Source organism: Sebastes fasciatus, chromosome 20 (genome assembly GCF_043250625.1).
Source record: "Sebastes fasciatus isolate fSebFas1 chromosome 20, fSebFas1.pri, whole genome shotgun sequence".
In the NCBI taxonomy this organism is placed as follows: Eukaryota; Metazoa; Chordata; class Actinopteri; order Perciformes; family Sebastidae; genus Sebastes; species Sebastes fasciatus.
The window spans coordinates 2,070,936-2,215,114 of NC_133814.1; the positions used below are offsets into that span (position 1 = coordinate 2,070,936).

The 144,179-nt window shown below is 41.7% G+C and overlaps 2 protein-coding genes and 2 long non-coding RNA genes across 5 annotated transcripts; 2 read left to right on the top strand and 2 right to left on the bottom strand.

The window, feature by feature from the left end:
* The first annotated feature begins 1,854 nt into the window (after positions 1-1,854).
* Positions 1,855-24,095, top strand: hs3st3l (heparan sulfate (glucosamine) 3-O-sulfotransferase 3-like). Its single transcript, XM_074620199.1, has 3 exons — positions 1,855-2,689; positions 18,931-19,160; positions 21,862-24,095. Exons 1-3 carry the CDS (start codon positions 2,196-2,198, stop codon positions 22,248-22,250), a joined length of 1,113 nt encoding a protein of 370 aa, XP_074476300.1. The 5' UTR covers positions 1,855-2,195; the 3' UTR covers positions 22,251-24,095.
* Positions 24,096-27,440: 3,345 nt separating this feature from the next.
* Positions 27,441-54,265, bottom strand: gsg1l2b (gsg1-like 2b). The gene is made up of 5 exons (XM_074620200.1): positions 53,776-54,265; positions 51,999-52,046; positions 45,302-45,454; positions 29,130-29,241; positions 27,441-28,587 (listed from the first exon to the last, which is right to left on the bottom strand). The coding sequence occupies exons 1-5, from the start codon at positions 54,074-54,076 to the stop codon at positions 28,287-28,289; spliced, it is 915 nt and encodes a 304-aa protein (XP_074476301.1). The 5' UTR covers positions 54,077-54,265; the 3' UTR covers positions 27,441-28,286.
* Positions 54,266-94,171: 39,906 nt separating this feature from the next.
* LOC141758464 (uncharacterized) lies at positions 94,172-95,555 on the top strand. 2 transcript variants are annotated; one of them, XR_012591880.1, is made up of 5 exons: positions 94,172-94,547; positions 94,649-94,730; positions 94,856-94,930; positions 95,042-95,171; positions 95,281-95,555. It is a non-coding gene; the product is annotated as an uncharacterized LOC141758464 (long non-coding RNA). The 2 variants fall into 2 exon arrangements; XR_012591879.1 differs by having other exon boundaries at positions 94,172-94,730; positions 95,281-95,554.
* A 12,431-nt stretch (positions 95,556-107,986) lies between these two features.
* LOC141758749 (uncharacterized) lies at positions 107,987-108,966 on the bottom strand. The gene is made up of 2 exons (XR_012591936.1): positions 108,406-108,966; positions 107,987-108,272 (listed from the first exon to the last, which is right to left on the bottom strand). It is a non-coding gene; the product is annotated as an uncharacterized LOC141758749 (long non-coding RNA).
* Positions 108,967-144,179: the final 35,213 nt, after the last annotated feature.

A 144,179-nucleotide genomic window follows, 5' to 3' on the forward strand; every position in this document is an offset into this window, starting at 1 on the left:
ACACGGGAAACCTCTGTTGGTCTGGAGGAGCTGCAGCAGTTATTTCTGCACAAACGTCCACTGTACATTCACTAGATATTCTCAGAGCTAAACTAACTCTTCTGCAGTGTGGAGTGTGCGCACATGCATGTGAGAGCGCGTTGTGTGAGTGAAGGCTGGCAGAGGAGCAGAGTACAGCAGAGACTCTGGTCCTGGAGACCAAAGATACAGTCTCCTCCGCGTCCTCCGACCGCGGCCAACACTGTTTAACAGACGGGCTTCACTAGATACAACCAAGAGGTTTTGGTGCTTCCATGTAGTTCATTTTGGAGTCTGAGTTTGAACAGCGTAGCCACACGCGAGCGCGCATGGGACACTGACCCACAATGATTTATACGTGTAAGAAGTTACAAACAGTCCCTTTAAGTAGGACATCATATTTACCAAACGGTTGAGGAGACCATCGTGATGTCATCGTGGTTTTAACGGAAGAAAAAAGAGTCGTCAACTGCATTTTCTTGATTTTCATGGGATTTGAACTCTCTTGGTTTACGAAGGAAATTTGTCCAGTCTGATGGCAACTGGTCAATAAAGTGTTAATGAGACAGGAAACACTGTATTGATAGAGAGGCTGATTAGAGTAGATTAGATTATATCTCCCTTTTTATTTAGCCTAGATGAAAATAAAATTGATTGGCATGCTAATTATATATCCTATCATATGTGGTGATTGGTTGTTTTCTGTCTCTATAGAGAAGAAGACACGACAGTCAAATAACACAGAGTTTTATCGTGTTGTTGAAAATGGACGGCAGAGCTCTTTAGTCTTATTGCAGGACAATGCAGTGGTTTTATGGCACGGGTCACATCTGCTGTGGGATAATGACAGGGGTAAGCCAAATGGAACATGAAGTATGTGCTTATTTGTGTGTGTGAGTGAATGTGTGTGTGTGTGTGTGTGTGTGTGTGTGCGAGTATGTGAGTGTGCTCATGCACGTGCGGTTGAAAGGGGGAACTAATGAGTCTCCTATGAGCTATTATCCGTACCTTAGCTCCGCACTCTGCAATAATAAAAGCCAACATTGCAGAGCTCCCTAACAGGAGGCTGCAACACAACACAACACAACACAACACACACGCCTCTGCTAATTCAAGTGATAAAGCATCCACTCATGACGTTTCAAACCTTCTTCTTGGATCAAAAACAGGAAATCAGCAGATTGTCTCTTTCATAATGTGTGTGTCATTATGAGAATTATATCATTTTAAATGTGTTTTTTGTTGTTAAAGCGGAAGGATAGGGACTCAAGAGGTGATATGATATGATTGTAACATTGTGAGACATTTCTGATGCATGATGTGGGTTCACACAGACTGTCCTCTGGGTCAGGATCAGCCGACTATTGGCAGCTGCACTGCAGTCTAATACCGCCTGACCTAAGCCAATTATGTGATCGGAGTGTGATAAACCCGGCACCGATGACCCACACTTGTTTTCCTAGAGATCCATTTATCATCCATTCATCACTGATCAAAGCATTTCTATACTAAAGTGTCTGTGTTTATTTCATTATATGTTTATTATATTTTTTTATTTTATTTATATGGCACAAAGCTGTAGAAGTTACAACACAATGGACTACAGAATATAAATCAATCAATCATAATAGATGAAAATGATAATGACACATATGAGGTATGGAGGATGAGCACCTTCTGCTCACTGGATCCATCCCATCCCAGAGAGAGAGAGAGAGAGGGAGGTAGGGAGAGAGAGAGAGAGAGAGAGAGAGAGAGAGGGAGGGAGAGAGAGAGAGAGATCCCTGGACGGTGAGTCCCCGTGAGATGAGATGAGTCGTGGTGGAGACTCAGAGTAATCCTGTGGTGGAGAGGAAAGAGAGAAAGATCCACGCACCGGTTCCTGCTCGGATATTTAGAGCTTTATCAAGTTGGATGTCACTCAAAAACTTGTTCTTATTCTCTGAGGCTGACTGGTTGGCTGGTTTGGCTTGGTTTGGGTTGGCTGGTTTGTGTTGGGTTGGATTGGGTTTTGGTTGTGTTGTATTGGGGGATCTCAGGACGCGCACCATGAAGGAGGAGGAGAGCGCAGCGCGCTGAGAGAGACTCTCCAGGAGTGTTACCGGCGGTAGACTATGAAGAGATGTGAGCTGAACTCGTGGTAGAATGGCACCTTATCTCACATGGATGTCTGAGGGATGGCAGCTTTTCACCACCACCTGCACCACCACCACCTCCAGCCCAGCGCAGACCTGCGGCGGCTCTTCCACCGGCTCACCATCGCGTCCTCTCTGAGCATCCTCTGCTTCTCCTTGGTCTATCTGCTCACCGGATGCTGTGAGTCGGAGCTGACAGAAAACTCTGACATCAAGCCACCCGCGCGCGAGTTCCTCGTGTCAGGATCAGGATGGCCTTACGAGAGAAACGGAACCGGCGTCGCCAAGGAAGTTACCGGCACCACCACCGCGGCTGGCGACGACGCGTCCGGCGGTCAGCCCGGGCTGGAGGCGAACAGCTCGGGCAGAGAATGGACGGCCAGCCGGAGGTTACCGCAGGCTCTCATCATCGGGGTTAAGAAGGGAGGCACCAGGGCTCTGCTGGAGTTCCTGCGGCTCCACCCGGACATCCGCGCCTTGGGCTCCGAGCCGCACTTCTTCGACCGGCATTACGCACGGGGACTGGACTGGTACAGGTAGGCACATATTACACACACATTACACACACATTATACACACATTACACACACATTACACAGGGAATCAGTCTCAGCATTCACTGTGTCCACATTATATTACTCTTTGTGTTTTCTTTCATTTTATTAACTTTATATGCATTTAAAGAAAAGTCTTGCTCAACCTAAAAAGAGATGACTGACTCTTGTCATTTAAAGCTGCAGTGGGTAGAAATGGAGCAAATATGATTAAAAAAAGTTATTTTTATAAAACGGTCACTGTATTCTTACATGAGACAGGTAATCTGAAAAAAAATCCTCTGGTGTCCTCCGGTGCTCCTAACGGCATCTGCAAGATTTCACAGACCGGAGGAAAACAAGCAGTAAGAGCTGATCTGGAGCCTTGGCGTCTCTGAGCAGCTGTCAATCACTTGCTAACTCTGATCAAAAGGTCAAACTAGGCAGCGCAGATCAAATATGAATCAATATTCTGTTACTGTAATGTCTATTTCTCTCCTCAAATTGTTTCAGAATCATCTTGTAGTGTACTGTTTAGCTGTAAAATGAGAAAGTTTGTGACCCGGCAGCCATGTTAAGATCTGTTGAGGAAATACCAAGCACCGCCCACCAGCCGGAGCACAGCCAATAGGAGCGCTCTCTCTCTCTGAAATAACCTGTGATTGGTCAAAGTCTCCCGTCACTTTCTAAAGCCCCTGAAAACAGAGCCATGAGGAGGTGCAGAAGTCTCTCAGAAACCTTGAATTACAACACTTTGCCCAATGATGCCAAAAAATGTCTGCCTACTGAAGCTTTTTTTCCCACTTGAGTCCTTCTTTCTGTGTGTTTGTGCAAGTAGGACGTTTTTTTTTTATATCATTACAATCTAAGTCAGAGAGCCCCCCGGAAGCCTCCAGCTTCCTCTTTGTTGTTTGCATACCCAAACATACCCACAGTTGTTCCACGGAGGTTTAGGTGACAGTCAAAGATACTCTGCCATCTGGTTATGCCAATCTGTGCGTGCGCCTGCAGTGCTCTCTGTGTGTGTTTGTGCATGAGTGTGTGTACAGTAGGGAGAGAGAGAGGGAGAGAAAGAGAGAGAGACCTTGCAGAATGAGTTGTCACAGAGCAGCAGAGTAATCATCTCTGGAGCCTGAGCCAGATGTTACTGTTGTCATGTGGCTTTGTTCTCAGCCTGTTCCATGAAAACTTGGAAGTATACTCAGAACACATGTGACACACTCATGAATGAGATTCAAGGAAAGCAGATTCAGACTGCTTGAAGATAATTTGGGAAGATAAAGAAAAAGGAAGCAGATCTCACATATCCGGCTTCATTGGCTTTTTCTAATTGTGCGTATATACTGTAAGTGCTTGAACCTATAGACCCACAAATGGCTCCAAATATGCCAGATTAAACATGCATCCAAATCTGGACTGTGTGGTGTGCCGTTAACCAGTTTACAGTATATTACTGGGACTCGATAATGGCGTTGGCTCAGCTCTGGGAGCCTCTTTGGCATGTCAGCAACAATTTAACCTATGACAGAGATAACGTGACAGGATGAAATCCCACCCTGGCTGGTGTTTTTAATGTGACCATGACAGAAAAACACACCACCATGTCAAAGCTGTGGGACGTAAACCACCACAATCCAAAGAGAATCCACTACAGCCTCTCTCCTGTCTGCCAGCATGTGCAGCATGTCTGCTGTGTGTGTGTGTGTGTGTGTGTGTGTGTGTGTGTGTGTGTCACACACCAGGTGATGTGAATGTGACACCAGATTGTCACGTCTTCGCCCGGGGCCAGATGGGACTCGCTGCACGTTGAGCCACTTGACATCACTGTCAGCTCTGTCAATTGACCTCTGACTCCAGGTCAGTCTACGCTGGGAGTTAATGATGTGTTCACACCACTTCATGACAAACAGCACACTCCCAGAGTACACCGGCTGACAAAGGAAACATGTCTTTGTTTTTTGGTTGCTCAAACAGAAAGAAATACAAAGAAGTTGCAAAATGACTTTCAAATTAAAATGCAGTCAGACAGCTTGTTGGCCGGATTACAAAACCACGGACCTTTTCTGGCAGCAGGGGGTACCGTTAAATTATCTTTACCATAATGAGCCTTTATTATTGTAATTTTACAAGAAATATTTTGCTTTGAACATATATATATATATTGTTAGAATAGAGTATTGTTAGAGAATTTTTTTTATTATTTTTTAAAAATGATAGAGAAAAGCTGAAGTACAGATAATAACTATTGTTATCACAAAAAGTACCGTCAATCTAAGACCATCTACATATAAAACACAAAAAGAAACATGTCATTTTATGTTGCAAAAGCCCAAATTTACATGAATTCTCGGAAGTTTTGCAAAAACGAAATCTGTAATTTTACAAGAAATATTTTATAATTCCATTAAAATAAATTAATTGTTAAGAGAGAGTCATAAACCTCTAAAAAACTGAATAATTGACAGCTTGTGTAGAGGGTTTAGCCAGATTACTAAACCACTTATATGGAGACAAAACTAAAAAGTGAGCACACCTGCAATGTTGATAATAATCCCTCCAAACAGACATCCTGGACAGAGTTGATGGAAGTATTTTGCTGCGTGACAGACCCACACATTAAAGAGATGGAAGGACAATTCTGTAATAAAGAAATTACATTTATATTGAGGGAATTATTAATCCTTGTTGTTACTCTAACCTCTTAAACCCTATAGGGTGCTGGAAGGTGTGGTTCTCCTAGACAAACATACCAAAAATAAATGAAGAATAGCTCCACAACTAGCAGGTCTATATGCATGATCTTGGTCTCTATGGATAGGTAAGACCTCAGAGAATTCATCCCCAGTGTCAGTAACATTGTGACTGTTACTATGCCTGAGTAAACTGTAATGAACCAAAGGAAAAATGTACATTTCATATCCTCGCCTAAAATGTTTTCTGTGGATAACACCGTTATAACAGTGATGCCATGCACAGAGCTGCCTCTGAATTCATTCAGAAACACCTTGACTACAACTGTGCCAAAGCAGATATAAATAACACAAAGCACATAGATTCTACAAAGGTTTTAGTCAGGATAGGACCAGGTGGACTCTCCATTTGGCCACTTGGATACCCAAAGTGTGCCAAATGGGTTTTCTACCTCTTGAAAGTGAATCTGGCTCTAAAATACTCCTGATATCCACTACAGGAGGCTATGTGCACACAGTGGAGCCTTTGGCCATGACATTTACCCTGTGCATCATCACATTCTACCATTGTGCACAGTATAAAATCAATAAAAAACAACTACATTGTATAATTTTGACTACAAATTGAGCAGTTTTATTATAATAATGCAATATGATCAAGTAGATAATATCAAATAAGATCAATAACAATGTAAATAAGATAACAAAAAAGAATCCAAAGTCAAGTATGTTCAATATAATGTTAAAATACAATTTCTCGTGCGTTGATTTTGTAACTAAAATATTGAAATCATTGGACTAAATAGACTTGGAATGTTGTTTTAGTCGAGTTAAGGCCTCGACTTTTAGAAACTATTCAGAAAAAAGACCACCACAGCATTTTATTGGAGTTTTTAAAGGCAGAGTTTTAACACACAGCTCAGCTGAACCTGGTACCGGGTCTGGCGGGTAGAAGAGGCTAAGTTATGTTATCAAGGATATTCATGAGGGGTATAATATCTATGATATAATATAATAGGGAGGTTAATTGCTACAACTTTTGAGTTTTTTAGTTTATTTCTCATTATCATAAAGTAGAATGTTTTTTGCACTATGCTGCTTTGTCAAGGCTAAATATGTGAAAAAATAAAGAAAAAGCAAAAACAAACACAATTTACCATGTTTTCCCCTTTTCTGTAAAGAGTGTTTGACCTACAAGCACAGCTGTGTTACACATTTCTTCACTGATTACCTTCCTACGGTACAAAGCCAGGTAACTGAAAAGTAGGCCTGCCTCCAGGTTGTAGCGGTCCATCAAGAGTCTCCCAAACTGTGAAACTGTTGACAATGGACATTTTGGGTATCAGTGCCTCCGTTTGTCTTCCAAATAAATTTAGCTAACCTCAGGTGTTGCGTACTTCCTGTGTGATCGCCTCGTATTTCTTGCCTGTGGACTTTTTAGTCCAGATTTTTAGCAGTTAACTTAATAAGTACGATGACAATATTACTGATATAAATTCTGGCCAAAATTTAAGTTTGTTCATTTTCTAAATGTTCCAATTGATGCCAATTGGATCCTATTATGTTGATTTTATTTTGAAAGGGTAACAGTGGAAATAGAACCTGTTAGTTAAGACGGGTGCTTTTCTTTTGAAAGGGAGATCCGGGTAAGAATTAAAGACAATAGGTGCACATGTCTGTCGTCGTGTCTTCCCAAAGAAGGAATGTTTGCTTATGTTTCATTTATTATTATAATTGATAATAAATTACGTTTCATAGTTTTTGCTTCGTTAAAAAGAGTTAAAGTGTGTGTGTAAGCTAGCAATGCTAGCATGTTGGCTCTACCTGCCTGGTGTGAATTCTGCGTTACAACTGCATTTTATCTGCGATTAAAGGTTTAAAAGAGGACTAATACGTTCATTTAAAGTTGAATAGGCTTATCTGTAGCACTCGATCAGAACTTGTCAGTTGTCTAAAGATAAAAATGGTAATATTTAGTTTGTTTTCTCCGTAGCTCTTCCAGTGTGTTCACAATGTTCAGTATGTTGTTTTTGGAGCAAATAAAGACAGACCATCACTCGGCCATGGATGCTACACCGAGGTTCTAATAAACCAGAATCATCTTTAGGGTGCACATTAGGGTCACTCAGCAGATGGAGGGTCAGCTGTAGTGTTACTCGTCAACATTACATTTCTGTGTAGATGTTTTTTCTCTCTCCCCTATCAACCCCTTTCATGGACAATCAAAGAGGATGACATATAGTGTAGCCTATCATTCTCGAAATCACTCCTCATCTCTCTTTGTGTAAAATTACATTTAGCTCCACCGGGGCAGTTGAGATTAGAGCCCCTGACAAAGATCCACTAATGGTGTTTGGAGCCGGAGATGGGATCTGGAACAACGCTGCGATGAGCCCTGAGATGGACTGGGAGTTTCCTCCTTACTGTGCTGTGTCTGGGATCGATAGCTCTATCTCCTCGCTCTGACCTTGGGTTGACTCCAGCATTAGAGCGGTTAGCGTTGGTCAGCTCGGCTTCTGTTACAATTAGCAGGAAGCTTTATTCTACATTGGCATAACCCCCCCCCCCCCACCGCATAGGCACACAGGGGTCATGTTACACACTCTCTCTGTAGCTCTGGAGGAATCCATTAAAATTGCTTAGCTGGAAATTCACATCTCACTCGTGATGGTTTGTTGCTGAAAGAGAGTATGACAGGTGGAAAAATAGGGGAGATAAAATAGAGGGTGAAGAGATGAAGCTCGGGTGGAGCTGGAGGTTAAAGAGTGAAGTCAGTGTTACCACAACCTCACACATCTCCTCTGACCTTTGCGTCAACCCGGGGGACCGTCATCAGAGCTGGACTCGTGTGTTGGTGTGTAAAAGGCTGACTTCTTCAGGGTTCGTCCTGCAGACAGCGGGGCAGCTTGTGTTTTGTACTTTACAGCGAGATTCATCGATAAATTATTGACTCTGTGTTACTGGCACAGCTTTAACCTGATAGGTTGCTTTGTCAGTGTTTGATGCTCATTTACAAGAAGTCTCATTTTATAAAAAAAATATTCATAGAGAACATCAAACAAAGCAGTCAAGAGCTTTATGTGTGTATTGATGGTCTTTCAACAAGTTCTCAACAAAGTTTATCATTCCACATGATACAACTGAATGACCATCTTAAGCAGCTTCTCATTAGCATCCAGGCACTCTGCGTGACCGTGAAAGTCTGCGTCTTTCACGGTCTCTACCGTTGTATCTGTGTAACTCAGCCGAGCCAACCAATAGTGACATCACAGGCTAGAGTCCTGCAATATGGCGGCGCTCTTGTCACGAAAGATAAAACAGAGCTTCTTTTTGCTTTTAAATGCTGACATTTGTCATGTTTGTTATATAATTAGAGTGGAAATCCCTTTTCTTGGTTGACTGTTTCATTCCCATCTTTAAGGCTGGCCCACAATAAAAGATTTTTAAAATCTTAACAGATGTGTAAAATGTGAGAGAGCCCACACATAACCACATGTTATGATAAATTGAACAGTTTTGTTCCTGTAGCGTGTGGAGAGCACCTATTAGACCAAAACAGCCACCACACACTAACAGGTTCATTCATCAACAACAAGAGTCCCGATTACAAAATACGTAAATCTTGCAAATCTCTGGCGATCAAATGTGACTTTAGTGTAAACAAACATGGCGGACGACGGGCAGGAAGAATTAGTGATGTTAGTTTTTACTTTGTTCTGAAAATGTACAGATGATGGATGGATGAAGTCATGGAGACACGTTAAATAAACACTTGTGTTGTCGCCACAAATCAACAAGTTGGTCCTCCATCTCTGAGCTCTATCTCACTACTACTTTATGCTTCACGTTTAGCATTAGCTCATGCATTAGCCACGGCCGCCATGACGGCGGTGGTTGTCCTTCCGCTTCAGTTATCTGGTTCCCAACTGGCTATCGTTCTTTCCCACGTGACTGCGTCATCGGCTGTCCTTGGGGGTTCCCAACACACAACAACAGGATATCCCATCGTAATGTTTAATATTTGCGATTTGAGGTCAGCGCGACCAGGATGGACTTCTGAGCTGATCGGGATGTAAAAAACACTCTTAACAGACCTCACACCACAGGAACATCTGGAAGGATAACCTTGAGAAACGTAAAAAAATCGTGGCTTTGCTGACGATTGTCAGGGGGGGAATCAGGCCCAAAATCGACTTGACTCTCGTGTAATGTGTAACTCGCTTAAGTAACTGGGGGGGCTGTGGCTCAGGGGGTAGACTACATCGGGTCGTCCTTTAATCACAAGGTTGGCGTTTTTTTTTCAACAGGGAATTATCTGTAGCCAATCAGATGTCTCCCTCCTTTTCAACCAATCACATGAGCGTGGGTATGATTTACGCTATGCACAGGGTGTCCACCAACACGGAAAGTAATGTTAGTCAGTTAGCTACATGGAACATGCTACACTTGAACCGATCAAACATGGACAGATACGTCTGTAAAGATCCCCAAAAGATCTTTGGTCACAGACTTATTGAAGTTTTCAGTCCAAAATGGCGGCAGCGCTAACGCACGCCATCTAGCGGCTGTTGTCAAAAAAGCACCAGAGTTTCACCTCTTTGCTTCTTTGCCCTGTGCATGACGTAAGATACCCTCGTGGGGACTCGCTCATGTGATTGGCTGAAAAGAAGGGAGACATTTGATCATCTCATTTTAACCCCTTTTTATACCGTTGGTTAGTTTAATGTACAGCAATTGATCATATTCTATAACATCATTTTTAATATGTTTGTACCACTGTCCTGTGAGAACCCCGCTTGTGTAAAAAGCAACTTTTCATGAGTTCAGACAAACAGCCATGTTTTCAGATTTGTGACGATGCGTTTTCCAGCTGATCCAAGAGGCTTTTTAAGGCGTTTCTTTAGGTTAAGAAGGAGGAGGATTTTCTAAACACATGAGGGAAAACTTCATTCTTCATCAACACATCTGGAGATAAAGGATTTTCACTGGACAGGAAGGGGATGAAAAATTGTTATCTGAAAAGTAACTAAAACTGTCGGATAAATTTAGATGAGCAAAAAGCTAAATATTTAAGACTACAATAGTTTTGAAGCATTTAGGCGTATTAGAAAGACATTAAATATCATTAGTTTTATTGACTCGTATTTGTTTGAGGAAGACCTACACCCACTGGAGCTTAGGTGTCCCATTTTACGGCAACTCACCCTATGTTCCATCTTTGAGGCCTCAGTTAGTTTAAATTAATTTGGAGACATCACGCCTCTCAGAGGACACACAATGATAAGAAGTGAGGGCCAAAATGACTCTTCTTTTCAGCGTCAGCTGCTCTGATGGAAAAGATTCATTTGCAATTCATATTGGACTTGTTAAGGGAGGCTTTTAAATTCATACCCATACATTGGTGGCTTTGTCCTGCCATTACACAGCACATGGTGCTACTTGTGTTTTTGTGTTCGTACAATGGATATAATTGCCATGCAAATCTCAGAAGAACGGCTGCCAAAACATTTGATGTTCAGCAGGATTCAGTGGGCGGGAATTAGTAGCAGACACAGAGAGGCCGAATTTCTGATGAATCAGATTTGTTGATCTATTTTTATATCTTTAGTACCTTTTGGCACTACGAAACGTCATGCTGAAGAGTGAGGTGATTAAAGCTATAAGAACAGACTGGCTGAGTTTGGTTTGGTGTGTGTGTGTGTGTGTGTGTGTGTGTGTGTGTGTGTGTAACTGGGGTTCAGGTGTGGTCTGTCCTGTCCCCGTACTGTACTGGAGGAGGTGATCACCATAAGGCCCAGACGGGTGGGGCGATCTGGCCCTCATTAAGACCCTCCCCTGGGGCCTTTTGGGACGGGGGGGTGGGGGGGTCTGGGGCCCCTCAATGATGGATGTCTCCTGGAAGTGGACAGGGCACAGCCACAGTCCCCCATACAGAGGAAATGGATGAGTGGTCCACCAATATCACACACAGTAACACACTCATGCATGCATAGGGACACACAAATACACACCCAATCTCATATCTGACTCATACACAAGCAGTCAGGTGTGTATGATGAACACAGTCAGTACTGTGCTCTTTGATTGGTTATTGTTTCCTTCCTTAGATCAGACATCAAAGATAAACAGACCAGATTTTACATCTTTGATCCAGCACACCCTCAAATCCCCTAATCTCTTCCTGCATTTCCGTGATGAACATTGCAATTGCTTCACATTTGTTAACTCACACACACACACGCACACACCCACGCACGCACGCACGCACGCACGCACGCACGCACGCACGCACGCACGCACGCACGCACGCACGCACGCACGCACACACACACACACACACACACACACACACACACACACACACACACACACACACACGACACAGCATACTACTGATGGGGCTCCAGGGAGTCCTGGCTCACCCAGTCTCCACCTGCCACTCTGGGTCCCAGCTGAGGCCCAGTCAGTGCTGCATTATCATTTTCAGTCCATCCCCTTACATTTGCACCAACACCTTCTCGCTTCATTCCCCCCATCATGCCGCTCTCATCCCCAACACACACAATCCCTACTGTTCCCCGGCTGTACACAATCCACACCCGCCTACACGTAAGCCCCCATAGGATCAATAGCCGGTGGCCTTGGCTGGCCCGAGGTTATTCACCAGGGAGGCGTGCTGAAATATTGGGGGAAATGGACGACAAAAGAGAGGTTCCTCAAAGGCAAACACAGGCTTATTATAAGCTGCTGGTTAATCCCCGTGTTCATCATACTGGATGTTTGATCTCACACTCGATAGTAAATGAGCAGTGTAAGGATGTTATGCTATAACGGGGCATTTCAATTGCTAATTAATTGAGCTATCTGTTCTTGAGGAGGATTTCCTCTGGAACACATGGTGTCGCCAGGCGGTTCTATTCACCTACCAGTGACCAGTTTAATACCCGAACCCTTCCCCGTTCCACTCCCACACTGTGCAGGCAACCCAAGCCAACCAGTAGGAGTCATTAGTGCGCTTACAAGGAGAGGATCTCTCACTGGCTTCCCACCAGTGAACACGGCCAATAAGTTCCGGGAGTCGGCCCCATGGATGTATAAAGACAACTGGATACAGCGTTGAAGGCGGGGGCACCGTTCATTCCTATGAGAGTTGCTCAGTGGAGCATGAAGACAAAATGACTCAACTTTTGAGTCGAAAAGTACCCGGATTTTCCGGCGATCTGCCGCATCCATTGGGCCCATAGAGAAGGCACAGTAGCATCCACTCGGTCAAATGGCTCCGTCACGGGGTCACAGCCGCCACGGTGTCGTCACGGCTTGCTAACTCCTCCTCCCAGCCCTCGCTCCAGCCTTGGTCTGGGTCTCATTCACATGAACGGAGGAAGGGAAATACTGTAACTCTGGATTCAGGCCTTTAAATAGGGGTTATTCAAGGGTTCGTACTGGGGAGTTGATTTACCTAAAAAAAAATGATCCGCTGAGTTACAGACGTCTCTTTCCCAATGTAAGTCTATGGGAAAAGTGTATTTGGGCCCAATGACATCACGTGACGGACACAGAAGTTGTTGTACCGCCGTTTGGCCAATATGGAAATTCATCGTCATCAACGCTCGGCGCTCTTCCGGCCACGTTAACCCTGCTACCCTGAGGTGTTCTCGTCAGAAAAACCACAAAATTATCTTTAGTTTTGAATATTTAAAATGAAATATATATTATACTGTTTGTGACAAGTGAGCATTATGGTTGGGCTGACAAATCAAGTGACTTTGTTGTGAGAAACAGTGATTTGTGTCGCGTCTCCCACCTACAATCAACACTGGTTACTTACATAACTTAATATTACATGGATTTATTCTGACCGTAACCATTATCTTTCCCTGACATCGACAAAATGGTTTCAGTCGCCTAAACTTGACCAAAGCTTAACCATAAACACAGCAGATCCTGACTTGTTTTTGTCATATAGATATTTATGAAAGACACTGACAGCCCATTTCGTTGTTTCAATGTGAGGACTTGTCGGCCACCCGCACATGTCAAACTCAGCTAACATGTAGTGGAAATGACCTTTGAGTTCACGTACAGTGTGTTACAGCAGGTCATGTGATAAAAAGAGAGATTCTTTCTGCCCTTATAAAAAAGTTGTATAATTAAAGTTTATTTTATGACGTAAACTTAAGCATAGTTCAAGTATATTCTCAAATATACTTTATGTAATAAGTACACTATTATCAATGTACTAGTAGTGTACTTGTTAGTGTATTACTTGTAAGAGTAGTACACTTTGAGTACTACTTTATTTATAATTTTTTCAACAAAGTTACACACATTCCAACAAAGATACAACCCTCCACCCTCCCCGGACACCCAAAAAGTAAACCAAATGGAGAAAATAACAACAAATAATTGAACAAAGAGATAAATTATAATTAAAACAGTAATAATAATAATAATAATAATAATTATTATTATTATAATAATAATAATTATAAATAGTAGTAAATAATAATTAGAAAATAAATGTAAATGTAGAAAAGATAGTAAATTAAACGTGTATGAAAACAAAGGGACTTGGTTTGTTGTTACAATTAGAACCACCAATAATCTATTAAAAATGTAAACATATAAACAGTATATTCACATGTGCATACAAAAACATTTACACACCCACATGTCTCAATATACACATTTAAACATAGACAGACACAGCTATGTATACATTGTACTATATGAACTATACTACAAGTGAACTTATAGGTATACTGTTAGTATACTGTAGCCCACTTTTTAGTTTATGAAAGTACACTTTAAAGTACACTCTCAGTAAACTACTAGTTTAATAGTTTTTACTGCAAGTGAGCTTGTAAGTTTTCTGCAAGTTAACTTATAGTACTTAGCCAAATATACTTTTCTGTATACTTTTCAGTATAATCCAAGTACACTTAGACTTTTCTGAATACCTGTCATAGAAGCCAAGTATACTTAAGTATAATTTTATTAAGTATATCTCTAAGTACATAAAAAGTGAACTGAAAGTATGCTCTTTTGTTTTAAGTCTAAAAGAAGCATACTAATAGCACACTTGAATAAACGTCTTTTTTGTAAGGGTGGAGCAAGCGTATGGAATCAGTCCTCAACAAACAAAGTAATCTTTAATACAAGCCATAGTCCAAGTTAGAAGGTAAAAAAACCTTTCTCACTGTTTTGTTGAACTCCAGATTTATTTTCTTTTGAGGGTTCTTGCATTTCTTAATGCATGCATCATGTGCTATTTCTACTAACATTATTTTATATAATATAGCAAAATTACAATTCCTTGGCTCCGCCCACTGATGATTAAGTCAGTTGTGTCTGATTCTGAAAAAAATGCTGCATAACTAAACCTAAAGTCTTCAGGGATGATGAAGTGGAGTTGATGTTACAGAAGTTACAGACGCCCGGGGATCACAGAGTTTTCTATGCCAAAGTAGGATAAGGACATATTTAGTTATTAGAAAAACTAACAGCTATTATCTGCCTGTCAATTAGTGTGTCTGCGCAAAGCTCACAGCAGAAGCATAAATATAATAGACCTTTTCTTCTGATGATGCTCTTAGGGGCAGCAATTAGCTCTTTGTGCTAAGGTAATGGCATGGGGGCTCTTGGCTCTCAGGCTATTTACAGACAGATTGCTAATGGAGGCGCGTTTGTATCCACTCCCATCATTCCTTCATCAGTCACCCGCCCCTTTCACTTCAAACACTCACACACACATTTACAGGCTCTGGTAAAAATCCACCACACCCCACCTCCCACTCCCTTTCTGTCTTCAGAGTGTTTGTCTGTGTGTCATTTGGGATTTTTTATATATATATATATTTTTTTATGTGAGTGTGTGTTAGATGGTGAGAGATGGCTCCATTGTGAGACCAGAAGCATGACAGCAAATGCTCAACTAATGAGTGAATAATGAGTGTATGTTTGTGTTTAGCATTGTGTGTGTGTGTGTATGTGTGCCCATGCGCCTCCTGCATGTGTGTGTGTGTAACAGACTGTGCGGCTCCTCCTGCTCAGGGTATTGGAGTTAAAAGGGAAGTCTTCAGGCTTAAGTGGCGGTAAGCGCTGCTTCACACCGATCAGATCAACTCAAATCACCGTGTGTGTGTGTGTGTGTGTGTCAGATTCATAAAAGTGGGGCCAGTTCGGGGGGGTGGATGTATTGACAAGAGGTCGTGTTGCAGGAGCATCTGAAACCTGAGTCGATAGCAGAGGACAGCCAGAGCATCCTGTCCTCACTGTCTCAGCCACGTGTCCCCTCTGGTCTCTTTTTGTTCGTCTTTCTTTTATTAACGTCTCATTTATAGCTCCTTGGGAACATTTTTTATTGACTCTCTTAGTTTTGTGATAGATCCCTAAAATAGGACACTACATAAAAAAACAAGGGCACCTCTGTGCTCACTGATGGGTTTTCATTATGAAAGAGGGAAAATAAACCGAGAAGACAAATTCCTCATTTAAGACGTGTTTTAAGATGTATGTATGTATGTTAGGGATGTGACGGTGAGGACATTTTCCCATCGGTTAATAAACTTGTGACAACACCGGTGTTACCGATTACACCGGACATTTTACGACGCTCAACATATGTAGCGCGCTTACTTCGATCTTTACCGTTGGATGGATGTGTCCGGTCCAGCTTTCGCTGAGAGGTTGTAGGTTTCCACCCGGAGCCGCTGCGCCGCGCACACCAGCTGTGACCCCGCCATCCTCCGCACGGCGATGGCCTCATTTACGTTATGGTTCCCTTATAGCGTTGGGTTTAAATCCGAAATATTGCCTAATAGATGCTCTTGCTTTTTCACTTTGACTCAAAATCCTCCGCCATCGTCTTGTCTGTCAACTCTCTCTCGTCCCGTGTGTGTAATCTGACTCCTGCTACTCTGAGCTGAGACTCCTTTCTCTGAGCAGACACTTTCACTTTGTGTTTGTAGCGTACGTCATGCGACTATGTGTTGATAACACGGCGCTGATACGCCAAAATGAACTTAATGGGGTATATTTCTATAAAGAAAAGCAAAAGCGGTGGGGGCGGTGGGCAAGAAATGTAATCGGTGTATGCCCGAATACCTTGTAACACCGGTAACACCGACTACCGAGGCAAGCCTAATGTATGTATGTATGTATGTATGTATGTATGTATGTATGTATGTATATATGTCTGTCCTTTGATTTTCTCGACAACCGTTCATCTGATCGACTTCATACTTGGCGGGGGTATTGCTAAGGACCCAAGGAAGTGCAGTGTCAAGTGCGAGCTCTTGAGATCTACGGGACATATTTATTAGTAGGGTATTATGTACACACTGTGTAGTGTACTGAGAGAGGACACCTATTGGCCTACTCCTCTTACACCTTTTAAAAATGGCTTTCTGGCAGAAAGCCATTTGGCTAGCTAACTATTGTTAAATTAATGCGTTTTACAGCTAAACCGTGCACTACAAGATGTTTTTGAGAACATCTGAGGAGAGAAATCAGCATTACAGTAACAGAATATTGATTCATATCTGATCAGCGCTGCCTAGTTTGACTGTTTGGTCGGAGTTTGTGAGTGATTGACAGCTGCTCATAGACGGCAGATAGATGGCAGACCTCAGATCAGCTGTTACTGCTTGTTTTCTTCCGGTCTGTGAAATCTTGCAGATGCCGTTAGGAGCACCGGAGGACACTGGAGGACACAGAGGAGCATGATTTTTTCAGATTATCTGTCTCATGCACTACTGTCAGGATATAGTGACCATGTTTTATGTTTTATAAAAATAACTTTTTTTAATCCTACTGCTGCTTTAAGTAGCAAGTTGGCCGGGTGTAAATAGAGGCTTTTTAAATCAGGTTAATTGTCCACTCTATTGTCTGAAGGCAATACACTATACGCAGAAAAAGAACTACACACAACAAACTATACAATCCAAAAAAGGTGAACACACAATCCCAAATCTCAGTAAATACACATGCAAAGCAAACATCACAATCAAATCAAGAATACAGCAACTAATACATATGCATGCAAAAACATCACAACCAAGAATATTCAATATTCGGCCGTGTAACAATAATGTAACATTGATTAATTAATGCATACTTCATGTCCAACAAATCTTTACAACCTAAGTGATTTTTACTGTATGGAAATGAATGTAAACTGCCTGGAACGGTGAGGATACCTCTAAATAGTTAAAATTGTACAGCATGCATTCTAAAATGCTCAGCAAAAATACAGTTAGCAGTTAAAGAGATAAAGAACACACTGGTATGGGCCTTTAAGATGAGATGCTGATTCAGAGCTGAGGCTGTGTGTGTGTGTTTGGTCAGCCAGTCAGGTGTGTGTGGCAGGTGTGTTCGCAGATGCCCCCGAGTCCCCAGCCGGTCCTTTGGGCCCTCTGGAGTCATTTATCTCTAAATGAGTCCCATCTGCTGGGCTTCTGGTGTGGAGTTAGAGGTGAGCAGAGCAGAGCAGAGCAGAGCGAGACACATTCAAGGGAAGACTCCTGTGTTTATGGAGCACAGCTGTCACCTGCCTGTGTGTCGGGGATCACTGGAGAACTGCTCGATGGATGGACACCGCTCAGTCTGTGTGAGAGTGTGTCAAAGTAACCGACAGTGATGAAGGCACCGTGGAGAGTAAGAGTAACTTCACTTTCAGGCAAATATATGCAAATGTAGGCGATGCATGCTGGACTTCTTGAACTTCTTTCCCTCTAAATCCCCTCATAAGTAGCTGTAACGTTTTAAAGCAGCAGTTTGACATTTTGGGAAATACACATACACACTTGGTGAGAGTTAGATAAGTAAATCAGCACCGCTCATCAGTCCATCAGCCTAAATATGGCCGAGAGCCAGGAAACGGTCAGCATAGCTTAGCAAAAAGACTAACTTATCTAAAGTTGGGGTGGGCAGATCGATACGAAAATATCCATACTACCAATACCTACGTCTCGTTTTGAAGATCAATTCTGGCGTTAGTAGGATCGATACAAAACAGGGATCAGTTTCTCTCTTCTACACCCATTTATATTTCATCAAAGAGTAGAACTGTCTGTGCAAACAATGATCTGTTGTACTGTTTGCTTCTCACTGCTGTTGTGATGTTGTGTTCATTCAAAGAACAAAGGCGTCGTGCACGCGTCGTGTGTGCGCCGTGCACGTGCAGCGGCGTGCACCCAGACTAGTTACTCCGACAGACACATGATGGCTGAAGAAAGAGGAGCATGTTTGGAGCTATTTCACAGCTGTCAGTGACGGTTGAGGGGAGTTTGTGCTTTTTTTGTTATAGTTATTAGTTATTTGCATTAAAGTTTTAAAACATTTTTCAACAAATAAATGTTTGCACTTTTTTTATTGAAAAAAAGTCTTTTGTGGATTACAACTAATAAAGTCCAATAAAAACTTCCATAGTTATACTGTGCTTCATTTTGTTCCAATTTCTCCATATTTTAGTATCTTAACTTGATAAATCCTTGCTTCTGCTTTTCTAGTTGAGTAATTTGTCTTGACAACATATTTTTCCTGTACTTTCAGAAGTATGATGCCCAAAGCCCTGGACGGTCAGATCGTTATGGAGAAGACGCCTCGTTACTTTGTCACTGTGGAAACTCCGGCACGAGTCCACGCTATGTCACAGGATGTGAAGCTGATTGTGGTGGTCCGTGACCCCGTGACCAGAGCCATATCTGACTACACACAGATCATCTCCAAGACCCCCGACATCCCTCCCTTTGAGAGCTTGGCCTTCAAGAACCGCACCACAGGTACCGATCCTGGTGATGTCCTGTGTCAGTACGACATAATCCATAGTACATCAAGACAAACCTGGGGTCTGACATTGGCTCGATCCTGGAGCTTTTTTATTTATCGCTCTGTTTTTTCCCTCTCAGTCTTTGATTTTTCTCTACTGTGCACGAGTTAGTGAAGGCAAAAACAAACAGTAAATCCCAAGTGAAGATTTACTGGCAAGCAGCATGAGACAAATCATCATTATTAGACAACAAGCTTTCGTCACAAACAGGCTCAGGGAATGTGACATGGACGGAGTCCAAGTCTGCAAGGTTATACTTAAAACATCCATCCATTATCTGTAAAGTTCCTGTAACTTTATCATTCTATGTGTTCTGTGGAGGCGTTGAAGCTGCTAAACTAAAAGACATCAGGCTCGTTCGAGATGAGTCAGGTCTGCGCAGAATCAATCACCGGCGATCAAATGCATGCCGGTTAGATTTGTGTCCGACTTGATCCTGACTTGATCTGATGTCATGAACACGTTGGCAACGATAACCTCACAAGATCGAGGCGGCCACAGTTTAAGAGCCAGGCAGTTGCTTTCCACCGACTGCAAAACCAAGGGCATTATGGGAAACGCCTGGATGTTGCCTGATCAAAGAGCTGATTGGCTCTTAGTTTTGACAACAAATGTGTTGTAGAAAGTCACAACTTTCTGTGTAATTGTAATATTTAACGCTAGATAGTAGATTGGTGCCATAGTAGCCATAGTAGGCTATGGTGTACGGTCTAAGACCTGCTCTTTATATAAAGCGTTTCGAGATAACTTCTGTTATGATTTGACGCTATATAACAATAAATTGAATTGAATTGAATTGAATTGAATAGGTTATTAGTTTCATGTTGTACAAAGAAGGTTACATCTGTTAACAAACATATCTTGTGTGGTTGATAATAATAATGATAATAATTATGATAATGAAGGTTACTTATAAGCACTTATCAAAACGAGTGCTCATTATGTGCGTTCATAACAATAATAAAGTATAGAATCCAATGCCAGATACACACACAATTTCCACATAGATTTACAAACAAATATGAATAAATCCCAACATGGTCTGCAAACTACAAGTAGCCTACAGATCAGATCTAACAGGATGTCACTATCTCTTCCTGTAAAGTCTTTGAAGGCTGCTGGAAATGGCTGGAAACTGTCCGACTTGACCGCAGCTTCTTGTCTCCGCCCCCTGCTGCTGCTGCTGCCGCCTGATCTCATCTACTTTCCAGGCGTGGCGCAGTTCATCTCGAACGAGCCTATTGATGCAGTGTGGATGTCAGCTGTAGGAAGAGAGAGACACAGTGAGCACATAGACCAGCTTTTATAGCCTGGAAGAGCCAGGTGAACTAGATCAAGATGATGACCTTCCTGTGTCAGCTAACTGCCAACTGCCTGCTGGCCAGGACAGCGTCACACTTTACAGTAGGTAGAAAGGAGAGAATAGATATTTTACATTTATCAACGACTTTATCAAACAAAGAATCATGCTTAAGACCATTTGAAATGTACAACAATCTAACATATTTATAATCTATCTATATTTAAAGGTCACATATTGTAAACAGTGAGATAGTCATGTCTGTTATATTATAAAGCAGGTTTAAGTGCTTTATAAATACTGTGAAAGTATTGAAACGTTTAATATACGGAGAGAAACGCACAGCCCGTATTCAGAAATTGTGCGTTTGAAACAAGCCGTCAGGATTTCTGTCCATTTGTGATGTCACAAATATACAATATTTAGACCATTACACAAACAGAGCGTTTCAGACAGAGGGTGAATACAGGCATATTCAGGCCGACAGTATGAGGAAAATAAAGTTTTTTTTGTAACATTACAGCATGTAAACATGTTCTAGTAGAAACACAAAATTCAAGTATGAACCTGAAAATGAGCATTATATGTTCTCTTTAAATAGGAAACTTGAAACAAAAAGAAAACCAAACTGGAGCAGGAAAGGAATTCTCCTGCTATTTTATTCTATTATAAATATTCACCTCTGTTTCTGTACTGCAGTCACCTACTCGTAACCAACTCCAGAGACCTCTGGAGAAATTAGAGGAATAGTTTATATTGTTAAGTTTGTGAGCAGTAGTAAAAGGGAAGGTTTGGTTTTATCTTTCACTTCCATCCAAAATGCCACTTTTAGCAGCTTGATAAATAGAGGTCACAGAGAAGGAGCCTTTCAATCACTCTCAGGTAGAGCAAAAGGTGCAGTCTATTGAACGCCTTTAATATACTAAAGATACAGTGTAAGGTGAAATGGAAATGTACACGTTGTTTTTATGAAAAAACAACAGGAAGATTGTTATTGTAGTTTGGCTGCTGTTTGGCTGCTGATTTGTCCTACTTACCAACGTGGTCAGCTGTTGGCGCTGCATCAGTGACCGTGACACACAGCTCATGGAGGACACTTTAAAGGTCCCATACCATACCTCTGACATGGTTCTCATATTCCAGGAGTTCTGACTCTCTCACCCCTCACCCACTGGGGCTGCGGGGTCACAGTTTTTCTAAATTTTGTCTTAAGTGTCAAACCTGGACAAGTCCAATAGGTAAAGGGTGATACGTTAAATGTAGAAGTTGGATGAGGATTTGAGACGATGTTGACTGACCGTAGCAGTAATGATTGTGAATAAAGAGCCTCGGTATATCTCTGTGTTGTCTGTAGGTCAGATTGACTCCCTGTGGAGCCCGCTGTGGATCGGCCTGTACGCCCAGCACCTGGAGCGCTGGCTGTCCTGGTTCCCCAGAACTCAGATCCATCTGGTCAGCGGGGAGAGGCTCATCTCCGACCCGGCCGGAGAACTGGGCAAAGTCCAGGACTTTCTGGGTCTCCAGAGGATCGTCACGGACAAGCACTTCTACTTCAACAAAACGAAAGGCTTCCCCTGCCTGAAGAAGCCAGAGGGCAGCAGTAAACCTCACTGCCTGGGGAAGACCAAAGGGAGGACGCATGCCTCCATTGACCCGGAGGTGATGCAGATACTTCGGGATTTCTACAAGCCGCATAACCAGCGCTTCTATCAGATGGCGGGCCAGGACTTTGGATGGCAGTGACTCTTTGACTGTGTGGAACCAGAGGGCTTTGGTTGGCATTGTGAGCAATTCTTCCATCTGACTGAAACAGATGGAGTACAAAAGATTCAGAGGACAGAGCTAATTATCTGTTTCTGACCAGCAGAAGGACATCTCAGAGAAAACCCAGTGTCAACACATTCACCCCTATCATATCAATCAATCATCTCGTTCAAATGTTTGAAAGACAGCAGCGTCATTTTATCTATCATAGATGTTCAGTAAAAGATGTACTTTTTGTGGTATTGAACAAGGGCGTCCCCTTGCACCTTTCTCATTTGGTAGGCTACTTATTCCCATGCCAGGTGGTTAAATAAAACATTTGTGAGCAAAGTTGGTCATAAGACAGTGGTTGCTATAGGTTACAGCTGTAAAAAGTTGAATGGTGAAATATAGGGATGCACCGATACCACTTTTTTTCAGACCGAGTACAAGTACAATTACTTCCATTTGGGTATTCGCCGATACCGAGTACCGATACGAGTACTTCTCTGTGCCAAAAGACCCTCGTTAACAGCCAGCTGGAGGGTGTGAGCAACACACGGCAGGCTGGATATGAGGCGGTGCGGCTTTAGGTCGGCTTGGAAAGGCTTGGGGCGAAGGTGGCTCGCGGCCGCAGCTTTACAGCGCTCCCCGCCAGGACCTCGCCGCACGGTGGACAAAGGGCCCTCTATCCCCGCCGGGGAGGAACGGGTTCCCCTGCTCCCGGTGCGACTGTCGACCGGGGAGGACTGTCCTCAGTGCGCCCCGACCACGTCGTGCCCCCAGGGCGGGGCTCGGCCCACTTAAAAGGCGCCAGGGGTCTGCGGCGATGTCTGCAACACACTCGACCCGTCTTGAAACACGGATCAAGGAGTCTAACGCACGCACAAGTCAGAGGGTGCAAGCAAAACCCCATGGCGCAATGAAAGTGAGGGCCGGCGTGCGCCGTTTGAGGTGGGATCCTGGCCCAGCGGGGTCAGGCGCTCCACCGGCACGTCTCGCCCGCACCATTGGGGAGGTGGAGCGTGAGGACCCGAAAGATCTTGACGAGAGGTTAACGTCACACCGCCGTAAAGTGGTATCGGTGCCGTTGTATCGGAGCCGTTTTGCGAGTACGAGTACATGAGCATAGTATCGGACCCGATACCTGATACTGGTATCGGTATCGGTGCATCCTTAATGAAATACACAGTGTAGGTTTTAGTGTCTCTGGTTTGCTTTGTAACCCTGATGCTCTAGTTGGTAGGCTGTAGAGGGCCAATGAACCCTGAACAGATGCATTTTTACATTCCTGAATTTCTTTCTTTTTCTACTTGTTTGTTCTTCAGTCTCACCGGTTCAGAATTTAAGGGCAATCAATGCATACATATTGAGTATCGTCCTCCAAGCATCGTTCCTGAAATGTAAAAGCGGGGGGATGAATCTTTTATGTGGCGAGCAGCAGAGGGGTGAGAGAGAGAGAGAGAGAGAGAGAGAGAATCTTTATATGAGCTGAGATTTGACTGAGTGGTTTTGTATTCCTGAATAATGAATGTGGATAAATGGATGCAGGGGAGCTGGTGTGGATCACTCGCTTCCTTGCCTATTGGCACATTTATGTGCTCGGCCTAGGTTAGCATCCGACTGCAAAGTAAAGGGACCACTGGAGGACAACCAAAACAAGATCAGGTCAAATCAATGAGAGGTCGACCTGCTGTATCAACGGCCATTTCTCTGAACATGATGTACGAAGTTGTCAGGCTTTAACGTGTTACTGTGAGAAGGCCTGCTGACAGGGTTGTCTGTTTTCAGTTTGCATGTATTTGCACTAGTTTGAAAGCATAAAAAAATAAAACTATTTTTAAGCAAAGGATTTGAAAATAGATTTTTTTTGTTGATCTGTCTAACATTTCTTCTTTTTCCTCATTGTTTGCCATCAAATGCTGTTGTTATAAGGCTTCATTGATTCTTAATGAGTGCGGTTTGGATTTATGATGAAGGCTGATAACATTAGTGTAATTGCTTTGCAAATGTCCCTGTAACTATGCCAATGAAATTGATTAATTTTAATGGATTACTGAGTTATACTGTTGGTTTTTATGGGTGATTATAATTTTAAAAGGGTAAATTACACATGCCACGAGGCACGAAGAAGATAGGTAACAGGTAAATTACAGTTATTCTTTTTTTTTTTAAAAGAGCACATTCTGGTATTTCCAGTCCTGTCCAGGGCTGAGTTAAAGATAAAGATATAAAGAGCTATTTTAATGAGAATAATTGAAAGCTGCTGGGTTTAAAGAGAGGAGACATTCGGCTGATGTCAGAGTCAGACAACATCACCATCTTATGGACACTAAAGGAAACGTTTGAGAGTGGTGGGAAAAAGTCCAGTTAAAAAAACATCGTAAAAACCTTCTTTATTATGATGCTCCCTCCTCATTTACCTTTTTCATATAAATTTATTCATATTAATATATTGGGTTGCAAATTATCCACAAAAAATGTAACACTGCACAAAAAGTGCCACTGTAAATAAGCCTGACATACACAAAAAGACACAACAATCCATGCGTCAGCATATATCGCAACCCAGGATGATGAAATTTAAACTGAACCAGAATAAATATTTAAAGCGAGGGTGGGTAATGTATGCCAGAAAAATTGTTTGTTATATTTGTCGAGATTCTCTTTAACATCCCGACAGCAATCAATAAATAAAATGCTCAAACTGGACTTTTTGAGGTGGTGCTGCTACTTTCATTGGAGAAGACTTGGCAACACACGGCTGTGATTTTCTGTTGGATCATTTTTAAAGTCTAGTGTACTCTTGCTAGTTTAATGCTACCTACCCAAGCTTTACGTCGTCTACAATACATTTCACTTTGAATTGAACAAATGAATAAAATATCACATACATTTTCAAATGACGAAAAATTTGGTACGTGTTTTTTCCATTAATATAATTTGTGTGGATACATAATAAAAATACCCCATCAGGTAAATATTATGCAGAGAGGCTCACTCCCCTCGCTGCTGAGTTTTGGCAGTTTGAACAGACATGTGTCCTCTAAAGCAGTTATTATTAGGAGAGAAACAGCATCACCCTTAAAATGTGTATTAAAATGTGGTGTGCCCAGAGCATGCTGTCTGATCAGGGGCATGCTGCTGTCAGTAAAGGCACTCAGCATGACCTAAAGGCATCCTCCACTCATGTAACACTCATTCTTTACACTTTCAAACTTTTGTATTCCTTCTGTTACTTCCCTCCTTACACGGCGAGAAATACTCACTGCAACTGCATTGTAGTACAGGGATTAACACCTGATGAGGTGTGTGTTGAGCTACTTTACTTTACTGCTGCTATTTGGTTCACATATTAGGTGGGACGCAGTGTATCATCACTCCAATATACAGTATGTACCATATTAGAATCAATGTGTGGAGCTCCTTTTCACTGGGCTGTACAGCTCAGTGAGCAACAGAGAGTCATGAACACACAGCTTTCGCAACTTTGTACATTTACCTCAATGAAAGAAATCCAAAGGGCTTTAGATTCAGTTCAAGAACAGTGTTTGCTGAGGGAGGTCGTTGATCAGGCAACTATCCTCTCCACAGAGCTTGATCTTTGTACTGACTATTTGAGCCTCATTCACCAACTATTCTGTCCTCTGCTTTGATTCATGCACAATGGCGCCATCTGTTGGACTCCTCTGTAGGTCTGTTGCAAACAGGAAACAAGAAGTAGGTAGTATTCTCCTGTTGGAAGAGGCTGGGACACGGTCTTGAGTTATGAGGTATGACACATGCTCAGTGTAACTGGAGCTGCTAATGGCTCAATTTTGGCAAGTGCAGACCAGATTTGCCTGTTTATGTTTTATACCCCAATGATATGACGCCATGATGACGCGTGACATCTCCTCTTTTCACCCTGCTTGGCACAGGCATCAGAAGCAGTCCTTTTTAATCCTGGCTGTTATGCTGAAAGGTATAATATGCAACAACCTAAAAAACAATGTATAGAATCCCTCTCAATGTCTGTTTCTGTAGAGACCCTGCAGCCCTCTGCCTGTATTTCTTCTGATTTGTATTTACTCGGGACGCTGCTGGCCGTCTGCCGACAGCCTTTGGGCCTCTGTCTCTTTTAACTCAGACTTGTCTGTGCTGGACCATCGGTCCATCCTAGGACACCTGTCTCTCTCTCTCTCCTGACTGTCGGTGCCTCATCCCACATGTTAGTTCTGGATCTTCAACCTCTGGGAGCCTCTCCTCTGGAACCTGCTTGACATCCTCCCGGATCCATTTTCTTCATATATTTTTTACATTCTATGTATGATTTGTATTGTGTTGGTTATTCTGTACACACAACATCTAAAGCACGGCTGTCCGAGGGAGAGGGATCCCTCCTCAGTTGCTCATCATGAAGTTAAAGTTTTGTGGGGAGCTTTTCCTTATCTAAAGTAAGGGTCAAACGACAGAGGGTGTTGCATGCTGTAGATTGTAAAGACCCCTGAGGCAAATTTGTGATATTGGGCTATATAAATAGAATTGACTTGACACTTCTATTAATTATATTTTATTAATCAAATATGACATCTGTGACCACTTTCTTTCAACTGCACCAAAAGAAACAGAACAGGTTACGCCCTGTTCTGTTTCTTTCTGTGTCCACTACAGGACATGAAATATTGGAGGCCTATGTTTCAAAATAAAGTCATTGATCATTACTCTGTAGAACATTTTCCACACCTGATTTCCACCTAAATTTAAAATAAGAAACTGCTAAAATGCCTACAATCCCCCCAAATACTGAGGACACAACCTCTGATTTTCACTAAAGACGAATGATCCTTTTAGGCAAGACAGCCAGAAACTGGGAAATGTGTTTTCAATTTTAAAGCTACATTAATAAAATAAAATATTTTTTTATATTAAAACTGGCTTAAATGTACGACGGAGTATTAGGGCTACATTGAGGGGGAAATAAATCGGAGATTTCGAAAATAAAGTCATAATGTTACCAGAAAAATTTCGTAATTTAATGAGAATAAAGTCATAACTTTACAAGACAAAAAGTTGTAATATTACAAGAATAAAGTCCTAACGTTACGAGAAAAAAATCGTAATATTACGAGAATAAAGACATAACTTCACGAGAAAAAAAGTCGTAATATTACGAGAATAAAGTCATAACTTTACGAGAAAGAAAGTAATTTCCTCCTCCACTAAAGAGTTAGTCTCCCCATCAGGTCCGTGTGGATCTTTCTTTGAAATAAACGCAGTTTCTTGCACAATCTCTTCAAGGTCCTGATACTGATGATAATGTGGTGCTGATGTGCCAAAAGATGAAATTGGGTTATTTGTGAAACCTAAACTAACGTATAACTTCACAAGATGCTCCATGTTCCTCATTTTCACACTATTTCCCCTCTAAAATAACACGTCAAATTACTACTTTATAATATTATGACTTTAGTCTCGTAATTTTATGACTTTTTTTCTCATAAACCTACGACTTTATTCTCGAAATCTCAGATTTCTTTTTTTTCTCCTCAATGTGGCCCTGATACTCCGTCATATACAGTAAATGACCATGTGTAATGTGAAAGGTGTTGCTTTCAGCTCATTGTTTTGGTAACTTTATTGTTTGCTTCAGTCTCACCGCTCTCATTTCCACCCTGTTTCCAGCAAAAATCCCTGATAAACCCACTGAACGCTACCCGCCCGGCACCAAACAGCAGACAGACGAAGTTAGCAACTAGCTGGTGAACAGAGTGAAACATCTAGGCGAGTGTCAGTTATAATTCTCAGGAGTTAGGTTGATATCAGACTAATCAGGAGGTCAGAAACACAACTCCAAATGAATGGTAATGTTGCTCCGTATCTGCTAGATGTTGAAACTGTTTGCTAACACGTTAGCCACGTTAACTTTATAGTACGTCATATGTGTGTGTGTGATTCAGCCATGGTTTCATTTTGCTTACAGTAATTATATAATTGTACCACACTGAACATGACAATGACCGGTTGATGTTTGTATGAAGTGTACACGCTGCTCCTCTAGCAGTACTCCTCTCCCTGTGGGTCGGGCAGGTCGTTGAGGTCCAGGAAGATGGAGGTGTTGGACAGTTTGCGACCGTTGGACGACAGGTCCAGCAGCTCCTCGGCGGTGCTCGGCACGGAGCTGATGTACATGTCCCACACCTGCTCCGGAGAGTCCAGCTCCAGCAGCCTCTGCTTGATCTTCAGGTTCTTCTCAATGTTCCTGCGCTTGTGCTTGAACTCCAGGATGGTTTTGGTGTAGCGGTTGATGGTGGTGACCGAGGACGCCATGCAGGCTGTGAAGGAGCTCCAAGCCAGACTAAAAGGAAAGAGACAGAAAACAGTTTCATTCAAACTAGGACATTATTCATCCAGACGTATCAGCTAATAATGTGAAAAATATATCCTGATAGAAGGTCCCATATTATAAAAAAGTGTGATTTTCATTTTTTTTTAATTATAAAGCAGGCTTAAGTGCTATATAGATACTGTGAAAGTATTGAAGTTGTTGCCTAGCAACGCAATTCTGTTGCAATTTTGTCGCAATTCCGTTGAAATGCGCTAAAACGGAGCGTTTAAGACAGAGGGTAAATACAGGCATATTCAGGCCGACAGTATGAGGAAAATAAAGTTTTTTTTTTAACATTACAGCGTGTAAACATGTTCTAGTAGAAACACAAAATACAAGTATGAACCTGGAAATTAGTATAATATGGGACCTTTAATGTATTAATTGCTAAAGAAGTATTAAATCTCCCTCCAAATGGGCTGGATATATGGACTAGATGATATAATAAAGTGCTCCCTGATAGTCTTTGCTGTATGTATGTGCAGATTGTCAAATGCTGTATGTGAACTCACATGTACGACCAGCTGTAGTCCCATGTTTGAGGTTTCCAGTCCTCTGGGCCCAGACTAACTGTCAGCTGGAAGGCTGTGGTGAACATCATGTGGGCCACCATACCCAACAGACCTGCCAGACAGAGAGGGGGACGAGAGATGAGAATGAAAATCACACATCCTGGCCTGACATCCCACTAAGACCAATCACTGCACTTCTCTTCAGTCACCACTTGGTGGCAGTGTTATATAATGCTAGACTGATTACCCATTGAAACAGCACAGTAAACCTACTACTAAGTAAACCTACTACTAACCTTCTGAGTGCCTTGGAAGACAAGAACAAACTAATCAGCAGCTGGAGCCTTGCCGTCTCTGAGCAGCTGTCAATCACAAGTCAATTAAACTCTGACCAAATGGTCAAACTAGGCAGCGTTGATCAAATATGAATCAATATTATGTTACTGTAATGTCTATTTCTCTCATAAGATGTTTTCAGAAACATCTTGTAGTGTACTGTTTAGCTGTAAAATGAGAAAGTTTGGTGGGCGGTGCTTGGTATTTCCTCAATTGGTCTCAACATGGCTGCCGGGTCACAAACTTTCTCATTTTACAGCTGAACAGTCCACTGTTCTCTCATGCACTGCTGTCAGGATATATTGACCGTTTTATCATCATATAATGCTCCAATTCTACCCGCTGCAGCTTTAAGTCAGCTTTGAAGGTGGTTAAAAGAGGAAAAACAGCAGAGCTTTCCTCCTTCATAGCTCCTGCTTAAGTACTTTGATATACTAAGGCCAACACTTCTACAAGCCATAAACTCAGCTGTAGAGAGGCGGAAGTTTAAACTGCTTTCATTTCTCATTTACCCAAAAAAAGGCAAAGATTTTGAGGTGAATCAACTTCCCAGTAAGAACACTTTAATAGCCCTTATATAAATCATTAGGTCCTAAAAGTTGTAAAAAGTTATTTCCCTTCCTCCGTTCATGTGAATGAGGCCCAGACCGAGGCTGGAGCGATAAAATAACAATATTATACTTATGTAGACGTTAATCATGTTCCACTCATTAATGAATTTGTGCGCATGAGATAAGTATATAGAGAGGCAGCACAATGCACCGCTGCTGTCTCTATAGAGATGTTACGCACCGTCAAGCCACAATTACGCACGGACACAACAGATCCGCTGGTAACATTTAGTGTAGTTTTGAACCACAGAACCCTCCGTGCTTATGTGCACATCAAACGTGTCCTTTTGATTAATTATTCTACACAGTTCCTTCTGTACATCAACAGGCTTTTCAGCTCCACAATTTTAATTATAATAGCCTGAGACAAAACAAGTTGAAAAAGAATGTGCGTAGGCCCAGACAACAATACGTTTCCTCCGAGGGAATCTCTCTACAGGACTCCCAAACTGTCAGTGCATCGTGACGGGGATAGTACTGTGATTAAAGGGGGTGAAAGTAGTTAATGTGATACTATAATATATAATATAATAATGCCTTCTTTCTAATCCCACTCCGTGCTCAAATGCGCCACAGGTGCGCCAAGTTAGTCATCCTGATGAAAATGCCTATGGTACGTGCATAATTGCGCGTGCCCATGCAAGTGCACGTGCATGAACGTGCGGTACACTTAAGAGTCCCGGTTTGGGGGTTTGAAAATATGGTCAACCTAAGATAAACATGTGGTTTAATCTTTTCCATACACTTTCATTCTTGTGTTTTTGGTTTAAGGCTAGATAAAGATACCACCCTCCTAACTCTTTATATAGCCTACAGAGTATCACTGTTATGCTACAGCTCCATACACATTTTTGCATGAGAAGAAATCCTTGACAGGCCTGCCGTCAGCGACAGTAACGATAAGCTGTAACTGGTTCTGTCTGTGCATCCTCCGCTCCCCCAATCAGTGCTACTCACTGTCCTTTTCCCAGTAGCCTTCACTTCTCCTTGTCTCGTCTTCTTCTCTAGCTCTTGATTGGTTTTCTCTTTTCCCATTTATTTATTTTTTCCTTTTGTGTCTGCGTTTTTTTTCTTCTGTTATGTGCCAGACTTTGTCAGTTGAAGCCCAATGATCCTTGCTCTTTTCACACTGGACTTCTCAACGCCTATAAAATAGAGCAGGAATAAAAGCCAGCATGTGATCCGATTACCACATAACTCCCCAAATCCCCGGAATGAAACAAAAGCGCACCAGATTCAACACCAAACACCTAAATTCATCTCATCCCTATCAATCCTCATGTTTATTCCTAAAGATATCCCAGTACAATATTATCATAATGTTATGCAGAGCACAGGCAGCTTTGTGTCAGGACGAGTGGAACAAATCTGAGATCAGTCTTGGCACGTTCTGTGATGTGGAAATTCTGCATGCTCTGCTCACACAAGGTCAGATTATTCTATATGAAGTCAATAAGTGTCAATCCAGGTTGTTTATTTTTAGTGACAAAGCACTTCATAAGGTCATACAGCATCAGTTCCTTCCTTTATTCAGCTCTATCACACAGAGAGAGAGTGGTTTGGTGTCATCGGTAAATGTTGTCATGCTCAGCAATGGCCACTAGAGGCCGGCAAGGTTAACCAAGAATGAATAAATTAATGAATAAGAGCAAGATTTTGAATGGAATTATGATCAAGCCCCCAGGAAGAGCATCAGGCTTTGAAGCCAATTGTCGTAGTGGCCAAACCTTGGAATCATAACATCCAGGTCGGTCATGTGATGCCACTGGTCCCAAAAATACGTTTTGTGTCTAGAAGGTAACCCCTAAATTGTGCAAAACTTGCAAAAACAACTCTCATGAAACTCGCTGCCCAACGACCTATCATAACCTTAACATACATTAACATACATAGGTGAATCCATTTTTCCCCAGCCCTTATGGACAGTTCTCAACCCATCGGTTCTAAGCAGCAAAACCGATGGATTGCCTACTCCAGCGTAAGAAATGAGTCCTTACCCCAAGTGAAAGAGTTTAAGTACCTCGGGGTCTTGTTCGCGAGTGAGGGGACTATGGAACGTGAGATTGGAGACGGAGAATCGGAGCAGCGGGGGGGCGGTATTGAATTCGCTTTACCGCACCGTTGTGACGAAAAGAGAGCTGAGCCTGAAGGCAAAGCCACGATCTACCGGTCAATCTTTGTTCCTACTCTCACCTATGGTCATGAGGGCTGGGTCATGACCCAAAGAACTAGATCGCGGGTACAAGCGGCGAAATGGGTTTCCTCAGGAGGGTGGCTGGCGTCTCCCTTAGAGATAGGGTGAGAAGCTCAGTCATCCGTGAGGGACTAGGAGTAGAGCCGCTACTCCTTTGCGTTGAAAGGAGCCAGCTGAGGTCGTTCAGGCATCTAGTAAGGATGCCCCCCCCCATGGCGCCTCCCTAGGGAAGTGTTCCAGGCACGACCAGCTGGGACCCAGGACTAGGTGGAGAGATTATATCTCCTCACTGGCCTGGGAACGCCTCGGGATCCCCCCAGTCAGAGCTAGTTAATGTGGCCCGGGAAAGGGAAGTTTGGGGTCCCCTGCTGGAGTTGTTGCCCCTGGCAACCCGACCCCGGATAAGAGGTTGAAGATGACGATGATGACCTTATGGACAGTAGGACGGGGGATTTGATAGTTTATGTTGCTTCATTTATCTGAAGTTGACAAGATAAACATAATACGCTGTATTTATTTTTAGTTCAAACAAAATGGTTAAAGTAAGACAAGTAAGGCATGTAAAGGAAGGGGCTTTGGGGGGGGGGGGATGGAAGGGCCGGCTCTGATGCCAAGGGAGCATGGGGCTGAGGGAACATAGTGCCTAATTTGAGATGGGAAAAAATCATAGAACTAAGATAGGAGTAATATTTGACTAGTGCAAAAGAAAAGTGTTTGTTTTTAGTTTTTACAGAAAATGAGTCGAACAGCATGAACATGAACTCTGAATGGCCTTAAAGGTGCTAAATGCTAAATTCAGAGCATTTCTGAAGTCACAAAGTTATATGAAGTCATTAGGAACCAACTGATAAAAGTGAAAATATGAATGATAGAGTCCAGAGTTTCAAATTTGTTTTGTATACAATAATTGGCTATAATTCTCCCCTTTTCGAAGGGTGGACGTCTTCTGGTGTCCCAGCGTGATGCATAGTACTGCTGGCAATTATTCATAATTGTGTAATATTCATTTCAGCATATTTTTTTGGTCAATACTAGCATATTAGATTCCACTCCTAAACTAGCCAAAGGTCTTTATATTCAACACCACCGCCATAGGAGTAGATGTCCAGCTGGACTTAACAAGCAAGAGCCCTGTGGTGAGAAGAGATTTATTCATTAAATTCAGCAATCTGAGAGATTTGGGTTCCTTACTCTGTAACAATGTTGTTTCAGCATCCAAATACCCTGTATTCAATGCAATCTAGTCAAGCTGTCAGAATTCCCCGTCGAATTCAAGTGCCCCGTTTTTTTCCCCCTTTTTAATTAAGACACAGCGTGCCACCGGCCCTCTGCAACATGGAGAGCTTGTAACTGGCTGTTACTTCCAGCCTGAGGAAGAAATAGAGCCTGAGATGGAGCCACGACGATCTATCAGCCCTGTGAAACACAGAAGACATGTATCTAGCTGGTACATGTGTTCCAGCCTGAGTCATAATCCTCTGACTGTTTCTGCATCGCAGTTAATGCATGTTGAAATGTTGGTATGCAGTCTTACTCTTGTAAACCCTCCATTCCAGACACAGCAATAGAGAAGCCCTGCGTAGAACATTTTATTTCCTCCCTAGCACAGAGCCTATAAACCCTGTTGTCTCAGCAGGTATCTCTCTGCCCCGTCAGACACTGCTCTTTACCTCTCCTCTTCTCCTCTTCCCTCTCCTCTTCTCTCTCCTCTTCCCTCTCCTCTTCTCTCTACTCTTCCCTCTCCTCTTCCCTCTCCTCTTCTCTCTCCTCTTCTCTCTCCTCTTCCCTCTCCTCTTCTCTCTCCTCTTCTCTCTCCTCTTCTCTCTCCTCTTCCCTCTCCTCTTCTCTCTCCTCTTCCCTCTCCTCTTCCCTCTCCTCTTCTCTCTCCTCTTCCCTCTCCTCTTCTCTCTCCTCTTCCCTCTCCTCTTCTCTCTCCTCTTCTCTCTCCTCTTCTTCCCTCTCCTCTTCTCTCTCCTCTTCCCTCTCCTCTTCTCTCTCCTCTTCCCTCTCCTCTTCCCTCTCTCTTCTTCTCTCTCCTGATTGTGGAGCTTTTCAACTCCATAATGGCAGATAATCACAGGTTCCTGTTCATTTATAATGGACATCTGTGTTGTGATATTTAAACAAAACTATCCGTCAACAAGGAACTACAAGCCTCTCGTCTACAGACCGGTCTCTAGAGAGCTCCAGCCGGAGGAGAGGTAGCGACCCCCGGCAGCTAGCTAGCTGTCACGGCAGGTTTTGGAGCTTCTAAACTCCGAAAACGTTGGAGCTGGGTTTTAATGGATTATGGCATTAAAAAATATATTTCAAAATCGTAAAAAAAAAAGAAATCACAATACATACTGAATCCATTTTTCCCCCCACCCCTACTATTTATATATGCAATATTTTCTTCATTTTGGGGGGGAATATACCTAATCTCACCACGGCATCACTATCCCCTTTAGTATACGTCACAATGGAGTTAAATTGCCAAAGACTTTGCACTATCCATCTCATCATGCACCACGTAATCAATTATTCTTCATTGGAAATGGAGTCTCTCCTGATTGAAATGAAGCTCAGCGGAAGTTCAGTCAGGAAAACTCTCTTTACTCTCTCATTTATTCTCAAATCTCTCTGTCTCTCCGGCTCTCTTCTCCAGACAGCGAGTCACGTCTAAATAAAACATAACACATGCAGATGGTGCTGAGAGGTTCAGTTAACGTTTGACTGAAAGTTAGAATGGGCAGAACGCCAGGGCAAGGCCATGAAAACAGAACTCACTCAAGCTGGAGTGTGAGAGGCTTCAGCAGCAGGAGAGGGTGTTGGGTTCAACCTCTGTCAGATAAAGATGAAAAGATGAAGACGCCATGACACCGTTTCCGTTGTGATATACTGATAATGAAGATGGTGTCAGCTCCATGATGAACCTATGGGCTGCCCATGCCAAATGTAAAATGCACCTAAACCAAAATATTTCCAGGTTATTTTTCTTGTCCTATATCACGGTGGAATGAGGAGCCGGAGCTGATTATTTCTTTACGGATTTTTTTTTACCAGGTTACTTTGACCTTGTAAGATTTCCAGAAATTGTCTGCCAAGGCTGAAGTGGCTAGTGGGAGCTAGTTAGGATACATTTCACCTGGTTGTCCTGTTCCTGTTTGGATGCCAAAAATATTTAGCCCTCGTTTGAAGGACGAGATGAATTTACCTTCTTGAAATACTTTCTATTAAAGCTGCACTAATCAATATTTGTCACACATGGATAATGGATCAAATGACTGTGTACGATGTGTAATGTGAAAAAGGTCACTTATTGTGACACACCCAAAGAGAGCTAGAATGGCACTCGGAGAGCGCAGACCTCCGCCCCCCCCCCAACCCCCCCACCCCGCTCTCCGTTCAGCTTGCGCCATCATCCACGTGCATTTTTATTTATGATGAGATCAGCTGTACATAGCGGAGCATCATAAAACACTTCATTCAAACTAGACAGAAACAAAATAAAACTCACCTAAACCATCGTCGTTACTCTTTCCAACAATCACCAAGTGTGCTTTGGTCCAACTCAACTGGAATATCACAGTTTAATGTGAGAAAACACAGAATCTACAGTTGTTCCCTCCACCCCCGCTCTCTCTCTGAAGGAAGAAGGGGGGGTCATGCGTCATCAACGCGTCATCAGTTAACTGTGCATGTGTTATACCCAGAGGTCTTAATGTTCTGGCTGATTGTAATGCTTAAAAACATTCCTGAATCCGGATCATGATCCGGATCGCCACTAAAATCGAATGGATTGTTCGTTGTGCCACACCCCACCCCTCCAAAAAATGTCATTCAAATCCATCACGGACTTTTGGAGTAATCCTGCTAACGGACAAACCAACAAACCAACGTCGGTGAAAACATAACCTCTTTCCTAGGCCTTGGTGGAGGTAAATATCTACCAAACCTGCATTAGCTTCAAATCTATGGAAGCGTCTTTCAGTTAATTCAGCCGATTTGACTGTTGTCAGGTTATTAAATAGGCGTTATCGGACGCTATAAGCCCCATAGATATGGGTCAATAGGGGCCAACTACACCTACTAGTAGGTTTTATCATCTATTCACATGCTGCATCACAGAAAAAAAGGTATAAAAGAACATGACAGCGACCTCTAGCAACTGTAGTAATTATGGCAGGAGCAGGAGCGGAAGTCAGGCGCTGTAGTATAGACTATAGTACTATACTACAAGGGGCTGAGGTCGGGGACGATGGATGGGACACAAAACACAGGGATTTCACCCAGGAGACTGAAGTTTGCATCCGGTGTGAAACCACCAACGTGTAGTTGTCTTTGTGTTTGTAGTTATCTTAGTCAGTAGTTTAGTCTGTTGTCGATGTGGACGCCTAGGTCCTCCACCACATCGACATCCCCTCCCAGAGTACACAGGGGTTGTGAAGCCGTCCTCCATCGATCACCATCTCCCTGGTCTTGGCTACGTTCAGAAGCAGGTGGTTTCTCCCAGTCCACTCCACAAAATCATCCACCAGTGCTCTGTACTCCACCTCCCTGCCATCACTTATACAGCCGACCACTGAACTGAAAGTCTGTGGTGTACAAGGTGAAAAGAAAGGGAGTCGTCACAGTCCCCTGCGGAGCTCCAGTACTACCAACCACCATATCAGACAGAACACTGCCCAGTCGGACAAACTGTGGTCTGTCTGTCAGGTAGTCGTAATCGTGAGCTCTCTGCAGCAGGTAGGTGATGGCATCGTCAGCTCCAAAAATGAAAACCGCAGAGGGTCCAGCGATGATTTCACCTGCGGTCAAACGTTGCTCGAACAGGTGTAAATAGTGCATTGTTCGGAACTATTTTCAGCTGCGGATGGATACACATGCAGTGTACTTTATTGCAGCAGGTATTGATTCAGAAATTCTGATTTTGTTCTTACTTGTTTCGTGGTTACTACTACGTGGCTACCTTATCGTTTACTGATGTTATGAAGTAGAAATGTAATTTCCACTCAACCGTACGACAGGAACAGATGAATGTTGAATGACAGTAATGAGGCAACAAGCAAGTAACACAAAGTTTGAGGGATATTTAACCAGCAAGGGTACAGCCTCTTCATTGCTTCACATGCCAACAAGATCAAAGAGGACTTGGCTGACTCTGAACTTAGTCTAAAATCAAAGTATTAGTCAGACTTGGAGAATCCAATCTATGTCTCTCCAAGCTGATCAATATGCAGGTTCAGGCTCAGCAAGGTTTATTTAGTCCATGTCTCTGTTTTTCCAAAAGTGTTGCACACAAGATGATCTAAATTGTGTTTGTTGATCAGGTCATTCCTTATAGATATAGGATGCTTCAAGGAAGATAATACTTGCTGATCTCAAGATAATTCCAGTAATATGACAGTGACTTCACTCTCCTTACTTAAACCCTATAGAAACATAAAGAGAAATTTTGTTATTTGTCAACCTTGGTCCTATTCCCATAGTTATGCCCATTATGACCTTTGGTCACAATAACATTTAAAGGCCTTATAAAACAATAATAAGTATATCAAATTAGCTTTCAAAATCATGGAAAAATAAGCAGTATTCTCTGCTCTGAGACGCCGAAAGCGCTGAAACCACGGCCACAAGCGGGGTGCATTCCCTAAGTAGTAGCGAGTGAAGAGGGAAGAGCCCAGCGCCGAATCCCCATCCGACGGGCGGATTGGGGAAATGTGGTGTACCGAAGACCGCTTGCCCGGTAACGCTCGGGGACCTGAGTCCTTCTGATCGAGGCTCAGCCCGTGGACGGTGTAAGGCCGGTAACGGCCCCCATCACGCTGGGGTGCGGTCTTCTCGGTGTCGGGTTGTTTGGGAATGCAGCCCAAAGCGGGTGGTAAACTCCATCTAAGCCAGATACCGGCACGAGACTGATAGTCGACAAGTACCTTAAAGAGACTATTTGTAACTTTTTAAGCGTATAAATGTAGCGGGTCGCCACACATGCGCGCTCGCATATGCGCGTTCGCGTGTGGCCGATGCCTCTCCTCCTCTGCCTGCCTGCCTTCACTCAGAGAGCACGCGCGTTCTCAGCTCGCTCCACCTCTAGACGTGAACGCGCGCTCACTCCACACTGCAGAAGAGTTAGTTTAGCTCTGAGAATATCTAGTGAATGGTGAGTGGACGTTTGTGCAGAAATAAATGCTGCAGCTCCTCCAGACCAACAGAGGTTTCCCGTGTCTTGTGAAGTGACGGAGCTCCTCAGCTAGTAACGTTATCGTCTCTTTACCGACCGGGTGCCGGTGTCTCCTCTGCTCTCTCCGGCTGCGGGCGGAGAGAGCAGGGAGACACGCTGGAGAGCCCCGCTGCATCAGCCTGCGCTGAGGCAGTAAAAGCCAATACTAAGATCAGATCTAAATCATGTTCATGGAGAGACCTTCGTCTGTTTTGAGCGATGCTCGTTCAGGTATATTTAGAGCGAGCAAGCGCAAGCTCGACGCTGACTTTCGTTGATTTCACGGCCACAGGTGTCGCTGTTAACAAGCATTTCTGAAAGTTACAAATAGTCCCTTTAAGGGAAAGTTGAAAAGAACTTTGAAGAGAGAGTTCAAGAGGGCGTGATGGTAAACGGGTGGGGTCCGAGCAGTCTGCCAGGGGGATTCAACTCGGCGGGTTAGGGACGGCCGCTCGGTGTGGGAGGATCCCCTCGTGGGACCTCTCCCCGGCACAGGCTGGCCCCCCACTGGGCGCATTTCCACCGAGGCGGTGCGCCGCGACCGGCTCTAGGTCGGCTCGGAAAGGTTCGGGGCGAAGGTGGACAAAGTGCTTGCTTTTGTGGTCCTGGTAGTCTCAAAGACATTGGTGGCCCTGGTACTCCATACTCTGACACTTTGTCATTTTCCTGGTCTTCTCTTTTGCCTTTCAAAAGCCAGGTTTGTGAAGACGGGTGGGGTCATGCTAAGGATGGCTCCACTGCGTCATCGAGCCATGGTTTCAGCCCCCCCGGTCTAACTCCATAATCCAGTACTACAACGTTCACAGTCTTTGTTTTCAGTCGTTATTTTCCAACACTTATAATGTGTATAGATACAAATCTCTGAATTTCCTTTACACGGCCTTTAATAACAGTTGAACAGAAAAGCTCTCAAACACGTGTCTCCTGCTAAAAGGCTCCCTGTGGAGTCTAAGACCTCTCTAGCGGTGCTATGGAGCTGTTTTTCTATTAGTGGGTGCACACGACGACGTGACACACAGTCCTGTCAATGGTGTCACAATATATCCACTGATCAGCAGCTGCAATGCACCAGCAAAGACACGGTAGAAGAACACCACGAGGTAGCAAACATGGAGGCAGGATTTAAAAATCTATAATAAATATAAAGACATTGAAAAATAATAAATGCATATAAATACTAAAAATAAGAAAATCGGCTTTGCAAATGTTTTATGAAGAAGGAAATGTTCACCCTCACAAACTCTTTTTGGTTTGTTTAGTTTAGTTATTTAGTTAAATTAATATTGTGTATTTCACCATTATTATCTTGTCAATAAATGTTTATGGAATATACACACTGGCCTGTTAAATGTTGCATAAGAGTGAATAATGTCAACCTCTGCTATGACAAGAACTATAAAATCCTTCAACTTACCATCTTTAGATTTATGGTTATAATTTAATTATTAATTTTCCAAATTGATAGTTTAGTATACTTTATGAGACTACATTAATTAGCTATCATTTTCCCTTCGTCAAGAAAGGTGGTGCCCCCAATGATTTAATGTAAATTAAATCATATAATACATTATAAATAATAATTATTTTGATAATTACTAATGACTTCCGATTGCTATTTTAATGCCTTTGCATAAACATAATTCTGGTGCCCTCTTATTATTAATATACAGTATATGTAGATAATTCTATTTATATACATTTGTATTGATATTAATAATTATCTCTACTAATAACCTCTTTCTACCTGCATTCCCAACTAGTTGTTGTGTCTGTTCAGGCACCAGTTTGAAGGTTTAAGATTGACAAATGCACAGAGATTCTCCACCAGCATGATCCAGGAATTAATATTCTAGAGTGAGAATACAGCTTTACTGATAGCCTCCTACCTGGGTGTTCCAACAAAATAGACACGTTACCAACGTTCAACATCAAAGAACATGTTCAAAGTGTTCAAAGAGCCACGGTGTTCAGCTCGGAGCCGATAGCTCTTTTAGACGTTTCCTGAGCCTGACCTGTGAAGTCAGTAAAATACTGCGAGTCTTTGCTGTTGAGCAGAGCATCTTTCACTGCTGATTTACTGCTCAGAGTGTGGCGGCCAGGATCGTTTTCACAGAGTGGATTAGAGAGAAGGTCATTGTTACAGTACGTCCTCCACCGGGAGAGGGAGGCAGACTGCAAACTGGCTGGAAGTCTCCTCGGGGGCTTAAACGCTGCAACTGGCCTCAATATGTGATAGGTCAAAAGCCAGCATGGGAACAGAACTAAGTCCTCAGTTGCTTTCAGTGAAATTAAATTCATTTTTCCCCCCTAAGAAAGCAGTATACTATATCCTGTTTGTTTTTTTACTTGTGTACTCCTTGTTGTTGTTTGGGATCCAGGGGGGGGCAGAGTCAGGCTGACTGGGCAGCCAAACTGTTGCTGACAGGGTTACTTTACCACTTCAGCATCACCATCACCACAACACATATATTGTGCATTGTCCCTGCTAAATAAATAAATAAAACAATAAATAAAACAATAAATAAATAAATAAACAAACAAATTAATACAAAATAAATATAAATAAATAAATAGATGAATGATTTCCAGGGAAAAGTGGCGTGTGTTACATTGTTTCGGCTTTCTGTGACATTTCAATGTCCAGGAATGGCTTTCTAACGCAGTGGGTACATTTATAATCAAACTGGATTTGCACACACTGCTGTGGTTCAGAGGGAGAGACAGAGAAAAGCAGACGTAACCGCCCTGTAAGGAGGCGGCGGAACAACTGGCACAAATTTCATGGTTGATCCACCCAGAGAAGCGGGGCCGGCACACACACACACACACAGATACCCCCCCACCCCCCGTAACGGGAGCAGATCAGTTATCAACAGGAGCAGCTCTGCTAATGTTAAACAGCACACAGTCATACAGAACAAGAAAAGGACCAGTCAGAGCACACACAGTCAACCAGTCTACAGAAAATGTCTTCACATAAGTGAATATCATCCCCTCGACCGCTGGTCACAAGTACGTATCTGTTGTAGACCTCTTTGGCCTTCATGCAAACCAACACCAGCAGACACTCTGAGGATGAGGGTGAGTTGGATGAAGATGAAGAGGTTAAGAGGACAGGCACTAGACAGAATGATAGAAGAGAGAAAGCTATAGGCGAACCAGGATTAAATCCACATTAGGTCCCTTAAAGGTGACCTCTGGGACTATTTCACCTCACAAGCTAATGAAAGGAGATACTCCTCCTGTGTTTAACCTTGGACTCCATCTGAGGTTACGGACATGACGAGGAAATCTCCGAACCCGATCAGTCGTCCTGATGAGTATAGGGTTTGGCTGACACAAGTATGTTCTGTTTACAACCGTCTGGTGCCTGACGTAAAACAGTTGATATTGTACCCTGCAGCAAACGGAGACTGGCCTCGTAGTAAACCAATGCTTGCATGGTCGGACACAGATGCTAAGGACTCCATTAAAAATTGCGCCCAAATTCGCAGTGACCTTTCACAAATTGTTCACCGTGTGCACGGAGCAAAAGAACCTTTACCTGGTTTCACTCAGCGTTTCATCACAGTGTGGGATGATCATAACGTGATGTTTATGATTCAAGCTCTCATACAAAATGTAAAACACATTGTGACGTCCACATAAAACATGTTTGTCCCAGATTGGCAAAACAAGGACTGGGAAATAATAATAAAGAAACCGTTGGGCTTGCATAGAAACCATGTTTTCCCTACAGAAAGCTCCAAAAGCCATATAGAGAGGCGAAGTCCCTCCACATCCGGTGGACCACCATGGGACCTTATTTCGGAAAAAAATATGTACGGCAGACAACGGTCTTGATCCCGTTTGAATTGCTCCATGAATCACACAGATGATGTTTGTACATTTAAAACATCATTTTGCAAATCTAGAAAGTCTCAGTTTGTCGTAGCAACATTTAGTTTAGCGTTAAACTCCTGGTCTTTATATCAGTCAGGAAGAGAAAGAAGCATCAGACGTGTTGCTGGTGTGAGTTCATCCCAGTAGGAAACACACAGACATGGTAGCTTCAGAGAGAGATGTCTTTCTAATGATGTATTTTCACAGTGTGATGTTTTACAACAAACTGAGACTTTCTGGACTTACAAAATTATGTTTTAAATTGACAAACATCATCTGTGTGATTCATGGAGAAGGTCCCAAGGTGGTCCACCGGAAGGGGCGGGACAACGCCTCTCTATAAAGATGGTGCAAAGTGTAAACACCAACAGAACCAACCAAACACAACCAAACCTCCAAAGGAGGGTAATCAACACCCTAATGATTCAATAACAGACCAAAGAAGGGAAACTGTTGGAGCTGTGGTGAATGTGGACATTGGGCTGATGAATGCAGAGCTCCACAGCAATATATCAGATATCCAGATCCAAATGCTCAGAGGGCTCAGTATGCCCATGGTAGGCTAGCTCTTGACGCCCCGCCTGAGCCTCGTAGTCCAGCCTAGGGATGCCATGAAGGAAAAGGATCAGAGAAACAACATCATTCGGCCTTATAAAAATCCAATAGAAGTTTGAATCTTGCCAGTTGAAGGTAATGGTACTATTGTTGACATTTAGTAGATACAGGAGCTACTCTATCTGCTGTAAGAGCTAATGAGCAAGTTTGTAATCAAACACCTAATTTTGTATGTACTCTGGGAGTGGCAGGCATTCCTGTTGCAGAGCCGGTGTCGGTTCAGATGTAGTGCACTCCTTCCTCATCTCTCAAAGCAGCCCAATTCATGTGATGGGGAGAGATTTATTTTGCAAATTACACGCTATGAATCATTGTTCTCCAGATGGTTTGTTCTCAACCATCCCTGATGACAGAGTAATACAAGCAGTTCATATTGTGCAATCTACTATGGACTGTTTATATTGTTGGATTGTCTTTAATCCTCCTGATGAATACAAACAATCAGCTGATGCATTTCTGAATACACGAGTGGTTACAGTGTGAGCTCATTCTGTTGGTGGCTCCACAAGGGTGTGCTTTATCTGTCAAGTTGTCTGACGCACAGACAGTAAAAGATTTGAAGTTAAGAATTCAGTTCCACACGTCACTCTGGCAGTCCCACCTGGCTGTGAGCCACAACAGGTCGGTGAGATGACAGTTCGTATAGAGGAAGCTGCAGACTAGCTCTCAAAAACAAACAATAACCAACCTTGGTGATGGACTGTACATTTTACATCTCAATGAGCAAATCTCTCTACCTCAACAGCCACCCCCTCCAGTAAAATACCCACCCCCTTCAGAACTTTCTGAAGTACCGGCTGTTTTATGGGATTAACATAAGGATCATGTTGTTTTTCTATCTTTAATCCTCTCAGACTCACAATAGACCAATTTTTGTCTTCTTTAGGGGGGAACAGGGGGTGTTTAGGGGGAGATAGCAGGTCAACAGTAGATCTCACACATAGAAGTGGTGTACTGTCTGTCAAGTTGTTCTAGTCATAAATCAGAAATAAACATTAATGAATTAATGAATAAATTCAAGTATCGATAAGAGTTAGTAGGCTAGTATCGATAAAAAATCCTAACGATACCCATCTCTACTCGTGTTATAAATACAATACGTAACGTTATGATGTCATTTTGTTATCGCCAAACGTTCCAGACCTCCGATCTTGAATAGAAATCAGATGCAGACCTTTGTGTAATAAGTTTGAGGTCTAGGTCTAATGCAGGGGTCAGCAACCTGCGGCTCTGGAGCCACATGCGGCTCTTTAGTCCCTCTCAACTGTTTTTTTGTTTACATTTTCATTTTTATTTATCATTGTTGTAGGTCTACGGTACGACGGAGTCTTTTCTTTTTTTAAGTTATTTTTTGGGGGCATTTTTTAAGCATTTTATTGACAGGACAGTGGATAGAGTCTTGGAAAGGGGGGGGGAGAGAGAGAGATGGCATGCGGAAAGGTCCACAGGCCAGATTCAAACCCGGGTCCACCGCGGCTAGGACTGAGCCTTTGCCATATATGGGCACCCGCTCTACCAACCAAGCTAACCAGGCGCCCAGTACGACGGAGTCTTAGGGCCAGATTGAGGAAAAAAATAAATCTGAGATTTTGAGAATAAAGTCATAATATAATAAAGTAGTCATTTTCCGTGTTATTTTCTTTTTTTCTCGTAAAGTTATGACTATATTCTCGTAATATTACGACTTTTTTCTCGTAAAGTTATGACTTTATTCTCGTAATATAACGACTTTTTTTTTCGTAATATTACGACTTTTTTTCTCCTAATCTCCAATTTGTTTTTTCCCTCAATGTGGCCCTAATACTTCGTAGTACATTTGCACTTTGGCCCTCACTGCATTAGACTTATATACTATATACTTAGACTATAAACTGTGTTACCTTCATCACAATGCTCAAATGTTTTGCGGCTCCAGACAGATTTTTTTTTTTGTTGCCTAAAATGGCTCTTTTGATAGTAAAGGTTGCTGACCCCTGGTCTAGTGTAAACCAATGCTAACGTTAACAAGCTAGCGTAACTAGCCCCCACTGTCTGGGTGGAAGTTGAAAAAGGTTGCATCAGGCTAGAGGGTTGTAACATTGTCCAGTTAGTAGCACACCACAGAACACAAAGAGGAGGTTGGTTCTCAAATGTCAGCCACCCAGAGGACTGAAGCCTCGACACACTGTTCCAACAAATGGACAATACCTGCAATAAAGTTTATCTTTCCTCGCACAAAAAGTGAGGAGATTATCTGCTTATCTGCAACCATCTAAATTCAAAATTTCAATTTGATTAATTTACCTGCACTGTATTTAACGGCAAAGGTGGCACATATCATGACGCAACTTACCTGAGAGCACAGTGAATATCGCAGCGAAGGCGTTGAGCTTGAGGCCGTCGATGACGTTGCCAAAGTGACACACCTCCATGGACATCAGGATGCCGCCGGTGGCCAGCAGGAGGATGTACAGGCACTCCGCGACAATGCACAGCCACAGCACGCCTATATGGAGAGAATTGATTATGGCAAAGGAATAGCAAAGAGGAAGAAAGAAAAAAACCTATTCATATTGTGTGGGGGGTGGGGCTGAACACGGCCGAGTGAATGATGGACGGGAGTGTAGTGATAGGAATGGAGAGCGAGGAGAGATGGGGGATGGGGGAATTGAGAAAGAATATGGGTAAGTAGAGGCGAAGGGAGAGGACAGGGACTGGGAGGATGGGGAGGAGAATGCGACGGGGAAGACAGACCAGTGACCCTGTCGCCCATATCATTAACCTTCACAGTCAGAGAAAGGATATATGATCCACCAAGGGATGGACTACATCCTGAGTGGAGGTCAGTGTGCAAGGTAGGACAAAATATCAATAGATTTAAAAAACGGTGAATGTCAGCTGTGGGAGAACGTACATCATCCCTTTAATGGTAAACTAATGTGATCCCAATATCCCTGACCAATGCTATAAGTGGAAAATTCATCAAGGTACTCTATATCATTGCTTGTGGGAATGTAAGGAGGTTCAACAATTTTGGTCTTCCGTGATACGTTATCTCTCTCAAATGACCTCTTCTCCAATACCTTTAAAAATCCTACGTTATGTAGGACGTTATGTGCCATTGTTCTGTGTTGGAAAAATGTTTGTCTCTTAGCAACTGGTTGAAAAACCTAACATCAAGTTTGGCTCCTCAGAAACTCATATTTATAGTTCGGAAGAAAGCTTCCGAGTTTTATGACATCTGGGAAATGTTTTTGTTAAAAATGGCGACATTGAAGAGGCACTAGAAGTGTGAAGTTAGAGTAAAAATGTACTAATCTATTGTGAGGAATGTGTGCTGTACTTTTTTAATGTTTGTGACCATATTCTCAATTAAATTTAAGATATTTATTTTTAAAATATTTTATTTATTTACTTCATTATATTTTCATTGTAAATGTATATCCATTTAACTTAATGGTTAGCTATTTACTTTCAATTAAGATTGTTTATAGTTATAATCATTTTTATATTATTATTGTTTTATACACTGCCATATGTTCAATTTGGGGGAAGGTTCTGTGTTGTATGTACAATGTGTTAAATGTATAAAATCAATAAATATATGTTAAAAAAAAAAGTAAGCTGTGGTGTAATTGCATGTATCACCCAAGAACAGGTAGTTATTGTGTGGTTAATTAATCACAAGGTGGACTAAAGTAAGAATAAAATTTACATCCTTCAGTTAAAAAGGTCTTTTTTTAACCTGCTCTAAATCGAAATCCACACAAAGATTTCTTTAATTAAATTTATAGTGGTGGAGAGGATTAAAGAAAATGTCATTAAAAAGTGGCATTTGCATTTAAAAGTTTAAACGGGCAGCAATTAAGTGCATTTCGGAAAAGTATTTCCTCTCATTTTTTATTTTTTTTATTTTTTTTATTGAATTAGGACAGTGCACATTAATCAACATATCAGCAATACGCATCGATGTAAATCGATAAATAGCTACATTTCATCCGTAGTCCTTAAGCGGGTACTCACAAAACATAAAACAAATTTTGCAATTACAGACCACCTCACAGGACAGTCCACGAGACCGCACACACAATTTTGCTTTGATATATCTAATATTTGAATCGTATCATCAGCAGAAGAGATGGATCCTCTCAAGTGAATGTAAAATGACGGGGTTCGTGTGATAACAGAGCACCATACTGTTTAAATACACTGGCATCATTACAGTGTCATTTCAGATCTCTTTCTTTCAGGGTCAGAGTCTGGTTTTCTTTGAGGAGAGGAAAACGGCCTGAGTCCAAACCTCTAAATCGCTGCCCACATCGAGGATTTATTTTGGCTATTTACATACGTCTGGTGTTGTTTCCACAGTTTGAAAAAGAACCAAGCCAACCAAAGGTTTGTAGGTGGGATTAAAGGAGAGAGATGGTGTTATTCTATATTTTTCTTCTGTCAACAAATCCCATGAAAAACAAATCATTTGTCTGACTTCCCCCAGCCTGTCTGTGGATCTCAGCTCCAACTGAAGAGGGAAATCTTTAAAAACACTTCACAAATGTATCGTTTCATTTTTTTTAAAAAAAGCTCAGCAATTTCCAAAAACAGCTGGCCACTTTCATTTTTATCAAACGTTACTCAAACGGGAGGAATTCTGCATTAGTTGGGGACGTTTTTCAATGGCTTACTAGTGTTTTCAGTCTTATGGTAATATGGAACTTTTCGTCTGACAACATCACCAGATCAAGATTTCAGTTTGTTTTATAACCCTCATAACTAATTATATTCCTGTCAGCCTCTGCTGTACTTTGTGTAATTTATTGATAAATAATACATTAACACTAAGAAACAAATTCATTTCTCATGTGATGACTGGAAGTATATAAAGATTCAAAACTGTAACCACTGTATTTTGAGGTAAACAAAACATGTTTTTTGCACTAAAACGGAGCATTTCAGACAGAGGGTAAATACAGGCATATTCAGGCAGACAGTATGAGGAAAATAAAGTTTTTTTTTAACATTACAGCATGTAAATATGTTCTAGAAGAAACACAAAATACAAGTATGAACCTGGAAATGATCATGATATGGGACCTTAAAACATTTTTTTTTGCCAATGTGTGACCTGTAACCTTACCTAGGAAAAATGAGACCTTCTGCAACTTTCTGGGTTTTCTCTATCAGCCTGTAGACTGATTTTAATGTGAAGAATGCGGGACATTCTTTCCGTGGAAAATCCAACAAATGTGACATCATGCACGCTCGCAAGTGCCTTTACTCTCTTCAGCTTTGCTTGCATGGCATCAACAGCATGCAACAATAGCTAACGTTCGGTTAGAAATGGAGTCTGCAAATGCAAACAAACGACCAGTCACCACCACAACTCAGACTCCAACACAAACTCCACAGAAGCACAAAAAAAACAAACAAAGATATATCTAGTGAAACCCGTCTTGTAAAACAGGAATGTGACCGACGTCGAGGGGCGAAAACTAGGATCGACATCGGTAGGCTCTCCGATTCATGGAGGGACCTTTCGTTTGGTTTTTCGGTATCCAAACGGACCCCGAGCTGGTAAAATTCCTATTGCACAGGTAAGCTAACATTACTGCCAATCATGTGAAATATACTGTAGAGTGATATTGTGGTTTTAGCTGTCAATCACATTCAGCCTCACTGTTTTGAGCGATGCTCGCTCACGTCTACGTGGTGCGAGCACAAGCGCGAGCAACAGGACGCTAACTGTCGTTGACTTAACGGCCACAGGTGATACTGTTAAAGGTCCCATATCGTGCTCATTTTCAGGTTCATACTTGTATTTTGTGTTTCTACTAGAACATGTTTACATGCTGTAAGGTTAAAAAAAAACGTAATTTTCCTCATACTGTTTACCTGAATATACCTGTATTTACCCTCTGTCTGAAACGCTCTGTTTTACCGCATTTTGACGGAATTGCGACGGAATTGCAACAGGATTGCGTTGCTAGGCAACAGCTTCGGTCCATGTGTACTTCCTGTCAGCTGATGACATTCACATACACTGCAACCAGGAATAAACTGGGACACATTTAGAATGTTTATGTTTAAAACTGTGTAAAGGGTCTAAATATTGTATATTTGTGACATCACAAATGGGCAGAAATCCTGACAGCTTGTTTCAAATGCAGAGTTTCTGAATACGGGCTGTGTGTATTTCCCTGTGGATTGAGCGTTTCGATACTTTCACAGTATTTATATAGGACTTAAGCCTGCTTTATAATAAAAAACGATGAAAATCTCACTTTTTTATAATATGTCCCTTTTAACAAGCAATTTCTGATTCTTACATAGAGTCCCTTTAGGTGTGGATGAGATCTACGCTGCTGCTATGAAGTAGTTGATGTAAATGACTGTTAAATTATTATAGTATTTTGATCAACAATCTTCTCCTGGCAACCTCTACACTAACTCCATGTAGACTAAAAATGACATTAGTTGGATGCATACGTCACCCGCTACTCATTGATTCGGGGCAAAATAACAACGCCTTCCAAAAAGAGGACATTCATGAACATTCATGTCAGACTGAATAATGAAGTGAAACAAAATGACGACTCAGTCTGATTATCAGGCTGAAGCAGGTTTCAGCATGGGAGGAAGAGGGCTGAGGGAGCTGATTAGAGGGCTTTAGAGGGTATGGAAGTGATTGTTGGAACACCACTTTACTTATTACCACAGCTCTGTGGTGCCATTGATTTGACCGAAACACTGTAATAGCCTTGGAATTATGTTATTGACTTTATTATAATTAGATGAAGAAAATGGAGGGGTTTATTTGTGTGAGGCAGGGATACTTTAAGCTACTGCCTCAGTATACGGCATGATACTCATGCTGTCATTACAAATAACCAGCAGGAAGCCTGATGGTGGCTTCAGACTGAATGTGGGATTACAGATGAAAAGAAGTGTGGCTCTTGGCGGCTGACAGATGTTCTAACAACTGTCTGATTGGTACGGGCATTGCCAGTATTTCACAGTGACAAAAGATTTTAAAATTCCTTTTTCTAAAACGTCCACTACAGTTAGAATGGTCCCCACAGCGCTGAGTGATCTGAAAAGAAGCCCTTATTGTTGAGAGAGCTAAAGAGTTCAGGCCTGTGAGCAGCACAGTAACCTCTTTCATTAGATTGTACAAACATCTTTATTAATATCTGAAAAAATATCTAAGGTGGGCCTAATGTGAGACATTTCTTTTGCATTTCAGATTTCTGGAATATATTGTGATATGAAGCCAATACATTAAAGGCCCCATATCTTGCTCATTTTCAGGTTCATACTTGTATTTTGTGTTTCTAATAAAACATGTTTACATGCTATAATGTTCAAAAAACACATTATTTTCCTCATTCTGTCTGCCTGAATATACCTGTATTCACCCTCTGTCTGAAATGCTCCGTTTTAGTGCATTTCAACAGAATTGCAACAGAATTGCGTTGCTAGGCAACAGTTTGGGTCCATGTTAACTTATTGTCAGATGATGTTATTTACATACACTGCAACAGGAAATAAACTGGGACACATTTAGAATGTTTATGTTTAATACCGTGTAAAGGTCTAAATATACTATATTTGTGACATCACAAATGGACAGAAATCCAAACAGCTTGTTTCAAACGCACAATTTCTGAATACGGGCTGTGTGTGTTTCTCCGTATATCGAGCGTTTTGATAGTTTAACAGTATTTATAAAGCACTTAAACCTCCTTTATAATATAAAAGACATGAAAATCATTTTTTTTTTACAATATGGGACCTTTAAATCCAAACCCAGTAGCACTCTGAAATCCCCAGGATGTGTCCTAATCAAATCAAAAAAAAGAAAAGAAAATGCAAATATCACACTCATAAAATAAATGGACATATCAGTACTCTAAGAAAAAATCTGTAGAGAAACAGACAATGTCCTGGCAGAAAATTACTAGTACATTTTTCGTTAAGCTTGCAGCCATTTTCTTCAACCCTGAAACGGAAAGTTCTGTAGATTTACAGTATATCCTCCGTACCGAGCCAAATAGCAGGCTCAACCTTTACATTCTGGAGGGAAAACAGACGCTAACGCTAGCATTTGTACGTTACCTATTGGTCTCTGCGGACCACCTGAGACTCAAACTGGGGCTAACTCTACCTGACGTCCACTGAAGTCTAAAATATAAGCATTGATAAAACCTAAATTACAATACCAAACTTAGTCTCAAAATTAGTCATCAAAATATTCCTGGCGTATCTGGTAACGTTAACGGTCGAAAACAACTGAACTAAACAACGAAACAGCTTTCCAACTAAAACGATACTGAGCTAACGTTAAGTCCTTAACATAAATCATCCTGAAGTGTGAGAAAAGTTTCTCCACATCAAAACTACACTTTGCCGTGTGGGATGGTCTCTGCCTTCTTCCAACTTTGGCGCTAGCGGAGGTTCTTGTTCCCACAATGCAATGCGTATTTAAAAATAAGGGTAAAACTCCCGTGAAAAATCTATACAGAAAATTCCTTCATATTAACACGGTACATTGGCCCCGTACTTTTACGGACTTTTCTTAAAGTGTAGTACTCTAATGCCAAGTTTGGGACACTGAAAAGTCTTTTAAAAGGCCTAAAAATCACCTTAATTAACGTAGGAAACAGTCAAGGCCACATGTGTAATCCCATGCTCAGTAATTTTACCAATTACAGTGTTATTGCTGTTACAAAACCTCAGCTTATGTGTACATCAAACAAACAATAAGACTATTAATAATAAGAAAGAAATAAAGAATAATGAATATAATTGTTTTGAAGCATTTAGGCATATTAGAATGACATTAAATAGCATTATTTTTATTGGCTTTTATTTGTTTGAGGAAGACCTACACCCACTGGAGCTTAGGTTTCCCACTTTATAGGCAGTGTCCCACTTTACAGCAACTCACCCTATGTTCCAAGTCCCTTTTGCACCAGTGAGATGGAACATGCTACTGAGTGATGGACGATAGGATGTATGAATTGTATTCGTGTCAGTGATAATATTTTGCTTACCTCTTTCATTTGAAGGTGCAACATAAAGGAAACTTCTGCATTTTTCACCTGGAAAAAGGTTAATTATTAGACACTGAATTGACACAAGACAGTATATATAATCACTACTGCAACATGCTGATAAGTGAGACAGGTACTCCATTTGTATTCCATCAATTTTCCAGATCGAGCTATAGAGAGCCACAGGTAGCCTATTCCACCTTGTGTGACACAGATAAATCTGTAAAAAAATCAAAAAAATCCCTATTTGATCCAATCTGTGAAGGGATTTGGTTTGTATGTTTGCCACTTCCCCCTCAGCATGTCCAAATTTCCTGCCTAAAATCCAGCCTGTAGCAGTGAGTGTGCTGGCCAAAAAATTTGACTCTCAACAGGACAAACGTTAGTATAGCACAGATACGGAGGACACATTCCTTGACCCACAACTGAGGGACCATGCAGCTGGTTTATCTGGAACAGTTGAACAGCACTCACACACGACAATAAATCATAAACAGTAAATGCTGTAGGTATAACTGGATTTCTCAGTCTTATGATATTGAACTAAATATCTTTGGGTTTTTGGATCAGACAAAACATACAATTTGAACATGTCAACTATAGGGGTGAAGACAATGGAGTAGAAGCGCTACTGGGTCTCTGTGGTAATCACATACAGGTGCTCTTTAGATCCTTCAGATGTATTGGCCTTTTTTCCCCCTTTTTTCTCCTCTCTATTGATGATGTGTCATTTCCTTGTTTTTCCACCATTAGGCTCTACTGATTTAGTGTAACACAATATAGATGTGCAAGCTACTGCTGAATGCTCACAGTGACCCTGATGAAGACTTATGTTGGTCGCAACGCGTTGGTCATTTTAAACAATTATTGCCATGATTTTAAATGGCAATAATTAATAAAAGACATTTTAATTTTGCTCAAACACTACAGTGTGCCTTGGATTATTTTTGGGGGAGATTTGCATTTTGTACTTTTTTTGAGACCCTTTTCCACCCATGCAATGAGCCCTTCACAAGACTGGATGTCAACTAGGGATGTAAGAAAATATCGAAAATATCGAGTATCGCGATATTATATTTTGTTATACTGTATCGATTCTCAAAAACACTGTACTGATTTTTAATGAATAGTTTACATGCAAAGATCAAATCAGTCAATACTTTATTTCATTGGCAGAGACATATGCTCCCTCTCAGTGTGTCCTCTCAAAGTAGTGTTATTATGATGTTGGATGTTACAGCGACAGATGTTCCAATTACATAAAGAAAGCAAACTTTTTAACTTAGATTATGCATATGGTGCTGTGTTCTTTCTACTATGACTACTATGAATTCGATTTTAATTGCCTTACTTACAGTATCACAATATATCGCATTATATTGAATCGTAACCCCTTGATACATGGTATCACCAGCCCTAATGTCAACTTGGATATTGTGCTTTTCTTTTTTTTTTCTCTTTACTATTTTCTGACATTCATTCTCAGTTGAGTAAAACCTTGCAATGAAAGTCCTAACATCCTTTGGATAAACATAATTAACTTGTAATTTCTGAGATGAATCACGGAATCTAGTCTGTGTTAAAGCACTATCATTTTTTTAGTGATGGAAGATGTTACAAGAAGCTGGACTTTGCCTTATTGTTTTGGGTTACTGGATCTGCGTGTCTCTCCAGTGACGCACAGCCTCCCCGCTGCGCCTCCGCTCCGCCGCGCCGCGCCGAGCTGCGCTCCGGTCCCCACATCAGCCCCGGCGCATTTTGTTTTTTAAAAACTTACCGGTCATGTTGATGTTCTGCTCGCAGGAGAACCAGATGCCGGTGTGAAACTTCCTCATCACGTACTTGTCCTCCCCGGTCTCCCAGATGTACTGCACCAGCCGCGTGTCGTTGATGTTGGAGCTGTTGAACCTGATGCAGAAGGACTGCCTGGTGGTGCCCGGCCCGGTACAGAACGGCTTCACCACTTTGCGCGTCCCTTCGCACCAGTAGCTGGTGGTGAGAGCCGACACCGCCAGCAACAGAGCGACGAAGTTCAAGGTGAGAGCGAGCGATGCTCTCCGGCGCCGGTCGACCCCCATACCGGAGACTGAAGACGCCTTAATCCCCCCGCCTGGTATCACACCCGAGTCTGGCGACTTTTCCCTCCTCAAATCTTCATAATCCGGTTATTTCCGTTAATATATCCGTGACTAATTATCGTGGCGCGTCTGGCCCCTACAGTGTGCCTCTCACATCTGCTCCTCCGGTGCAGCTGACTCTCTCATTTTGTAGGCTGCCCCCCCCCCCCCCCCCCCAACCTGATACACACCCCCTCTCTCTCACACACGCACACACACACACGCGCGCTCATGTGGTCCTAGGGCTCCTGACAGGCTGCAGTGAAAACAGGTGTCATCCCACTGGCTCAGGGTTTTTCAGACCGATTTGTCAATAAAAGTGATTTGCACCAGTGGATGTTTGATATATAGCCTTGGTTCAGTTTACCACATATACAAGTGCCATAAAAAGTAGTCAGCCTCCTTTGGAGTTTTTAAAGGGCCACTCCAGTAATTTATGATGCACTTCTATATAGCTGGGGGACTCCAAAGAGATTAATAAAAAAAAAAAGAATGGTCCAGATTTGAAGCAGCTACAGCCAAGAAATCCGGACTTTTAGTCCAGAGTACGGCTGTATCCCAAACCGCCTACTACATACTACTGACGGACGCAGTATGCATACTGCGTCCGTCAGTAGTATGTAGTATAGAACATAAATTGATTTATTTTGTAGTACGCTTGGCCGGATTTCGCGGGTTTCCGGTTTTGAAAAGCAGAAGTAAACAGCACGGACGATAGCAAACCTCCGCTACTTAACATTACAAAGATGACCGAAAGTGACCATTCCAGCGCTATGCGTTGCGGGATACAGTAGTTTTACGAATCAGTACGACATCCGGGTATTTTTGGCATACTGTAGATTTTGCTTTTGTTCGCATACTGCATACTGCATTCTGGCCAATCAGTACGTACTACTAGTATAGTATGAGGTTGTACTACTAGTATAGTATGAGGTTGTACTACTAGTATAGTATGAGGTTATACTACAAGTATAGTATGAGGTTGTACTACAAGTATAGTATGAGGTTGTACTACTAGTATAGGATGAGGTTTTAGTACTGATATAGTATAAGGTTTCGGATACAGCCTACGTCTTGCTCCAGAGACACTGGATCCCACATTTCCCATAATGCACTTTATAACATCTTTTCAATAGACCCGTCTTGTCTATCCTTGCCATTGTAACGCCTGCTATAAATCTGTAGTCCCTTAGCCCAAACTGAAATGACCATAGACATTGCGGCGATACGTCAACGTGGGCGCCATATTGGACAGGGCAAGACTGGTCTGTAACCCTATACTAGTTAACGGTGAAGCTGCCGTTTCTCTGGATAAAAAGCACTATAACGTCTACATTTCAAAACCGATTTCAACCAGTCGTTATTATATTAAAGGGTTTATGATCTACGAGGAGTAGAAAAATAAAGTTTAGTCTCCAGTTACTTAGAATCTGGATAGTTGAGCTCTAGTCGCTGCTAGACGCTCAGGAAACAAGTGTGTACCATCGGCTGACATGAACTGAATTACTGAGCTGATAGAAAATAATTCATTTATCAGAAGGAATTGTTAAAACTCACGTTTGTCAAGTATGGCTTTGGCTTATTTTCCTTGTTTAAAGTTAATACTCGTAGAGAGTCTCTGTATAATATAATATAATATAACATAATATAACATAATATAACATAATATAATATAACATAATATAATATACAATCAAGTGTCTTCCTCCGTTTTAGTGATCATGCTTTCAGTCTATAGGCTACGACTAACACTGCTACTGATATTACTATTATGTACTGACTAATAAGAGCAATCAGAATAACAGGCAAATAGTAGTACATAAATAAATAATGGTAACAATAAATATTAGAATAATAATATTAGTTATGATCTTTATTGAAACAATGGTGATAAAACAGCAATTATAAAAAACTGAATAATCTAATAATTGTTAAAAAAGACATGCCATCAGTTTTATTGTTTGCAATATTAGATACATATTGTTTTTAGTACGTATCATACATTTCATGTTTTAAACACGATATTAAGTTAGATATGAACATCAATAAGCTAACATACATTATCTTATATCGATTATCTAACAATAAGAAACGTTAGCTAGCTCTTATCTGATGTTACAGAAGCAAACGTTGTGTAAAAATGTAACGTTAACTTGAACAGTTGATAATGTGAGAAATGCTTAAAGGAAAATGTGATATGATAGTACTAGTTCTTAATAATGACCTAATAATTGATTGAATCCCACCATATCAAAGGACATATCCATGAACCGGAAGCAGTGACGTTAACATATTTATCCAAACCGGGATTAGAGGTTGCAACAAATATTATTGTATTAAATAAAAGAACTACAAAAGGTTATATATACTGCATCTTTTTTTAACTCTCTCCCCAATGACCTTTTTTTCTTTTTGAATGTGAATCTTAAAACCCAAACAGTGGAGCAAAATATAAAAATGTACTCAATAAATACATGTCTTATTTTTTAGGCCATAACATCTGTGACCTCTAGCAGATTCTCCCCCCATGAAAGGAGAGAAAAATACTGCTGAAAGCAAAAGTTTATCACTCCCCACACAGACAGTTAGCACCTCCATGCAATTGCTACCAGGGGAATAGCTCTGCTGGTGTTGGGTCAGGGTGGGCAGGACTAGACAGCTTTCAATCAGGGACAGAGATACAGAGAAATCTATAAACTGTTGGAGGTGGGGAAATATCCAGCCTGTCCTGAGTGTGATAAGTTTTACCTTTACGCAAATATTCTGCTTATATGAATGTTTGTATATGCTTGTCTGCGGATATTTGGCACATTGTGATGTCCATCAGTAATTTCCTGTGACTACATGCAGTATGTATGAATAAGAGTGAGAGAAATGGTGTGTGTATTTGTTAGGGATGCACCCATTCGACTTTTTCAGTCCTGAAAGCGATACCTGGGCTCTGGGTATCAGCTGATACTGAGTGCCGATCCGATACCAGCGTTTCATTAATAAGCTGTATGCCTCACCGTGCGGAAGTGATGGGATCATTCTGTTATGTGTAAGGCAACATCAGGCTTGACTTTAACATTATTTTCCTAAGAAATAAATACTTAAAATACATTTACTGAATTGTTATTTATTATTAAAGGTACTGTTTGTAAGTCCTAACACGTATAAATCATTGCGGGTCGGTGTCCCATGCGCACTCGCGTGTGGCTACGCTGTTCAGACTCTGACTCCAACACAAACTACACGGAAGCACCAAAACCGCAAAGTTGTATCTAGTGAAGCCCGTCTGTTAAACAGTGTTAACTCTTCCTGCTTCAGCCTCCCGACCTGGTCAGAAGACACAGAGGAGACCGTATCTTTGGTCTCCAGGGCCGGAGTCTCTGCTGTACTCTGCTCCTCTGCCGGCCTTCACTCGTTCTCACTCGCACTCTCGCTCCACCTCTCACGTGCATGCGCGCACACTCCACACTGCAGAAGAGTTAGTTTAGCTCTGAGAATATCTAGTGAATGTACAGTGGACGTTTGTGCAGAAATAACTGCTGCAGCTCCTCCAGACCAACAGAGGTTTCCCGTGTCTTGTGAAGTGACGGGGCTCCGCAGAGAGAAACGTTATCGTCTCCGACCAAAACTCCAGTGTCTCCCCTGTTCCCTCCGGCCACGGTGGGGAGGCTGAGGCAGGAAAAGCCAACACCAGGATCAGCATTGATTCATGGAGAGACCTTCGTCTGGTCAGCTAACATTACTGCCAAGCAGCTGAAATATAGAGTGATATTGTGCTTTTAGCTGACATGTGTCTCCTCACTGTTTTGAGCGATGCTCCTTCATGTCTATGTAGAGCGAGCACAAGCACGAGCGCGAGCAACAGGACGCTGACTTTCGTTGACTTAACAGCAACAGGTGTCGCTGTTAACAAACAGTCCCTTTAAAACAATAAATCTTACACCAGAAACTTTGTAAAAAATCTTCAAAAATTAACAGGAATTACAATTGAAATGTAAACCTTTTTAATGCAGCAACTAATTTGTCAAAACTTAAACAGGAATTCAAATTCCAGTATATAATGTATATAGTATATAAACATAGAATTGAATAGAATAGATCGGGGGTGTTAGGAAGAGGCTGTTGGGGAACTGCAAACGTTTGTCCTGTGAGACTAAAAGTCATCAGTCTTTCCTCCTTGCCCTCCCCCTTTCTTCCGACCTATACCACTCCATTACCACACACACACACGCACACGCACACGCACACGCACACGCACACGCACACGCGCACACACACACACACACACACACACACACACACACACACACACACACACACACACACACACACTGCCTTGAAGTGATACAACACAGTCGCTCAGTTTCAGCCCCCTTCACATTCTTCCAAGCATCCAACTATAATCACCATGATTAATATCAGTGATGCATGCGCTGCCTTTGCTTCCCATCATTCCCACAGCACACCAGGGATAATCAATAGCAGCAGTGTCCACAGTGCACGGATGTGACACACACCCTGTTTGATCCTCAGGCCTCTTATCCTGACTCGAGGCAGGTTGAGAAATCTCTCTGTCACCTTCAGGTTGATCTATACTGTAGAGGGGGGGTGGGGGGAGACGCACTCTGGCTGGAATATCTCGCTGAGGGTCAGCGCTAATGTTTCACTCCTTTTGTGCCCCCGAGCCAAAGGAAAAAAAACACTCCAAGGACGGCAGGTGCCATAGATTCTCATCACATGCGATGACCTTGCAGTTGCCCTGACATGAATATGAGAGGACGAGCAATAGAGGCAGAGACATAAATATTGGAGACGTTTCATCTTCACAGGAGGGCTTGTGTGCATCGTCGGGCTCAGGTGATGGACTGTCAGAGGGAAGGGCGCCGTTTCTGGGTGAGGTCAAAGTATGCTCAATAGGAGAGTCATCACTTTCTCTTTTCTGCTATCATCAGCACTTACTCATATGATTCATTTGTATACATTTACATTCTTATACTTTTCATAGGAAGATGACAGATGGTTGTGTTGTTTTCCAGCTATCACCCTGCTACACACATTCATACATGGGAGACTGTCCTCCTATGGCGAGTGACAGTATCAGTTGTTCCAGTAAGTACCCTAACAATATGCGGGTGATAGCTAGACCAATGTCAAAGTCCATTATTTCCACTATAAGACGGAAAAGATAAATGTATAAACTGCTAGAAGTTTTATATTTATTTACCATTAAAGCTGCAGTAGGCAGTATATTTTTGGCGTCATTGGGCAAAAATCCCATAATAACCCTTCAGCATATTGTAATTCAAGTGTTCTGAGAGATAACTAGACTTCTGCTCCTCCTCATGGCTCTGTTTTCAGGCTTTAAAACATCTAGCCCGTGATGGGAGACTTTGACCAATCACAGGTCATTTCAGAGAGAGAGAGAGCGTTCCTATTGGCTGTTGGTATTTCCTCAACTGATCTCAACATGGCTGCCGGTTCACAAACTTTCTCATTTTACAGCTAAACAGTACACCACAAGATGATTCTGAAAACATTTTGACGGAATTCGTGAGTGATTGACAGCCGGTTCTCATAGACGGCAGCTGGACGGCAGACTCCAGATCAGCTCTGACTGCTTGTTTTCCTCCAGTCGGTGAAATCTTGCAGATGCCAGATGTCAGATTTGCTCCATTTCTACCCACTGCAGCTTTAACCTATCTATACAGTATAAGGTCTGTTTATAAAAGCCCAGTGTCCCTCCGAATTACATTCATGTCGAACGATTCCGCTTCTCATGATTTACATCCAATGGCAACTCTCAGTGCCAAAAGTAAGCAGTGTGCCTGTTGAGGTGGAAAGTAAAGGTGGTCTGACTACCATATAGGAGACTGGAGTCCATATCACAGACCTGCAATTAATGCCTACCCTTTTATTAACTCTAACCACAATTTATCCCTATAAGCTTAAAGGCAGGGTTGACGATGTTCTCCAGTCTCCACTATTTGTTCTATTGGTTGAAATGGTCTTTACGCCCCGACAGCGATCTATTACTGATGAGCTCTGAAAAAGGACTGGAAAAGAGCTGGAGCTCATGAGGCCATGCTACTTTCAAATGATGCTAGCTTTCAAACATTGTCAACCCTATCTTTAAAGCTGCCGTGGGTAGAAATGGAGAAAATCTTATTAAAAAGTTATTTTTATAAAACAGTCACTATATCCTGACAGTAATGCATGAGAAAGGTAATCTGAAAAAACTCATGTGCCTCTGTATCCTCCGGTGTCCTCTGGCATCTGCAAGATTTCACAGAAAGGAGGAAAACAAGCAGTAAGAGCTGATCTAGAGTCTGCCGTCCGGCTGCCGTTTCTGAGAGCCGGCTGTCAATCACTCGTGAACTCCGACCAAACGGTCAAACTAGGCAGCGTTGATCAAATATGAATCAATATTCTGTTACTGTAATGCCTATTTCTCTCCTTAGATGTTTTCATAAACATCTTGTAGTGTACTGTTTAGCTGTAAAATGAGGAAGTCTGTAAGCCAATAGGAACGCTCTCTCTCTCTCTCTGAAAGGACCTGTGATTGGTCAAAGTCTCCCGTTACAGGCTAGATGTTCTAAAGCCTGAAAACAGAGCCATGAGGAGGAGCAGAAGTCTAGTTTTCTCTCAGAACACTTGAATTACAATATGCTGAAAGGTTATTATGGGATTTTTGCCCAATGATGCCAAAACATTTCTGCCTACTGCAGCTTTAAGGATAGCACAGCTTTACTCATCTGCTTTCTCAACACGTTTTCAGCTAGCTGTCGATTCTAACGTGTTGATATACGGGGTAATAAAGAAAAAAGGGGAATAATGGAAATGATTATATAATGAGAGAAGTTACATTTTATTGATGGTTAATTAAAATTTTACAGACCTCTTTTATTGCAGAGCCTGACTGGTTAATTCTAATATATGTCATAATTAAGGCAGATGGATTTACATATTAAAGATAATAACAGAGAAAGCAATAACGTGTTATAGTCAGGAGTAATGCAGTATTCTGGACACATTTTCTTCAATTAGCTAACAGCCTTATTTGAATAAAGACACACTATTTTTTTTATGTAAAATACCTTTAGGTTCATTTAGCTGATTGAATTTACATGCATTATTCACGTGTCTGCATGCTGGTGTGTGATTTGCAAAACAGATTTCCACTATAAATAAAAAGAAGTGCCAGACGGTGAAATGTGCTTCTGAGTGCGTACGCAAGAGGAGACATTTACAGGTGAGTCACTTTCTGTCCCCTCGTTCGTCTCCTTCCCCCCCCCCCCCCTCTCTGCAGTCTCTCGTCCCTCTATGTCCCTGTCTCTGTTGATTCATGTCTGTGCTGAATGAATCTGAGCTGTAGCTAACAGACAGACTGTGACAGATACTGGCAGTCAACTCATCCCTCTCGCTCCCGTGACGGTTCCCTGGCATGTTTTACTAATTGTGTTTGTATCTTTAATGCAGCAGGTGGCCTAGTCTATCTGGAGGTGTTGATGGCCCTAGTTTTGAAGCACCTGGGCCCAGTGCGCTCCCCCCTATAAAGCTCCGCCTTTCTGGCCACAAGCTCCCCTTGTCACAACGGCATTGTTACCTCCGCCAAGTCCGAAGGCCTAGGAAGGAGATTATGTTTTCACCGGCATTGGTTTGTTTGTTTGTTAGTTTGTTTGTTTGTTTGTTTGTTGGTTTGTTGGTTTGTCTGTTAGCAGAATTACTCCAAAAGTCGGCAATGGATTTGAATGACATTTTTTGGAGGGGTGGGGTGTGGCACAATGAACAATCCATTAGATTTTGGTGGCGATCCGGATCATGATCCGGTTTTGGGATTTTTTTTTAATAACTCCGATCATCCTGTGCATTGACCCCACAGGTTTTAGACATGCGCAGTGTAACTGCTGACGCTTTCATGACACGTCAACCAGCCTCTTTCCTTCTGCCTGCAGAGAGAGAGACAGAGAGAGAACGGCGTTTTTTCACAATAAACTCTGTGAAATTCCAGTTGAGTTCGACCAAAGCACACTTGGTGATTGTTGGAAAGAGTAACAACGAGGGTTTAGGTGAGTTTTATTTTGTTTCTGTCCAGTTTGAATGCAGTGTTTTACGATGCTCCGCTACGTACAGCTGATCTCAACATAAACAAAAATACACGTGGATAATGGTGCAAGCTGCATGGAGAGGGGGGGGGGGCAATCGTACTCGGGCAGCTTGGCGGAGGTCTGCGCTCTCCGAGAGCCATTCTAGTTGATTTTGTTTTCACCCATGCAACATCACACTACACACACCCTCACCACTGATTTTACTGATACTCAAGCCTCATCTTTTTCTTAGTTGATTTTTGGGTTGTTGCTATTATTTTGAGTTTAATAAATTACTTATTATTTACCTTCAGTCTGCGTCTCCCTCTCTTTTGTCACGACTTCAGAGTCGGGTCGTGACCCTCCTCAAATACAGCCTTTTACATAATGGCTCTCTCTCCACAACCCAATTGCCAGAATAAAAATGTTGGCACTGTATGTTTCTGCAAACTACGGACACGTTGAATCTCAATGTCTCTGAAACCAAAAATACATGTAATATCCACATTTCTACATACGTGTATGTCCACGTTATAGTGTTTTTAACCACTCGTGGTGCATTCTCAATTATGTTTAGGTTTAGGCAAAAAAACAACTACTCAGTTAGGTTTAGTAAGAGATCATGTTTTGGGTTTAAAATAAGTAACTTTTGGTTTCACTCGGGACATGAACAGCGGTCTACTGGGTGAAAGTCCTGTGTTTGACTGATACATTCACCCTCTGACTTACTCAGACTTTGATTTAAAAAATATTTGTGATAGAAACACAAATGTAAACGTTCCCTTGAAATGTAATTGACAATGCAGTTTCATTGTATGGAAACGTAAATTTTTTGGAGACCAGGCTGCTCTACACCGACAGTGGCCATATACACACATGTAAAGTACATATACGCACACACACACCTCACATGTACATTGGTCAGAGCAATAAAGTACCAAGTATGCATTAACAATAAACTATGTTATCAACTAAAAGTTTACCTTTCAATGTTGAAAATAAAATCTTCTCCAAGTGACACTTCAAAACAATTCCTGTAACAAATGAAAATGTCACAATTCTTTCCAATATTTTCACTGTAAAAGATAACAAAGATTTCACCCCTCCTGTTCTTATTTGTTCCTCCTCTTTGTCAGTGTCATTATTTTACATTTTTACCACAATTCAGCCTGTATAGTCCTTCAGGTACCTTGGCCCTAAAACTGCGCGTTGTGTGTCACCCACAACTCTGTCAGGGATTGCAACAATCTCTGGTGCTGTGTTGGTTTAAATATCGACGGTGCAACCAGTGCGGCGCACCGGGGCCCAGAAGCTGTCAGGGGCCTAAAGATCACCTTCCTACACCGTGTCCACACCGAATCGGTTATATGCACTTCTGTTACGTCATGTAAACATACCACGGCTTCCTATCAACTGTGAGCTCGAGATCAGACTGGAGACGTAACCACTTATCTTCCTTCCTTTGTTCTTTTTAAACAGAAAACACACGTTTAATATTGTGATATTTACTGGAAATGTATAATATAGCCAATAGCTGCAGGAAACTTTCAGCTCTCTGGTGATCTCCCTCCAGCCAGCTGACACCTTATTTAGATTTTTGTAGTGAAATGAGGAGTTATCGTATAGATAACTCTTTCCAATAAAAAAAGACATGGTTCTTGAGCAGTGTTGTTAATGACTTTGAGGAGCACAAGACCTGTAGGATAAACTTCTAATGGGTGAGTACTGGTTTCTTTTTCTTATTATGGAGTGAAATCAGGGATTTAAATCCGTAGCACTGTAATTGTTATGTCTCATATGTTGGAAAATGTGCACCTACTGTAATCTGTGTCTGTGGTAACATTTGGCTGCTGAGTCCAGGGCAGGATGTTAAGTTAGCGTTGATAAACTTGGTGCTCCGGCTGCTGTCCGTGGTGCTGATCTGAGGCTGGTTTGCAGGATGGGAGTTACATGGTGAGCCTCTCCATGGTGGCAGAGCAATTGTCTGCTTTGCAATTGTCTGGAGTGGTTGTGTTTGGGGCGAGGGCCCAAGAAAAAAATTTGCACCGGGGCCAATCACAATTATGTTACACTACTGGTCTCAACAGTCACTGTTGTGTTTGTCACAGTGGGTACTAGGCCTGGTCCCGGATTCCATCCGAAGAACACCTCTAGTGTCCAGCTGTACCATCTAGGACCTGTGGTCCACAGGATTCACCACTGTAGCCTTTCTCCAGACCGTGCGGTGATTGAAAGGCTGTATTCTACACAGTGTCCCTGATTCAGTGTGTCCATGTCCTCGACTGTCCTGTTGAAGTATTTCTTATGTTTCACTTCTGGCTGCAGAAGACTATCCCTCATTGATAGCAGGATTCTTGCTCTCCTACTCAGCAATCTCTGAGCTGGGCTTGTCTTTATTTCTTGAGTTGGTGTGTTGCGGTGATCCAGCGTAGACAGGTATGGGTCCTCTCCTGCTGCCTTGGCTGTCATCATTAGTTTTGTCGTTTTCACAGCAGACTCTGCCATCCCGTTGCTTTGTGTGTGTCAGGAGATGAAGTTCTGTGCTGGAACTCCCACAGCTGGCGGAAACGCTGGAACTCTTGGGATGTGTACTGTGACCCATTATCTGAAACAACTAGTATGTCTGGGATACCTTGACGAGCAAAGTGAGCCTTCAGCTTCTTCATCACAGTACTTCACTTATATGTATCTGGTAAGTAGTCGATTTCCCAAAAGTTGGAGTAGTAATCAACCGTTATGAGGAAGTCTTTATTGTCATATAAGTAAACAAATCTGTGCCAACTTTGGCAACCACATATATTGGAAAGTAAAGTCACTGTAGCTGTGGAGGTTTTGTGTTTCTGACAGAACAAGAGTCAGTGTGTGCCTGGTTTTTCAGTTGATTCAGTTATTCTCCCCCCTCTTTGGCTGTGCCTGTCAGACCAACCCCAACATGGAAATGTTAGATTACGTTCTTTGTTCCAGATGACTTTCCACAGTGAGAGTATGGAACCAGTGCCATATGCTGCATTTCTTGCAAAAAAAAAATTATTTTGTGCATAAACTGTATTTTGTGGGATGAATGCATGACTGTACGAGCACAAAAAGCACCATTGCTTGTAGAGTTTTATTGCCATGGAAGTTGTATTGCCAAGACGAAAATAAACAGAATAATGGAGTAATTACCACAAAATATAAAAACTCAAGCTAGAATAATTACAATGTAATTAGCTTTTCATTTCTACCACATAGAACAACTGCATAGTCATGACCTGACAGCGGTGTGAAATTCTTCAACAATGCTGTGCACAGCAATTTAAAGGTCCAATATTGTAAAAAGTGAGATTTTCATGTCTTTTATATTATAAAGCAGGTTTAAGTGCTCTATAAATCCTGTGAAAGTATCGAAGCACTCAATATACAGAGAAATACACACAGCCCGTAATCAGAAATTGTGCGTTTAAAACAAGCCGTCAGGATTTCTGTCCATTTGTGATGTCACAAATATACAATATTTACACACAGTTTTAAACGTAAACATTCTAAATGTGTCCCACTTTATTCCTGGTTGCAGTGTATGTTAATGACATCAGCTGACAGGAAGTAAACATGGAGCTAAACTGTTGCCTAGCAACGCAATTCTGTTGCAATTCCGTTGAAATGCACTAAAACGGAACGTTTCAGACAGAGGTAAATACAGGTATATTCAGGTAGACAGTATGAGGAAAATAAAGTTTTTTTTTTAACATTATGGCATGTAAACATGTTCTCATAGAAACACAAAATACAAGTGTGAACCTGAAAATGAGCATGATATGGGTCCTTTAACATTCATGAAATTCAATACATATACGTGCCACAAATGCTAGCTAGCTTGTGAAGTGTCACTAACGTGTAGTGTCCCAACCTCTACAAATATGTGGCACTACTATTGATATTCCATTCAATTCATTACATTATTCCATAGTGTTCATTTTGTGTCCTATTGAAATGCAGTTTTGTTGAAACACATTCTGTACTGTAAAAAGTGATATCTGGTGGCCCTATTTTATCTCGTGCAGATGTGGCATTTAATTGCCCCAAATTTCTCGACATGTGATGTCATCACCTACTGAGGATGCTCACTTTTCTCTGTTTCTCACTTTGACCTGCATCCTGCCATCTCAGTTATCTGGTTTGTTATCTGCTCCCCTCACACACACACAGTAGACAGCTGTCTAGCTCAGTGAAGAGGACACGGCTCATCACATCCGGTCCACCTCCAGCCCTCCAGCCCTCCAGCCCTCGACCACTACTGCTGAGGTCGTCCTCTTATCGGCGCTTCTCTCCAGACCCTCGTTATCTCATCTCCTCCATGTTTCCCACCACTGATGATGCCGTCTCATTCTGGCTGATTATAAGCGCCAATAATGACTCACAGCTCTAATGCCTTTCATTTGGTGAAATGGACAATCCTTTTCAAGGTTGAGAAAGTGCTTTTCCAGTGAAAGCTTGTTTGTGTGTGTGTGTGTGTGTGCGCTGCATAAATGTCAACAGGAGTGTTGGAGTTGTAAGCGGGTGCATCCCTGGCTGCGTGTCAGTCTCTCACTCTGTCATTGCTGAATGTCAGAGCTTCTCCTCCTAATAAACTAATCCCACCTCAGGTAGAAACTCATCCTCCCTTAAATGTGATTTACAGCTGACAATAACGTCCGAAGTGCATCACTGACTCGTTACCTCCCCGGCTAATGGAGACACGTGCAGCTGTCTTTCCTTCGAGCCAGTTTGTGTGTAGGACTCATTATTCCTTTAGCCCAGGGGTGCCCAATACGTCGATCGCGATCTACCGGTCGATCGCGATCTACCGGTCGATCGCGAAGGTAGTGTGGGTAGATCGCATGGCATTTAAAAAAAATAATTTTTTTTTTTTTTTTAAATAGACGTCAGCCAACAAATTGCAACACTGTTTCACCTGAACTCATCTGGAGTGGAGGATGAGATTTTGACACTACAAGCTGACATTCAGCTTAAGTCCAAGGCTCATGGACAGTTCTGGAACTTACTCACAGAGGAAAAGTACCCTAACATGAGGAAATGTGCTACCTCCTTGACTGCATTATTCGGCTCCACTTATTTATGCGAGTCAGCCTTTTCCCACATGAAGATTATTAAGTCCAAATACCGTTCCACCTTGACTGATGATCATTTGGAAGTGTGCTTGAGGCTGGCTATCAGCAGCTACTGTCCGGACTATGCATCCCTGGCTGATTCCATTCAGTGCAAGTCATCAGAGTAAGGTAATGACAAAAAATGTACAGAGTTATATTGTACAATATGGGTTCATGCAGTTATGCAAGGTACACCAACATATATTGTACATATAAAGAATACTCAATATATTTATAAATAAATATATGTTTTGCATTTTTATAGTAGGTAGATCATTTTGACTTGGTCATTTTATAAGTAGCTCGCATGCTGAAAAAGTGTGTGCACCCCTGCTTTAGCCCCAGCTCGGCCTCTTATAGAGCTCCAGTTCAACACGTATCATTAATCAATCTTAATCATGCTGTATTCACAGCCGTAGCGGTGAACACAGCACCCATTTGATGAATTTATTGGCTTTGGAAATCTTACCTGTAATTGTTCCTTTGAGGCAAACTAATACCCAGTAGCCAAAATGTACATATTTACAGGAATAATGAGGAACAAAGAACAACCCCCGTGTCCTAGAAATTACATTCTAGAAGCAACCACAACTAGGTACGGCCTAGTTATTGTTTCATTTTGTAGTTTTTGCTGTGACATTTTCTTTATTATTCATAAATTACTTTTTTTGGGACTGATTGGTCCAGCTTTGGGCCACCCCCAGACCCTTATAAGGGCATGATCACTTAAAAAAAACAGCTCCCAGGCTCAAAGAAGTGTGATGTTGAAGAGAGGAATAAGTTGACCTGGTCGTCCTTCTTCATGCCGCCCGCTCCAGAGAGAACCGTCATAGTGCCCCGGGTGGAGCTCCAGCTGCCGGGGACAGGGCGGGGCACATTTGGAAGTAGAGAGCATACGACTGGATAAATGAGATTATACTGCTTGTGTGTAAGTCTATAAACAGATGTTTGACATAGTTTTGCTCTTGTTAAACGCAGCCCCCATTGACTTCAATTCATCAAGACTTGTTCTCCGTTTTTTGATTATCCGTTCACCGGGGAGGCATGCGAGGAAAACAAGTTTCTTTCAAGAATTAAAGGTAAAGCAGGGTGAGTAATTGATATACAAGTATTCCTTTAAAGATCCCATATCGTGCTCATTTTCAGGTTTATGTTTGTATTTTGGGTTTCTACTAGAACATGTTAACATGCTTTAATTTTCAAAAAAGACATTATTTTTGTCATACTGTCTGTCTGAATATGCCTGTATTCATGCTATGTCTGAAACGCTCCGTTTTAGTGCATTTCAACGGAATCGCAACGGAATTGCATTGCTAGGAAACAGCTTGGGTCCATGTTTACTTCCTGTCAGCTGATGTCATTCACATACACTGCAACAGGAAATAAACTGTGACACATTTAGAATGTTTACGTTTAAAACTGTGAAATGGTCTAAATATCGTAGATTTGTGACATCACAAATGGACAGAAATCCTAACGGCTTGTTTCAAATACACAGTTTCTGAATACGGTCTGTGTTCAATTATATTATATAAACAGTATTTATATTATCACTTTAACCTGCTTTATGATATAAATGAATGAATCTCACTTTTTACAATATGGGACCTTTAATTGAATTGAATTGGAAAAAGTGCAATTTACAATAAATATTACATAAAACTGTTCTATGGGATTTCGGCCATCATCACAAAAGTGCCAGCCGGCTCAGTTACCTCCTTTCAATGAGCTGATGTTGTGGAGGAAAGAATCTCATCCCCCTTCCTTTCATTCTTCTCTTGTTTTTTTTTTGGGAGGGAGGGTGGGGGGGGGTTAAAGTCGCAGGAGTCTCAGGTGGCGGGGCACACTTGCCAATTACACATCAGATAAGAGTGTAACAAGAAAAGCAAGAACAGCCATAGGACTGGGAGGACAAATCAAAGCCAGGCTGTTGCAGAGAAGTGAGGCCAAAGGCAGATGGAACAGACAGGGATTATGCCTCCGAGAGCCCCTTTGTACCAGTAATATATATCTACAAAATATCAGCCGAGAGCAGGGCTACAATAGAGGATATGAAAGGGATGTAAATCCTCGTCGCTCTAGCTTTAAAACTCAGCCCGCTACGACCTAAAAATCGCAATTTCAGTTAATGCGTTAAAGATATTAATGGCGGTTAAAAAAAAATAGTGTTTACACACTATTATTGCGTTACCTTTGACAGCCCTACTACGCATCCCTTGCTTTCTGTAATCGCTCATATTCATCATCTTCCGTTAAGTGGTTCATATTCTAATAAAGGCTTTCATATTCAGTCATCTGCATCATGGTCTAACTCAAAGTTATGCTGTTGTCCTGTTATGAATGGATGTTGCTATATGAACCTGTCTTGGCTAGGCCGCAATGTAAAAGAGGTATTAACCTCTATGTGACTTCCTAGTTAAATAATGGTCATACATGCTGCATACATATAGCATCATGGTCTATCGTGACCTCAGACATGGCATCATGTCACTGCTACTGCCTTTCACTTTTGTTGTTTGCTATTATTGCATCAAATTGTTTCATATTCTTTGCCCATTGGTTTGACAAAACAAATCGACTAGCAAAGCTGGTTTTAAAATACGCCTGAAAAGGTTTATTCTTCCAAGATAAGTCATGTAAGTGTTTTTGTTTGCTTGAGAATGAACCTGTCAACTGCTGTCTGCTCTACGGCCGCGACGCCTTTTGGTCTTCTTGTTGTTGTCTGGGTGAGAGATGTGGAACCTAGTTTCGTTTTGTGTTTCTTTTACCGAGTGCTTTCATTGCTGGGGGAGGCGGAATTTGTTTTGTTCTATATTCTGATTTCCATGTTTAATATTAGAGTCGGTCTATTATCATTGTTGTTGTTGGTATGATTTTCCTTTGAAGTTGAGGCGGTCCTCTGTGGGTATGGGGGGGATCTAGGGGTGCTGGGTGGGTGTTAGGGGAATCTGGGTATTGGTTAGACATATGAGGGTTGTGTTGTTGAGTGTTCATGTATGTTATGTTTGTGTTGCGTTTTTTATATGTGGACCTCAGGAAGAATAGTTACTACCCGCCTAGCAACTAATGGGGATCCAAACTAACTAAATAAATAAACATGACCTCACTCATTACACATGGTCTTCAGATCCATTCCTCTGATAGATAGATAGATAGATAGATAGATAGATAGATAGATAGATAGATATCTATTTCTGTCTAGCTCTTCTTCCTAATCACTACAGTCATGTCTCAAGCATCTATATTATATGTGGAGGGCTTGTACTGTAATCATGCCTGCCCAGATATTCAATATATGTACTGTATATAAGTGGTGGTGATGTTTTGACCTCAGGGCTATATTGCTGCTCACTGTCCCCTACTGATGTTATTTGATATTATTTCCAGTCATAGCTGACCTCGGCAATCCATTCACGTCACCCCGGTCAGATTAATTCATCAGATCCTTGCCGTTAATATTTAATATGTAATTTAGTTAATTCTGTTAATTCTTCACATTCATGTAACCTTATTACTTCATATCCACCGTATTCTACTGTTACTACACATTTATTGTATTCTGCTAATTACAACATATTGTTGACGAGGGAGATGCAGTTTAATTGTGCTTTGTATAACTAATTCTGTGTAAATAGTAATTGTTAGTTTCTGTAATAGGCACTCAGTGTAATGGAGGCACTCGTATATTGTGTTTGGGACTGGGCAGGGATTAGTTTTAGTTTAGCACACGTACCCCTGTGCACTCTCAGTTCAGCATCTTCCTCTGTTAGAAACACCAGGTAAAGGGGTGGCTGCCACACTTGTGTTTTTACCATTAATGTAATAAGAATAAAGTTTTCTTTCTGGTTCACACTTTGCCAGTAAGTTATAGTTTGTAGCAGTTTTGTCTTGTTTGTTGATTTCGGCACCATCTGCAGCCCTTTCCTGTTTGTCGTCTGCCTGCTGACACGTCGGTTGTGTTCGCTCCTGTTTGCTGCATCGTTGTATATTGCTGACTGCAGCCCGTGTTCTTTTGATTGTCCATTATTTCAACAAACGGCAACTTTACGCCTGACAGCACCGGCTTATGTTCCTTCCTTTAAAGTGGCAGTAGTCAGTATATTTTTAGCATCGTTGGACAAAAATTCCATAATAACCTTTCAGCATATTGTAATTCAAGTGATCTGAGAGAAAACTAGACTTCTGTTCCTCCTCATGGCTCTGTTTTCAGGCTTTAGAACATCTAGCCCATGACGGGAGACTTTGACCAATCACAGGTCATTTCACAGAGAGAGAGCGTTCCTATTGGCTGTGCTCCGGTCATGTGAACGGCACTTGGCGTTTCTTCACCAGGTTTCACAATGGCGGCGGCGTCACAAACTTTCTCATTTTACAGCTAAACCGTGCACTACAAGATGATTCTGAAAACATTTGAGGAGAGAAATAGACATTAACGTAACAGAATATTGATTCATATTTGATCAGTGCTGCCTAGTTTGACCGTTTGGTCGGAGTGCAGAGTGATTACCAGCCGGCTCTCATAGACGGCAGCTGGACGGCAGACTCCAGATCAGCTCTTACTGCTTGTTTTCCTCCGGTCTGTGAAATCTTGCAGATGCCGTTAGGAGCACCGGAGGACACCGGAGGACAAAGAGGAAGATGATTTTTTTCATGTTACCTATTTCATGTACTACTGTCATGATATAGCGACTGTTTTATAAAAATAACTTTTTTTAAATCCTATTTGCTCCAATCTTGCCTACTTCAGCTTTAACCCTAGACATCACTGGCACGTAACAGTCATCAATTATTTTGCTAATATTTGTTAAATACTGAACAACTGTCTTACAGAGCATGTGGGGGGCGGGACTGATGCTGATACAAAAAGCTAATTGTTTGCGTCCCTGTGATGAATTTAAACTCCTCACATCCACAACTGTTTCCACAGGCTAAGTAGTACTCCCAGTGACAAGCAAACTGTGTACTGCATTGTTTAAAATCAGTCACTTGTGAGAGTCTTTGGATATGATATAATTGCAACCATCACACATTGAAGGTGGGACTTTGTGTGCTGCCATTGTCTCGTCCTAATTACTCAGATTTTCCCCGACACTGTCTGCACGTTGTGAAACAAGGACAGTGAAGAAGTGTGTCTCAGTTCTCTGTCACATCCCTCACAAAGACACCGTGTCTCACCTGGAAATAAACAAAGTGGCTGCAGACGGCTTTTCAGAACAGATAACACGCCGGGTTGAAAGTCACCCTGAATTACAAAGGTGGGTGAGATATTGTGTTGCAGAGGACAACAGAAGAGTGAATTGATAGGAGAGTCTGACATTGTAAGGTAGAGAAAAAGGAAATGATTGGACTGAGAGGAGAAAAAAAATGGAAAATGGAAGGACAAAGGTGGATTGTGAGTAAGAGAATGGCTGGTTGTCTGGACTCTAAAATAAGAGCAGTGATGGGGGACTGAAGGAGACACTTGAGTGATGAAGTCATAGATTTGGAGACTGCTAGGAAAAGATAAGTGAAGACACTAATAGCGGGCTGTGACAGGATGGGGACACCTTGTTGAATTGTGACAGGACGACTCATCAGCAGCTAAACTCCTCTTAAAGCTATGAAAATATCAGCACAATGAAGATGGCAATGATTTGTCTCAGAGGACAGGCTGCAGTCAGAAATGTGCTGTATACGTCCATGAAGGGTGAACGATTTTAACTAGGACTCTCGGAGAAATAGGAAGTGAATTCTGACAGTATGAAAGTGTTTTTGACACTAATAAGATACCGTACCAAGCTAACTAGAAGGACACTATTGTGGAATACCACAGTTCTATCAGCAGACGTCCCGATGTCGTCCACCTGATTAAATGTGCTGCAGCAAACAACACGTGACTACCAGCCGTGACAGTGACGCTGGTATTGTTTTCACCTTGTGAGACTGTGTGAGTCATCTAGGGTGACCAGATCCCAACATCCTAATGTAGGACAAAGTGTATGTTTGTGTGGGACAATGTGGGACACATTACCAAGGCTGAGAGGTAGTCTATAGTCTTGGGTAGTCTAAGTGAGTGTAATCTGTGTCCTCCATTGAATACTGACTGATGGAGTAGGAGCATGCACAAACAGCAATTTTAAGTGATGAACTGTGTTGTGTTGTGTAATTCATAATGCAGAGGTTTTACTTCTATTTGTTCATTTACTTTCTTAAAGGGACTGTTTGTAAGAATCAGAAATTGCTTGTTAACAGCAACACCTGTGGCCGTGAAGTCAACGAAAGTCAGCGTCCTGTTGCTCGCGCTTGTGCTCACTCTACATAGACATGAACGAGCATCGCTCAAAACAGTGAGGTGACACACGTCAGCTAAAACCACAATATCACTCTATATTTCAGCTGCTTGGCAGTAATGTTAGCTGACCAGACGAAGGTCTCTCCATGAATCAATGCTGATCCTAGTGTTGGCTTTTCCTGCCTCAGCCTCCCGACTGCGGCCGGAGGGAACAGGGGAGAAACCGGAGTTTTGGTCGGAGACGATAACGTTTCTCTCTGCGGAGCCCCGTCACTTCACAAGACACGGGAAACCTCTGTTGGTCTGGAGGAGCTGCAGCAGTTATTTCTGCACAAACGTCCACTGTACATTCACTAGATATTCTCAGAGCTAAACTAACTCTTCTGCAGTGTGGAGTGTGCACGCAGGCATGTGAGAATGGAACGAAAGAGTGAGAACAAGTGCGGTGTGTGAGTGAAGGCAAGCAGACAGAGGAGCAGAGTACAGCAGAGACTCTGGTCCTGGAGACCAAAGCTACGGTCTCCTCCGCGTCCTCCGACCGCGGCCAACACTGTTTAACAGACGGGCTTCACTAGATACAACCAAGAGGTTTTGGAGCTTTCATGTAGTTTGTGTTGGAGTCTGAGTCTGAACAGCGTAGCCACACGCGAGCGCACATGAGACACCGACCTGCAATGATTTATACGTGTAACAAGTTACAAACAGTCCCTTTAAATAATATACATTTCTATTCTGCCCCTTTACCTCCTAACATCTCTATGCTTTGCCCGAGTGCATCCATAGATCGGCACATCTCTTTTGAGCCGCACGTTTCTTGTGAGACTCACATGAATATCGTCGTATTTCCCGCTGTGTGGAATTGAAAAATAACAAATTTCACAAATTTCACAAGAATCTCCTTCCACTGGCTTATAAATACTTATTAGTAGTTTCACAGTCTTTGTTGTAGCTGCTCTTCCTTTTCTTTGTGGTATAGTTTCCATCATATTCTGCCTAAATCTGCAGCTTGTGACTTTGCGGTGACTCCCCGTTGGGCGTATAGCGTAGCAAAGACAGTGAAATGTTAACCTGCACTTGACCCACGTGATGACAGCCTTCTCTGCTTTCTCCACAGCTGTTGGAAAAAAGGCAGATTTTAAAAAAGTGTCTGTCCTGCAGGGGTTTGACTTTTGAAAACTAGAGCCAATGAAAATGTGGGACATCCTCTCAATATGTGGGATGTGGGACAATAAGGGATAAAAATGATGTGCAGTCACTTGTAAAGTGGGACACCTGGTCACCCTTGTGTCTTCATGGCAAAACATGGTCCTGGAGACACCTGCTGTAGCAGGAATGTCACGATACCAGAAATCTAGTAGTCGATACCAATACCAGTGAATTTCCATGATTCTCGATACCAAATTCGATAACACGTTGAAAAACCAAACAATAAATTCCATGTAATGTGTACATTGCAAGCAGTAGTTTAAATTCACTGACATGGTTTCACTGGGTATAGGCTACCAGAGGTGGGACCAAGCCCAAGTCAAGTCACAACTCAGGTGTCGAGTCCTAAACAAGCCATATGCGCTCTTCACCAAAGGTAACGTCATTTTAACAGCAAAGTAACTGGATCCAACTGGTGCTCAGTAACATAACGTTAGTTCTTCATGGTGGTTTTCTCCTGAAACTTGATTGGATGCTGTTGGATTGGTTCAAACAAAGTGGATCTGGGGAGTTAAGTGTAAGATAAGACTTGGTACCGAAGTCTTGGTTCTCGTGACATCCCTAACTACCACGGAGGCGGTTTTGAGTACTTTGGTTCCAGGTGTCAAATCTGTCTGTGGACAGATTTTTTCATCAACATAGCGTTGCAACCGCGCAAGATGAAGTCACAAAACTTTACAGGTGTGTAGCTGAGCTCAAAGAAGGGTGTGGTCCGAGCAAGGGTTGTATCCGAGCAAGGCTTGTAGGGGGTATCAATGAATCAATCAAACCTCATTTATATAGCACAAGTCATACATCAAATGCAACTCCAAGTGCTGAACATAAAGAGTTAAAAAGAACACAAGTTTACTAAATAAAAACATTTAAATGAGTAAAATAGAGTATAGTATAATAAAACTAGTAACTAGATAAAAAGGTGTGTTTAAAGACATCCACATTCTCTGCTGGGTAGCAGGTGGGGAACGGGCCATTGAGCCCTTTTTACGGCCCTAGCTCCATTCAGCATCACAAAACTTTACAGCCTCCTTGTGTAGGAAGGCAATCATGTATTTATAATTGAATCAGTTAAATGCACAGAATCGAAAAAAAAAAACTTTTAAATGAGTCCTTTTAGATCTAATATAAGAGGAGGTTCAGCAGCTGGATTGGCATTTCTTGCCTCAAATTTGTTCAGAAACATATTTTGCTGCTGAGGTGAAATAACTGAAACTTTACTAGTATATTTCTCCTGTTGCCAAATCGGGGACAGGAAATGCATCGTACGCATAGGATTGTAGGGATTTTTGGACCATGGAGGAATACACACATCCGCATCCTTCAAAATCGTCTGAGAGAAGTGGCCTCTGTACCTCCTTGATCCCTTTCCTCAACTCCAGGTTCTATTTTGTCAAGGCTCTGCCCTCTAAGGCTATTGCTGTTGGGTTAAGGGCGCAGCAGGATACAGTCCATGCCTCACTGGGTCCATCCGGTACCAAAAGCATGTCCCAAACCTGTCCACCGCGTCATACGTAATGGCGCAGCTCAGCCCAGTAGCATACCTGATATTCTCTGTGAGGGGATGAAGGTTGTGAAGGCTACTGCTGTGAGAAAGCACAGACGAAGGTTACGTGCTGTAACAGTCCCACGAGGAGCAGAGTACGGAAATAAGGGCAGCGCATTAGGAAGAGCACACAAACGAAAACTCTCGCCATCACTCACTCTGACAAAACCCTCAGTACAGATGGATGAAATCCCGCTGGTGGAGTGCGCTCTGATGCTCTCTGGGAGATCCACGCCAGAGGAGAGACCTGCCTGTGAGACAGCCTCACACAGCCAGTGTGACAGGCGCTGTGCAGACAGACAGAGAAAGCCCCTGAGATCGCTCTCTGTGGTGCACAAACAGACACTGGGAACGACGTATGGCAGCGTTGCGGGAGAACATAGCAGGACATGGAGCCTGCGTGGGGCAGAGGAGATGAGACACGGCTTCTCCCTCGGATCTGTGAGGAGGAGATCAGAAACCGTCCGAGGTTATCGCTCTCGATCTGAAGGAGCTAATGACATTTTTTTGGCGTAAACACTGAAATACCCGAGCTGAGACATGAAGGAGCCACAGAGAGCGCGGATGGGTCGCTAACTCTCTTTGCAGACGTCAGAGCCAAAAGCAGAGCCGTTTTGGCTGACAGACACTGGAGCAGAACCTGATGCGGAGGTTTGAAGGAGGCTTTAATCAGCATGCGTAAAACCAACGCTAAATCCCACTGAAGGGGCCAAGGAGAGTGACACTGATCTGTGTCTCTGCACGCCTCAAACGTTTCATCAGAGGATGACTGAATGATGGCCTGTCACCGAAGCCCTCATGACAGGATGGCATCAAGAAAACGCTTAGTTGCTGGCCTTTTCTTGACTCAGATGGATTTTGGTGACACTATTTACAGGTTTGCCTCACCGTCCACCTTGTCCAAACTTGACCCCCTGTATCACTCAGCCATGAGGTATGTCACTAATTCTAGCTTCAGGACACATCATTGTCCCTTACACAGCATGGTAGGATGGTCGTACCCTCACTCTGCGGAGGTTACAACACTGGTACACTTTAGTCTATAAGATCATCTCTGGCAAACGTCCGACTTACTTAAGCCAGAAGTTTGTAATTCTCCAAAACAGTTATAATCTAAGGTCACATAAATGGCTTCAGTTTAAAGTTCCTTCTATGATTTTAAACATAGAATAAAGGAAGTGGTCACTGCTAGCTGCAGTTGTTTCAATTAAATAGCAAAACACATGACCAACATGCTGCCCTGTTAATGCACTGTCTGATGATGTCATGTATTGTGTCGTACCTATTGTTGCTGTTGTGATTCAATGTTGTCTGTTGGACGCTGCTATTTGACCCCATCTTGGCTATAGGTCTCACTTGTAAAAGAGGTTTTAATCTCAATGTGACTTCCTAGTTAAACAAAGGTTACGATGATGAAACATCCATCCATCATCTGTAACACCTACGGGACATTTAGAGTCAACAATGAACCTAACCTGCATGTCTTTGGATTGTGGGGGGAAACCGTAGAACCCGGCGACAGTGCTAACCGTCGCACCGCCGTGCAGCCCTCAGAACCAATCAGCAGCAGCATCATTTCTAACCGTGCTGAAACCCACATTCCTGTCCACTAGTAGTTGAAGGAAGGAAAGCACTTGAGGCAGAGGACACGCTCCAAGCTCTTTCCTACACACTCCAACTCTAAAAAGCTGTCCATTTGGCTGTGTAAGACGCTCTGGTAGACGCGGCTCTCCCTCACGCTCTGAATAGTCATCATAACATCCTGAGAGAGACCCAGTCTATCTAAGCACTCCCTTTCCCTGCGTTTATGTGGAGAGGCATGTTACCTGTCCACTGTCCCCCAACCATTACCTACATCAAACACGTTCCTCCCCACCCTGAGAGAGATGTATCTGTAAACACTGAGACGTGTGACGTAACTCAGCCCAGGGGAACCCCCGCTGATAGCACAAGAGGGTTTTTCCAATAGGTCAAATCTGGACCTACAGAGGGGGGGGGGGACGGACACCATGCGTCTCCGCTGATGACACACAGGATCAATCGATGTGCAGACGAATGAACCACCTCTGCAGCCGTCTGCCCCCTGACCCGATTCAATCTCCGTTAGGTAAAGTCTGTTTTTCTGTTAATAGAGGTGTGAACTCCAGGATAAAGGCCTTTTTTCAGGACAACACGGTTTCTACTCCGGCAGCAACATGTTATTGGAGTCATTTTGTTATATTGACTGGAAGAAAGCTTGGTCCTTACCGCAAAAGTTGCTTCTAACAAATAAGGTAAAAGAGGTGTCATTGATCCACAGATTCTATCCAGTGAAACATTTCTTACAAAAGTTAAAGAGTGACATAGATGTAAATTGTTCTTTCTGCGAATCACATCCTTGCTCTCATTTATTCTGGTCCTGTAAATTTACATATGAATTGTGGAAAGATGTCAATAATTTTATACTTGTCAACATTTTCTCAGATTTTGCACTGTACCATAGAAATATTATATTTGGTTCTCTATGATTACAGTGACAAAGACAGTAAAGCATTTTTTTTCATTAATCTAATTTTAATTCTCGTGAAGTTCCACATTCACAAGTGTAAATTTACTAAAAAGAAGAAAAACGAATTTCTTTGTATTTATGAAGGAAATGGATCAATATCTGTCAACGATTTATTCCTCACAAACAAAAAAAGCTATGAAAACAATGAACGTATGCAATATCTTCAACGTTTTTTTGTGAAGTGAAATTATTGTCATACTCTTGCATGTTCTTTTTTAAAATATTATGTTGGTTTTGTTTCATTTCTGTCGTCCCTTTTTATGTTCGGCACAGCTCTTTGTTTATGTTCTCGCTATGCTTCTTCTGTATGTGAATGATTTCAATGTTTTCTGCTGTAACTGTGTATACTGTCATTTTGAAATAAAAACCTATTAAATTTTTTTTTTTTTAAATTTAAATACTAAATAAAACAAACAAAAAACAAAAAAACTCTGCAGCCGTCTCATGTGAAGGAGGCCAAGAGGGATCACTACATGACCTGCTGACATCATGCCCAGCAGCTGCGAGACACAGAGAGCTGTCACAACATTGTGGGGGGGTCAGTCATCAACGCCTCCACTCTCTGCTGACCGAGCTTAGTTCAACTCCCAAATACATGACGAGCTGGGAGGAGCGAGGAGAGCGTCCTCTCGCCGCTGCTTCTCTGCCTGAGAGAGGTAAGCACAGCAGTGGCACATAGCCCGAGGAGAGAGCGCCAGCTCTGCAAGCTCCGGACCCGGGCATGACTCACAGCGGGCGTGTGGGTCGTCAGGCATGATGTAGCCCTTCTGACAGGCTGGGCAAAGACGAACGCCTCTGCCGGAAGACATTGTTGTGCTTACTATTCTTGGTGAGTGGAATCAGAAGAAAAATGGGAGCAGACTGTCCCGTCTCACCCCGGCTTATACCCAAGGTGAGACCAAGGTGAGGCCCACACACAGTTGGTTGTGGATTAAAGTTCTTTCAGCTAAACCCAACAGTGATAGCCTTAGAGGGCAGAACCTATACGAAATAGAACTGATCCCTTTTTTTTGTATTAATCCTATTGCCGCTAGAATCAAGCTTCAAAACAAGATGTAGGTATCTGTAGAATTGAACCTAATACACTGACTATGGATAAATAGCACATACAGCCCAACTTCTTATGCAACTTGTTTAACAGCTAGTGCAGCAACAAATTGTCTATGTCTCGATACACATTTAATAATGCAGAGTGGAATGTTTCTCACAGTGTGATCATCTCATAAATTAATTGTGATGCTATTTTCAGTCCTTACAAGAATAAATAGCAGGAGGAAACAAGTCTTCTACATTTCAACACTACATAACTCAGGCTGACCATGTCCAGCGCTGGCTCTGTGAGTCATCCATCAGAGCGGCTGAGAGTTAGTATCATGTCTGAGATCTCCGGGGTTAATGAGGCGCTGCTGCATATCAGGCGTGTGTCGCCGTGCAGAAATGGCCTGGGATCCATCCTGGCTGGACAGGTTCCTGATAAGAGTGTGTCGGTGAAAAGCAGATCGAGAGAGGGAAAGAGAGAGGGATTAAGAGTTAATGTGTCAGTCTGGGACACACAGCTGTGATTGACTACAGTTATGTAACTAGAGAAGTGCACTCAGTAGATCTCCACCAGTTGTGTCTACAACGACCACTGCTGTAATGTTTGATTGAAAGCAAAGCATTGAATCCCTATCCGTTCATTAAAAACATTAGTTCAAAAGATTTGTTCACTGTTCGGTGCTTGAAGGGAGCTTCGACTGCACATCGTCCCACTCGCTGAACTGAAACACGACCGACCGTTCAGTTCAGCTCGCTAACTAGTGAACTGAGAACTGAGAATTTAGTTGGATAAAGATACTCTTTGCAAACTGAAAGCTGAAGTCCTTCCCCATTGTCCATCCATCCATCTATTATCTGTAACCGCTTATCCTGTTCAGGGCCGCTGGGGGGGCTTGGAGCCGATCCCAGCTGACATTGGGTGAAGGCGGGGTACACCCTGGACAGGTCGCCAGCCTATCACAGACACATAGAGACAGACAACCATTCACACCTACGGGACATTTAGAGTCAGTAGTATTTAGTTGAGAGTATTTAGTTGGACAAAGAATGTCAGACTGTCTACAAGTCAGACTATATGTCGGACATTGTTTGTCCAACTATTTAGAGATGACTCCATAGGGGGCGCCACCAGTGTCAACATGTACACCTAGCGCAAATCAATGCAAGTTTGTCCCAACATCACCAGACTTGATGAATATTTTAAATTAAGCTATTGAAACGTCCACAAAATGCCAAGAGATATGACTGGCTGGACTTTGAGTGTACAACTACTGAAAGGCTGCATACATTGTAATGATGAAACACGGGTGTGATTAGTCTCACTCCTTCTTTATACAGACTTAAACCAGCTGAAATGACTTTTCTCTGCTTTGTGAAGCCCAAAATCTGATCATCGCTAATCGCGGCTTTGATTTTGGCAATTCAGCTGCTTCCTTCTGTTGAGTGGAAAAAGGCTTGAACCCGCGAACTGCCACTTGCTGCTGTAATATTTATTATTGAATTGCTCCCAAGTCCGTTTCACACTGCCGGGGTTGTAGCTGAAAGACTAAGACTGAAAACGTCATACACACCATAAGTATCCCAATTCTGTAAGAATACATCTAAGCAACATATTCATTTAATGGAATACACAAATGTAATTATCATAGTCAGATCTGCTCGTGCTCTAGATGGGACAGTGATATTATAAGCCTATTCAATTTACACACTCATACAGTTGGCGATTTTTTGCCAGCTGTCCTTCCTGTATTTGGTAGCTGCAACTGTGTTGCATTTAGTCTGGATTGTGTGTTTACCGTCTTTGTATTTGTCTAATATTGTTTGCTCTTTGTTTGTAAAATGTATCACTCATCTGACAGTAGACTTGTCCATGTTTGTGATTGGTTATATTCTGCAGACACCGCCCCTTCATGTGAACGCGCTCACAGCCAGATAGAGAAACCCTGGGTTGATTTACCGAGTTGATTACAACCGTCGTAGGTCCGCTTACCGCTGGGTATGTTGAGCTCGCTTCATAATACAGGCCTCTGCCTGCCTGTTGTGACTGTGCTTTTGTTATTTCCAGCCTTTGTATGAGGGAGGTGTGTTTTTCGGTTCTGCCTGTCTGCTTGTTCCCCTCCCTGTGCCCTCTCTCTCCCTGCACACCTGCCCGTCATCTGTAATCAGCACACCTGTCTCTTCTCTCTCTGCACCATCAGCCAGTCCCCGCCGGATCGTTGGGCCATACACAAATTGTCTCTGTGCCACGATTCCAGCTCCTAAACTTGTCTAGCTTGCCAGTTTGACTATTCAACATATGCTTTAATGGTATGAATGTAACAAGGACAAATTTACAAAGCGTCAAGTAATAATGAGATTCTTTACAGAATTATAATAACACAATCATATATAGCAACCATGTTATAATAGCAAAATGTAATGGATAAGTTATTTACAAATCAAATAATGTATATATCACTTCAGCTCGGCGTTCAACACCATCATCACAGACCACTGTGGGGTTTGGGTCGGCCACCAAACAGGACAGAAACAGACAATGACGGACAGACTGCCCTCCGTCCAGGACTTCTACACCTCCAGAGTCAGGAAACGGGCAGTGAAGCATCACAGCAGACAATTCACACCCTGACCACAACCTGTTCCTTGCTTGCGGCTAATGGTGCTAACAACGCTAAACAGTGCAAACAACCGAGAAAGTGCTGACAGATATAACAGTGTTTACCTGAGGGAGAACCAGAGGGTGGCTGCTACGCTTCTGTGATGGTCACAGTGACCAGACGTCCCGGTTTGTCTGGGACTGTCCCGGTTTCAAGCTGGGTGTCATAATAACAACATTATACTTAGATGATTATCATGTTCCTCTCATTAATTAATTTGTGCGCATGAGATAAGTATATAGAGAGCCAGCACAGCGCACCACACTGTAGTTCACTGACTAGAGAGATGTTGCACGCTGTCAAGCCATAATTACGCACCGACACAGCAGATCGGCTGGTTACATTCAGTGCAATTTTGAACCACAGAAGTGTTGTTTTGATTAATTATTCTACACAGTTCCTTCTGCGCATCAACAGGCATTTCGCTCCTCTTATAACTCCCTCAGGACCGTCCGTTCCTGTCAGTCTCTCACCCGGACGGTGTCTCCATCCTGGACAAAGTGTCGTCTGAGTGATAGAGATTGTTCGGGTTCAAAACTAAAGTTGAAAAATAATTTCCGTAGTCCCAGACAACAATACGTTTCCTCTGAGGGAAACTCTCTACAGGACTCCCCAAACTGTCAGTGCGTCATGAGGGGGATAGTCCTGTGATTATAGGGGGTGAAAGTAGTGAATGTGATAAGTCCTGATTGTCACAGCCTCTAATGTAACCCCCCATATAATAATACCTTCTTTCTGATCCCACTCTCTGCTCAAATTCACCACAGGTGCACCAAGTTAGCCATCCTGATGAAAATGCCTACGGTGCGTGCATATTAGCGCGTGCACGTGCGCATGCATGAACGTGTGGCCCACATGTACTTAAACCCCGTACTTTATTCATTCATGGAACTGTGCGAGTCACTGCATTTTCCATAGCACTGTCCTGCACACAAAAAGTAAAGATTTATTTTTAAATCAACACTTCCTGCTTTCATTTCAAAACAGACAGAATTCCTTCATTTGTTAACACAAAGCTTGTAATATGAACTATGTGCAGGATAGTGTTGTAGAACGTGCAATGACTTGCAGACCTCCATAAATGACAATAGTACGGGGTTTTAATTGCTGATCTTTAATTTTGCATGTATGTAAACATGAAATTAATATTTAAGACCGAATTCTGGTACAGTTTTTCAACCAACTCATGGAGGTAACGTTACATCATAATTAGCTATTATGCTACAGCTGAAAACAAAATCAATTGTATTTGTGCGTATGTGTGTATTTTCTTCTTCCTATCTTATACTGTATCAAAGATGCATGGTTCAGTATCAGGTACTGCCACATTGCCTGCAGCGTGTGCACTTGTGTTTTATTCCGGTGCCTGTGTTAACAGGTTAGAGGTTCACAGCAGGGAAAATGATCTTTTGACAGTATATTGATATCATACCAGCAACATTACTAGTTTCAATGTCTATATCTGTAGAATATTAACTCCAGTTTCTCCCAAGGGGGATGTGAAATACTAAGCAGAGGTAAAAAAAAATAATGATTCACCAAAATCCCATTTCTCACAGCATCAGCCTCTAATGTTCATCCTTCAAACATGATCAAACAAAAGTGCTTTTGACAGACACATGCAGCCCGGGGGCCGGCAGCAGCTTGGCCGGCGCTGGGGCAGAGCGTAGTCAATCACATTTTGCTATGTATGGGAGCAGCAGGGGGTATTATGGCTACAGTATATAGGCTTGGCAGGCTGAGCTATATTAGTTAGGCTGGCGGTTCTTCATCCTGGCCCACACTGAATTCCCCAGCTGACTGAGCGGAGTGGGGCGCCTGGATGATTGCCTGGGACCTTTCAATTTACCACTCTTCACACCTGGTCCCACGCGGGGGTGGGGGGGAGGCAAAGAGAGACTTATATCAAATTGTGTGATGGTGCATTGCATACAGTGTTAATACATACAGTATATAGTTCATTAAAGGTCCTATATCATGCTCATTTTCAGTTTCATGCTTGTATTTTGTGTTTCTACTAGAACATGTTTACATGCTGTAATGTTAAAAAAAAGCTTTATTTTCCTCATACTGTCGGCCTGAATATGCCTGTATTTACCCTCTGTCTGAAATGCTCCGTTTTAGCATATTTCGACGGAATTGCAACGAAATTGCAACAGAATTGCGTTGCCAGGCAACAGCTTGGGTCCATTTATATGCAACCAGGAATAAACTGGGACACACTTAGAATGTTTACGTTAAATCTCTGTAAAGGGTCTTAATATTGTATATTTGTGACATCACAAATGGACAGAAATCCTGACATCTTGTTTCAAATGCAGAGTTTCTGAATACGGGCTGTGTGTATTTCCCTGTGGATTGAGCGTTTCGATACTTTCACAGTATTTATATAGCACCTAAGCCTGCTTTATAATAAAAAAAAATTTTTTATAATATGGGACCTTTAAATATGAACAAACAGATATTAGCAGGAGCCTGTAGCACGTCTCAGAGGACTGGAATGATCCACGTGTTTTTTGTTTTACACGTCTCTCGCACAGCACGGTGCTTTGTAGATGACTGCACCGCGCGGTATTAACACCAGAGCACATTAGAGCATGCTCCTGTCGACTGGCGTGAAGAAGCGGAGATAGAAAGATCTAGGGAATCACAGTATGATCAGAGAGGCGCTCACACACACCCTGAAACCATGCAGCACACTGTACCCCAGGTTTCACTGCTGCTGTGACCTAGATATACTACTTCAACTCAGGAGCACCGGGGCAATTACTGAAAAGACGATTCCACAGGCACAGTGCCTTCATTACACATGCGGTTTTAACTGCCGGCTGATACGGGTGAAATTAATCAGAATAGAGAATGGGCTTTAGGATGTAAAAAATAAGAGTGGAAAGATTAAAAGCTATGAGAAGGAATGCGAACTTACCATGGGAAAAACTGCCTGTTGTGTTATGTAAATTTAACTCTACCTCTGCCAAACAAAAGAGCGGATTTGCCTTTGTGTACCTCCTTGAGAAATGCACCTGTGTGATTTGTTGGATGCAGGATACATGTTTTTTTCTAGCATTTCTGTCAATAACCCGGTTACTTCAGGGTATATCTAAAATGGATTACCTCTGTGTTTTGTGCATCCCTTGATTCCTTCTGTTTTTCATTTTTGATCAATCAAGCAAGCTGAAAAACAAGCTACAAGTGTTTCTGTGTGATAGAAGTAGGTCAGGACGGTTGCCTCTTCTATCATAGAGCCTCTGTTTTCGCTCCCTTCCTATAAGCACATTATGCTGTGGCCACAGTCAATTCAATCAATCCCATTCAGTCAGAGAATAATGAAGAAAATGGGTTTATTTGAGTGTATTGTTTGTGTGATTTGACAAGATGGAGAGGAAGAGGCTGATTGTTATGAAGGTTGAACAGGGAGACATCATCTGGGCTGTCCTCACCAGAAAGCACTTTGACATCGGAGACAGCAGTTCACATCTCTTCTAATACCAATAGTCAACATCGGCAATGTTTTGCTAGCCTCATCCAATTAGATTTAGTTACCTTAACATGAATCATAGAGGTCATTTTTTTTATGGTTATATGGGACCTTTTGGAAGACAGTGACAAGCAGCCTTTTTTTGTCATTTTGGTATGAAAACTTGAGTGAGTTATAAACCTGTGTGATGACGGTGTTTCCTTCTGACTATCTGTGTGTAGAGGTCTGGTTGCGATAATGGCTTTATGATTATGGCTAAAATGATAATCACGATTATTTTTGATCAATATTGAGATCACGATTATTTATCACGATTATTTATAGATTAGGGACAACATATTTTTATAGCAATTTCACATTTAAATAAACAGAGCACTGCTTTCACTTCCATGTTGTGCTCCTTTCCAACTGTCAGAAACTCTAAATGTTATACTTTTATTTTGTTCTTGTCATTTATAGTGGTTATTTGCATAAAAACACTTGCAATTCAAATGATTAGCAAGGAAATGATTGTACTTTTATTTGCTTTGATTAAAAAAAATCTTGGCATTAGTAGTTCTAATTATATATAATTTGATTTTATATATATTCAAAGCTTTTTAAAACTAGTGTTAGGAAGTTAAATAGGTCATATTTCTTTCTCTATAATCCATTTTATATTAATATGAAAACGTCTCCTTCAAACAACTGTATTTATTCAAGTTTGTTTGTCAAAAACTACATCAAGATTACATTTGAATGCATCATGATAGCGTTATAATTTGCCATCGCCCCCAATACTCATTTTTACGGAGTAGAGTCTGAAAGCACCATAATGTAACATGTACAAAATTGGATATATGAGACTGCTGAAAACCGGCCGGCTTTTAATCAGCGGCTGGTTAAAAGGCAGCAGCTGATTATTATCAGCTGCTGGCTGACTAGTATCCACAGAACATACTAGTCTGAAAATGATGAAAATGTAAAAGGATTCCTTTAACAACGTAAAATAACAACATGGGACAGCTTAATCTCATCAGCAGTTATCACTATCAGCAGCAACATCAAAGGTCAGCATTACGGTTTTAATCTACATCCTAAGCAGTGTAAGGTATTTATCAGTGTAAGTGCCAGAACACAGAAAATACTAGTCTGAAAATGATGAAAATGTAAAAGGATTCCTTGAACAACGTAAAATAACAACATTGGACAGCTTAATCTCATCAGCAGTTATCACTATCGGCAGCAACATCAAAGGTCAGCATTACGGTTTTAACCTACATCCTAAGCAGTGTAAGGTATTTATCAGTGTAAGTGCCAGAACAGTGCAACACAAAATATGTAAACAGGAGCTGTTAGTTTAGGAGGCGCTTGATTTCTGCAGTAGAGTTTTCTATGAGTGGAGCATTTTAAAAGTCAATATCGCAGTCGATCTTGTTCATTTAACTGTGGTAAGCCAAAATCGTGATTGCGATTAATATTTGATTAATTGTGCAGCCCTAGTTGGGGCTGAGTGGTGCCCATTATTTTAGCTGTATGGTTGATAGTCATGCACGGAGTGTTTTAATTTGCTTTTAACAAAAAGAAAGTAGCATTAGAATGTCATCTTGAAAGTGAGCAGAGACTCAAAACCAACAGACTGTTTCATCAAAGTCTTTTGTCAGTAAGTACAGGAGTTACAAACCGTACCAATAACAAAAAATATGATTTCTGTGTTGCTTAAATTAAAATCAGTATTTAAAAAGGCATGATTCAACATACCATAGACATGTGGCAGTCGTTCCAAATCTTGGGGTTTCGACCCCCCAAGCAGTCCCATATCAAAGGTTCACAAGGGATTAAATGAGATGAGAAAGAAACACTGGATACTTTCACCTATTAGAGGGCAAAATAACTTTTAGTTTGGAGTGCTCACAACTCATGTCAGCTGTGGCTGGTAGCGCCAGCATCCACCTGCAGTCTATGTTGTCCCAGCAGAGAATTTATTGTCGTCGCTCCCCACTCCCTGCTGTCCAGAGCTGAGTGCTTCATCATGGGAAGTGACAAGGTGAAAGCCCAGATCAAATATCAACGCTGTACATATTTTACATGAGTTGGCTAATTCATTGCTTCATTACATTAGTTCATTTTATAGGTTCCCTAGCCAAAAAGGTTGGGAACCACTACACACTCAATTGGAACTCATTGATAATATGTTGAGGGATTAAAGCTGCAGTTGGTAGAAATGGAGCAAATATTATTAAAAAAAGTTATTTTTAATAAAACGGTCACTATATCCTGACAGTAATACATGAGACAGGTAATCTGAAAAAAATCATGTTCCTCTGTGTCCTCCGGTGCTCCTAATGGCATCTGCAAGATTTCACAGACCGGAGGAAAACAATCAATCAGAGCTGACCTGGAGTCTGCCGTCCTGCTGCCGTCTCTGAGCAGCTGTCAAATATGAATCAATATTCTGTTACTGTAATGCCTATTTCTCTCCTCAGATGTTCTCAGAATCATCTTGTAGTGTACTGTTCAGCTGTAAAATAAGAAAGTTTGTGACCCGGCAGCCATGTTGAGATCTGTTGAGGAAATACCAAACACCACCCACCAGCCGGAGCACAGCCAATAGGAACGCTCTCTGTCTCTGAAATGACCTGTGATTGGTCAAAGTCTCCCGTCACAGGCTAGATGTTCTAAAGCCTGAAAACAGAGACGTGAGGAGGAGCAGAAGTCTAGTTATCTCTCAGAACACTTGAATTACAATATGCTGAAAGGTTATCATGGAATTTTTGCCCAATGATGCCAAAAATATACTGCCTACTGAAGCTTTAACCAATAATTTTCCAGCAGCGTGCAGATTGACAGCCATAAAAGTTCAGCTGGTCAGAGCTTTTTTGAAGATGTTTTTGCCAGGAAGCCACGGTCCTTTCTATTTTTTTTTTATTTTTTTCATTATTTTGGGCACCCCCTACAAAGCTGCAGGACAAACAACATAAAAAAAAATCAGCAAGAGAGGGATGCATGCTAAACCAGACATTTTATCATACTACAACACAAATTTATTTTTGGCAGATTTGGAAAGGTGCTATTTCTAACAATTGGTTATTCTTCATATAGAAATAAACATCCATCAAGACTCGTCCAATACTCCTCCTGTCCCTCACTTTGTGCTTGGCTTCTGGAGGAGGATCAGTGAAAACGGTGAACAGGTGTGAGCAGGTTTGCTGGAGGGGTTTGATCTTTCCCTCTCTGGCCTCATTCGTCTCTCTCTGTCACATCCAGCTGTGGCTATCTGTCGCTACCTCATTTTCATTCTGGAGGGTTGTCTGTCCTCGAAAGTCATCTGTAGAGGTCTTACACTGATTATGCAGATCCTCCAGGAAGAGGAGCCCACAACCTGCTCCATCTCAGGCATTAGCTCCTTGTTGTAAGTGGGGCGACTGTGGCTGAGAGGTAGAGCGGCTCGTCTACCAATGGGGAAGGTCGGCGGTTCAATCCACGGCTCTTCCTTGGGTAAAGATACTTAACCCCAAATTGCAAAATTACACAGTTACACATTGACACATACGCACGCTGTATCATGTTTCAGTTTGTTTGGGACCAGAGCCACGGCGGAGAGGAAAAAAAGCACTCAAAAGCATGGCGCTACTACTAAACCCTACACTCTAAGAAAAAAATCCATAGAAAAACAGATAATGTCCTGGCAGAAAATTACCGGGGACATTTTCCGTCAAGGTAATGGACCTTTTCTTCAACCCTAAAATGGAAATGTCTGTTGATTTTTCAGGATGTCCTCTGTTCCATTCACGGACACTTCTGTTAATCCTAAAACGTATTAACAGGATGTCCTCTGTACTGAGACAAATAACAGGCCCAACCTTGACATTCTGGAGGGAAAACAGACGCTAACGCTAGCATTTGGGGCTAACTCTACCTGACGTCCACTGAAGTCTGAAATATAAGCTTTGGTAAAATGTAAATTACAATACCAAACTTGCGTTAGTCTCAAAATGAGTAGACAAAATATTCGTGGCGTATCTGGTGACGTTAATGGTCGACAACAGCTGAACTAAACAACAAAACAGCTTTCCAACTAAAACGATACTGAGCTAACGTTAAGTCTTTAACATAAATCATTTAGACATTAATTGTTGATTTTTTTTACCACAGAAGTTTGAGAAAGGTTTCTCAACATCCGAACTAAACTTTACCGTGTGTGATGGTCTTTGCCTCTTCCAACTTTCGCTAGCGGAGGTTCTTGTTCGCACAATGCAATGCGTTTTTTGTGTTTTAAAGTGATAGAAAACAAGTGGAGACATGTGTAGGGACATTATACAGAGAAAGACAAATAACAAAGTACAAAACCCCCTCACAAAAAAACAACAACAACACAAAGGGATAAAAGCAGGTTGAACAATGTGTGTGTGTGTGTGTGTGTGTGTGTGTGTGTGTGATGTGATGTGGATAATGGGTGTGTGTTTGGCATTGAATGAGGCTAGATGGTCATATATGACATATATCTACTCTTAAACACATATACTGTACACACGCACACATATCTACACACACACATACAGATATCCTTCCTTTTATGTGTAGAACATAGGGGGAACAAAAGCAAAACAAAAAGAAAATAAATGAGTAAAACATATGTATAATACAGTATATATACATACACATATATATTAATAATATGAATAATAATAAAGATGATGATGATGATGAGGTCATGATAATAATATCAATAACAATAATAATACCAACACTTACAATATAGGTGAGATAAATAAATAAGTAAGTAATAACAATAATAAAGACATTTCTTTTTTTAAGTTAATTCGAAGATCATATATAATTATAACTGTGTATGTGTGTGTGCGTGGCGTGTCTGTGTGTGTGGGTGGGCAGAAATGGGGGTGGGGGAGAGCAATGCGGTTTTAAAAATATGGGTAAAACAGAAAATGTCTTCATATTAACACGGTACATTGGCCTGTATTTTTACGGACTTTTCTTAGAGTGTATTTTTTTCCTTATAAAACACAACATTTTAACAATGACTAGCTTGAAATCCACACAACTAGCCTGAAGAAATGAAGAAAATCAGAAACGATTGTATTGGAGGCTATGGAGCAGAGCCGTATAGCTGGTCGGAACTGGCCGATGCTACGCTATGATTGGCCAGTGTGCGTTCGAGGGGCGGGACTTAGCGGCCAATTGGAGAAAAACATAAAAACCTCTGCAGCAACACTCTGTAGGGATCATTCACACTCTCATTTCCTCTACGAGCACATTTGGTCAGATAAACATGATCACTGATATTTCTTCAAAGGGAAGTGGGATGTTTCGATTGGCTGATACACCTTGACGACCCTAATTAGATCTGTCCTCTCCTTCATTCTGCCATTGGACTGGTTGCATGATGTAATCAGGAAAACGGTGTCCGTGTCTTGTCAGCACATTTTTCCCATATGCAACACTTAGCTTGGGGATTAACCCTATATACTGTATATGGTTAGTACCTCATGCTTAATATTAATGGTCAAACATTTATTTCCCATGAGACTTTGAAGATAAGTCTTCTAGAAGAGGAAATAAGCAGATATTCCAGTGAAGACTGTTTCTCCAGGCTTTCGTGCAATGAATTATTAAAGAGTTGGTGGTAAAAAAAACAGGCTGTGGGTTCATTGTGGATTCATTAGGTGGTGAGTACTGTCTAGTTTGCTTTTTAGCACAGATCTTTCATCATCCTCAAGAATGCTGGTGGATTAGCGTGAAGCGATTTCTATCGTAGTTTTATGCATTATGCTTAAGATCATTAGTTACTGCTGAGCTGATTACTGCGACTTAGAATGATCTTTCATCTCATTCTGATGCTGTCATCCCGGTGTATACGTTGTCCACATTTCAGTGCATTATAGAGACTTGCATTATATATTTTCACAGTGCTCCCCTTGCATGCGCCCCATGCACTAAGGCTGAGTCCTTAGCGCAGCGGCCCAGGTTGGAATCTGACCCGAGGCCTGTACTACGAAGCAGGATTTGGGGTTAACGAGGTAACTTCAGCGTTAACCCTTCATGGTTTTCAGTCCTATACGACGGTGGTTCGCTTCTTACCAGGGTAGATCGCCATGGTAACTGATGCTGAACATGAGATAAAAGATCAACTCGTATAAAAGCAACTCCTACTGACCAATCAGAGCTCGGTACGCTGATCGTATGATAATATTACACAAATATGAAGAAGTTACAGTCATAATCCAGACTAAAACCAACACAGTTTAAACTGACAGATGCAGGAAGGACAGCTGGATTTATGCTGTGGGTGTTTACCGCTTTGAATTATGTTTTTATATTTACTTTTTTACTCTTCTCTGTTTCACACTGACGAGGACACAGCTGAAAGAAGGCTGAATACACACTCATACACGCCACACTGTTGTCAAAGGGCATAATGAAGTGTAATCTATTGATCCATTATACTCTGAAAGCTTTGTATAATAACGCTGCCCCATCCAGCCGACTATATCTGACTTTTCAGGCCGTTAAATTAATAAATCTGTTAATTTACTCGTTCTCACATCGGCAATTTCTTCTTTTGCCAGCTGTCCTTCGTGCATTTGGCAACTTCACCTGTGTTAATTTTAGTCTGGATTATGTGTTTGATGTAGTTTGCTCTTGGTTTGTAAAATTCATATGAACGCGCTCACATCCAGATTGAGAAACTCTCTGTTGGTTTACCAAGTTGATAACCAGCATCGTAGGACCGCTTAGCGGGATCTCGTTTGTTAGGGTTAGTTAAACCAGATAAGGAGAAGATACCCTGGGTATGTTCAACTGGCTTCGTACTACAGACCTCTGGACCCTTTGCTGCAAGTATATAAAATTAGATTTAAAAATCGTGGAAAAAATAAACAGTATTCTCTGCTCTGAAACCCTGGGGGCATATCCGCTGAAGGTGCTGAAACCACGCCAAATCGCGGGTGAGGGTTGATTACATTTACAGTTACAGTATATACGACATGTTGGCCATCTCACTGATCTCACTGCTGCACGCTGGTTTGCAGCATGCGCACCAGAGACTTTCGCCTGCCGAGCCGGCTAACTTCCGGTTTAGCCCTACGCTAACTTGAATGGGGATAACATTATTCAATCGCTCGGCTCTTCCGAATTGATCAAATTCTGATTAACGGTTAAAACAGTCAAACTCCACAATTCAGTATAATCTCTTCTTTGCTGTGGTATGTTGGGGGGAGGGGGAGGGGGGGGGGGGAACACCAACACAAGGGATGCCAACAGACTGAACAGGCTGGTGAGGAAGGCTAGCTCTGTGGTTGGATCTGAACTGGACGATCTGGAGGTGGCGGCAGAGGGGAGGATGAGGAGGACGCTGGACGCTATCCTGGATAACCCCTCCCACCCCCTCCATGATGAGCTAGTCAAGATGAGGAGCACCTTCAGCCACAGACTCATCCCTCCTTGGCACAACACAAAGCGCCTGGGTCAGTCCTTCATGCTGGTAGCCATCAGGCTCCACAGTAGTATATAGCTGGTGGCTTTGCACGTGCACGTGAAAAGCGCGTGCACGCGCGTGCGTGTGTGTGTGTGTGCGCGCGCGCGTGCGTGTGTGTGTGTGTGTGTGTGTGTGTGCGCGCGTGCGTGTGTGTGTGTGTGTGTGTGTGTGGGGATGCAGGCGCACCCTGGTGACCCTGGTGACCTTTTTGTAACCCTAGGGTTGATGTTCATTATTGGTAGTTGACCAATGTGTGTGTAATGTGCCTGTGTGTGTGTGTGGGGATGCAGGCTCACCCTGGTGACCCTGGTGACCTTTTTGTAACCCTCGGGCTGCTGTTAATTATTGGTAGTTGACCAAAGGTGTCTGCTGTAGGTGTTATCAGTTGCTCCACAACAAAAAAAGAAGACCCCCTCCTGTGGATCCTGATGCAGATAAAAAATACAGTTGTATCCCAATATGTGTCTTTATTACAGTACCATTAAAAGTTCAAACAAACCCCTGGTCCCTGTGACCAAATGTTTTTGCTTTTTGATGTTGCCACAGCAGACCCATACTGTTGATCCTGATTCAGATAAAAAAAAAAGTCGGTTGTATCCAAGATGTTATCCGTTTCTCCGTACACAACAGAAGACCCCCTCCTGTGTATACTGCTTCAGTGAACAAAATACAGTTGTATCCCTATATGTGAACTCAGTTGTATCCAAGAGGTGTCTTTTTATTACAGTACCCATAAAAGATCAAACAAACCCTAGTGTGCTGTGGTCAAAATGTTTATGTCTTTTGATGCTGTGGTGGTTGGTACTGTTTGCAGGCTATATCAGCATGGCTCCTGTCAACCATGCTTATTCATGAGATGTCCTTAACTCCACCTTATAGTAGGTGTGTATATATAGTCACCATTCAGCTGAGGTCGTGTTTACCAAACTTCACCAACTTTTGAAGAGGACACTTTCTCCTAACGCATCTCTTGCATTTTCACATATCGGGGCAATTTATACCAATGGCGTCTTTTCCCTGTAAGTATAACCATTTTTTTTTTTTTTTTATCTAACACAGTTATTTTTTCTTCCAATAATACCAGTTTGTTTTTATAGTAAAAAAATGTTGTTCTTAACAGTTTTATTTATCAGGTTACATGGCCAGTGGTAGCAACCGCCACGACAGAGGTATTGAAAACTTTCAACCTGGTGATAATGAAGGTATTTAATTCATTATACTTGTTTTGTATTTTGTTCATTATATAGAACTATTTTTTTATTTTGTTTTAGACTAAGTGTATGTTGTTTTTATTTTTATTTTTGTTCTGTTTTTTTTTTACATCTAGTGCCTTCAATCAGCTACTGGGGAACACCTTTTCAGCGGAGAGGGATCTTACAACCCCTAAACCAACTTTCAAAAGGTATGTACATGATAAAATGTAGATGTTAAAATAATACTTTGATAATTAATACATATGATTATTATACCTAAATACTAAAGTGTGTGTGTGTGTGTGTGTGTTTGAATCTAGAAGAAGAAGAAGATTCGGACTTTGAGGAACCAAAGAGCAGGCTTAAAAGACCGAATAGACTTCAATCGGGCCCAGTAAAAAAGAGGCAAACGGAAGAGAAGGAGCGCCATAGGGTTCTAGTGCATACAAGGTATGTATAAGATTACGGTATTCTATCTGTATCTACGATTATTTTTTTTTATATATGTACTAAGTCTTTTTTTTTTTTCTTTTTTTTTTCACCTAATGTCTTGCATCAGACCGGTGATTGATGAGGACACCATTGACTCAACATTGGATTCAGTTGTGTTGGCTTCGGTTACCGAGACGCTTCGACGTGAAGAGGCAGAGGACGTGTGTGCTGTCGTGGATCAATTGAAGTCGTTATTAGCAGCGCAGAGACAGCCGACCGCAAAGCTTGTGACAGATATTTCTCAAGAAGAAGATGACATTCAGCATGGTGAGTGGGAACCATACAGTGAATGGGGGGAGAATTTGAGTGTACCATGTGGTTATCCTAATCAGGATTGGTTTGATTCACTTGTTGATTTTGAGGAGAAAACCTCTGACACACTCCCTGCGACACAAACGTGTGTGGGGGAGGATAATGAACAGCCTGGTTCTTCAGAACAATTAGAATTACTCGTCTGGAGCGACCTCGAGGATCTGTTGCCATCTTCACAACGACAGGCAATTCATCCTGATCAATTACGTACCCAAAGTGTGGTTGACTGTTGTGCCACTGAGGATTTGTCATTAGGGGGTGGGGTTGATATTGGCAACCGATTTGATAAATTCTAATGCATGGTGAACAGTAAATTAGCAGAAATACAGAAGGATCACAAAGAACAATATGAGTCTTTGAATAGTAAAATAGTTGAATTAGAAAAACAAAACAACAACTTATTAAATACTGTTCTGGCCGGGTGTAAATCCGATCTATTATATAGAGGTATTCTGACTTCTGACATCTGTGCCCTGCATGCAGCCAGTGGAGAACTGGTTAGAATCCAGAATAATATGGTTACGGGTCTATCACATATATCAAACATCCTAAAAAGCAGGCCTTCATCATAGTGCTCAAATATTAGCTGATAACATGTCACCTCCTAGAAAAATTTTCAAATATAGTGATGACGCTGGTCGTAACGTTGCTAATGATGATAATGATGTTAATGAAGTTGATAGTGATGAAATCTCTCATGTCCCTCATACTGTCGAAGAATATATTACCCATAGTGACCAAAATGCAATGGGCCATGGGCTACCACAATTACCCGGTGTAAAATACAATACTGAAACTATCAGAAAGTGGGCTGAATTCACCAATGCTAGGCTTGATTCTATTTTAGGTGATTTGTCTACTATTATTCCCGCTGTAAATATTCCGCTTTCTGATGCTGCTGCTGCTGCTGCTGCTGCTGCTGTTGCTGTTGCTTCTACTTCTGCTTCTGCTGCAGAGACATTTGACATTGTGTCTGTCTGCCATGATTATAACAATGCTTTGATCACTGTTAATGATAGTGTTGATAATCATGATGACGATGGTCGTAACGCAACTAATGATGATACTGTCAATGAAGTAGACAGTGATGATGAAATCTCTCATATCACTCACACTGTCGAACAATATAACGCCGTTAGTGACCAATATGCTATGAGACATGGTTTACCACAATTATCCGGTGTAAAATACAATACCAAAACTATCAGAAAGTGGGGTGAATTTACCAATGCGAGGCTTGATTCTATTTTAAGTGATTTGTCTACTGTTGTTCCTACTGTAAATGCTCTGGTTTCCGGGGCTGCTGCTGCTGTTGCTGCTGCTGCTGCTACAGAGACATTTGACACTGTGTCTGCCTGCAATGACGATAATAATGCTTTGATCAGGGCTAGTGTTGATAATCATGATGTGAACAGTGCTACTGCTTTGAATAACGAACACCAGGGCTTTGTGGGTGGCAATGTAGAAGCTTCTCCGCGTGTAGACAGTCTTAGCAGATGCGTACAGGATGGGGCGGGTAGACTTGTAGAAAACACCCGTGTCCCTGTTAGAGATATACAAGTTAGAAACATACCCGCATTTAATGCCTCTGAATTGCGTCAGCGTGTTGATTTTAGGGATATTAATCTTGATGATCCCGAGCAGGTACCTAATCGAGTTAGAGAGAGACTGTCTGGTGTGCTAGAGAGAGCCTTAGAGGATTCCCCACCCACCAGTGTTTTAAATGTCATCTTGAGGGGCCCATCACTGGCTAGCGATGTACAAGCCGTCTTAAACGCAGATAATGAATACAATGTGGATTTGTTCATGGAGGAAATATCACAGGTCTTACAAAGCAATGATGATTCTATGACGGATGATGAATTGGAGTTTATTGTTACAGTTGCTAGGGATAGTCGTGGTGGAGCAAGGCGTCTGAGATTGGGTCATGTTTCCTATGAGGAAATTTTGACCAAAAAAGGTCGACATCTGTACAATCCTGACAACATGGGGGCCAACAATCTATGTTTTTCTATCTGTCTTGCACATTTTGTTAACAATGCTATGGCTGGAGATGAAAAATTGGAATATGCAAAACAGTTGTACACTGCAGTCGGTTTTGATCACATGCACAAAGTATCGTTCTCCGATGTCACCAAATTTGAGAAACACCTAGACATGAAAATAATAGTCTTCCATCATGGCACTGCGCGTAAACGCTTGCAGTGTTTCCAAACATGCGACGCACCACACAAGCGTACAGTCTGGTTATACTTACACAATGACCACTACTATCTGATTGAAAACCAGACAGGGTTTTTCGGGGCTTCATATGTGTGTGAGTATTGCTATGATACGTATGAAACGCCTCTGTACCACAACTGTAAGCATAGATGCAATGTCTGTTTTACACAGGAGTGTCATACGTACCAAGGTCGCACGTTAAAGTGCCCTGACTGTAAACGCATATGTAAATCACAATTCTGTTTCAAGCAACACAAAGTACCTGAAGTAAAACACAAAGTTATACCATGTACAGCATTAAAATACTGTGAGGCATGTGGAAAAACATACAGGCTTGGTAAAAAAAAAATACACAAATGCGCATCCCTTGTCTGTTCACACTGTGGTGAACAAAAATTGGAAAGCAGTGTGCCCCACGAGTGCTTTATCCAACCAATCGAGAAGGGTGATCCACAGAGAAAGTACATCTTGTTTGATTTTGAGACACGTTTTCACGATGGCAAACACGAGGCAAATTTTGTGTGTTCAATGGATATTGATGGAAACAAGTTTTGTTTCAACACATTAAAATGCGTGGATGCCTTTGTGAAACGGTACAGACAGCCAAAATACCGGGGGTATACGTTCATTGCGCATAACGCATCTGGCTTTGACAACTACATTCTGCTTGAGTACTTTGTCAAACAAAGGATTACGCCTATGGTGATGATGAGAGGTAGCAGGGTCATTCTGATGCACGACCATACATACCAACAGAGGTGGATTGATTCGTTCAGTTTCTTACCCATGAGACTGGCCAAAACACCTGCTGCTTTGGGGTTTGAGGATTTGGAGAAAGGCTATTTTCCCCACAAATTTAACACTAGAGAAAATGAGCAATACAAAGGCTCATACCCCGACCCATCTCAATATGGGTACGAAACCATGTGTGAAAATGAGAAAACCTCGTTCATGCAATGGTATGACACAGTCCGAAATGAAACTTTTGATTTTCAAGCGGAGATTCGTCGCTACTGTGTTAATGATGTGGAGGTGTTACGCCGGGCATGCACCGTTTATCGTGAAACATTTCTTGAATGTACACAGCTTGACCCGTTTTCATTTACCACTCTACCCTCCAGTTGTATGGGTGTATTCAAAACACTGTTCCTGCCCAGAGACACTGTAGCCCTCACATATGAAGGTGCATACACCAAACAGAATAAGACATATTCAGATGTGTCTATGCAGTGGCTTGAATATGTGGCCCATACAGAAAACATTGAGATGCAACATGCACTCAATCGTGGTGAACAGCAATTTGGCCCATACTTTGTGGATGGGTACAATCCTGCTACAAACACCTGCTATGAGTTTGCAGGATGTTTTTTTCACGGATGTGTCAAATGCCATGTACCGGGAGATTTAAATCCGGTCACTCAAGTCTCCTATGGTGAGCTATACTGGGCTTTCAATGAAAAAATAAACAAGTTGGAAACACTACATGGCCTTCGCTCTGTAGTGATGTGGGAGTGTGAATGGGGGTTGTTGTCAAAATCAAACTCTGTAGTACAAACATTTCTGACCACATACAAAAAACCGGAACGACTCGATCCCAGGCAGGCTCTCTTTGGTGGGCGTACAAATGCCATGAAACTGTACCACAAGGGGGAAAATGATGAAAAGATCAGGTACTACGACTTCACAAGTCTGTATCCCACAGTTCAGGCAAAGAAACTGTACCCGGTTGGACATCCCCAGGTTATCCATAGGGACTTTGATTCCATCGATAATTATTTTGGGTTTGTAAAGTGTACGGTGCTCCCGCCAAGAGGTTTGTTCCACCCAGTCTTGCCCTACAGGTGTCAAAACAAGCTCATGTTCCCGCTGTGCAGCAAGTGTGCTGAAAGTTTGAACCAAACATCTGATTGTGTGCATAGTGACAGTGACAGACAGCTGTTAGGTGTGTGGGTCTCGTTTGAGCTTCAGAAAGCGGTAGAAAAGGGTTACCAGATTGTCAGCATTGATGAAGTGTGGCATTTTCCCAACAAGACAGACACATTGTTTAAGGGGTATGTGAAAACGTTTCTGAAATGTAAACAAGAAGCTTCTGGCTACCCAGGGCATGTCAAAACACCTGATGAACAAAAGAAGTACATTGATGACTATTTTGAAAAAGAGGGCATTAAACTGGATGCTAACAAAATCCGTGTCAACAAAGCTGTCAGGAGTTGTAATAAGTTACTCCTAAACTCTTTGTGGGGCAGATTTAGCATGAGGAACAACATGCCTTCATGCGAGTTGATCACTGACCCATCCAGGTTTACACAACTGATGTTCAGCGACCATTACGATGTGAAGCAATTCTGCTTCATATCAGATGACGTGGCTATGGTACAGTGGCGGCATGCGGACAGTAGGGGTTCCCGAATAAAAGACGTCAATGTCTTTGTTGGTGCTATGACGACTGCTCACGCTAGACTTATGTTGTATGAACTCCTTGACAAACTGCAGCAGCGCGTGTTGTATTGTGACACTGATAGTGTTGTTTTTACATCGCAGCCAGGTGACTGGGTCCCTCCCCTAGGTCCCTATCTGGGGGACTTGACAGATGAGATAAACGATGGTAATGTGTGTGGAACCCCCGAGGAAGACTTCATCACAGAGTTTGTGTCGGGGGGTCCAAAATGCTACTCATATCGCACGAGACAGGGCAAGACGACGGTAAAATGCAAAGGCATAACATTAAACGCAAACAATGCCAAGGTGGTTACACACACGTCATTATCCGGTCTAGTACACGCATTTGTGGCCAATCAGAACACGGGGGCAAGTGTGATGACTGTATCTGAAACCATCAAACGCGATAAAAAGAACTTTCATCTGAAAAACGAGACAGTTTTTAAGAAGGTTCAGGTGGTGTACAATAAGCGTCGAGTGTTTCAGGATTACACCACTCTGCCTTATGGATACTAGATTGGACCAGGGTTTTGATGGCAGACTACAGCATCCGTTTAGCCTTGTGGTGAGCGGTCCTTCAAATTGTGGAAAGACATTTTTTGTCAAGAATGTTATAGAAAACGCCTCAAAAGCTATTTCACATAGTGTTGATAATATTGTTTACATTTACTCGTGCTGGCAACCTTTATATAATCAACTCCTTAAGACAAGGGATATTAACTTTGTGAACGGTTTACCAGAATCTCTGTGTGACGATGTGCTTCTACCCCCAGACAAAAATAATCTACTCATCATAGACGATTTAATGAATGATGCCAGTAACAACATAGAAGTACAAAATGTTTTTACCAAATATGTACACCATAGAAATTTAAGTTGTATATATTTAGTTCAAAATCTGTTTATTCAAGGCAAGTCTAGCCGAACTATTAGTTTAAACACCAACTACCTTGTTTTGTTTAAAAACCCCCGGGATAAATATCAGATTACTTTATTGGCTAGACAGATGTTTCCCGGTAACACCAAATACTTTTTAGAGGCATTTAATGATGCAACTAGTTCCGCTTACGGGTATCTACTCATAGATTATAAAGCTAAGACACCCGACTTTTTAAGACTCAGAACAGGTTTGTTATCAGACCAATCGGTTGTGTATATACCTAAAAAGCAGAAGGGTTGAGTATGTCGTCACGTATGCAGAGGAATCTGGCTCTGCTGGAGTTGTTATATAAATCGAAGCCACACATGCAAAGGGTTATTGTGAGTAATGCAAACACAGACTTTATTCACGCTCTGTGTGAAATAGCTCTCAATGTAACGCGTGGTAACATTCCTCTGACTGACCGGCAATACAAACAGTTGAAAAAGAAGAAGACAATCATTAGACTCATTGCAGACAGACAAGTCAAGCATTTTAAAAAGAAAAAGTCTATAAATCAGTCTGGTGGATTTTTATTACCTCTGCTAGGTGCAGCTATTCCTTTTATAGTTGGTCTTCTAAATCGGTCGTAAAATGGAGCACACACAAAAAATGTTTTTGGTCCCTCAGCAACAATTGGACTCATTAAAGCAACAGCAGCAGCAGGAACAAAACAGCGGATCCATAAGACAAACGGTACAAAATGAACTAGATAGAGCCATGATTGATGTGTTGAAATTACCGGACATAGACATGTATGAGAAGGCCAAAAAATATTCGAATATTCTACAGCGCTACCTGTCTATGGTGAGACAGGGTGAAAGGGAAAAGGGTGTATTGACCTTATCATTACCTGTAAGTGATACACATGGCTCTAGTCTCGACGCTACACTCAGTGTTGATAATGTTAATTCTAAAAAGGATCCGATATTAGATGAAGTTTTAAAACACATGCCCAAAAGAAGCCTGAAAAATGCCGAGTATATATTGGAAGCGATAACCCGGTCAAAAAATTTGATATCTTGGACTGATCAGGGAGAAATTGTTATTAACAACCAACCGGTCAGGGGTACACACTTGTACGATTTAGTAAAAAGTGTCACGGCCTCACATCATACACTAGACAGCTCTAGACCCAGGGGTTGGGAATTGTTTTTAAAAACATTGGGCAGTTTAAATGTACCCCTATCTGCCATCCCAAACACCCTGGTGCGTCGATCTATTTCTGAATATAAAGGAGGTGATAATGCAAACAGCGAAAGTAACATTATGACCCATGACAAACCCACCACCAGGAAAAGGGGAAAACATTCACTGAATGGTTCACCACGGTTTAACACGCCCATTAGGACATCCCGGGCAAAGCATTTTAAGTCCCCTAGGATGGACAGTACTGAATGGTTTTATTTTTGAATTCTTTGTAACAGTGTAAAAATGAAATGTATTTTTTTTCCTCTTCTTTGTAACAATGTTTAAATGTTTGTATTTTCTTCATCTTTTTTATGATATTTTTAAAATGAAATGTTTTTAAAATGAAATGTGTCCTTTTTTTTTTTTTTAACCTTCTTTATGACTGGTAATGATTAAATGATTTGTTTTTTTTGTTTTGATTTGTTGTTTTTTTTCTTGGTGCCATGTTTAAATGATTGTTTTTTTTCTACTTTTTCTTTGTGGTAATGTTATCTATCGGAATTGTACAATTCAAATTTCTAAATTTTTTTGTTGATATGTCTTTGTTGTTGAAAACTGTGATACCTAAATAAAAATTTAAAAAATGACCGTGTTGACAAAATTCCATTTACTTAATGTTTTTTATTTTCAAAATTATCATTACATCACATATTTATTCCCCGATTGTACACATGTGAAATTACACCCAAGACATACACTAGGTTGTATTTTGTTAACAAATTTACATACCATAGTGTCATTACATACAGGATTAGTGTCGTACATGTTTATCACACTAATATAAGTCATTCCTTTTTGAATATGACATAGAAAAAATACACAATGTTGACCACATGTGATAGCATGTTTATCCTGAACCTGTCTTCTACAATAAGACACATCTGTACAGTTTTTAGCCAGGAACCTGTTTATTTCATTTGGAAAATTATTCCAGTCAGGGGGGTTACCAAAACTGTCAAAGAAACATCCGTGTTTGTTTTTTGTAATATAAATAGCCAGCCAATGCTCACCAGGCATGTTAGAGGGATGTGTGTTTATAATCAGCATAGCTGGGAACTTACAAATATAGTGTTTAGGCAGTTGATCGCACGCTAAAATACCCAAGAAATTTGTCCCATTAATAATTATTTTTCTAACAACGCTAGTTAGTTCTATAGTATTCATAGTGTTTTAGTAGTAGTCCATGAGCACTTGTCTCCTGTTTGATATCTCAATAACTGAGTCAAAAACAGAATAACATATCAAATTAACGGTTCGCGGCAGAGGGTTTCTAAAACGAGCTTCCATCCTCACATTGCCTGTTTTAATTAGTGAAACGTTCCCTGAACACCCCTCGTCTGGTTCCAGGTTGAAACAGAATAATGAATAACCAGTGCCAAAATCTGGTCTTGAGATGGCCAGTGATCTGTCTTTTAGGTGACGACCGGTGGTTTGTATCAGTTGGTAATACTCTCTTGCGTACTGCCCTCTTGCAAATTGTGGTTGAAATGGTTTCGCGGGGTAAGACTGTCCGTCTGCATATAGACACATAAACTCGGTGTCGTAGTGATGGAAATTAAATGGATTACGTGCATAACTCCCAGTATATCCCTCGTTGTCCACAAAGGCTATGATAACAAACTTAGGGATGTGCCCTATGTAGAGATTTTCCTGGTTGCACACCCGTGTCCCGGCAGGGATAGAGAAAGTTTTCAACGACACTCTGTCAATAGCATATTTAGCATTAGTGTGCTGCAGAGCCCTGCTGTGAGCCAACCTAACTGTGGGTGCAACAGAAACTTTTTTTACAAATACACTGGCCGATACAATCTTAAAGCTATATTGGTCATTTCCAGGAGTCATTAGAGAGAACTCATCTTTGGACCGTATGAATTTCAGAGAAATATCCACCCCGTTTAGCAACAGTTTTTCTTGAAAAAACAAATCAGCATGTATGGGGGTGATTAATTCGACGATACGGCTGACTCCGGTGAACTTTCCTCTTGTCACCAACCCCTGATTGTCTCCTTCTATCGATGCATCGTCCATGTGATCACCGGTGTCTTTACTAAACAGAGCGGTGCTAAACTGTGTATCCAAGGTGTCTTTTCCATAGTTAATCAAACATTCAATTATTCCACGGTATGGATATGTGTTGGACGATTGTGTTATAAGCCTGTCCCCCAACATTATATCCACCTGTGAGAACAGGGTGCATCCTGGATAGTTTATAAAACCCACATCGGCATCGTTAGCCAGGTTCGTGCCGTCAGCATTTGTAATCCTCACCCGTGTAAACAGGTAAGTATCGTTTAAGTCTAAGTAATCCTCGCCACTGGCCGATATGTAAAACTCCAGAGGGCCAGTGTCTGTTATAGCAGATACCGGGGGAATTTCAACAAAGGTCGATTTTTCAATGGAAGTCTGAGTGTACGGTACAGTAAACAGATCCAGCTCGGTCTTCACACACTCCTCCGACTGATTATGGATGAGCGCCATGGTTATATATATATTTTTTTTTTTTTTTTTTTCAGTGATTTTAACCTAAAAATATGTCTTTTGACAATAACCTGGTACGTTTGCGTGGAGCTCTTCTACCTTTGGTGGTTGACTTCTTTTTGGCACGTCTGGGTTTTTTAGTAACTGTTTTACGTTTTTTAGACACAGGACGGTTACGCCCATGTCCTGCTGGGGGCCTTTTCAGTGGTCGCCGAGTATATACCGTCATTCCATTTCCATCCTGATTTCCTGACATGGTTTTTCGGGCTATATTGGACACAACGTCACCAAAAATATTTGTGGCAGCAGTTTTTAAATGAGGTTTTGCTATACTGAACCCTCTTTTTAATAAGGGTACAGCCATTCTAAATAGATTTCGAAAAATACCGCCTAATCCGTTTCCATACTGTGTACTTGCCCCAATAAACCCCGGTAATTCACCACCAGCTTGATTAAGATAGTATGACATATACCGGGCATCATCGCGTGTGTATGGTGTTCGCATCATTTTTTATTTATTTTTTTCTTCTTCAATGAACACTTAGAAATACTGCTTCACCGGTCTGAAGTGTAGTTTGACAATTACTTTCCCGTATGAGAAAGGTATATAGTGGTTTTGATCGTCTTTTAATGAGATCTCTATATCATCAATAATTGCTTTGGAGAGCGATGTGTAGTGTGGCTTGTCATAAGTCAGAGTGGGCATACGACGAACATCGTCCGATACATTTATACAGCGGAGAAGCGGGACATAACTATCACCAGCCAGCTGATAATCTACAATGTCACTATAAACAAATATATTACAACATCCTCCATGAATGTCGGCCGGGTGAGGTGCTGCATAGTGTTTCATAGAATTAGGGGTTACAGGTATTGTAAATGGATCCCCCGGTTTAAAACCCAGTATTTCAGCCAATTTTCCTCTAAACGTTAACGTCGTTCCCTCTGCCCCCAAAAAATACACCCGATTTGTAATGTTATTATACATTAGATTTATGCGTGATGTGAAGGGGTGAACGAGGCATTTCGAATTAAATTCTTTTACTATTCTAGGTATAGAATCATAAAAACCAACAGATAGAGCTATAGTAAATGACCTCTTTGATTTATATTCATGGATAACCACCAGTGAATCAGAGATGGGGAAATTAGTCCACACCCTAGGATATTGTAACTCAATAAGGCCAACCTCATATGGTTCTTTCAGAACAATTGGCTTTGCTAGTTTTGTCCTGTAGCTCCATATCTTATTATTTGGATATATCTGTAATGAGGCATTGCTGGGTAGTGTAACATAAAAACCGTTCCTCTCCATCGTTCTGACCGCAACTATGTCTCGATTCAAAAGTGAGGCGTCAGCGGATAGCACTTGTCTTTTATTGAGCAGTAACAATATCTTTATCAGAGACCCAAGAGTTAAATTTTTCGGGCCAGCCCAACCATTTTACAAGGACCTGACTTTTACGTCCTGATTTTTTTCTGTCCAATATTTTCTCTATTTTAAACACTTTGTTTTTATCGATAATTACCAGTTGTAATTCGGGGTCATAAAACGTACCTTTCAACACTTCACCACCACAATCCGCTAGTTTATACACAGGGGGATCTCTGGCTATGCGCTCCGTTATTATGAAATATTCGTCTGTAAACGTTTGTTCATAACCTTTTCTAAAAACACCCCTTAATTTGGAAATTCTCACCGTATCCCCAACCCTGTATTTAAAGGACACTTTTTTCTGAGGTTTTAGCTTGTACAAGTTGTTAAAGACAATCTTCTCATTGTCTTTATTTACTGATGCGGGAGGCATCTTTATTGACCTGTGATGCGTTCTGTTATAGGCCTCTACAAGGTCCTCGATTATGTCAACATATCGGCGTGAATTAACACTTGTTAAATATCTCCACATACGCGTCTTGAAAGTTCTGTTAAAGCGCTCCACCACGCAAGCCTTAGTCTCATTTGATGTTGAAAAATGTTTGATTTCATAACGACTCAATACTCGTTGAAACTGTTTATTATAAAACTCTGTGCCTTTGTCCGTTTGGAGTCTTGCTGGCACCCTGCCCTGGCTCAGGATGTTTTTAAAAGCATTTGTGACAACCCCCGCTGATTTGTTTTGAAGACACTGTACCCATGCATATTTAGAAAATACATCAATACATGTTAACAGGTATCGCACACCGTCGTTTTCCACAGAATATTCATTCATATCGACTAGATCGATCTGGAACTGTTTGTCTATGCCGCTAACCAAAACCTTATTCCTGGGAAATTTTTTACCCGCCTTGGCATGTAGAGTATACACATCTTGCCCCAATAAAAAGCGTCTAACATCTGGTAACGCTGGTGTCACCCCTGTACAATCCCCGACCGCTTTGCGTAGTTTATACACACTACCAAGACCCCCAGGATGAGCAGGGTCATAATAAATCTCCTGCAATGTGTTCTCCATGATGTAAATGAATCGTAAATGACAACAATGTGTTTGTTACATGGGCTTTTATTAGAATGCTCTGTAACATAATAGAAAAAAAGCAAAACATCTTTATACATTTTATCATCACACACTTTTTAAAACTACAATACATTCAAACTATTTTTTTCTGTGGCTATCTAAAAAAAACAAAAAACCAAACAAACAATAAAAGGGTCTGCAGATATACACTACACAGCTTATCAGCAGCATAGCCGTATCAAAAAACACGACTTACAAGCTCATTTATTGTGTGTGGACCAAGCCAGGCATATTTTGCCTGGCGCATGGCCATCGCATACTCGAGATTGGGCTCGTCTGAATCGTCGTTGAACTGCTCTTTTTCATGAGTAAATTCTTCGAAGAGTTCCAAAGTTGTGATTTGAGCCGCACCGACAAGTTTCTCCACTGAATGCACACGATAGGTAACTTGTGTCAACAGATTCTGCAGGGCCGATCCCAGAGTCGTATGGAACACTATGTCACATATTTCTCCATAATAACTCTCCAAGACCTCATCGTGGTTAAATAAACACGTGTGTTGGAGCTGGCTAGGATGGTCAATTTCACACCCATTGCACAGTTTTTTAGCCACCTCCCATGAAACCTCCCGAAGACGTCTCCTCAAAAAGTCCTTTATCACATCCATACCCATTTTGGTTAGGCGGGGTTCCTCAAAGTCCTTTATCACATCCATATCCCTTTTGGTTAGGCGGGGTTCCTCAAAGCCCGAATCTTGAGATCCAGTTAAGTCTATCACATCTGGTCTAGCCAACAGCTCCCCTGGGTCTGTCACAGTAACATCTTCTTCTTCTTCTTCTTCTTGCGATCCAGTCAAGTCTATCACAGGTAGTGTAGCCATCAGTTCCACAGGGTCTGTCACAGCAAAATCTTCTTCTTCTTCTTCTTCTTCTTCTTCTTGCGATCCAGTCAGGTCTATTACAATTGGAGGGCCCCACAGGACACTCTCGGAAAAGCCATCCTGCGTTTCCTCATCGACCCAGGTGCCATGTTTGACATCTAGAAAAAAAAAAAAAAAAGACTTAGTACATACATAAAAAAAAATATACACACACACACATACACAATATATATATATATATATATATATATATATATATATATAATTGTAAAAGGAATACACACAACCTACCATTCGTTATTAGTAGTCGGCATGTCTGATGATTTTCGGTCTACGCATGGTAGACAGGAGAGCACTTTGTGGGCCACTCGAAATATCATCAAAAACAAGGCGTTTTCTAATACTCTCATAAGAAGAGATGATTCTGTCTCTTTTGATAGCTTCGTCAACTTCTCTAAACACCCTTTGCATGGACCGCCAGTCGCACCACTGAATAAAAAAGAGTGTTTTAAACCATGAGTCACACTCCTGACGAGTGAGTGGGTAAGGCTGTAAGATCCAATCTTCACGACCTCTGACCGCTATCACACTCCCCCTATCCCCACAGACACTGAGAAAAATAAAATCCTCTGCATATCTATTGAAACAGTCGGCCTCAACCCGATATAACTCAGGGCCCGTAGCGCTGTTCCACTGCGACACATAGAGTATCTCAGGAAAACCAACCTGATCAAGATCTCGGCAGACTACAGAGCGAAACAGTTTCCAATCTTTTACGGACAAAGAATCACTCCATGTTTCACCCTCTGTATAACCATCACATGCCCGAGTCCGTACAGACAACATAACACGAGCATCGTGATAGCTAACCGTATAAACATACCCGTTAACCCCCTCCAACTCTATCTTTAATTCTGACGGCGCCCCTGGTGTCAGACCACACACACGACGTTCCTTTTTGCGAGGAGCTCCATCAATGGTCACCTCAGCGGTGTCTGTCACCCCCATACAGAACGTACCTAGTGAGTCGGGGGTCTTGGTGGGATCAGGGAAGCTGCCGAAAGCCAGAGCCATGGTTATACAAAAGTCCTTCTTGTGTGTATAGAAACCAAGTGGTGGATAATACTCAGCTGAATGATGACTATATATATACACACCTACTATAAGGTGGAGCTAATCTCATGCCCACCTCCTAGGGGGCGCAGCGGGCGCGCACGTGCACCCATACACCCTCTCACAAAACAAACATATGGTTACAGGAGCCATGCTGATATAGCCTGCAAACAGTACCAACCACCACAGCATCAAAAGACATAAACATTTTGACCACAGCACACTAGGGTTTGTTTGATCTTTTATGGGTACTGTAATAAAAAGACACCTCTTGGATACAACTGAGTTCACATATAGGGATACAACTGTATTTTGTTCACTGAAGCAGTATACACAGGAGGGGGTCTTCTGTTGTGTACGGAGAAACGGATAACATCTTGGATACAACCGACTTTTTTTTTTATCTGAATCAGGATCAACAGTATGGGTCTGCTGTGGCAACATCAAAAAGCAAAAACATTTGGTCACAGGGACCAGGGGTTTGTTTGAACTTTTAATGGCACTGTAATAAAGACACATATTGGGATACAACTGTATTTTTTATCTGCATCAGGATCCACAGGAGGGGGTCTTCTTTTTTTGTTGTGGAGCAACTGATAACACCTACAGCAGACACCTTTGGTCAACTACCAATAATTAACAGCAGCCCGAGGGTTACAAAAAGGTCACCAGGGTCACCAGGGTGAGCCTGCATCCCCACACACACACACACAGGCACATTACACACACATTGGTCAACTACCAATAATGAACATCAGCCCTAGGGTTACAAAAAGGTCACCAGGGTCACCAGGGTGCGCCTGCATCCCCACACACACACACACACACACACACACACACACACACACACACACACACACACACACACACACACACGCACGCGCGCGCACACACACACGCACGCACGTGCACGCGCTTTTCACGTGAACGCGCAAAGCCACCAGCTATATACTACTCTCCACAACCAAGGCTGACCCCCATATGAGAACTATTAGGACTTTAAGAAGTTTAAACATGCACCATCTGCAACCATCTTGGACTCTAACCACTGGCACACTTTACACTTACTTTACACTCTACATCCTATATACCACTTTATAGACTGCACATATGTACTTATTACATTTATTTATTGCACATTCTCCATTTATTTATTGACGGACTGTACACACTATGTTCACCCATTCACTCTGTATCTTTTATATCTCTATTTATTGTTTTTATAATGTTTGTATGCCTTTACCTCTCCTGTGATTCACTGTGTTTTCTTATGTTGCTGCTTTGACACCTGAATTTCCCTTCGGGGATTAATACGGTTCATCTTATCTTATCTTATCTTATCTTATCTTATCTTATCTTATCTTATCTTATTATCTAGTTCACAGTCTTTTCACATTTTCAACACTTATTTTGCATAACATGTACAATGTGTTTAGAAAGAAATCTCAGATTTTTTGACTTTGTAACTTTGCAGACCTTTTACATGCACATAAATCTACAGTATATAACACACTAAGGGAAAAGGAAAAAGCATAATAGGTCCGCTTTGTACTTTGGCAAAGGAAAAAATTCATCTTCCTAAAGTTTCTTCCTCGAGTCAAAAATTGTTATCTACCTTCTGTGTGCTAATGTGCCTGTCCAGTGAAAGCAAGATGTGAGAAAGTGCTTAAGTGCTCCGTGTGTATATATATATATACAGTATATACAGTATATGTAGCCACTTTAGGTATAGGAAGATTTTAGGCGAGTATAGCCTCTGGACTGAAGAGTAGAAGTGATATTAAATCTTTCAATTCTTTCAATTCTCTGGTTTATCAGTGGAGTGCATGAACTACACTGCAGACTGGAATTCTCTAGTGTGCCTAACAGAGTGGCTGACTCACGGCTGACTCATATGAACGAGTCCACCGCGGGTTGAATGAACAAATAAATACAGGAATTTCACCCAGGGGACCAGTTGAGTTATTTTACCGACGACGACGTTACGTCTGTAGCTTAAGTTACGTAACAAACTTATTTGAACCCGTCAAGACGTAAAAGGCTGCTGCCCTTGGATGCTGGGGGCTTCTGCCCAGGTGGCAAAATATGACGTGTATGGGGATGAGATCACACTGTGCCGTGATAGATTGTTGTAGAAGTCGATGTTAAGACTTGGGAGCAGTTATTGCAGGTTTTCAGGCTATTCCTCAAAGGTTATCCAATCTATCTTAGATCCAAACATAGATTCTGTCCCTTTCACTGTGAGATTCAAGCGACACACTGTCTGGTGTCCATTGTGGCAGAAGTAGGCTGGCTCCCTGCAGAGAATGTGGCCAGCACCACACTAAGGTCACCTGTCACAGCCTGACGTGGATCTATGAATGGATGGGTCTGGATGTGCTCAGGCCCACCCAGATTGACACCAGATTCATGGGAGAAAAATAAAAGTTTAAAGGGGAGCACCTTAACAGCTTTTAACAACTTAAATAAAAAATTGTAATATTTTATTTCCATGGCCTAGGGAAGTTCAATCATTGAATTATTTATTATAGTAAATAAATTAATAATGGTAACAATAAAGATTACTAAAAGTGATCTGAATTCATTGAAATAATGGTGATAATACAGCAATTATAAAACAATAAAATCATCGGCTACGGCTTGGAGGGTAGAGTGAGTCGTCCACCAATCGGAAAGTCGGTGGTTCGATCCCCGGCTCCTCCAGTCCACATGTCGAAGTGTCCTTGACTAAGATACTTAACCCCAAACTGCTCCTGAAGGCTGAGCCGTCGGTGGGTGAATGAGTATTTAGATTAGGAATGTGTGTGTGAATGGGTGAATGCTGACATGTAGTGTAAAGTGCTTTGAGTGGTCGGGAGACTAGAAAGGTGCTTTATAAATGCAAGTCCATTTACCATTTACCCTACTCTAATAGCGTAATCATCAATTTCAATCATTGGTTCCACACGTCGTACTGGAAACACAGGGCCAGCTGTCACCACTGTTCATTGCAACAACACCCCCCAAAAAGTCTAAATTAGTTTAGATTATCCCTTAAAACCAGATCGTTTATGGCTTGCTGCCTCAAGGAGTGTCCACTGAACCTCATAGTTTACTGAGCTACTAAACTTTGCCGAGCAAAAAAAGTTGCCATTTCATTTTAATAGTAATACAAACCGTAATAAAAAAAATAGTGATAAGCCCATTCCATTCCCCCCCAGAAATATCTGAACTCATGGCAATGTAATTGCACAGCTAACTTGCATCTTTATATCCTAAAATAAACTGTATTTCTCCCTGAAGATGCATCATTTTTTGCAGTTGTATAAGTTTGCATTAGCTGCCATAACCATCTATGTAGGAGGTAGTACATTTATATTCAGTTTAACTCAAACATCTCACACATCAACCACCAACAGTGTTTTGATCTGCAGATGTAAACTTCAGGGTTACTTGTTACGACGAGATGTGGATGGAACCCAGACACAGACTGAACAAAGGCTTTATTGCAGAAAGGATTAAGGATTAAGATACGTGACGGTGGAGAAATGATGAGGCTGGAACTGAGCAGGGAGGCAGGGAGGCAGACCGGCAGCTGATCGGATGAGTGATGATCCCTGGCACCAAAGAACAAAGTTAGTAAAAGTCAAAAAAGAGGTCACAAAGGAAAAGTACTCAGGTAACAACTTAACTGAGCGACCAGGAGCGAACGCTACCACTTGGTTGAGATAACGATCTGGCAATGAGGGACTGGAGAACCAGAGTATTTGAACTGCTGGTTGAGATCTTGAGGAAATACCAAGCACCGCCCACCAGCCGGAGCACAGCCAATAGGAACGCTCTCTCTCTGAAATGACCTGTGATTGATCAAAGTCTCCCGTCATGGGCTAGATATCCTAAGCCTGAAAACAGAGCCATGAGGAGGTGCAGAAGTCTAGTTTTCTCTCAAAACACTTGAATTACAATAAGCTGAAAGGTTATTATGGGATTTTTGCCCAATGATGCCAAAAATATACTGACTACTGAAGCTTTAAGGAAGGGATCTTTTACTTGCCAGTATGAAAAGGAGGAATAATTACATCCGGAAAAAGTTTCAGTGGTAATATGGGCACCTGACTATTGTAAGATAGACATGAAAAATTGTGAACCTATCCTTAATGAAAATGCTGCAGCTAGCCAACAATGCACAGACTGATATGGTTTGGCAGATATGGGAATAGTCTCAGATCAAGTTTTCCCTCATATCTCGCTCTTTCACTCTCCATCACAAATAGCTCATTTTTTGCAAAATAACCCACACACCTTGCAACTCTGCATAGACCTCACCGGTAACAGCACAGTGGAGTTGAAATGCCAAGCACGTTTGTTAAAATGGGTACAATGCCTTAGCATCTTTACATCGATGTAATCTACAATCAGGCTCAAGCACAGCTGGCCCTGTCCAATGAAAAGTGTTACATTTATGTTTTAATTAAACCGAGACAGTCTCGGAGATCTACTTGATTAACTTTTAATGCATAATGTTGTGGTGGTGAGTTAAAGTTGCTCCATTAAACTACGGATGTCAATTAGTTCTAGTCGGCTCAGATCACGATGCTGTTTTGTGTTAACTGCTGTCAAGCAAGGCTGAACATGTGAGAGTTTAAAAACACACACCCACACACAGACAGGTTGTGGGTGTGTGTCGAGTGTGATGTGGCGTTCCAGACAGGCAGAGCTGCTCTGTAATTGGCTGAGCCAGCTCGTTGTTAATGTGGTCCCCGGGTGCCCAGCAGCTGCTTTCATCCAGAATGCCAGCCCAGCCTCTGAAACCAGACCCGTGACTCTGCTGCAATTAGCACCCATCAGCCTGGAGACAAACTGCCATGCCAGACCAGGCTATCTGTGTTTAAAACTCTGTGTGTGTGCTGAAGAAAATAAGTAGTTGAAACAGTACAGTATGTGGTCACCTGTTTGTGTGTCTCCTACAGTTTTGCAAATTCAAATAAAGCTCTATTACCATAAATGGAACCATACCGAGTCACACTGAGCCATCATGAATTAAATGGGTGGAACAGAAAATGGACCTCCAAATTACCAAGAATCCATTTCCTCTGTGTGTGTTCTTGGTAGAAGCGTGCCATGCAATGTAATTGAATGGCTGCATTTTAGATTTTGAGAGTGTGATGACTCAGCTCAACAATCAGGTGAGGTTTACTGAAGGAGGGCGAGTATTTGTATTTCACAGCAGGGAGTGCCGTTGAGAGCTTATTGCCGCTGTCATTGATTTGCGAGGCTTAAAGTGGAAATGAAAAGTTCAACCAAGTTAAGCTGGTTTACTAAATGGATTTCCACTCTGATGTACTATTATATAACAAACATGACATATGTTAGCATTTAAGAGAAAAAAGAAGATTCTGTTTAATTTTTTGTGGCAAGAGCGCCGCCATGTTGCAGGACTCTATCCTGTGACGTCACCAGGTTGGTTGGCTTGGCTGAATTACACAGATACAATGGTAGAGACCGAGAAAGACGGAGACTGAGGAGACACAGGACAGGACGGGAGATGGGGAGACAGTCAGCTGCAGCTGGACTCAGTGCCTGTCGGAGGGCTTTTTCAGTGCCACTAGCCAGCGCTGCAGTAACGTTACTGATCTCCGTTTCAGCGGCAGTTTATTAAATGGACTGTTTTGTTCTTGGTTAAAACATTGTAAAAATCATCTTTACATTCAGGAGCAACACGATAGTGTCCCCTCTTTTGTTTTCTCCTGTCCTGTGTCTCCTCAGTCTCCGTCTTTCACGGTCTCTACCGTTGTATCTGTGTAACTCAGCCGAGCCAACCAACCTGGTGACGTCACAGACTAGAGTCCTGCAACATGGCGGCGCTCTTGTCACGAGAGATGAAACAAAGCTTCCTTTTTCTTTTAAATGCTGACATATGTCATGTTTGTGATATAATAGTTCATTAGAGTGGAAATCCCTTTATTAAACCAGCTTAACTTGGTTGAACGTTTCATTTCCACTTTTACTGGAAATCTGAGGTCATTTATTAGATTGTTTGTTTGGTCTTGTTTTACTTCTGTCTCAGATTTCAATGTTAGTTTGATAGAAATCAGGTCACTCATCCAAATCCCTGTTCACTCACTCATCAACTGCTACAACAACCACTAATCCGTAGCAATAAAGACAAATATTTGACCTGCTGTGTTTCAGCAAGGTAGATTCACCGAAATCACAAAAAAAACATATTCTCTCACTTACACTTAATGTTATCGATCCATGCAGATTCAGCTAGATTTTAGTTTTTATATTTATTTTTTTTCAAATATGTAATAGAAAAGAGTTTAATAGTTTTTGTACTGTATTGTCAGTTTTTAATACAGTATTTTGTGGCTGTATATTTTGTTGTTTATGTAAACAAAAAAAGTGTAATATAGTACATGTTTTACGGTGCAACTTTATTTTGAAGTATCGGAGTCAATTTATATCATACGTGTCTGGTTCTGTGTCATTGACAAAGATTCAGCCATCTTGCAGACCTTGAAGGCCCTGTGATGAAGCACTGTAGTAGAATAAATACTGGGCTTAGGGAAGGTTCCTAACTGAGTGAAATGACCAGAAGTATGAAGTGGTAGCCGTGATAAGAGATGTTGGAATTCTGTCAATGCTAAGGAAAGGAGCTTCAATGGTTCCTTTCTTATCTCCTTTACCACTGGGAACACTGGATCATCCTTTATCAAAGGAAAGAAGATAGTGCCGTCCTACAATTTCTTGTGGCACTAACATTTAAATCACCATTCGGCCATCAGTGATTCCAGGATGTCAGTTAGTTTTGCCAAGTTGTTTTTTCACCGGAGACATAGTCTCAGTGAAAACTGTCCATAGCAATGTGTTTGGATTAAACAATGGGACAACTGGGCTCTTTTGGATATGAGACACCATACTATAGTCTCCTCAAACGTGCTTGCATGGCTGATGAATATAGAAACCCACATGAAAACAGCATACCATCCACGGGCTCTCAGAGGCAGCTTGAAGGAGAATGGAGCGTCTGTAGTTGTGTGTGAGGGAGATGGAGGCTGGCTCAGTGACTGAGAGAAAGTCTGAGTGGTTTTGTATCAACCTGCTTCATCAGCAAAGACTGGTCTCAGCAATAGTTTCTCTCCCAGAACTCCCCATGACAGTGCTCAGCACAAGAACAAGGGACATAGATATAGAACATTTAGAAGGCAATAAGTACAGCTCAGCAAATATACTGGACTATACATTCTGATTCTATTGCTCCAGAGGCTACTTGGACATAACTACTGTAAAATAATGTGGCATTTTTTTTTGATGACATGGATGAAAGGACTTATTTTCAAGCCTTTAATAGCTAAGACATTAGCTACACATACTGTATGAAGCTAATAATTCAGCCAGAAAGATTCTACTTTTGCATGCCTAATCCTGTAGTTTACCATCTATCCTGCCATTCACTACTCTCAAGCATGCTCACTCATAATTTCCTTGCTGTCAATGTTTGGGGATGTCAATCATGTTTATCAGCTGTTCTCATCAGCTGGTCACATCCATCCAATAGCACAGTGACACACCTAATCGTTAGCCTATTATCTTTCTTCTGTCTGTTTTTTTAAATAAGATTCTGTCTCTGCCTTTAATACGTTCATACTGCTGTTATGCACGCCCCTCCAACTCCCCATCACCACCCATTCTTCACAGATTCATCAGCTTCATCATTTCATCAGCCTCCTCAGCCTACCAGCCTCAGCAGAATCATCACCAGCCACCACCACCACCAGTGTCTGGACTCTATGGGGGGGATTTATCTTGAGCTGCTGCTCGGGGCAGACGCCCCTCAATTACAAATCTCCCTGTAGAGTCTACAACTACAGTTCTGCAATTTCATTTAGCAGACGATTTTGTCCAAAGCGAGGTACATCTGAGAGTTCGTACGACACAAGCGAGGATCTAGATAGCAGGGAACAATGTGAGTAGGTGCCAACAACAGCTCAAGTCCGACCAAGCCCCCAGGAAGTGCGCAGGTCGTTTTTTTTTTTTCGATTTTTAAATGCACGCAAATCAAATAACCAAGTTCTTTATAAAATGAAATGTTTATTTGACTATCTACATGACTAAACTACTAACAGGAAATAATTCAATAAATGATAAAACTAAGGAAAAAAGGAACAGAATGAAGTCTAGTATCGTAAGACTTTCTGTCAAGACTTTATTATCACATATAAGAAAAGATAAGATAAGTTAAGATAAGATAAGATAGAACTTTATTAATCCCGAAGGAAATTCCTGTTCAAAATTACAACAAGTTCAAGTGTGTGAAATAAAAAGTACTATTTCTAGCACCGGTGCCTAATAGAATAGCAATAAGATAAGATAAGATATTCCTTTAATAGTGCCGCAGTGGGGAAATTTACAAAAAGATTTATCTTACTAAAAATAAGATACACTTAGTAAAATGAGTAAATAAGTAAAAAAAAAAAGAAAAAAAAAAGAGTAAAATAAATATATGGAAAGTAAGCTAAAAAAACAGAAAAGGAAGTAATATTGCATATGATGAGAAAAGAAGTAACATTGCACATGATGGACATTAATATTACACACAATGACCAGTGATATTGCACATGAGAATGGAAAAAGTAGTAGTATTGCACATGATATTGATATTATATTTGTCCTCAGTGTCAGGTGTTTTCAGCTATCCTTCCTGCAGAAGGGGGAGGAGTTCTATAGTCTGATGGCCGCTGGTAGGAAAGAGCTCCTGTGGCGTTCTGTGGTGCACCTCGGTGGTCTCAGTCTACGGCTGAAGGTGCTCTGGTATGACTCCAGTGTGGCGTGCAGGGGATGAGAGGCGTTGTCCCTAATACTAAGTAGTTTCCTCAGTTAGACTCCAGTAATCATCTGCTATAATGTTTTTATTTCTTCAGTCATTTTTGAAATGAGTCTGATTGAAATGATATTACTAGTAGTTAGTAGAACTTAAGACAGACTTTACTCACTAATTCAGTCACAGATTTACAAATAGCTGGTGCAGCACTTAACAAAAGTCTTTCTCTCTCTGTGTCTCTTCAGCTCTCTTTCTTTTCTTCACCCCTAACCCATGAGTGACACTTCTCCTCACATGCCATCCTTAGTGGGCACCTGACAGGCTCAATGAAAGGCAGCTGGCACGACAGCATTGAAGAATGATGTGAATAATTTATCTGAGCATCTGGGCCCATGTCCCTCATTCATCTCAGCTCCCCCTCTCCTTCTAACCCACATCCCTCTTTCTCCTTCCACCCACATCCGTCACGCTTTTCTTTCTCTCTTTTGTTTTGTTTTTTACTAAAGCATAACTGGGCATTGTTTCCTTGTTCCTTCTGTGTGTCTTCTCTAACCTTCCCTTCTTCTCTTTACTTGTGTAGGTTCTTAATCTCTGCAATTAACTCGCCATCCAATTTTGAAATCTGATTATGTGTACTGATATTTTTGCATGAGCAAACTGAATATTTTATGACCAACCTAATGAAATCTGGGAATTGGAGTAATAAAGATTAATGTTCGCTGGGTCTCTCTAACTCTTCTGCTCAGATAGGTTAACATAATAATGTTTATTTTGGGATCCAGGTGCTTGACTGTTTGCTTCATTACTTGTGACACACATTTTTATTTTCATGTTGTTACTGATTTTAAATGATAACGTAATAAAAAAGGCAGAAAGTGTAGTTTAACTTGACAGAATTATAGCCACTTTTTTAAAGCTGCACTAATCAATATTTTTATTTGAACAATGTGTCAAATGACTGTGTGTAATGTTAAAGGAGACGTAAGGAGTCGAAATCTCATACTATACTAGTAGTACGTACTGATTTGGCGAACAAAAGCAAAATCTACAGTATGCCAAAAATACCCAGATGTCGTACTGATTTGGAAAAAAATCTCCAATATGCATCGGACCAGTCTACCGCTCCTACTGTATCCCACAATGCAAAGTGCTGGACCGCTACAGGCTATGGTTACCACAACAGTAGCTTGTTTTTTTTTACATTTTTCGTAGCTATTTCATCACTAAATTCACTTCTGAAAGTTTTTGAAGTGAGAAATCAACCATGTAAATTTTTAATATCGGCAGTTTTACGAAGTTAGTCGTTGTCGGAGTTTAGAAGCTCCACAAAATGCCGTGACAGCTAGCTATAGCGCCTGCCGGAGTCGCTGCCAGCCAGCCGGGTAGTCACGCTCAGAGACCGCTATGAGCTCTCTAGAGACCGATCGGTAGACGAGGGGCTTTTAGTTCCTTGTTGACTTGTATCACAACACAGATGTCCGTTATAAATGAACAGGAACCTGTGATTATCTGCCTTTTTGGAGTTGAAAAGCTCCACAATCGCCTGCGGGCGTAGCTCGCTGGAGAGCCGGACACAGAGCAGCAGAGTGGAGAGAGAAGAGGAGAGGGAAGAGGAGAGAGAAGAGGGGAGGAAAAGGAGAGAGAAGAGGAGAGAGGAGAGGAGAGGGAAGAACAGAGAGAAGAGGAGAGAGAAGAGGAGAGGAGAGGGAAGAGGAGAGGGAAGAGGAGACGGAAGAGGAGAGAGAAGCACATCACCCCCACCCTCATCCACCTCCACTGGCTCCCGGTCAAGTCCCGCATCACCTACAAAATCCTCCTCCTCACCTACAAATCCCTCAACGCCCTGGCTCCTCAGTACCTATCTGACCTCCTCCACCCTTACACACAGCCCCGGAACCTTAGATCCTCAGGCACGGGTCAGCTCTCCGTCCCTCACACAAGAATGAGAACTTTTGGGGACAGAGCCTTCAGTGTGACAGCCCCCACACTTTGGAACTCTCTCCCCATAGAGCTCCGCAACGCACCATCTCTGGACACCTTCAAAAGACTCCTCAAAACCCACCTCTTCACCAAGGCCTATGGCCTCTAGCTACTGTTACATTTGTTGTATTTAGTTATGTCTTTGTTAAGCGTCCTTGGGTTTCATGAAAGGCGCTATATAAATCCAAGATATTATTATTATTATTATTATTAGAAGAGGAGAGGGAAGAGGAGACGGAAGAGGAGAAAGAAGAGGAGAGGTAAAGAGCAGTCTCTGATGGGTCAGAGAGATACCTGCAGAGACAACAGGACCCTTTTTAACATTCCTCTAATATCTAGAGGGAGATCAGTCCACTGTTTAGTTGCTGTAACTGAAAAAGCAGTTTGAGTAACGTACATTTTGTAGATAAATATTTTACATTTCCCGTCTCCCATCGTTGATGATCCTGTTTGTCTTACTTCATTATGAGCTGTTAGAATAAATTAGTTTAAACCTGCAGTATCTTATAAAGTAAACAAGCAGAACATAAACAGCAAAATCAAAGTTGTATTTTTTGATAATATTGTAATAGTGGTACGAGTTCGTTTTTTGTCCAGTGCTTTATGAGCTGGTTTAAAGGCTAAAGCCTCGTCTAGTATAATGCTAAATACATCGCTTTATCCGTCACATACTGCATACTACTGAGGAACGCAGTATGCAGTATGTACTGTATACTGCATACTGCGTTCGTCAGTAGTATGCAGTATGTACTGTGTACTGTATACTGCATACTGCGTTCGTCAGTAGTATGTAGTAGGTGTTTTGGAATACAGCCATAGAGAATTATGACCCAACTCTGTACCTTCAGCACGGAGCATTTTAGTATCTTTCAGCTTATTGTTTGGGGGTTTTAAGGTCTGCTACCTTACTGTTTTGCACCAAACCACAGACAGACAAAGTTAGTGACTAGCTGGTGAACAAAGTGGAGCATTTAAAAGCTCAGAGCCATACAGTATATTTCTCTCAGGAAGTGCATGGGGGAGAACAAATGGAGCTAAGAGGAGAGTGAGCAATTTACTGACATTCATCAGGTGGCCAGAAACACAACCAAATGAATGCTGATGTTGCTCCATGTCTGCTGAATGTGTATATGGTTTTCTAATGAGTTCACCAGAACAAGTTAAATAGGTGTTTGGTTTTTTTGCATTCAGCTTTTCTGTCAGCACGAGTAAGTTACGCACTACTAATACATGTTTTTAATTTAGGAACGGATGTATTTTACATTTACTTTGTCTTTGGTGGGAGCTTAATTTAACCATACGTCACGCCGTCCAAAGAACAAACGCTGGTAATACTCAGTATTCATTAAAATACATTCTTTAGTGTGAAGAAATTGAAGAGTGAGGCAGTGGAGAGGAATGGAGAGATTCTGTGAAGGAAGATAACCAGGGAATTTATTGCCAGCCCGGCAAGTTATGGAGGGTTGTTTTTAATCCCTTTGCCTGGTTTCATTAGAGCGCGCCGTTATTCGTCATCGATCACTCGTTGTCATGGAGGATATATGGCGGCTTTGAGCCCATCGAGCTCTGCTCCATTCGGCAAACGTGCTGGGATCTTAATGGAATGATTCACTCGGAGACAAACGGAGAGGTGAGAAGAGGGAGAAATAGACAATCACACAGACAGAGAGAGGGCGCAGAATCCTTTAACCCCTCAGGCTAACAGTGAGATAGGAAGATGGGCGCGTGGTATCGCAGCACGGCTGTAATGGCTTCCACTGTTTCCAGAGTGTGCCGTCAGACAGACTTGAGTACATTTCCTTCACGGGTTGAGAAACGCAACTGTCCCGAGTCTCCCACTGGTTTCCAGTGGACCATCAACTAGCTGATTATTCTGAACATTCAACTTTGTTTAAATTAACCTGAAAAAAAACACGGCTGCAAAATGCTTGTTGCTTTCATTTGTTGTAGTTTATTTCATGTGGTTTGAACCGAGGGAGAAACATAACTAACTAACTGTGTACCGGGTGGATGGGATGGAAATGAAATGTCTTGAAATGTAATAATAAGGTGAGGCAGTTACTGTGTGGCTGCTAACATTTTAATGAGGGACCGCTCAAACAGGGAAGGCCCCTGCACTTGTGTGCTGAAGTGCAAACGTGTTACCATGGTTACCAAATGGTCTTGCTTTATTATATAGACTGGATATACAGATTGCTTCATTGACAGTTCCTCCTGGATTTTACCATAATTACCATAAAATCACACATGTAGTGTTGCAAAAATCCAAATGTTGGTCTGCTTTGCTTTCATACAACAAACAAACCACAACACCTGAGTCCAGAGTCCAGAGTTGTTCAGTCTGTATCAGAGTTACGCCACACTTTGACAAGCCAAAATAAAATTAATAGCATGAATTCTCTTTGGCAATGAGTGATTGAACTACACCGATCAGCCATAACATGATGACCACCTGCCTAATATTGAGTAGGTCCCCCTTTTGCCGCCAAAACAGCCCTGACCCGTGGAGGCATTGACTCCACTAGACCTCTGAAGGTCTGCTGTGGTGTCTGGCACCAAGCCATCAGTAGCAGATCCTTTAAGTCCTGGAAGTTGCGAGGTGGGGCCTCCATGGATCGGACTTGTTTGTCCAGCACATCCCACAGATGCTCCATTGGATTGCGATCTGGAGAATTTGGAGGCCGAGTCAACACCTCCAACTCGTTGCCATCCACATGATGTAAAAGAAAACGTGATTCATCAGACCGGGCAACCTTCTTCCATTGCTCTGTGGTCCAGTTCTGATGCTCACGTGCCCATTGTAGGCGCTTTTGGCGGTGGACACGGGTCAGCACGGGGCACCCTGACTGGTCTGCGGCTACACAGCCCCATACGCAACAAACTGATATGCACTGTGTGTTCTGACACCTTTCTACCAGAACAAGCATTAACTTTTTCAGCAGTTTGAGCTCCAGTAGCTCTTCTATTGGATCAGACAACACGGGCCATTCTTCGCTCCCCACGTGCATCAATGAGCCTCGGGTCTGACCCTGTTGCCGGTTCACCGGTTTTCCTCCCTTGGACCACTTTAGGTAGGTCCTGACCACTGCAGACCGGGAACATCCCACAAGAGCTGCAGTTCTGGAGATGCTCTGACCCAGTCGTCTAGCTGTCACTATTTGGCCCTTGTCAAAGTCGCTCACATTCTTACGCTGGCCCATTTTTTCTGCTTCCAACACAAAGTTCAAAGTTCAAAATGTTCACTTGCTGTCTAATATATCCCCCCCCCCACTGCCAGGTGCCATGGTAACCAGATAATCCATGTTATTCACGTCAGTGGTCTTAATGTTATGGCTGATCAGTGTATGTATCAATTGCAAAATAAAAACAAAGCAGCAGTCAGCAGTTCTTTTATGAAATAAAATGAATATTTTATTGCTGCAGTTGGATCTTGTAAACAAAACAAGTCACACTCACAGTGGCACTTCAGTGTGGGGTTGATGATCTCTGGGATCGACGATCATCAGAACACTCACCAATAACCGATGACGTTTTCTCATTCATGTATTCATTTATTATTATTAGTAGTAGTATTAGTTTTAATTAAATATATTTTGCCCCATCATAGTTTCACATCGGCATTCCTGCATAACTGTCACTAGCTACATTTCCAAAATTCACCGCATGGTTTTATCCGACTAAATATTCTGCTTCAATTCATATTTGTTGGCGCTTACATCTCAAAAAACAACATGTTCAGTTTAAATATGTAACATTTAGCTTCCACATATTTTCCTGTTCCTCTGAAGGCGATTGTGAGATCACTCCCTTTGAAGTTGTGGAGTTTTATGGTAACAGTCCTTTTTTCCTTGGAGATGTGTATGAGATCAGCTGTCGTCTAAGCACAGCTTTAGCCGTGTTCCATATTATTGCAGGAGTAACAGGGGAGGCTGCATTGTGCTGTCTGTATTGTTCCAGCCATTGGCTGATGTTGTTGCAGGCTTCAGTGGTTGTAAGGAGGTAAATCTCCAGTACTTGGTTTGGTGTGACTGTTGAGGAAAGGATAGTTGAAGGTGAACTGGTGGATGGTCTGATATAAGAATAGGTCCTACACTACAAGAACGTACAAAGGAGAGATGGTCCTGGGGTAAAAGGAAAAAGACCAACCGAGAGTATGTTTTGTGTCTAGTTAAATAAAATGTATGGTCTTTCACTGTAGGGTTAAAGGGATAGTTTGGGTGTTTTGAAGTAGGGCTGTATGAGGTACTTATCCATAGTGAGTGTATTACTTACAGGAGATGACGGTTGACGTGTCACCCAGCTCGGAGAAACAGAAAAGAATACAAACACTGGAGCAAAGTAATATAGTGCTGTGGATCAGTTTGTCTGTAAACATTTCACTAGACCCCAAAATGATATTGCTACATTTGTACCCATCAGATCTCAATCTGAGAACCAAAGAATGTACATTTATTGATTTTGCAATATAGCAGGCAAAACGAATGATTGCTTTTAATTGGAAGAAAGCCGATGCACCTACAATGGGCGCTTGGATTAAAAATATGGCACAATGTATGTCAATGGAGAGAATAACATATACCTTGAAAAACAAACTGCGTGTTTATGAGGAAATATGGAATTCATTTAATGATTTCATTAAAAGTAGTGATATTGGAGAGCTTCTACAGGAGGAATAATTAAGATAGGATACGTAAAAATTCACAATAGTGGTGGACCCTACGAAGGGAATGGATTCTTGGTTTTGAAAATCTTTTTATTTTATTTATTATTTATTTTCTATATATTTATTTTCTGTTTATGTGTTTCTTCATTTTGTTAGAGGTGCCATTTAACAGTTTAATTGTCTGATTGATACTGTGAGGATGTGTATTGATTTTGATTTTGTTAATCCCCCCCCGCCCTCTGCCAACCCTTTCCTGATCCAAATAACAGAATATCATCAGGTACATGTAGAAATAACTGCTCTTTTATTAAATCACAGATCATTTACACAACAATATAGTGCTAATCAAAGTCCAATACAATGCAACACTAATCTCTCTCTCTCTACAGACTGTAGCAACAAATCTCCTATAAAGAATCTATCTAATAAGAATTGCTTTGCATGCATCATTTCTCTTCAAAACATACAGCAATTGCCACTGTATGACATAGTATACAAAATCAAGGTGTAAATAGTCAAATCATAAATGTTTGATAGGAATTAGTAATAATTTAAAATCACACAACATTCATAGACACAGAGTACTTTCATTTGAAAGCAATTTCAAATGAAAGACCTAAAGGGGGATGTCACTGTGCCAAAGGACAGTGAAGTCTGTATCTGTAATCTTTTGCATTATTCTTTTTAATTGAACCCCCCGCATTAAGAGCTATTGAGTGCAAATGATGAATAGAGCATAAAAACATACTCTGGAAGTATAGACTTGCTTGCAAATGTCATAGTCTAAAAAAAGACAAAGCTTACTTTCATCACTCAGGCTACTGAAAAGTAGCTGAAATTACTGTCAGCCAGTGGGGGGAATAAGTTACCTTGCTAACCCCAAAACGTAGCTTTGTAGTGTAGTAAACCTCCAAACAGGTCTGATGCACGATTTCCATCAAGATATTATACAAACATTATATGGCCTCACAACGTCAGAGCCCCACTGTCATAGAGCAAACAATGAATGGGGTGAAATCACACCTTTTAAGGTTTCTATCTTTAGGAGAGTGCTGCTGCTGCTGCTGCTGCTGCTTCATGTTCACAAATATTGACTAAATGGGGCACAGGAATAACAAATGTGAATTCATAAAAAGGGTTCGGTTATCCTTTAAATGCCCTGTCCATGATAATAATCATAATATAGTGATCCCTCCTCAAAGCATCTGGTGCAGAAAGACTTACGACTAAAAATCGAAGCAGTAAAGTACCTCTAATATTATAGATTTTAATATGATCAAGAACATAATTTTGGTCTATAGGTGTATTCTGCTATCTAGGGGCATAAAAGAAAATCAAGCAATCTAAACTGGGAAAAGAAAGTTCGGAAACTTGTGTTTGGTGGATTATTTCTCTGTTGTTACAATGCTAACTGGCATTGTATTTTACATTGTTGGAAAGCCTGTTTATTTACCTTCACAATGATGTCCAACTTGTAAGGATCATGCATTTGTGGGATGAGCAGCACAGCTGATTATGTGGGTAGCGCCCAAGAAAAATTTGCCAAAATGCTCTACCAATGGTAAACAGTGTATTCTCCTGTTGGTACTGACTATTGTTCTGAGTTGTTTGGTGGATTGGATGATTGAACTCTCTATCAGTAACAAGGAACAAACAAGACATATTGGCTATTTTACACTTTATTCATTTAATACACCGTCAGGAGCCTCAGTAGCGGTGGAAGATCCATACGCAGACACAACAGCCTGGCACCTCCTCCTCATGCTGGTCACCAACCTGGTCACACGTTGCTGTGGGATGGCGTTCCATTCCTCAACCAGGATTCGTTGCAGGTCAGCCAGCGTGGTTGTGTTGGTCACTCTAACACGTACAGCACGCCCAAGCTGATACCACAAGTGTTGAATTGGGTTGAGGTCTGGACAAATTTTTCTTGGGCGCTACCTACATAATCAGCTGTGCTGCTCATCCCACAAATGCATGATCCTAACAGGTTGGACATCATTGTGAAGGTAAATAAACAGGCTTTCCAACGATGTAAAATACAATAGCAATTAGCATTGTAACAACGGAGAAATAATTGACCAAACACAAGTTTCCGAACTTTTTTCCTCAGTTATATAGTGCTATACAGCGTTTTAAAGCATATTAAAACACAATATTAATCCTCTGAGGCCTGCGATCCCGACCGACTTTACTGTCTTTCTGACGCTGTAGCAGGCTCAGTTTTAGAGCTAGAGTGAAGACACCCGATATCATATGAAACTAGAAAACCCAAGGAATCCATTGGTACCAACCATGCCAACATGTCGGAAAAGAAGGCTAAATAACGCTCCAAAGTTATGCAAAATTTGGGCGAGGAAAAATTGGCATGGCCGTTTTCAAAGGGGTCCCTGTTATGACCTCTGACCTCAAGATATGTGAATACTTATTGCATTAATTAATCAATTGAATTAATTAATTAAAAACTGATAGCATTAATCGGTCAAAATTCCTATTGTCGGTCAACGGTTAATTATTAACATCCCTAATATGTATATTAGTTGCAAAGTAAAACAGGTTATGATTGGTCCCATGATTAATTTTCCAGCAGGAAATCCCTCACACAAAGGTTACAGCGAGCTCGGCATACAATAACACACTGTTAATTGTTGGCCAACCATAAAGTAACATCACAACTGCATGTGCATAATGTCGCCACAAGGTGGCAACAAAGCCACTCTATTACACTAGTGAAATGTCACCTTGTGGCACACAAATTAAAATGCAGCGTAGAAGCTGGTAATTACAATAAAACATGCAAGACCTTTAAATAAGCACTTAATCACACTGTAGGATATTGATTTCGACTTTAGAGGAAAATATGCAGTTGAAAAACATAAGAGTTTGACAGAGAATGACTCAAGGCGGTGGATGATGAGATGATGCTGGGAGCCACGGTGCTGTGAAATTTAATCTCTCACAGAGAGACAAATTATTCCATTAGTGACTCACTGTCCTTTCAATTTTTCAGCCTGTTGATTAATAGCTAAAGAGCACCGTCTGTCACGACGGGAGTCTAACTTGGCGTGTCTTGGCTACTCCTCAGCCAAGCCCCCCCCTATAATGAGCCTGTGCTCTCGACGCCCAACAACAGATTGCTTTGATGCTCTTATTTACCCAGCTTCTGTTGGCTCACCATACAGAAATGCACAAATTCACCTTTGCCCACCACTCCACCTGAAAATTAGAACAAAATGCTCGTGATCATGGAAAAGAAAATGAGTACCATCACTACAAAATGAAAATCAGCGTGGCATTGTCACTCACTTTAAATGTACAGTGTGTAGGATTTGGCAGCATCTAGCAGGTGTGGTTGCAAATTGCAACCAACTGAGTACCTCTCCGCTCACTCCTCCTTTTCCAAAATTGCGGTATACGTGAGCCACCGAGTGAAAAACCGTGGTCGTATCATAGTAAACACGACTTTAGACCATCAGCCGTTCTGTGACGTCTCTCTGCCTCTCCGGCTGGTGGTGCCTCATTCCACATGACAGACCTGGACCTCCGTCCTCCAGGAGATTTAGCCTCTCTAACTTCTTACTTCAGTCCAAAGGGGCTTATTGGCATGGGTAACATACATTTATATTACTAAGCAACTGTGAATTAAAAACAAAAATATTGTCCTCTCTCAAGGTTCATGGTGGAGAGGAGGTCGTGTTGCTCGGGCTCTACCTATCTGGCGTGGAGAGGAGGTCATGTTGCTCTGGCTCTATCTATCTGCCGTGGAGAGGAGGTCGTATTGCTCTGGCCTCTATCTATCTGCCGTGGAGAGGAGGTCGTATTGCTCTGGCCTCTATCTATCTGCCGTGGAGAGGAGGTCGTATTGCTCTGGCTCTATCTATCTGATGTGGAGAGGAGGTCGTGTTGCTCGGGCTCTACCTATCTGCCGTGGAGAGGAGGTCGTATTGCTCTGACTCTATCTGATGTGGAGAGGTGGTCGTTTTGCTCGGACTCTATCTATCTGGTGTGGAGAGGAGGTTGTGTTGCTCGGGCTCTATCTATCTGGCGTGGAGAGGAGGTTGTGTTGCTCTGGCTCTATATATCTGGTGTGGAGAGGAGATTGTGTTACTCGGGCTCTACCTATCTGCCGTGGAGAGGAGGTTGTATTGCTCTGGCCTTTATCTATCTGCCGTGGAGAGGAGGTCGTATTGCTCTGGCTCTATCTATCTGATGTGGAGAGGAGGTTGTTTTGCTCGGGCTCTATCTATCTGACGTGGAGATGAGGATGTTTTGCTCGGGCTCTATCTGGTTGGCGTGGAGAGGAGGTTGTGTTGCTCGGGCTCTATCTATCTGCCGTGGAGAGGAGGTCGTATTGCTCGGGCTCTATCTATCTGACGTGGAGAGGAGGTCGTATTGCTCGGGCTCTATCTATCTGCCGTGGAGATGACGTTGTTTTGCTCGGGCTCTATCTGGTTGGCGTGGAGAGGAGGTTGTGTTGCTCGGGCTCTATCTATCTGCCGTGGAGAGGAGGTCGTATTGCTCGGGCTCTATCTATCTGCCGTGGAGAGGAGGTCGTATTGCTCTGGCTCTATCTATCTGACGTGGAGAGGAGGTCGTTTTGCTCGGGCTCTATCTGGTTGGCGTGGAGAGGAGGTTGTGTTGCTCGGGCTCTACCTATCTGGTGTGGAGAGGAGGTCTTGTTGCTCTGGCTCTATCTATCTATTGTAAAGCCCCCTGAGGCAAATTTGTGATTTGTGATTTTGGGCTATACAAATAAAATTGATTTGACTTGAGCAACAGAAGTCAGACGGCGGCTGGCGGTACGACGGTTATCCGCAGTTTCACAAGCGTGTTGGAGGACTACGGTGGCCTTCAGGTAATGTAAAAACGCAAAAGGCTCTCTCTAGAGCCAGAGTTTGGTTTGTCCGTTCAGTGCTAGAGTAGAAACATAGCAGAGCGACATATCTGATAAAGAGGAGCCGCTCCCTGTGTAGAAATGAAGGGCTCATTAAAATACTATTCTTAGTTTCAGGTGATTATACACTAATGAAAACATGTGAATATTATATTCCGTTTCTGCTAATAGATCCCCCGAAATGTTACACATTGTTCCTTTAATGTAATGCAGTAAGATGTGCGTTTCAAATTACCATCACCCCTTGGTTAGAATAATGTTCCTATGACTTGACTGGGATCATCAAGAGCTTATACTCAGTAGATGTAGTAGATGGGTGAACACACAGAGCCGCATATTCCAGCCGTAAGGATGAAACAAGGGAATGGCAGACATCAATTGGCTCTGGCTTAGACGTTCAGTAATGCCTCGGTGTCGGAGTGGAATGCTAATGTTGTTCTGGCTCTCGATCAGTGCCCTGTGGAGACGGACAGTCAGCTTCCTCATTCTTTCTTTCCCCCATTTTCACCCGTTTTATTCCCAAGAATTCTTCCTTAAGTTTCAGACTTTGTAACTTGAGAGGTAATTTTGCTGATTTTACCAGAAATGTGACATAAACCATCCCAATGTGTCAACAGCTGGTGAGTGAACAAAGTGCAGGACTTTTACAGTTTTTCTCGTTCGCTTTGGCTAATTCTTGAATGAGAATAATTTATTTTCAAAACACTATGTTCAAATCTCTGAACAATTAGTTTGTTGTTCACAACAGATTAGAATTTCTCATTCATTCAAGCAAATTGCACGTGTTTTGTCACATGTTTGCAAAAGACTAAGTACATACAGTAAATACTAGATGTTAAGTTTTGCAAACTTTATTGATTTTCATTATGTAAAGCTTGTGTTTAAATGTTTGAACGGACTTGCTCCTCTACCTCTCTGCAAATACATCATGAGACTACAGAGCTGCTGCAGATCCACCAGAGCAGCTTCAAGTGGCAACTGTAAAGTTCCATTCTACAAAACATCTTTTGCTCAGACAGCTTTTTCTGTGAAAGGAGCGAAGTCTTGGAACTCGCTGCCTGATCACTTGAAATCTGCTCGAAAACTTTACCACTTTTAAGAGAGCAATTCAGCGACAAACCTGAACTCATGTCTAATTTTTAAATGTAATGTTTTTAAATGTGTTTCTTTATTGTATTTATTTATTTTTCCTGTACTAAGTTCTGTTTTAATCTCTTATTTTTTTTTACTTTTCTTCTTGGGACAGGTGTTGCAAATTAGCATCCGCTATAAGCACTATAATACTTGCATCAGATAGCTGCTTTTAAGTTGTCTACGTACATAGTATTCGTCCCTATCAAATAAAGCATTAAATGAAAATAAAATAGTCTACAATTTGTACAATAACCACTTGCTCGTGACTTATTGATTAAAACTGACGAGTTGATTCTCAGTGAAACTGTCGTCCTCTTCACAACTTCTAAATATTCTTTCATCGTTTGAGCCGTCACATGCAAAATGATCCATTCAACTATCAAAATCTGTCAGACACACGTATATATAGCATAAATATCTATATAATATCTAAATATATGGTGTTACGTTCTGTGAGGAGGTTCAGTTAGTGGTGTCTTTACTGAACTACAGCAGTTCTTTCCATTGTTGTGAAGATTTTTTGGATGTCATTTTGTGGCAAATTTTCTGTTCACTGTATATGACTTTACATTTACATTAAAGATCAAAGGTGAATTTTCTGTTTACAATATATGTAATACATCACTACACAAATACTGTATAAACACACATGTACATATCCTGTTCCTGTGTACTACAGTATTGACTTTTCCCATGAAACGTTTACCTGCTGTTGAAATGAGAATCTAAAAAGCTCTGTGCGAAACACAACAACCTTCTGCTAGACAAAACTGACATTCTGCTATCGTACTAACCGCTTCACCACCGTGTCGCCCCAGTATAGGTTCAGAAAACTTTTTTATTTTTGCAAAGGTGATTTGTAACAGTTTTTGAATGCACAGACAAATGATCCTGCTGATAGGGGCTTCAAATAAAACAATAAAAAAATAAAAAAATAAAAAAGGGCAATTACAATCCACTTGTTTTGCTGTTTAATTATAATAGGAGTTGTTTGCGTCAAGTCAGGACAGACTTTTTCCAACATCTAACCAATAAGACCAATAACCAACAGTTATTTAATTTTAAGTGTTTAGAGTTTAACAAACACAACTATAAAAAACATTATCACACTTTAGTTGCCACAACTTTGTTAAACAGCAAATAAGTTATCAGTAAATGCTTTGCAGGTGTGTTCAGTATTAACATTTTGTGACTTTGCAGATACGTTCATTTAAATGAATAACATCTAATGATCCTCATTGCTTGATCCAAGTCCAACACATAACCCCTGATGACATAATCAGGGTTATCTTCTCAGAATTGAAAAAAGTCATCCAGAGCCACAGAAGACATGTTTTGTTGTTCTCACAGGCTGAACAGCACCCCTAATGACTAGTAAAGTGATCTTTAGTTAAATTTAGATTAATTTCAAAGATTTTCATTGAAATAAATGTCTGTTAAGCTGCTCGCTGAATCAACACAATGGTGATTGAGCCTCTGGCCCACTGACCCTTGCATTTGCAGTATTACAAACCGGGTGTCTGTGGCAACATTCCCAGGAAAAGGCGACACTGTTTGGATCTCTGGGAAGTGAGATCCAAAATCACACCTGACATCACTGCCTATCACCATAGAGAGAACAAAACAGAGATCTTCGACTTTAAACAATTGTCGGAGTGCTCCTTTAAAAGGGACTGTTTGTAACTTCTTACACATAGAAATCAATCCGGCTCGGTGTCCGCTGTTCAGACTCAGACTCCAACACAAACTACACAGAAGCACCAAAACCTCTTGGTTGTATCTAGTGAAGCCCGTCTGTTAAACAGTGTTGGCCGCGGTCGGAGGACGCGGGGGAGACCGTAGCTTTGGTCTCCAGGACCGGAGTCTCTGCTGTACTCTGCTCCTCTGCTCCTCTGCCTGCCTTCACTCAAGGCAAGGCAAGGCAAGGCAGCTTTATTTGTATAGCACATTTCAACAACAGGGCAATTCAAAGTGCTTTACAGAAACATTCAAGAACATTGCGACAAAATGCAAAAGAACATTAAGAAATAATTAAAAACATTAAAACATTAAGGATTAGAAAATAAAAACAAGGTAAAAATAAAAGCTAGGATAGAAGCTAAAATTGCATAAACTCAAAAGAGTAAAAGTTATAGTGCAGTGTCAGAATAAAAGGCACCCGCAAACAGGAAAGTTTTAAGCTTTGCGCTACTAAAAGGGCAGCTTTCCTCCTTTCAGTTTTCAACACGCTACTAAAAGGGCAGCTTTCCTCCTTCCAGTTTTCGTTACTAAAAGGGCAGCTTTCCTCCTTTTCAGTTTTCGTTACTAAAAGGGCAGCTTCCTCCCCTCAGTTTTCACTAAAAGGGCAGCTTTCCTCCTTTCAGTCTTTACCAAAAGGGCAGCTTCCTCCCCCTAGTTTTCACTAAAAGGGCAGCTTTCCTCCTTTTAGTCTTTACCAAAAGGGCAGCTTCCTCCCCTCAGTTTTTACTAAAAGGGCAGCTTTCCTCCTTTTCAGTTTTCGTTACCAAAAGGGCAGCTTCCTCCCCTCAGTTTTCACTAAAAGGGCAGCTTTCCTCCTTTTAGTCTTTACCAAAAGGGCAGCTTCCTCCCCCTAGTTTTCACTAAAAGGGCAGCTTTCCTCCTTTTAGTCTTTACCAAAAGGGCAGCTTCCTCCCCTCAGTTTTTACCAAAAGGGCAGCTTTCCTCCTTTTAGTCTTTACCAAAAGGGCAGCTTCCTCCCCCTAGTTTTCACTAAAAGGGCAGCTTTCCTCCTTTTAGTCTTTACCAAAAGGGCAGCTTCCTCCCCTCAGTTTTTACTAAAAGGGCAGCTTTCCTCCTTTTAGTCTTTACCAAAAGGGCAGCTTCCTCCCCCTATTTTTCAAACTCTAACGTCCCAGACGTTACTAACAACTAGCGCTCCAAGCGCACTACTCTAGCGCTCCAAGCGCAGCGTTCCAAACGCTTTTCTAACTAAAAGGGCAGCTTTCCTCCTTCCAGTTTTTACTAAAAGGGCAGCTTTCCTCCTTCCAATTTTTACTAAAAGGGCAGCTTTCCTCTTTTTAGCTTTTACCAAAAAGGCAGCTTTCCTCCTCTTAGTTTCACCAAAAGGGCAGCTTTCCTCTTTTTAGCTTTTACTAAAAAGGCAGCTTTCCTCCTTTTAGCTCTACCAAAAGGGCAGCTTTCCTCTTTTTAGCTTTTACCAAAAAGGCAGCTTTCCTCCTTTCTAGTTTTCAACAAAACATCCAGTTTTTACTAAAAGGGCAGCTTTCCTCTTTTTAGCTTTTACCAAAAAGGCAGCTTTCCTCCTCTTAGTTTCACCAAAAGGGCAGCTTTCCTCTTTTTAGCTTTTACTAAAAAGGCAGCTTTCCTCCTTTTAGCTTTACCAAAAGGGCAGCTTTCCTCTTTTTAGCTTTTACTAAAAAGGCAGCTTTCCTCCTTTCTAGTTTTACCAAAAGGGCAGCTTTCCTCTTTTTAGCTTTTACCAAAAAGGCAGCTTTCCTCCTTTCTAGTTTTCAACAAAACATCCAGTTTTTACTAAAAGGGCAGCTTTCCTCTTTTTAGCTTTTACCAAAAAGGCAGCTTTCCTCCTCTTAGTTTCACCAAAAGGGCAGCTTTCCTCTTTTTAGCTTTTACTAAAAAGGCAGCTTTCCTCCTTTTAGCTTTACCAAAAGGGCAGCTTTCCTCTTTTTAGCTTTTACTAAAAAGGCAGCTTTCCTCCTTTCTAGTTTTACCAAAAGGGCAGCTTTCCTCTTTTTAGCTTTTACCAAAAAGGCAGCTTTCCTCCTTTCTAGTTTTCAACAAAACATTAAAACATTAAAGATTAGAAAATAAAAACAAGCTAAAAATAAAAGCTAGGATAGAAGCTAAAATTGCATAAAACTCAAAAGAGTAAAAGTTATAGTGCAGTGTCAGAATAAAAGGCACCCGCACTCACACACCGTGCTCCTTCTCGTTCGCTCAGCTCGCTCCACCTCACGTGCATGCTGCTCACTCCACACTGCAGAAGAGTTAGTTTAGCTCTGAGAATATCTAGTGAATGTACAGTGGACGTTTGTGCAGAAATAACTGCTGCAGCTCCTCCAGACCAACAGAGGTTTCCCGTGTCTTGTGAAGTGACGGGGCTCCGCAGAGAGAAACGTTATCATCTCCGACCAAAACTCCGGTGTCTCCCCTGTTCCCTCCGGCCGCGGTCGGGAGGCTGAGGCAGGAAAAGCCAACACTATGATCAGCATTGATTCATGGAGAGACCTTCGTCTGGTCAGCTAACATTACTGCCAAGCAGCTGAAATATAGAGGGATATTGTGGTTTTAGCTGACGTGTGTCGCCTCACTGTGTTGAGCGATGCTCGTTCATGTCTATGTAGAGCGAGCACAAGCGCGAGCAACAGGACGCTGACTTTCGTTGACTTAATGGCCACAGGTGTCGCTGTTAACAAGACATTTCTGATTCTTAAAAATAGCCCCTTTAATGAATCTCTAAATCACCAACATGTAAGGCATACTGTGATAATCACCCTCTTCAGTCAAGATCAGTGAAGGAAACATGCAGATAAGAGCATAAGAATAGCTCTCGATTTCCTGGGTCCAGTCACATGATGAAGTATAGATCCTGGGCAGGTCTCATACAGTACTGATGTGATAATCCATCAGGAATGAGAGACGTACAATAAATGGGTTGTGTATCTGGATTCTGCCCGACTCTGGAGTGTCCCTGGTAATTGATGCATTTGTAAATGTTGCTGTCCTTGGAGCCATATCCAATGGGATGACAGTGGTGACATGTTTCAGAGGAGTGACCACACTGCTGCCTTTTGCATTGACTCTAGCAAATGGGGGGGGGATGTTGTTTTTGTGATTTCCCCCATGACAACTAAATGGAAAAAATCTCCTTGATTGATTGCAGCAAAAGTCCAGCCACTTACAGGCTGGCACGAGCTGTCACCCCCCAGATAAACTGTTTTCATTCTGCTGAAATGAAAATCTACCTGACAGATATCAGCCACGAATGAGAACATTTTTGTGCACGCTTTTCAAAAGCCTTATTTAAAAGTAGATCATTATAAAAAAAAAACACCAGAAAAACATGACAGTTTGGTATTACCGGAGTGCAAGTTATGATATACGTTGGACTGGTGTGGATAGCAATCAAATCAGTGAGGCAGATGAAGAAGAGAAAGAAGGGAGACTCATCTTTCCTCCTTAGTAAGAGTCCTGAGCTGTTTTGCAAGAAAATGAATAATAAAAAGCTCCAATAAAATATGAATGAAAAGTAAAAAGGGAGAGACTTTTAAAGAGGTTGGAATTCCAGCGTGTAACAGGACTCTTGATGAATAAAAATGATTCATTTAAGGGAGCTTTTGGGAGAGCGGCGGCTCGGCCTGTGTTTCTGATGACAGCGCTGGAGGGGTAGCTCGCCTCTGGTGGGTTAACGATGGGGAAAATTACTGTCACAGTGTAATCTGTTATCCGCTTAGTAACATAATCCACTGAACCCATCAAATGCGGTCAAGTAATCCAATTTCTCTCATTTAACTATGGAATCACTTCCTTCTATCCCTAAAAGTTTATCTTAATCATCTACATCATAATGTTGGGGACACAGGTAGGAGCTGGTTATTAGCTAATATTAAAGATAATTATTAATATCAATAAAATTAATATTAGTAAATTATTAATATATTAATAATAGCGGGGCATTAACTTATGTAGTTCAAAAAGACATTAAAATGACTATCAAAGTAATTAATATTTATCAAAATAATGTGATAAATCAAATAATACATATATTATAAAATAATTATGAACAAAATAATTATGAATTCTGTTGTATATTATGATTTAAGTAAGGGATAATGTAATACAGCGAGCCGGTCATTGTTGTGAAAGAATCCCCGACAGGGCGATGCTGCAACCCAACGTGAAGCGGAGGCATCTCTCATCGCCCTGAAGGAGTTTATTTCACAACAATGACCCGCTAGCTGTACATTATCCCGCTTATTACACGGCTACTTACTTAAGAAATCAATATTTGGACAAAAAAACGGCCCTCCAGAGTCTGACATCAGATCTGCGCCCATAGCAACGGTGTGTTATAGCAATGGTCTGTTATACATAGCAATGGTCTGTTATACATAGCAATGGTCTGTTATACATAGCAACGGTCTGTTATAGCAATGGTCTGTTATGCATAGCAATGGTCTGTTATACATAGCAACGGTCTGTTATAGCAATGGTCTGTTATGCATAGCAATGGTCTGTTATACATAGCAACGGTCTGTTATAGCAATGGTCTGTTATGCATAGCAATGGTCTGTTATACATAGCAACGGTCTGGTATAGCAACAGTCTGTCATACATAGCAACGGTCTGTTATACATAGCAACGGTCTGTTATACATAGCAACGGTCTCTTATACATAGCAACGGTCTGTTATACATAGCAACGGTCTGTTATAGAGAAATTACAGACCGCAGAACACCACGATTGACCATCCAGAACCGAGTATTCAACACAGTCGTGTAATAATGTATATTAAATCATCCATGGCGTACCACTCTTTGAAATGATAGCCAATTAATATAGTCTCATAGCAATAGTCTCATAAAAGATACTAAACTATTGTGGTGGCAGTTTCTGTTAAAACAAGACACAAACCAAGGTCACAACTTGTCTTTCAAGTAAATTTAGTAAAAAAGCATATATTAATTAGAAAAGCATCTGCAGATGGACTCACGAGCACAGCCACCTGAGTGGGCTGTGGCAAGTGAGCCCCGAACACAAGAGTAGTCAGTATTTATACATACTAGAGCATAACACACAGATAAGTGCAAAGAAGAGAAAGATAGAAAGTGAATCATTACGTCAGCACAGAACAGACAACAGAGCATCACAAGACATAAGACGTGCATATTCTACAAGCATTTCACCATCTCCCAGGACCTCAAGTGGACTTCCAACATCAACAGCATCAGAAAAAAAGGCCCAGCAGATGATGTACTTTCTGCGGCAGCTCAGGAAGTTCAACTTGCCTCAAGAGCTGCTGATGCAACTTTACACTGCAATAATCCAGTCTGTTTTGTGCACGTCCATCACTGTGTGGTTTGGGTCGGCCACCAATCAGGATGGGAACAGACTACAACGGACAGTCAGGACTACAGAGAGAATCACTGGTGCCAGCCTGCCCCCCATCCATCTTGACTTATCTATAGCGTTTAATTTTATTTCTCATTTTACTGTTGGTCATCGGTGCTCTTTATATATATATATATTTATATAATATTTATATATACACCTATTTTATTAGCACTTGTGTACATAACAGTTCTGTGTACTCCTTGCCGCTTTGTTGTCCTCGTCCCTAGCTCTTATTTTTTTTCTATTGCTGTGTAAGTACGTTTAGAGGGATGCATAAAACTGGAGTCAAATTCCTTGGATGTACAGTGGAGGAAATAAGTATTTGATCCCTTGCCGATTTTTTAAGTTCGCCCACTGACAAAGAAAAGAATGGTCTATAATTTTAATGGTAGGTTTATTTTAACAGTGAGAGACAGAATATTAAAAAAAAAATCCAGAAAATCACATCATATAAAAGTTATAAATTGATTTGCATTTGATTGTGGGAAATAAGTATTTGATCCCCTAGCAAAACATGACTCAGTACTTGGTGGAGAAACCGTTGTTGGCAAGCACAGAGGTCAGACGTTTCTTGTAGTTGGTCACCAGGTTTGCGAACATCTCAGGAGGGATTTTGGTCCACTCCTCTTTGCAGATCCTCTCCAAATCCTTAAGGTTTCGAGGCTGTCGCTTTGCAACTCGAAGCTTCAGCTCCCTCCACAGATTTTCTATGGAATTAAAGTCCGGAGACTGGCTAGGACACTCCATGACCTTAATGTGCTTCTTCTTGAGCCACTCCTTTGTTGCCTTGACCGTATGTTTTGGGTCATTGTCGTGCTGGAAGACCCATCCACGACCCATTTTCAGTGTCCTGGCTGAGGGAAGGAGGTTGTCGCCCAACATTTCACGGTACATGGCCCCGTCCATCCTCCCTTCGATGCGGTGAAGTTGTCCTGTCCCCTTAGCAGAGAAACACCCCCAAAACATAATGTTTCCACCTCTATGCTTGACGGTGGGGATGGTGTTCTTGGGGTTATAGTCAGCATTTCTCTTCCTCCAAACACGGCGAGTTGAGTTTATGCCAAAGAGCTTAATTTTGGTCTCATCTGACCATATCACCTTCTCCCAAGCCTTCTCTGAATCATTCAGGTGTTCATTGGCAAACAGACGGGCCTGTACATGTGCCTTCTTGAGCAGGGGGACCTTGTGGGCGCTGCAGGATATTAATCCATTACGGCGTAGTGTGTTACCAATGGTTTTCTTGGTGATTGTGGTCCCAGCTGTCTTGAGATCATTAAGAAGTTCCTCCCGTGTATTTCTGGGCTGATCCCTCACCTTTCTCATGATCATCGATACCCCACGAGACGAGATTTTGCGTGGAGCCCCAGACCGAGGGCGATTGATGGTCATTTTGTGTTTCTTCCATTTCCGAATAATCACACCAACAGTTGTCTCCTTCTCACCAAGCTGCTTGCCGATGGTCTTGTAGCCCATTCCAGTCTTGTGCAGGTCTACAATCATGTCCCTGACATCCTTAGACAGCTCTTTGGTCTTGCCCATGGTGGAGAGGTTGGAATCTGATTGTGGACAGGTGTCTTTTACAGGTAATGAGTTGAAACAGTTGTCTTTTATACAGGTCACGAGTTGAGATTCAGAGTACTTTCTTAAAGCGAGAGGACTAATGTATCCGGTCTGTGGGGGCCAGAATTCTTGCTGGTTGCTAGGGGATCAAATACTTATTTCCCACAATAAAATGCAAATCAATTTTTAACTTTTATATGATGTGATTTTCTGGATTTTTTTTTAATATTCTGTCTCTCACTGTTAAAATAAACCTACCATTAAAATTATAGACCGTTCTTTTCTTTGTCAGTGGGCAAACTTACAAAATCGGCAAGGGATCAAATACTTATTTCCTCCACTGTGTGTACTTGGCAAATCAAGCTGATTCTGATTCTAAACATTGTGTGAGTGTGTGAGCAGACATAACTCACAACCATCATCAATATGAAAGCTTTTACAGGGATACTGGAAGCCACATTTGACCAAACCAGCCTGATATACTTGGACAGGATACAGCAGATTGGCAACAGATTTTAAGTATAAGTATAAAATACAGGTTTAAAGACTTAATATGCAGGAATAAAAATAAAAATAAAAAAAAACAATGTGTAGAATCCCTCTCAATCATCACTTATGACCCACTAGACCCTGCAGCCCTTCTTTTCTTATTATTTTGCTCTGTTCGGGACGTTTCTGGGCTTCAGCAATAACGTTATATTTCTCTGCTTCACTGCTTTGTTCTCACTAACCCCGCTCCCTCTCTTTAGTCACTCTATAGCTCGCTCGACCATCACGCTCTCTCTCTCCCTCGCTCGCTCATTGAGCCGAGGAGCAGGGGCCAACTTTACAAAGAGCAACCGATAACTGTTACAATATTTTACAATAATCAATTACAGTATGATATACTTTAAAAACTGTTCATCAAGTGTCACTTTCCATTCTGGGTCACCACTCTCTTGTGTGCCTGTTTTAGGTTGGGCTCTGTGGTCTCCAGGGTGGTGCAGTGGTTAGCACTGCTGCCTCACAGGGGAGGGTCACAGGTTCAAATCCTGCTTGGGGACCTTCTGTGTGGAGTTTGCATATTCTCCCTGTGATAGTGTGCTTTTTTTCCGGGTTTTCAGGTTTCCTCCCACAGTCCAAAGACATGCAGGTTAGGTTCATTGTTGACTCTAAATGTCCCGTAGGTGTGAATGTGTGTGTGAATGGTTGTCTGTCTCTATGTGTCAGCCCTGAAATAGTCTGGTGACCTGTCCATGGTGTACCCCGCCTTCACCCAATGTCAGCTGGGATCGGCTCCAGCCCCCCCCTGCGACCCTGAACGGTATATGCGGTTACAGATAATGGACGGGTGGATCTGTGGTCAGGTTTAATTTGGCTCTTCTGAATCATGCATTCAACCAAGAGTCCTATAGGCAAAATCATCTATCCACCAGCAGATGGATGGATGATGTTTACCGACTACGGTGTGATTTCTGTGTCATTCCCAGCAATAAATCAGCCTCTGTGTTGCTCTACATTTGGTATATACCATTTGTAACCAACCGTCACATCTCCTCATCATCCAGTAATCACTGGATGAGGAGAAGCAATGCTCTTGTGGGGGAAATACTGTCCCTTAGTTTTATACTAGATGCTGATAATGTTATACCACTATTCCTAATCAAATTGACCCATGCAATATGAGGCTGTTTTGGAATTGGGCTCTAAATTGATCTTATTTCTCAATACGTGGGAAATTTGTTATGGAGCACCCAGAAAGAAATTGACTGGATCAGAAAGATCTGTGAGTCTGCTGTGCCACATTAATTGCATGTGTAAACTCGCCCTTAAAGCGACTGTGTACCAAAGCTTTATGGATTAGTTTGCTGTCACTTCCGCTTTGGAAAGCCTTCCATCGCGGTTAAGGGGATTAGGGCTCGGCCGGCCTTAAGAACACTTGTATATTTATTGTGCCTGCTCTTCTGTAGTCGAGGCCAAGCATACATACTGAATTATAACTACATAAATAAATCAATGGAACAAGCAAGACCGGGTGCTTTGTTTGGTCTTAATCCAACCTACAGCACCTTAGGAGTGTACTGTCTCAACACTCACCGCTCAGGCATCCAAATGAGCGTCCAAATATCACAGAGCGATGAGCAGGGGATGTGAAAGCAAAACAAGCTGCTGGTATGTCCACATTTAGTATACGTCAGAAGTTCCTCCATTTATCTGTGGAAGCTGAGAGAAGGTTAAAGGACGTTTTGGGAACCTTTGGCTATTAAGTCTGGTTTGGAGAAAGCTGCTCAGGGCAGATAAATTCTGAAATTCCTCAAAATGATGGGCTATAGTTTATTTGTATTATATTTAATGCTGTATATTTTCTGAATCACTAAGCCCTTTGTATCAACATGGTATGCATGCTGTTCAAACTGACTGATGCTGCTTGTTAGTATATACTGTAAATGTAACAATCAATTAATTAAGTTAAGTTACTTTGCAAATTCAGGTTATTAATACAAAATATAATGAACTAATAAATGATTATGTATTATTATAGATTAAATTACGCAGCAGTATATAAAGCAGTGGAGGCTGGTCCATGGAGGTAGAGGAGGTTGCTCCTCCTCAATTTTTGAGAGGCAAGAGGGAGACCAAAATATAAAAAAAGAAAAGAGTAATTGTTTGAAATGAATCATTACCAAATCTCAGTATCATTTATAAAATAAGTATTATTATTATTATTATTATTTAAATTCTAAATTAAATGTTTCATCAGTGACACCTGCAGGGCAGGCAAGACATTGGTGGGAGGACGGGTTGGTGCTGTTCATGCTAATCTGTGATTGGCCGTAACATGTAAAATGAGGTTAATTCTCATCCACAGGAGGCTGTATGATTGTTTTTCAGAAATCTTGTGAGTCATTGTTTTATTGCTTAATTTCTTCATTTTACATAAGAAGGTAGAGATAAGTAGTGCAGTAATAATAATAAGAATAATTTATATAGCACAGGTCAAACTTAAGCGCAAAGTGCTTTCCAGATGTACAGAATAATATGACATACAAAAATGATCTTCCGACCACTCAAAGCTCTTTACACTACATGTCAGCATTCACTCATTCACACACACATTCATATATCCAAGGAGCCATCAGGATCTAATCGAACTCCTCATTCACACACTGATGGCTATGGCTTCGGGAGCAATTTGGGGTTAAGCGTCTTGCTCAAGGACACACATCGACATGTGACCACCGACCTTCCGCTTGTTAGACGACCTGCTCTACCCCTCTGAGCCACAGCCGCAAGATGGAGGAAAACTAGAAACTAGAATGGCACTCGGAGAGAGCAGACCTCCGCCAAGGTGCGTGACTTTAAAAACAGATCACAGCTCACAGCTGGCGGTACCGTGAGGTGGTCGGCTTATTATTAACACGGTGTGTTTCTGTGTAGCGTATCGGCGGATGCCTCTCTCATTCAGCAGCCTTATTATGTCTGTATAACGTTACACTACGTTGTCTCTCATGCCGTCATCTACCGCTTTGTTCTTTCTCACCGCGGACGGACAGCAGCTCCCGCACACATATCCACACACGTATCTCTCTGCTCTCAGAAGGAGGCGGGGTCACGCGTCATCAGCTACACTGCGCATGTGTTATACCCAGAGGTCTTTATGCTCAGGCTGATCGGAATCCGGAAAAAAATTCCTGAATCTGGATCATGATCCGGATCGCCACCAAAATCTAATGGATTGTTCATTGTGCTACACCCCACCCCTCCAAAAAATTTAATTCAAATCCATCTCGAACTTTTGGAGTAATCCTGCTAACAGACAAACCAACAAACCAACGCTGGTGAAAACATAACCTCCTTCCTAGGCCCTTGGCGGAGGTAATAATAATAATTTATATAGCACTTGTCAAACTTAAGCGCAAAGTGCTTTCCAGATGTACGGAATACAAATTAGGAACATGAGAGCACACTGAGCCCATACATAAGATGGAGGTGCAAATGCAAAATAAGAGAAATTACTAGATAAAATAACATGACACTGGGTTGGTTTTCCTCCTGTCCTCCCCATTTTTTTGAGTCACCAGTCACTACTGGGCTATACAATATATATCTATATTTGGAAGTGGTATCCTAGCCGATATCCCCACTGGATAGTGTATATTACACCAGGAGACGGCTGACAAATGCCCTATGACCTAGGTCTCTATAATGCACGCACTATGTATTACCATAATTATTTCTACTATATTATGTCATGACTAATAAAAGAAAAAGTAGTAGTAAAGTAGTATCTGACCTAAAACAAGACCACTTTAATTGGGCCGGGGCAGTTTCACTCGGAATCTCTCTTCTCGCTAACATCTCTGAAATGCGTTTCATGAGACAAAGATCTGGCACCACAGCATGCTGTGGGATTGTGTCTTACATTTAATGCATAGCAGCAGTATCACACTATGTGTTTGATAGAAAAGTTTTTTTATATTGTTTGATGCAGAGAGCTGGAGGCACTGCACTGCATGTTTAATTGGAAGAGGAGCTTGTTATGTCCTCTCAAGCTGAACATGATGAAATCTTACTTTGTCCATTCAACATGAAAAGAGGATGTATGCTATTTACTTTTTACTTCATTCAAATCTTGACAATTTAACATGCTTATATGTCTTTAGAATTATATCATAATTATACAGTTATATTGGGGCGGCAGTGGGTAGAGTAGTAAATCTAAGTCAGGCACGATATGTATTTTCCGAAATGTATTTAAAATGACTTTAATGGAAGAATTCAGAATTTGAGCTTCAGTCAAAATCCATTGTGAGAAAAACAGTCTA

Bases quoted from the DNA above. Each gene is read 5' to 3' on its own strand.
- hs3st3l (XM_074620199.1), top strand. From the start codon at position 2,196: ATGGCAGCTTTTCACCACCACCTGCACCACCACCACCTCCAGCCCAGC. The intron at 2,690-18,930 runs GTAGGCACATAT...CTGTACTTTCAG, and splicing joins CGGGGACTGGACTGGTACAG to AAGTATGATGCCCAAAGCCC. The intron at 19,161-21,861 runs GTACCGATCCTG...TGTTGTCTGTAG, and splicing joins CTTCAAGAACCGCACCACAG to GTCAGATTGACTCCCTGTGG.
- gsg1l2b (XM_074620200.1), bottom strand. From the start codon at position 54,076: ATGGGGGTCGACCGGCGCCGGAGAGCATCGCTCGCTCTCACCTTGAAC. The intron at 52,047-53,775 runs GTAAGTTTTTAA...ACCTTTTTCCAG, and splicing joins GCAGAACATCAACATGACCG to GTGAAAAATGCAGAAGTTTC. The intron at 29,242-45,301 runs GTAAGTTGCGTC...TCTGTCTGGCAG, and splicing joins GATATTCACTGTGCTCTCAG to GTCTGTTGGGTATGGTGGCC.